Source organism: Neltuma alba, unplaced genomic scaffold, assembly GCF_004799145.2.
Source record: "Neltuma alba isolate B1F8T4 unplaced genomic scaffold, ASM479914v2 tig00012407_pilon, whole genome shotgun sequence".
In the NCBI taxonomy this organism is placed as follows: Eukaryota; Viridiplantae; Streptophyta; class Magnoliopsida; order Fabales; family Fabaceae; genus Neltuma; species Neltuma alba.
The window spans coordinates 389,491-533,669 of record NW_021636899.1 but is presented as its reverse complement, the minus strand read 5'-3'; the positions used below and the strand labels follow the sequence as shown (position 1 = coordinate 533,669).

The following is a 144,179-nucleotide window of genomic DNA, read 5'->3' as shown; positions in this document are numbered from 1 at the left end:
GTCATAAGTTGATTTTTATGGCTTATGCCTTATCTTGATTATGCAAAAGTAACTTTTCAAAATCAAAAGATATTTTTACTCCTATATTTATATTGTCCTATACTTCTCTCTACATCTTGTCCTTCCTAATAATTTTTACTTATTTATTTTTAATGCTTTTTTAAACTAAAAATAATTTTAACAAAATTTTTATAATATTTTTAATATTATTTTTCATTTTATATCCATATAAATTGTTTAGAGTATATTATCTAATTAATTATATGATATTATTTGTTAAAAAAAATTTATATTACTATGATTTCTAATGTAAATATATTTTATTCATCAAATATGACTTTTTTCTATTACAATAATTTAAAATTATTATATTTTGTAAATTCATATTTTTAATTATTTTTATTATTTAATAAAATTCATACATATTTTGGTCATTCTACAAATTAAATTTACTTATCCAATCATAATCCAAATAACTTTTCTACTTTACAAACTAACTTTTATAAAAATCAATCTAAATATCAATCATAGTATATAATCTACCTTTTATCCACATTGAAAATAAGTCATTTTTTGTACCGACCCCATATGAATGGCACAACGCATCATCATTTTCCCTTCAATTTTTGGCAAGAAGTGTTTTTTTTAAAAAAAAAGCTCATCAAACACTTGTTTATATACATAATCTTTAAATCTTTTAGAAAGGAACACGCACTACGCGGCTTCAGTTGTAATGTCAGAATCTTTGGACATTAAAAATGCAACTAACTCCTTTGGTTGAGAACTTTGATATTTCTTGGCAAAAATAAAAAAGAGAACTTTGACAATTTTTTTAAAAGAAATTCTGCTTTCAAATAACGAGGAAAGAAAATGGTCGCCCTGCTTCGGCAAGGTCAAAGTGGCAGCAGCCACCAGCCATTATCAAAGATGCGATATATTAACAGAATTTATTTTATTTACAAGGGAACAAAAAGACAACTTTTTTGGGGCAAAAAAACTTATTTGCAATTAATAAATGGATAAGTGGATTGTAGTTGGAAGTTGGTTTAATGATTGGGAATTTGGATTCTCACAACTGGTGGCCAGCAAGGCCTAGAAAGAAACGCTCGGAATGGTATCCGAATAAACTTAGTAAAATATTATCCGTTTGTCATTTTTAATTAAAAAAAATTTGACACGTGTCCCAACCAAAACCAATCTTTTCCTTTTCTTCTTCTCATTATATTTATTTATTTACTATTATATATATACACACTTCTGGTTTTCCCCAGCCCAAAAGAAGAATGAGCGATTGGTAAACGTTCTGATTGGTCGTTGGCATTTGTGAGGTAGAAAACGAAGAAATCGTGGGAAACTGTTGAGCTTTTTGAAGTTTTTTGTTCTTGTTTTTGGGGACTCAGAGCCTTCTGAAGTTTAAACCCGAAAGAACAAAGTATAATAGTAAGACGCTTCAAACGTTCACAAATTGCTTTCCTTCTATTTGTCTGATCATATAGGAGGAAGAAATTGTGTTCGTGTTTGTATAGGTCTTTTTATAGCTTGAAGCGCTTCTACGTTCGGTTTCTGCTCTGTTTGCCCTTCTGAAAAGCTGCGCGTAGGGAAGAGCCTTCTTTTTGGTATTTTGATCTCAAAGAAGGCTCTTGCCTTGGATTGGAGGTGGTTGTTGTTGTTCGGTTTTCATTGGAAGATGTTCCGATTATGGATAGCTTGTCTGCAATTGGTGGAGCTGTTTGTCAGCACCATGGTTCATTTGCTTTACGGGTTTTACATTTTCAGCACCGCCGTTGCCGGAGATCTCTCGCAGGCTCTCAATGAATATTTCTCTAAATCCAATACGAATATTGAGGTCTCCGTGAAAGAACCAGCTCCTGGAAATACCAATGCTGGTGATATTCCTCCCATTGTGTTAGTTCATGGAATTTTCGGATTTGGCAAAGGGGTAGGTAAACCTTCATTTGTTGCATTAAATTTTGACTTATTCTGTTTCATGTGAATTAATTCTTCTGCGTTGCATTTGGGTAATGGTGTTTTCAGAGATTGGGTGGTTTATCATACTTTGCGGGGGCGGAGAAGAAGGATGAAAGGGTTCTCGTCCCTGATCTGGGGTCTCTAACCAGTATCTATGATCGGTTAGTGTTTGAAAAAAGTTCTCTTTTTTAAGTTTTGGGGTTCATTTATTTGGCTTCCTTTTCCATTGGTTGTTATATTATTATATGCTTGTTCGGACAATTTCTGAAAGGTTTCTACCTCAGGGCTCGCGACTTGTTCTATTATTTGAAAGGTGGGCAAGTCGATTACGGTGAAGAGCACAGCAAGGCTTACGGACACTCGCAGTTTGGACGAATCTATGAACGAGGTTCGACCTCATGCTTATTCTAATATGTTGTTGTTTTATCTTTTACAATGGGCTTGTAAAGTTTTTAATTCTTGTGTAATTTATAATCGAATTTCGCTAGTAGGTGTCGTTTCGGAGGAGAATAAAATTCACTTGGATTGGTCGAAAGTCGAAACTTTAAGGCAGACGAAAAGTGAATATGACATTTTTTTTCTATCCAGGAAGAAAATTTTAGGATTTCGTACCCCGTCCATGAGAATGAGTTTTGCTTTTGCAAACCTTAATGAGCCAACTAGCTGAATGGTGTTAGCCAATAGACATTTAATGATAACTCGTAATAAGCTAGATATTCAAGGAATTAACGTATGTGGTTAAAAAAATGGGAGGACTAGAGCTCTGTAAATGTCCAAATCTGGATTTATCTGCTACTATCATCTGATTTTATCTTGTTTGGTTAAATAATAATGCCTTCAAATTTGAAGGTGTCTAAGATTCTGAATACATAAACTATGGATACAGGGCAATACCCAGAGTGGGACGAGGATCACCCTATTCACTTTGTGGGCCATTCAGCTGGAGCACAAGTTGTTCGTGTCTTACAACAAATGCTTGCTGACAAGGTAAGCGCCAAATGGTGTACTGCCTGCGTCTCCAGTCAAGGGTTTCTATGGGATACATTTTTGACGTTCATATTGTCTTCAGGCATTCAAGGGGTACGAAAACACTTCAGAGAACTGGGTGTTAAGTATAACATCCTTATCAGGAGCATTCAATGGGACTACAAGAACCTACTATGATGGCATGCAGTAAGTTGCTGTTAACTTGTGATTATAACGATAAAAAAGTCCTGTCTATTTTAGGATACAAGTCAAAGAATTGTCTAAGCTTCTGGAGAATAAATGCCTATCAGCTGAGTTCTATGAGCTTTTTTGTGTTGATAAATGTTGAACTAGGACGGTTTTTCTGTTTCAGCATTCACATGCTTCATATTTGGCTAATTTCCTAACTTAAATTCCTCATTCTGAAGAATCTAAACCTTATGCTGCTATGCTAAACTTGTCTCTACAATTTGAACTTGTCTTAGGCCAGAAGATGGAAGAACAATGAAGCCTGTCTCTCTGCTACAGCTTTGCCGCATTGGAGTGATAATCTATGATTGGCTGGACATTCCCTGGCTGAAGAACTATTACAACTTTGGGTTTGATCACTTTAACATGTCGAGGAGAAAGATGGGAATTTGGGGTCTTGTTGAGTGCCTGCTAGGGTATGCAGGTCCGTTTGCTTCAGAGGATTGGATTCTGCCGGATCTTACAATTCAAGGCTCTATAAAACTCAATTACCGCCTACATACATTTCCAAATACCTATTACTTCAGTTATGCCACCAAGCAAACCAGGAAGTTCTTGGGTTTCACAGTTCCTTCAAGCATACTTGGAATTCACCCTATGCTTTTCTTAAGAGTCTTCCAGATGAGCCAGTGGCGTCATCCTTCAGATGCCACTCCTCCTTACAAAGGATACAGGTGGGTTTCAAATTCATTGAATGCTTAGATATAAATTTCACCTTGCTTTGAGCATTCATTATTGAGTGAAAATTTCTCAACCAAACCTGGTCTAGAAAAAAAATAAATAGAAAAAGAATTATAAAGAAATATGTCAGTATATCTGGCATGTGTTTGACTGGAATCCATCATGGACATTTTTTACTATTTTTTGTGACCAACTTTGCTCCCTTGTCTGATTTTTATTTTAAATCTCTCTACTCTGCTGTAACTTATAATGTGGAAATGACCATTCAAGTCATATGTACTACGCTTATGCAGGGATGAGGATTGGCAGGACAATGACGGAGCACTTAACACAATATCCATGACTTATCCTCGCCTCCCAATCGAACACCGACATCGTTTCATCGAGAAGGATTCAGATTGCCAACCATTGGAACCTGGTATCTGGTATGTTATGCACAATAACCTTGTCCTTTTTCACAACTGATATTTAAGGATACAGAGTATAAAACCCGCTATATTGTGGTTGTCAAGATTGATGACTTCAATCAGTTAGCTTCCAAATGCCCTTTAACCTGGACTGATTCTCCAAGAAGCTTGCAAAACTGAATTTAGTAGAAGAGATCAGTGAAATGCAGTGCCTTCAGTTCATATTAGAGAAAGGGGGGAAAAATTCGGTTAAGAAGGACTTGAATTGCAATCTTCTCCACTCTCATCTAGTGAAGAACGATTTTTTTGTTAAACGTTTGAAAAATAACTAGGGACACATACTACACCAAAGCTAAATAGATCAAGTAAAAAACAAGACACGTAAACCTGTCAGTTATACTTTTTTATGGGGCGCACTTTTGACGTGTCTGGCATAATCTCATGAAAAATTAAATTATGTGCTACTTTCCTCTCATGCGTTTTCTTTTCTGAATTCGTCTATGAACTAAGAAAATTATGACATTTGATGAAACAGGTATTACAAGATGGTGGAAGGCGATCACATCCTATTTATAGTGAATAGGGAGAGAGCAGGAGTCAAATTTGATCTATTATATGATAGTATATTTGAAAGGTGCAGGAAGCACGTTTTCAAGAAGAAGCTTCCAACAATACCTAATGAAATCCAGCATAGACATAGCTCTTAGAATCTGATTCTCTCACTCTTGTCTACAATTCAGAGAGGAATATGAAATTAAATATGCCATTCATTGGATTGCCTTTCAATATCTCTTCACACTTGTAAATGTAGATGAGTGGTTCTTTGACCATTCCTTTTTTCAACTACAGATTTTCGTAATTTGTAGGTTTGTGGGAGATATAAGAGATTTAGTGGATAAGTTGTCACAAATGTATAAGTATCATTCTTTTATTAAATCGAACAAAAAATTTAACGATTTAGAATGCAAAGCAAAAGAGATCTGGTCTTGATATCATCTTATATTGTTTTAATTTTGTGAATAGCTTTTTGAAAAAAAAAGTTATTTAGAGAATAAATTTTATGAAAAAAATAATTTTAATAAAGTGAGAATGTTTAAATAGTTCTTATCAAAATTATTTTTTTTTCATGTGCAAATTACTAAAAAGGATATAAGTTAATATAATAATTATATAAAAGATAAATTTCAATTTATATTTTTGTTTGAAATAATAAATTAGTAAATAAGATACATATGTAAGACTAAGTTATTAGTTATATAATTAATTTATAATTAGTGTGTATAAAATGTAAGATTAAATAGATTTTTTTAAAAATGCTAATTAATAATTAATTAGTGTGCATATAAAATATAAGATCAAATGCCAAAAAATATATTCGGTGGAATGAGGAGGGAGAGGAGGCAAGATTGGGAAGGGTATTTCTGTCTAGATATGGTTGTCCTACGTCTAACAACCCCCAGGACTATATTTAACGTTCCAAAAGCAAAAAATTTTCACTTTTTTAAAATCTTGGTTTTTCTCTTAAAAAGTTTGCCGTTTGCCACTCACCCCCTCGGGTAACACTTTCCTAAAACCTTAGTTTTTTTTTTCTTTTTTTTTTATATGTTTGGCAAACTAGTCAAAAACACTTTTAAAGTTCAAATCATGATTTGATCCAAAAAATATTTAGACATCTTATATTTTTATAAAATCATGATTTGATTTCAAAATCATGGTTTTAAGCAGAAAAGTTTTGCTTTTGGAGGGGTTAAATATGATCATTGTGTAATTATTATGCCGTCAGAGGTTGGCCAATGACGTGTGTACAGAAATACCCTTCATGTTTAAAATCTTTAAGGTAAAATGGCCCTTTTTGTTGGGAAAAAACTCATTTTTTAAAAAACATTTATTTTTATATTTTGAAGCGTTTTGGGCCTTCCTGAATGAGAAGGATGCTTGAAACCTACAGTGATTTGACCCAATATTTTTTATTCTCTAATTAATTAACTCCAGAATTTAAACCTCCAAAACTTCACTTTCCTTTGATTCATTACACATTACTCATTTGGTACCACGCATGAAACAGAATGACACAGTAATCCTACCAATGTTTTTTAAATTTTTTTTAAACCACTCCATTAAGCGCTTTCTAATAATAGAAGGGCTTTCTGAAGTCATTCTTTCTGGGGCTGGGAATATATCAACACTAATGGCTTTTCTGTGAAGCCCATGGCATTGTATTGCTTTAGTTTGAGCCCATTGAATCTATTTTTTGTTTTTTGCGCTAAAGTATAGGTATTCTCTTATTGAAGACAAATCCTATTCGAGACACAATAAGGCACTAAATATGGACATTTCTCTTAAGGAGAATTTGAATATTGGTTCGTCATGTTTTGAGGGACTAGTCCCTTTTGTTAGACCCAACCCTTATTGGTTTAGCCCATTGAATTTTGAGAAAACCACTACATCATCCCAAAAAAAAAAGAAGCATAATTACTAACAAATTCTATAACAAGTAAGTGACAAGTTTTGTGTAAAAAATGACAACATGGTCTGCTCATTTGTCATTGACATTTTTTTTAATAATTAGATTATTTCTTTAGATCTCATAATGATTTCGTCTTGAGTTTTTTAACTATGATTTTCAAATTTCTCATAGTCAATTTGTTTTTCTTATTTTTTTCTAGATTTTTCTACATCTTTAAAATGTTTTGGATGGATGAGAAGTTGGGAATGAACCTAGGAATGCTAAATCGTTGCATAGCCACATTCATTTGTTAAATTTTCTTTTTATATTTTATAATGCATGTATGAGTTATGAGTAACCCATGGATCATACCAATCGAATTACTTTTTGTCGTTTACTTATATAAGAATATTATTTTAATTTTTTATCCCATTTTTAAAGAACACAAAAAATTTTGGAAATTTTTTTGCACAGATAGTTTAAAATTGTTTTGCTTAAAAGTTAAAAAAATGTTATTCTTTCTTGTTATTGTTATTAAAAGTTTGATATTATTCACATAGAAAATTATATCATCGGATCTTTATGTCTCTTGTTCTCACGATAATATAAATGTAATCATTATGCTGTGTATATAATTTATAAGGTTTAATAATATATATGTATATATATAAAATAGACACAATCAAATGAAAAAAAAAACCAGACTTGAACCGACCACAGCAGAGAAGCCAATAATATGCATTGTTTTTATAAAATGTCGGATTTTAATAGTACATATGCTTGTTCCTCCATCTGTTTCATAATAATCATTATTTTAGATGTTTATCTTTGTTTTAAATTAAATAAATGTTACTTTAGATTTTCAAGAAAGTATTGATTTTTTTAACATATTTTTATAATAATATGTCAGGAAATATATATACATAATTTTTTAATTGGAGAGGACTACATTATAAAGGAATTTTATGGTGCAGATTAATGCATTAATTAAGTTGATTAGATGGAAGGAGTATTATAGAATAGAAGAGTACATGGATCACATGCAAAGAGATGAGAAGCACATGCATGAACACACAAAAAGGAATATTCACGAAAATTTCCTGGGAGTGATTAATAATAGTTGAGACAAAAAGTCAAAACATGTTTAGATTGACGAACACAATGTCATGTGTTTGAAGCCCTCATTGTTGTTTTTCTCACTAACCAGCGAACCAGCACAATCCCAGCTCGTTCCTCTTTTGAAGTGATTTGTACTTACTCTTTTCGACCTTAAATGAAAAAAAAAATTTAGATCACTAATTTATAAAGGTTAAACAAATTATTTAAGTTCTTTCAAAGGTATCTCCTAGTCAAAGTTGGAGACTAGTTCCCTTGGACCGTGCAATAAGTAGAGCCCTCCTCAGTATCTTTTTACTAGGTGGGATTTGAGGTAGGAACAGGTGAAATCCACCCACTTGTCTAGTTAGTCACCAACTCACCATTATGCCAATGCTACTTGAGTTTTATATTGATAATTTCCCCAGAGTATTTTTTTCAGACAAAATCTAAATTACTACATCCGATCTTAATTTATAAGATCTTGTTTATAATTTATAAATAATGTCTTATAATTAGAATCGGAGGTGTTATTTTTTTATTAATTTGTATTGAAAACTATTGTCTTGATTGAATAGCCCTTAATATATAGACCGTAATAATCAATAATAAATATTCAGGAAAAATTATAATTTAATAAAAAGTAAATTCATGCCTTATATTTTACCATCAAAACAAACAATTCTACTAATTTTTATATTTAGCACGGAAGAAAGTAATTTGTTTCCTCTAATTTCTAGACACTTCCAATCAAATCCTTAAGATTAAGATAAACACCAAAAATCAGAAATTAAGACACACACAGACAGATGTCAGCTTACAAGAAAATGATAAAACCTATGAAAAAAATTATCGACGACAATTAACATATTGTCATTGAATGGAATAAAAATTAACAGAATTAATTAACAAAACATGCATGAGGAGTGAATCTTGACATTAATAGTTTCCATTTCAAATTCTAAGGTGCTTATTACATTGAATCAAACATAGGTCTCGTCATTCAATTCAAATTAACGTAATGTACAAAGGCTAAAATTAGCAACAAAAAGCATGGGAACATAAACTATGCATGGATTGATCATAAAAGATTATTTCAACTTTGGATCCTGAATTTTCCCTCTGTTTCTATGAGCAGAAAATTAAAATTAAAATGTTATCAAGAACTCAATTATAATTATCCTTATAACGAGATAAATTATGACCCAATTTGACTGATATAACTTAATTTTTTTTTGAATAATTAACATCATAATCAATGCATTATAATGTATCAAAATTTATGCCGCAGCTGTGTAATTTTAACTTATTGTTCATGCATTGCAAAATAAAGAAGCCAGTTTTCTAATAAAAGCGATCCTGTTACTAAGATTAGATAGCTAGCTACGATACGAAAAAGCTTATCTCTGGATACATATGACTGACGCAATTTAATAAGATAATATTCTTCGGTTCTCTGTATATATAGATATGATATTCTAATTAGAAATATTTGGATTCATGAACCCTTCCCTTGGAAATTAACTATATAGAGAGGCACCACACTATATATACACACAAACACACAGACACACTCACAAAAGATCATTAACCAGTTCGAGAAAACAAGACACAAAAGAGCATACATAATGAAGAGCTTAGTTGCAGACCAAACAAGCCTTTACCACAGCACTACTCCATCACCGCCAGTTCCAAATCTTCCTTCTCTTCCTCTCAACAACAGCAATAATGGCTTCCTCTCCTCCACTAATATCTCTCCTCTCCCCAGCTCCTTCATCAACCTAGACCAGTAAGAAATCAATTCAGATCTGTGTGTGTGTGTGATACGTTGATAGTATATATAGTTTCTGGTTTGATTGTTCAATGTGTTGGGTTGCTCTGCAGAGGAGATCCAGTTGTGTTTGAGGCGTACTGGAGGAAGATGAGCGAGAAGTGTAAGGTGGAGATAAAGGGTTGCGAGCTTCTGAGTTATCTGAGTGACCTGAGGAGTGTGTGTTGGTTTATGATGCCGGAGCTCAGAGACGCCATTAAAAGGCTTCATGCTTTGGTTGGTAACGCAGAGACGGACGATAGCCACATTGTGATCGGAAATGGCTCCACGCAGCTCTTTCAGGCAGCTCTCTTCGCTCTCTCTTCTTCTTTTTCTTCTTCTTCCGATGACCCCATCAACGTCGTCGCTGCTGCTCCTTACTATTCGGTGAGTTTCTCTCTCTTTCATCGAAAATCTTTTTAGTTAATCATGGCGGTTTCTTTTTCCTCTATGATTAATTTCTATGACTTGTTATTGGTTATCATCAATTCATTATTGTACTGTATGGCGAGTTGTTGATGACTGCATATTTTGTGTATTATATAATTTATAAGAATTTCTAAATAAACTTATTTAATGGGTATTTTTTGGGGCCAGCACTGCCTAACCTTTTTTCCCCGGAAATTAAATTCATTGTCACTTTGAGGATATTGTGGGTTATTTAATAATTAAAAAATTTCACCCAAAAAAAAAATTCTTCTTTCCTATTGCGGTCCTTTGTATGTGGTGTTCTTCTCCATTTCTTCCATCTTGTCCTCCCTTTGTTTTTTCTTTTTTTGAAAATTTGAGGGGCAAAACTAGTTCTAGTGTCCTTAAATTACGAGCAAGATCAAATCTATAACCTTCTACTTGTAGAAAAGCATTCATGCCACTAAGCTACAAGAATATTGGCCTATCTTGTCCTCACTTGGTTAGTTGTTACCTTATCACATCAACGAATATACTAGTTTCTGGTTGTAATTCACCTCCACACATATGTCCCACTTCTGCTTCCAATTATATGAAACTCAAACAGTTCTATTCTATGAAATGATCAGTCCTTATGGCCCCCACACCATGTGACCATAACCAGTCAATTATATTATATATTTTTATGTTTGGTCAACTTACAAAGCTTCCATTTGTCATAATTATTATTGCAGACAGAAATAATAAATAATTTATTTATCTGTTAATAAACAGTGTGCTGGTAAAAGTTGTTACAAATTGTGGGTGACAATTGCTGAGCCACTAATCTCCACTAGGTCTAGCCAAAGGCTTCGGTTTTATTAGCAGACAACAAAGTTGACAGGCACTTTTCTTTTTCTTTTTCTTTTTTTCTGGAGTTGGTCTTTGATTAATTTTTTTTGTGTGTGTGTGTGTATTATTCTTGCTGGTCAATCTCAAAACTCAAAGAATAATCTCTTAAGACTTCAAACATGAGGCTTTTGTGTTAAGAGAAAATAAAGAGCGCTGAAACATGTGTGCGCGCAGGAGTATGAAGATCAAACAGATATTCTGCGTTCACGGATGCACAAATGGAGTGGTGATGCAATGAAGTATGATAAGAATGAAGCATATATAGAGGTAGTGACGTCTCCCAATAATCCAGATGGTAGCATCAGAGGACCTGTGGTGAATAAGAAAAAGTGTGGAGCTGAAGGGAAGCTGATTCATGACCTTGCTTATTATTGGCCTCATTACACTCCCATTACCCACAGAGCCAATCATGATCTTATGCTCTTCACTTTCTCCAAATGCACTGGTCATGCTGGTTCTCGTATTGGGTAAGTCACTTCCCGAATCCTGTATTTGAATACCATATTCATAGTGTTTGAGTCAAGGGGTTTAATTAGTGTTCGGTTTTGGCTGGTATTATTGTGAAGGTGGGCTATTGTGAAGGATAAAGAGATCGCAAAAAAGATGACCAAGTTTATACAGATGAGCTCCATTGGAGTGTCGAAAGAATCTCAAACTCGAGTTGCTAAGATAATTGAAGTTCTTTGTGATAGCTATAAGAATTTCAAACTTGGGTCTAAAGAATCTGATTTGTTTTTTGAGCATAGTAGGCTCTTTATGAAGCAAAGGTGGGAAAAGCTGAGAGAAGCCACTAAGCAAAATGGTTATTTCAGTTTGCCAAACTTTTCAAGGGCTTATTGTAACTTCACTAATGAATCATCTGAGACATATCCTGGTATATTTTGTTACTTAAAAATATATACTTTTGCTCATTCCATTTAGTATTTGGTTCTAATAACGTTTATTGGGTTTTCTTTATTTTAGCTTTTGCATGGTTGAAGTGCAAGAAGGATGACGCAGATTGTGAGAGTTATTTGGAAAAAGAATTGAAAATACTTGTTCGAGGTGGGACTCGATTTGGATCTGACCCAAGATATGCTAGACTTAGCATGCTGGGTAGAGGTGATGACTTTGATGAATTCTTGAAGAGGCTATCAAAGAACATCTAAGAGATTAGGCGTTAAATAATGTAGTTGGAGGAATAGATATAATAATAAGAGAGGTTTATTCAATAGAAATATCTGTTTTGCGGTTTCATGAATATCTAAGTTGATTTTTATTTAGTGAAGGTTTGTGTTGTTGCAAAAGAACTACTTACAATACATGATTTGTGTCTTGATCACGCTATAACATCAATGTAGTAATTATATATTACTATATATACTATATTAAGATCGATAGAAGAAGGGAAGGGGGGACATGGATCGGTAGCTAAAAGTCAAAACTACTACTACTACTAATAATAATAATAATAATAATACCACCCTGTCGCATGAAGGGAAAAATAGTAGACTTGAACCGACCACAACAGAGAAAATAATAATATGCTTTTTTGTAATAAAATGTTGGATTCCAATAGTTCATATACTTGTTTCTCCATCTGGTCCAAAATAATCATTTTAGACGTGTATCACTGTTTTTTAAATCAGTGATTGTTACTTGGGATTTCCAAGAAAGTATTGATTTTTTTTCACAATTATAGGTTTAATGGAAGGAAAAATAGCAAATAAAGACCCCCAATATGTGAAATTGTGACTTGGGACCTTGGATTTGAAAAATAGCAAATAAAGACCCGAATCCATATTTTAAATATAAAATTTTGGTGAAATGTCTGAAATGCCCCTCAGCCAAGATGTGATTTGTTCTACTGAAGTTGTCATTTGTTAAAGTGAACTTGTTATTTTTCATAGTCAACTTGTCATTTGGCTGAGAGATATTTCAGACATTTCACCAAGATTTCATATTTGCAATATGAGACCGGGTCTTTATTTGTCTTTTTGCAAATTTAGGGTCCCAAATCACAATTTCACATATTGGGGGGTCTTTATTTGCCATTTTCCCTTAATGGAAAGTATAATTAATAAAAATATTTTTTTTAAAAAATCATAATATTTTTTTAAAACGATAGGTTATTTATTAAATTTTTTAATATCTATATGTGGGCAACTCTAAAGTGATAATAATGTGTTAGAAAATATATACACATCCTCCATTTGGTCCTACATAGCTAATTTAAGAATATTAAAAAATTAATTAATTAACTAATTGGAAAATGAAAAAAAAAGGTTTGTGAAAATTGCAAAATCCCAAATCAGATATTTTTACAAAAATGGGTTGTTATTTGCAGCTTGTTGTCAAAACTTATTAAACTAATCCTGATTTAGGATTTTGGAATTTTCATAGTCTTTATTTGTCATTCTCTTTTAGTTATTTATAATAAATGTGTGTTAGTTTCTCTAAAATATCTCTTTTGATCATTACCCCATTGATGAAAACCACTTTCATAATGTATGTAATCAATAAAGATGCACTAGGAAAAAAACTAGAAATTTTAGGGCAAAGTGGATTAACACCTCATATATCGAACATCATATAATTAACTTCTACATTTATGATTGGAGCAAGTAATTTTTTAATTGGAGAGGATTATATATTACGAAGGAAGTGTGTGTGGCGGATTAATGATGCATTAAGTTGATTAGAGTGTGGATCACATGGAGAGAAATGAGAAGCACATGCAAGAACACAAAAACATAATCATACATGAAAATTGCAGGGAGAGTGATCGATTAATAATATCCGAGACAATAAGTCAGAACATGTTTGGTTTCAGGAACACAGTGTCATGTGTTTCAAGTCTCCATTGTTGTTTTTCTCACTAACCAACGAAGCAGCATGATCCCAACATGTTCCTCCTTTCAAGTGATTTGTAATTAATTTATATTTACTCCTTCAAGTTTATAATATAAGGCATTTTAACTAATTCATTCTAACCTCTTAAATGAGGTTGTGAAAGAGAGAAAACTATATAGAGTTACATTTAAGTTTTGAATGTAGGGACAAAATTGACAAATAAGCATTAATTACTCCCCAATTAATTTATATTTTGAACCAAATTATTTTTCTAGAAGCAATTTATCTTGTGAACCAAAGGGAATATTTTTATGATAAGCCACATTCATTCAAATCTTTGAAATTAAGATAGGCACCAAAGATTAAAAATTAATCGCTCTATATGTCCATATGTGTTTGCGCATGCGTCGGCATACATCAAACGATAAAATTCATGAATAAAACAATTATCCAAGTGTGCAGTATACTCACCATTCTACCAATTAATTTTTTTTTTAAAATCCTGTGGTATTTTTAACTGAATAGAAATTTCCACTACTACAATGAAGGCTTTTTACTTCTATTTTGAATGACTTTTTACTTCTGTTTTGGGGAACATGAAAAGAAGGACATAAAAAGTACCCCACTTTTTACTCCTGTTTTGAATAGAGGAGAAAAATAGACTTTTTTTACGTCTATTTTGAATAGAAGTAAAAACACTTTTTTACTTCTATTTTTGTCAAAACAGATGTAAATAATGGATTATTTATGTCTGTTTTGATATAAAACAGACGTAAAAAATGTGATTTTTTTACTTCTATTTTTTCATAACAGAAATAAAAAGTTCTCATTTACTATTGTTTTCTTGAAATAGAAGTGAATGTGCTCATTTTTTTTTAAAAAAAAAATTCACTTCTCGAATACCACTTCCCATACAGCCACAACAACCACAATAGCCATTTTCCAACAAGTTGAAATAGTCTAACATTTAAACTAATCAATATTTTTAGCCAACATATATATCACTATTATGATTTCATCAATATATTAACACATTAACTAACTAATCAAAAAGAACAAATTGCAAAAGTCAAAATTGATAACTTATTGTCTCTAAACATAAACTTTATCAATCCCTAGACCATTATTCTTGAAGCAGTTGCTGTGCCAAAAGGTCTCTGAAAAAGTCAATATCATCAACGGTGTATGAGTAGTCATTACTAAAAATCTGTAAATTGATAAATGAACAAATTTAAACACATGAAGAAAATGAAATTAGTAACAATTCAATTTAAAAATTCAACAACTATTACAAAACTAAAAATATTTACTTGCCTCATCAAATTTTGAAGTACATCCACTCTCAATAATTTTAAACAAATAACAGATAATATAATATTCACACTCTGTTGACCCTTGTTGCTTAGGACACCGCAAATCACAAGGAAATGGTCATATATAAAATAACTGTCATTAATGAAAGAACTTCAATTCAAACTACTCACATTGGGATATACCCAAGTTGTTGTGCCATTTTTGCCTGCACGATTCCCACTCGTTATATAATTCTTCAACACAATTCTTCAATAAAAATTTAAACTACAACCTTACAAACCAACTCAAGATTCCTTAACTTACACAAACCCACAACACATTAAACTAACTTATACGTGTAAAAGAACTAAAAGAGGAACATTGCTCTTGAACTTACCTTCACTACAAAGACTCTTCTGGCTTGCCTTTGAGTTAGAGTGTCATGGCCTGGAGATAGGAGAAGGACGACGAGCTGCTGCTGTGTGAACTACATTGCTGTCTTCATGATGTGGAGCTAACTTACTGTGTTGAGCCTCTTTGTTCAAAGCATGCAGAACGATGGTGAGGAGTTGCAGAATGACGGCCTTGAGAGCTGTAACGGAAATGAGAGAGAGAGTTTCAAAGATTCGCGGTTGGTAGAAGACGGAAATGAGAGGGAGAGCTTCAGAGTTCCCTTGGGGCCTGGTGGTAAACGTATAAGAGTTTCACGGTAGCTGGTAGGGCAATTTTTTTTTAAAACAAAGCCGCCTTCATGTTGTTTCTACCAAAACAGATGAGAAGGTGGCTACCTTCTCGTCTGTTTAATATGAATAGACGAGAGTTCCCGTTTGTTTTGCTTAAACAGATGAGAAGTTCTTGTCTATTTTTCTTTGAAACAGACGAGAAGGTTGTTCATATTAAACAGACAAGAAGCCTATATCTTCTTGTTTGTTTCTTTGAAACAGATGAGAAGGTTGTTCATATTAAACAAATGAGAAGCCTATATAACAAAGGAGGATATGTAGGTTTTTCCCTTCTGTTTTTAGAAGCACACATGAACGAGAGAGGTAAATAACACATTTTGTTGTAGTGTTCTTTGAATTAAGGATTAACATTGTTCTTTCTTTGAATACAATGGAATAAAAATTAACAGATCATTAATGACAAAACATGCATGAAGAGTGAATTAATATTGACATTAATAGTTTTCATTTCAAATAATAAGGTGCTTATCACATTGAACCAGACATAGGTCGTATCATTCAATTCATGTAATGTGAAAGTTAAAAATAGCAACAAAAGACAATGGAATCGATCTTAAGAGATTAATTCAACTTTGGATCCTGAATTTTCCGTGTTTTTCTACGAGCGGAACAATTCAAATCTTATCAAGAACTCAATTATGATTGTCCTTATAACATGATACATTATGACCCTATATGACAGGTAACATACAATGTTTTTTCAATATTTAACATCTTAATCAATATATATTATACTTTTCTGATCCTAAATATAAGACATACCTTATAGTGTAATTTATACTACAAATAGGTCTTATATTTAAGACCAGGGAGTAATAAATTAAAATTTATGGCTACTATATAATTAATATTGCATATTGTTCATGCATTGCAATTTTTTCTCTTTACCATATTTCCATCTTGCGCTTAAAATTGTTACTAACTGCATATATCTGCCCTAAAAATCAAATGATAAACGTTAATAGTGAAATGAACTATCTAGAGGTATCAAATTTATCATTATAATTTCAGAATAGTTTATTTGTTAATAAATTTCTAACATTAATCGGTGGGTTCATTTCATTTTATATATATCACTAAAAAGTAAAAAAAAAAAAAAGAAACTAGTTTTCAAATAAAGCGACCCTGTTACCCCTAAGTATACGGATAAATTATCCATTAAATATATATTCATTATAAAAAAAATGATAAACATATTTTAAAAAACTACCTTTAAATCTAATCCTTTGTATTTTACCACATCCATGTAGAAAGTCGCGCTCCTAAGATTAGCCAGCTATATAAAGGAAAACTCAATCCCATGAAATATATGACTGACGCAGTTTATATAGGCGTCAGTTCTCTGTATAGATTTAAGATTCCAATATAATTAGAAATAATCAATAATACAATGATCCGCGCGTTTGGATTCACGAACGCTTCACTTGGATGTTAACTATATATAGACGCACAGCGCTATATATATATACACACACACACTCGCACACACTTACTCACTCACAAACACAAACATAGTATCACCCAAAAGATCATCAAGCAGATCGAGAAGACAAGAAACTAATCATTAAAGAGTATAATACATCATGAAGAGCTTAATTGCAGATCAAACAAGCCTTTATCATAGCGCTACTCCATCACTGCTTCGAAATCTTCCTTCTCTTCCTCTCAACAACAAAACAGACAATAATGGCTTCGCCTCCTCCACTAACATCTCTTCTGTCCCCAGCTCCTTCATCAACCTCGACCAGTAAGAAATCAATTCAGATCTATACCTCTGTGTGCGTGTGTCTGTGTGATACGTTGATAGTATATATAGTTTCTGGTTTGATTAATTCTTCATCGTGCTGAGTGATTCTGCAGAGGAGATCCAGTGATTTTTAAGCCCTACTGGACGAAGATGAGCGAGGAGTGCATGGTGGAGATAAAGGGGTGCGAGCTTCTGAGTTATCTGAGTGATCTGAGGAGCGTGTGTTGGTTTATGATGCCGGAGCTCAGAGACGCCATTAAAAGGCTTCATGCTTTGGTCGGTAACGCAGAGACGAGCGATAGGTACATTGTGGTTGGAAATGGCTCCACGCAACTCTTTCAGGCAGCTCTCTTCGCTCTCTCTTCCTCCTCCTCCTCCGATGACCAAATCAATGTCGTCGCTGCTGCTCCTTATTATTCGGTAAGCTTCTCTTTTCTCTCATCCAAAATCCTTCAGTTAATCATGGATGTTTCTTTTTCCTCTACTATTATTTTTGTGCATATTATAACACATAAATAAAGATGCCGGGTACATCTGAGAAATAAGATCAGAACTAAAATTGTACCTTTATCCGATAATAATGATTTATTTATGTGTTAATAATGGTGCTGCTGACAAAAATTGTTACAAATCGTGAGTAAACCGGAAAGCCACTAACTTTGCAGAGACAACAAAACTAACAAACACTTTTTCGGAGCACTATCCATATATAATAGGAAACATGCAACTAACACATTCACATCGAGACACATGCATGAATTTTCCAATTATACACGCAAAAAATGTCAACATGAGAGTCGGTCTTCGATTAATTATATATATATATATATATTATTCTTGTTGGTCGATCTCAAAACTTCAATAATAAGCTCTAATATTTTAAACACGAGGGTTGGGTTATGAATAACAAAAAACACTGAAACGTGTGTGTGCAGGAGTATCAAGATCAAACAGATATTTTGCGTTCAGGGATATACAAATGGAGTGGCGATGCAATGGAATATGATAAGAATGAAGCATATATTGAGGTAGTGACGTCTCCCAATAACCCAGATGGTTGTATGAGAGGGCCTGTGGTGAATAAGAAAAAGTGCGGAGTTGAAGGGAAGCTGATTCATGATCTTGCTTATTATTGGCCTCAATACACTCCCATTACTCACAGGGCCAATCATGATCTTATGCTCTTCACTTTCTCCAAATGCACTGGTCATGCTGGTTCTCGTATTGGGTAAGTCACTTTCTGAATCATGTATGGTTGAATGCTATACATACTATTGTGAAGGGGTTGAGTGTTTGGTTTTTGCTCATATTGTTTGAAGGTGGGCTATTGTGAAGGACAAAGAGATTGCGAAGAAGATGACCAAGTTTATACAGATGAGCTCCATTGGAGTGTCGAAAGAATCTCAAACTCGAGTTGCCAAGATAATTGAAGTTCTTTGTGATAGCTATAAGAATTTCAAACTTGGATCTAAAGAATCTGAGTTGTTCTTTGAGCATAGTAGACGCCTTATGAAGGAAAGGTGGGAAATGCTGAGGGAAGTCATCAAACAAAATAGTGGCTTCAGTTTGCCAAAGTTTCCAAGGGTTTATTGTAACTTCACTAATGAATCGACTGAGACATATCCTGGTACGTTTTGTTACTAAATTATATATACCTTTGCTCATTCCAGCCATTTATATTTTTTGGCTCTAATCTCTTTTGTTGGGCTTTTTTTTTTTTTTTTTCCGTAGCTTTTGCATGGTTGAAGTGCACGGAAGATGAAAATTGTGAGAGTTACCTAGAAAAGAAGATGAAAATACTTGTTAGAGGTGGAAGCCGATTTGGATCTGACCCAAGATATGCTAGACTTAGCATGGTAGGTAGAGGTGACGATTTTGATGAATTCTTGAAGAGGCTTTCAAAAGAACATCTAAAAGATTAGGCACTAATTGTAGTTGGAGGGGTAATTAATTAATGGAGTTATTTTTGTTTTGTAGTTTCATGATTATCAGAAAATGTTAAGTAGGATTTTATTAGGTGCGGTCTAAGTTGATTTTTGTTTAGTGAATGTTTGTGTTGTTGCAAAGGAACTACTTACAATAATATGTCTCTTGATCACGCTATAGTAAACATGAAGAATTTCAATGAGATCTCGAAAGGAATATAACTACTAAAAATTCCTAATGACGAGTTAGACATTATCATCTCCTACTTTAAAACTTGTTATTTTAGGTTGTTCAGTTGTTGTTAGGACTTTTTAATAATTATGTTTTTTTTCCGGCTTTTGTTGCAATTCTCTCCAATATAAATGTGGTAATTATATATATTATATATAATATATAGAGATAAATGATGACAGAAGAGAAGAGGACATGGATAACTAGCTAAAAGTTAAACAACAACAACGACAAAAGACCCAGCAATGTGAAAGGGAAAAAAAGTAGACTTAGCTTGAATCGACCACGGCAGTGAAGGTGATAATATGCATTTTAAAATGTCATTGGATTCTAACAGTTCATAGGAAAATACTTAGGATACTTTTCTCCATCTGGTCCAAAATAATCATTATTTTACACGAGCATCTTTGCTTTTAGAATAAGTAATTGTTAGTTAGGATTATCATGAAAGTGTCTTTTTTTTTTTTTGACAATTTTATGCTTAATAATGAAACGGGTCTAGAGAACTGTATAATTTAATTATTGTATTTAAAAAAATATTACATTTTTTTGTTAAATATTAGGTTATTTAATAATTTTTGAGTCTATATATGAGGCGACTCCAAAATGATAATAATGCGTCAGAAAATTTATATACATAAACAAATTTAGTTACTTATAACAATAAATGTGTATTGGTTTTTTTAAAATACCCCATTTGATCATTACTTTATTGATGAAGCCCCTTACATGTATGCAATCAATAATTCAATATGAATACATTAGAAAAAATAATAAATTGGAGGATAATTAAATGAATTGATATGTTATTTTTAATACCAAAATGACAAATATAATTAACTCTTATGTTTAGAATCGGGTTGGAGTAAATTTGTTAATTGGGGAGCATTATTTATTATGAAGGAGTTGTATGTGTCGGATTAGAGTGTGGATCACGTAGAGAGAAATGAGAAGCACATGCGAGAACACCCAAAAGACTCATTAAGATTGCAGGGAGAGTGATTAATAATAATTGAGACTAAAAAGTCAGAACATGTTTGGTTTCAGGAACGCAATATCGTGTGTTTCGAGCCTGTTCCTCCTTCCAGGTTATTTGTAACTAATTTATATTTACTCCCTTCGATTTTAGTATTTTTATTACCCCATTCTGTTGACAATATAAATCGCTTTTAGAAGAATGGTCTGATGCAAAATATTAGTCATTTGAAGAATAATTAATTTTTATTTATCAATTTGCTTATCAAAAAAATCTTTATTTATCAATTTTATCATTGCAATTTTTCTGTCCTTCACATTCTCATCTAATATGAGTAAAGTTGAAACAAAAACTTTTAATATTTAAGATAGATCAGATTTAATGTCTTAACTATTATTGTTTTGGTTTTGATAAATTTTTTATAGACTGGGGGAAGTATAAGCCACTTTCAATAAAACCTTTCAAATTAAGATAGACACCAAAAATGAAAAATTAATATGTTTGTGTACATACAACAAATGATAAACTCATGAATAAAAAATTATCCAAATGGCCACCATGCTATTATTTTTTTTTAATTCAGTACTAACGGAATGGAAATTTCTTTGAATGGAAATTTTCTTTGAATGGAATAAAAGTTAACATAACTAACGACAAAACATGCATGAGGAGTGAATTAATCTTGACATTATAATAATTTCCATTTCAAGTTCTAGGGTGCTTGTTATTACATTGAATCAAACATTGGTCTTATCATTTAATTCAAATTAATGCGAGGGCTAGCTAAAATTAGCAACCAAAAACAGGGGAACATATACTACGCATGGATTGATCATAAAAGATTAATTCAACTTTGGATCCCGAATTTTCCTTGTGTTTCTACAAGTAGAGCAATTCAAATCTTATGAAGAACTCAATTATAATTGTCCTTATAACGAGATAGATTATGACCCTTTTTGACAGCTAACTTACAATGTTTTTTCAATACTTAACATCATGATAATCGATATATTATAATGAATTAAAATTCATGGTGCTTCTGGGTAATTTTACTGTTCCCCCGTGTATAATAAATAACTTTTACTACCTACCTATATATATATTTGTCCTTAAAATTAAATGGTCAAACGTTAATAGTAGTGACAGCGAAAAACAAATGAGAAAAATACTTTTATAATAAAAGCCATCCTGTCATCCATAAGTACACGGATAAATTATCCATTAATTATATATATTCATTATTATAAAATATGATACAAATATTTTAAAAACCTACCTTTAAATCTAATCCTTTGCATTTACCACATATACATGTAGAAAGCTGCGCTCCTATAAGATTAGATTGCTATATTACTGAAGCAATTTAGATGAGCTTCAACTCTCTGTATAGGTATGAGATTCAATACAATTGGAAATAATCAATAATGGTGATCCGCGAGTTTGGATTAATTCATGAACGCTTTACTGGAAATTAACTATTTATAGAGGCTCAACGCCCTATATATGCGTAGACACACACATAATGTGTCACCCAAAAGATCATGAACAAATTAAAAAATATAATACATCATGAAGAGTTTAGTTGCAGACCAAACAAGCTTTTATTGTAGTTTTCCAAGTCTACCCGAGTTCATTGTCATTTTGAGGATATAGTGGGTTGTTTAATAATTAAAAATTCACCCCAAAAAAAGAAGAATTTCCTTCTTCCCTATAGGTATGTAATAGTGTAGGCGTTTCTTGGCCAATTATACTCATTTTTAACAGATAAGATCCTTTTCCATCTCCTCTGTTTTTTTTCCCCCTTGAATTATAGGAGGGACCTTCCACTTGTAAGAGAGTATTTATGCCATGCGGCTATAGGCCGTTGGCCCATCCTATCCTCTCTGACTATGATCGCTGTTAGACCAAGGGAACGGTTCAGATCTCATTTTTGGTTGTAACTTCCCTCATATGTGTGTGTGTGTGTCCCATTTCTTTTTCCAGTTATACGAAACTCAAACAGTTCTATGCTACCAAATGATCACTACTTAGTCCCCACCATGTGATCTTCTCTTTTTATAAACTCAAGCATTTATATTTGTTAAAAACGGAAGAGATAAGGGTAAGGACAAAGATGTGTGTGTGTGTGTGTGTGTGTGTCACCAACATGTTTGCTCTCTCCTATGATTCCATATATAGTTGCAAGTTACATAACACTCAACAATTGCCCATATGCAAAATCGGGACAATTAGGTTCATCGTAGGAGACGATATATAGGTGGCGAAACGTGGAGTAACTTAGTCAATTATATTTTTCTTGAAGAGACGATCAAAAAACGTTTGAGATTAGGCATTAAAAGTAGCTATAGAGCTAGATCTAATAAGAGGTGTTTAATAGAAGTATCTCTGTTTTGTAGTTCATGAATATTAGAAAATGTCTAGTAGCTGGGTTGTAGAATAAGACCCACCCATCTTTTATTAGATGCGGTCTGAGTTAATTTTTGTTTAGTAAAGGTTTGTGTTTTTGCAGAGCATCGGAACTATTTACATAAAAATGTAATAATTATAATATATATAATTTATAAAGATTGATAAAAGAACAGGACATGGATAATTAGCTGAAAGTTTAAAAAAACTAATAATAATTTAAAAAAACCCAATCATTGGAGGGGAAAAAATCTACTCTTGAACTGACCACAGCTGAGAAAGTAATAATATGCATTTCAATAAAATAATTTTGTTGGATTCTAATAGTACATAGACTTGTTTATCTCCATCTATCTGGTCCAAAATAATCATCATTTTAGATATGTGTCTTTGTTTTTTAAATAGTAAAGTGTATATATTCAAACACGCAAGATGTAAAAGCAAGAGTTCGTATTAATTTCCTTTATCAAGCTTCTGCTTTTTGTGAAAGAGGTAGAATTGATCAAGACTACAAAAAATTTCTTCTATCCTATGAGCACATTTAGCTAAATATATAGTTTGCTAAAGTGAGATGTTCTCTATGAGCATGTCTAAAAACGACCTGCCAATCCTTATTTATGAGTAATCTAATTTGATCTGCAACATCTCTAAAGACTAAAGGGATGACTACAATCGTTGCCTCTAACTATCAGATTAAAAAAAATGACAATTTTCCGAAAGCCTTTACACCAACAATATAATGAAGGCCATTAATATCTCCAATCAACCTTGCAGTGGCTGATAGGATCGCCATAAGTTTGCAACTTAAGCCATAAATCCACCTATCTTTATTATCCCAAATGACTCCACCACAATCACTTCTTCTGTCAAGGAGCACAGAACCATTCACTTCCATTTTAACAAAACCTTTCTGAAGAGCCTCCATATATAGAAGCGCAACTCTTAGTCTTGGGAAATTCTTGATCCATGGACGCTCTAAACAGAATATTAGTTGCATTAGGGATTTCACTTGTATTCACGCCTCCTAACAGTTTATTGCACCGCGTGATCCAAACGTCCCAGCCTATATGTAAACGAAAAGTATGGTTAAGATGTATCTAGTATCTTGAAATATTTTTTCAGTATACCTAATATCCTAAAGTATTTTGTGGTAAAATATTTTTTCAAGTGCATCTAGTATCTTTAATTTTTTTTTTGAGCGCATTTAGTATTATAAAATATTTTTTAAGTATATCCAGCACCCTAAAATATTTTTTTAATGCATCCAACATCAAAGCATAAAAAATACTTCAAGTGTTAGACGCACCTAAAAGTAATTAAAGGTGTTGGATGCATTTTAAAATATTTTAGGGTACTAGGTACATTCGAAAAGATACTTTGGGGTGTTAGATGTATGTTAAGCCCAAAAAGTATTGCCAAACGTTCCATGAATTTAACCAAAACGTCAAAAAACAAAAATCTCACGTTATCTTTTTAGTAAATTTATATTACTACCTCTAATCCTTAATATAAGAGCTAGTGACTAATTTGAGTAGATTAAGAAAGTTTATTAAATTAGTTATTTGTAATAATTAGATGTTATTTTTTCTAAAATACTTTTGTTAATCATGTATTACTATTAGCTAAAACTACCATTTGATTGAACTTTTAACATGTACAACTACTATAAAGGTTATTTTAGAAAAAATAAATAAATATAAGAGACAAAATGGATTGGGTCTTATATTTAGAATCAAATTAAAAGTCAAATTAGTTCTTATATTAAGAACCGGAGGTGGTATTTATTAACTATTTTCTAGTCTATGTGCCCGACTCTAAATTTATATAACATAATTTTTTTAATTGGAGAGGATTATATATTATGAAGAAATTATATGTTGCGGCTTAATGATGCATGCTTGCATTTGTTAGGGTGTGGATCACATGATAGAAGCATAACCATGGCCACAAAAACGAATCATGAAAATTCCAGGGAGAGTGATTAATAATAATTGAGACAAAAAGTCAAATCACGTTTGGTGTTAGGAACGCAATAATGTAATGTGTTCGGCTTTCGAGCCTCGTTTTTCTGGCTAATTAAGTAATTGACCAGTGAAGCAGCATAATCCCCCCTTTCAAGTGATTTGTAATTAATTTACTTTTCTAATCCTATTTATAAGTAACTTTTAATATATTTTATTTTAAATTTCAATAATTTTTCCTTGAAATTCAACAACTTTCTTATTTTATTTCTACTTAATATATAATATACCTCATAAAAACAAAATAAATATAATTATAAATGAAATGTGAAATTATACATTCATGTAAAAAATTACTTTCCTTACCTTATAAACAGAATTAAAAAAATGTATTCTCTTCTCATTCTATAAATAAGACCTGAGGAGTATACTTCTTTTACAAGCCACTTTAATTTCAATCAGATCTTTAAAATCAAGATATACACCAAAAATAAAAAATGAATAGCTGTGTGTGTGTGGAGGCATACATCAAATGATAAAACTCATGGATACAAAGCTATCCAAATATCCATCACTTTATTAAAATTTTTTAATCCTGTGAGGCTTTTCTAGCGGAATCCTGTGAGGCTTTTTTTGTTGTTCTTTCTTTGAATATGATGGAATAAAAATAAACAGAATTAACGACAAAACGTGCATGAAGAGTGAATTAATCTTGACATTAATAGTTTCCATTTCAAATTATATGGTGCTCATTATATTGAATCAGACATAGGTCGTATCATTCAATTCATGTAATGTGAAGGCCAAAAATAGCAACAAAAAACAAGGGCCATTGATCCTAGAAGGTTAATTCAGCCTTGGATCTGAATTTTCCGTGTTTTTCCACGACCAGAACAATTCAAATCTTATCAAGAACTCAATTATAATTGTCCTTATAACGGGACAAATTATTACCCTATTTGACTAGGGACATACAATGGTTTTTTTCCTCAGTATTTAACATCAGATCATAATCAATATATGATAATAAATTCAAATTTATGGGTACAGTCACTACAGTGTAATTGTATACTGTTTCAGGCATTGCAATTTTATCTTTTTACAAATTTCCATCTTTCGCTATATCTAAATATTTTTTGAAAAACGTGCATAAAAATTAAAATTTCCCCTACATACAGTAAACAATTTTTACCAACTGCATCAAACGTTAATAGTGACAATGAACTATCAAAAGATATTAAATTTATCATGATCATTTTAGAATATTTTATTGTTATTCGTTAATAAATTTCTAACATTAATTTGGTGGACTCATTTCGTGCGATCCTGTACGCAGATATATTATACATTAATTATATTTTCATTATAAGATATGAAAAACAACATTTTAAAAGAACTACCTTTAGATCTAGTCCTCTCTATTTACCAGATACGTGTAGAATTAAAGCCGCGCTCCTAAGAATAGATTGCTATTTATAGAGGCACCACGCCACACACACACACACTCACAAACACAAACATAGTATCATCCAAAAGATCACTAAGCAGATCGAGAAGACAAGACACAAAAGAATATACATCATGAAGAGCTTAGTTGCAGACAAAGCTAGCCTTTATCACAGTACTACTCCTTTGCTTCCAAATCTTCCTTCTCTTCCTCTCAACAACAACACAAACAATAATGGCTTCGCCTCCTCCACTAACATCGCTTCTGTTCCCAACTCCTTCATCAACCTAGACCAGTAAGAAACCAATTCAGATCTATATCTCTGTGTGTGTTACGTTGATTGACAGTATATATAGTTTATGATGTGGTTCTTTTATCTTGCGGAGTGATTCTACAGAGGAGATCAAGCGGTGTTTAAGGCATACGGGACGAAGATGAGCGAATAGTGCATGGTGAAGACAAAGGGGTCGAGCTTCTGAGTTATCTGAGTGATCTGAGGAGTGTGTGTTGGTTTATGATGCCGGAGCTCAGAGACGCCATTAAAAGGCTTCATGCTTTGGTCGGTAACGCAGAGACGAGCGATAGGCACATTGTGGTTGGAAATGGCTCCACGCAACTATTTCAGGCAGCCCTCTTCGCTCTCTCTTCGTCTTCTCCAATGATCTTGGTCAGCTTCTGTTTCTCTCTCTTTCTCTTATCCAAAATCTTTCAGTTAATCATGGAGGTTTCTTTTTCCTTTATTATTATCTTTATGAACTATTATTGCGCACATAAATAATAAATGGTTTATTTATTATTTAATCAATAGTGATGCTGACAAAAATTGTTACAATTCGTGAGTGACAACCGCTGAGCCACAAATTTCCGTTGAATCTTGATAAGTCTTGTTACTGACATCTTCTTTAATGGCAGACAGCAAAATTGACAAACACTTTTTTCGTAGACACTATCCATATATAATAGAAAACATGCATGAACTTTCAGATTCTACACGCAAAACATGGTAACTAGAGAGTCGGTCTTCAATTAATTATATATATAGTGTTCTTGTTGCTCAACGGCTCAACCTTAAAACTGCAATAATAACCCCTAATATTTTAAACACGTGGCTTTGCGTTAATAAAAAGTAAACCAAAAAAAAAAAAAAAACTTAAACGTGTGTGTGTTTGCAGGAGTATCAAGATCAAACAGATGTTTTGCGTTCAGGGATATACAAATGGAGTGGGGATGCAATAGAATATGATAAGAATGAAGCATAAATATAGGTAGTGACGTCTCCCAATAACACGGATGGTAGCATCACAGGACCAGTGGTGAATAAGAAAAAGTGTGGGGTTGAGGGGAAGCTGATTCATGACCTTGCTTATTATTGGCCTCAATACACTCCCATTACTCACAGGGCCAATCATGATCTTATGCTCTTCACTTTCTCCAAATGCACTGGTCATGCTGGTTCTCGTAATGGGTAAGTCACCTTCTGAATCCTAATATACTTGAATGCTGGTTCTCCAAATATACTCCCATTGTTTGAGTCAAGGGATTGAGTGTTTGGACTTTGCTCATATTATTGCGAAGGTGGGCTATTGTGAAGGACAAAGAGATTGCGAAGAAGATGACCAAGTTTATACAGATGAGCTCTATTGGAGGGTCGAAAGAATCTCAAATCCGAGTTGCCAAGATTATTGAAGTTCTTTGCGATAGCTATAAGAATTTCAAACTTGGGTCTGCAGCATCAAAGTTGTTCTTTGAGCATAGTAAACTCCTTATGAAGGAAAGGTGGGAAAAGCTGAGGGAAGTCATCGAACAACATGGTGATTTTAGTTTGCCGCAGTTTTCAAGGGCTTATTGTAACTTTTTGTTTCTTAATTATATACTTTTGCTTGTTTTCATTTACAGTATTTGGTTCTAATACTTTTTGTTGGGCCTTCTTTGGCGTAGCTTTTGCATGGCTGAAGTGCACGAAAGATGAAGATTGTGAGAATTATCTCGAAAAGAAGATGAAAATAATTGTTAGAGGTGGGACCCGATTTGGATCTGACTCAAGATATTCTTGACTTGGGATGGCGGGTAGAGGTGACGATTTTGATGAATTCTTGAAGAGGCTTTCAAAAAACATGTAATCGATAGATTAGGCATTAAATGTAGTTGGAGGGGTAGATCTAATAAGAGGGTTATTTAGTAGAAATAATAGAAATATCTTTGTTTTGTAGAGTCATGGATATCAAAAGATGCCAAGTTGGACTTAGAATAAGATCCACCCATCTTTTATTAGGTGGTGTCTAAGTTGATTTTTGTTTAGTGAAAGATTGTTCGGTTGCAAAGGAACTATTTACAATAATTTTTCTCCTTATCATGCGATAATATAAATGTAATAATTATACTATATATATGATTTCTAAAGATTAATAAGAGAATAGGACGTGGATCACTTGCTAAAGTCAGAAACTAATAATAATAACAGCCAGTCATCATATATGAACGGAAAAAAAGTAGACTTGAACCGACCACAACAGAGAAGATAATGTTATGCATTTTAGTGAAATGTTGGATTATACTTTGATATGATAGTGCATATACTTGTTTCCCCATCTGTTCCAAAATAAATATTACTTTAGACGCGTCACTTTGTTTTTACAAAAAGGTAATTTTTGCCCACAAACTTGGCTGAGGTAATAAACTATATTATTCCTATAAAGAAGAGAACACAAGTTCAAATTTAGTGAAGAGTACTTGTTGGAAGTGAAAACCTTTATGCTCTAAGCCTCTAAAGGGTAAACCTTTGATCACATAAAAAAAAAAAATTGTTCCTTTAGATTTTCAAAAAAGTATTGATTTTTTTGATAATTCTATGTTTAATAATGAGACCAGTTTATGGGAGTATAATTAATAACAGTATTCTTTTTTTAAAAAAAAATCATTGCATTTTTGTTAACTTAAAGGTTATTTATGAACTTTTTAACCTATATGTGGGCAACTCTAAAATGATAATGTTGGGTCAAAACATCCACATACGTACTCTCTCTAGTCCTATATATAAAAAAGTTAGATAATTAATTTATAGATGTTAAGAAAAATAATTTAGTTATTTACAAATAAATATGTGTTATTTCTCTAAAAATATTATTTTGATCATTATTCTATTAATAAAAACATTCTTTCATATATGTAATCAATGAAGACACATTAAAAATAATTTATAAATTTGGAGGGACAAAGTGAATAGAAAAGTATTAAGTTGATTAGAGGGCGAATCACATGCAGAGAGATGAGAAGCACAAGAAAATTGCAGGCAGAGTGATTAATCCATGAAGCAGCATAATCACGACCTCTTCCTTCTTTCAAGTGATTTGTAATATTAATTTATATTTACTCCCTCTTATTTTTATCATTAGCCACTTTCAATAAAACCTTGAAACTTAAGATAGACGTACACCAAAAATAAAAAAATTAATAGCCATATGTATGTGGGCATAAATCAAATGATGAATTAAAAATTATCCAAAAAATGTCCACCGTTTCTATTAGTTGTTTTAATCCAGTGGCTTTTTTAACGGAATAGAAATTTCTTTCAATTAAGCTGAGGATGAACATTGTTCATTCTCTGACCATGATGGAATAAAGATTAACAGAATTAACGACAAAACATGCATGAAAAGTGAATTAATCTTGAGATTAATAATTTCCATTTCGAATTCTAAGGTGCTTATTACATTGAATCAAACACAGGTCTCTTATCATTCAATTCATGTAATGCGAAGGTTAAAAATAGCAACAAAAAACAAGGGGGATTGACCATGGAAGATTAATTCATCTTTGGATCCTGAATGTTCCGTATGTTTTTACAAGTAGAACAATTCAAATCTTATCAAGAACTCAATTATTATAATTGTCCTTATAACATGATAGATTATAACCCCATTTGACTCGTAACTTACAATGTTTTTTTCCCCCTCAATATTTGACATTATATTCAATGTATTAAAATGAATTAAAATTTATGGCGCTGCTTGTAATTTTATTGTTCATGCATTGCTATTTTTTCTTTACTATATTTCCACCTTTCACTCATAATTCTCTACTTCCATTTCAAATTTTGAAATATTTATAAATGTATAAATAATATACTCCTCTGGTCCTTAATATAAGACTTATTTAACTAATTTGATTAGATTAAGAAAGTTGGAAAGTCAATTAATTATAAGAAATATGACATGTTTTTCCTAAAACACCATAATTATTTTCCTCAATATCCTCTTTCCCTCTTCCACTTGATTATGGTTCAAGAAAATCTATAGAGGTAATTTAGACAAAATTGATAAATAGAAGAAATAGGTCTTATATTTAAGACTAAAATTAACTCAACAATTAGGCCCTATATTAAGAACCGGAGGAGTAATATTTATTCTAATTATTGGCTGATTCATTTCACTGAAAACAATGGAAGAAACTAGTTTTCTAATTAAAGCAATCCTCTCACCTCTAAGTATACGGATGAATTATCCATTCATTACATATTCATTATAAAATATGATAAAAATTTTTTTAAAAACTACCTTAAAATTAATCTAATCCTTTGTATTTACCACATACATGTAGAAAGCCACGCTCCTAAGATTAGATAGCTATTATGACTGACGCAATCTACATGATTTCCTTAGTTCTCTATATAGTGATCCGCGCGCTGGGATTCATGAACGCTTCACTTGTAACTTTACTATTTATAGAGGCACAACGCTCTATATATACAGACACACACTCACAAACACATAGTATCACCCAATAGATCATCAAGCAGATCTAGAAGACAAAGACACAAATTAAAGAGTTTAATACATCATGAAGAGCTTAGTTGCAGACAAAACAAGCCTCTATCACACTACTGCTCCATCACTGCTTCCAAGTCTTCCATCTCTTCCTCTCAACAACAACACAAACACTAATGGCTTCACCTCCTCCACTAACATCTCTTCTGTCCCCAGCTCCTTCGTCAACCTCGACCAGTAAGAAATCAATTCAGATTTATATCTCTATGTGTGTATGTTACGTTGATAGTATAAATAGTTTATGATTTGGTTGTTTCATCTTGCTGAGTGATTCTGCAGAGGAGATCCAGTGGTGTTTAAGGCGTACTGGACGAAGATGAGTGAGGAGTGTAAGGTGGAGATAAAGGGGTGCGAGCTTCTGAGTTATCTGAGTGATCTAAGGAGCGTGTGTTGGTTTATGATGCCGGAGCTCAGAGACGCCATTAAAAGGCTTCATGCTTTGGTCGGTAACGCAGAGACGGACGATAGGCACATTGTGGTTGGAAATGGCTCCACGCAACTCTTTCAGGCAGCTCTCTTCGCTCTCTCTTCTTCCTCCTCCTCCGATGACCACATCAACGTCGTCGCTGCTGTTCCATATTATTCGGTAAGCTTCTCTTTGTTTCTCTTTCTCTCATCCAAAGTCCTTCCGTTAATCATGGAGGTTTTTGTTTATGAATTATTATTGCGCACAAATGATAAATGGTTTATTTTTGTGTTAATAGAAGTGCTGCTGATAAAAATTGTTACAAATCGTGGGTGACAATCGCCGAGCCACTAATTTCCATTTAATTTTTTAAGTCTTATCAAAGGCATCTGTTTTATTACCAGACAATAAAATTGACAAACGCTTTTTTCGGAGACAATAATAGGAAACGCACAACTAACCCATTCACATCGAGACATGCATGAACTTTCAGATTATACACGCAAAACATGATAACATGAGAGTCGGTCTTCGATAACTTGTGTATGCATATTGTTCTTGTTGGTCAATCTGAAAAATGGAATAATAATCTCTAATATTTTAAACACGAGCTTTTGGTTTAAGAAAAACAAAGAACACTGAAACATGTGCGTGGGCGCGCGCAGGAGTACCAAGATCAAACAGATATTTTGCGTTCAGGGATATACAAATGGAGTGGTGATGCAATGGAGTATGATAAGAATCAAGCATATATTGAGGTAGTGACATCTCCTAATAACCCAGATGGGAGTATAAGAGGACCTGTGGTGAATAAGAAAAAATGTGGAGTTGAAGGGAAGCTGATTCATGATCTTGCTTACTACTGGCCTCAATACACTCCCATTACTCACAAGGCCAATCATGATCTTATGCTCTTCACTTTCTCGAAATGCACTGGTCATGCTGGTTCTCGTATCGGGTAAGTCACTCTCAGAATCATGTATAATTGAATGTCTATACATAATAATGTTTGAGTCAAGGGGTTGAGTGTTTGGTTTTGGCTTATATTATTGTGAAGGTGGGCTATTGTGAAGGACAAAGAGATTGCGAAGAAGATGACCAAGTTTATCCAGATGAGCTCCATTGGGGTGTCGAAAGAATCTCAAATTCGAGTTGCCAAGATAATTGAAGTTCTTTGCGATAGCTATAAGAATTTCAAACTTGGGTCTAAAGAATCTAAGTTGTTCTTTGAGCATAGCAGACGCCTTATGAAGGAAAGATGGGAAAAGCTAAGGGAAGTTATCGAACAAAATAGTGATTTCAGTTTGCCAAACTTTCCAAGGGCTTATTGTAACTTCACTAATGAATCAACTGAGACATATCCTGGTATGTTTTATTACTTGATTATGTATTTACCTTTGCTCATTCCATTTATATATTAATTGGTTCTAAGATGTTTTGTCGGGTTTTTTTTTTGTAGCTTTTGCATGGTTGAAGTGCACGAAAGATGAAGATTGTGAGAGTTATCTAGAGAAGAAGATGAAAATACTTGTTAGAGGTGGGACCCGATTTGGATGTAATCCAAGGTATGCTAGACTTAGCATGGTTGGTAAAGGTGAAGACTTTGATGAATTTTTGAAGAGGCTATCAAGAAACACCTAAGAGATTAGGCATTAAACAGTTGGAGGGGTAGATCTAATTATATGAGGGTTATTTAGATTGATAGCTGTATTTTGATTTGTGGCTTCATGAGAGTATCAGAAAATGTCAAGCAGCTAGGTTTTAGAATAATAGAAGTATGATCTAGGTTGATTTTGTTTAGTGGAAGTTTTGTATTGCTGCAAAAGAAATTATTTACAAATAATATAAAGCATGCTTAATTTCCATTGGCTCTTGTTATTATATATTGCTCACAAGCGTTTTCTATGTTTTCAAAAGGGATTTACCTTCACACTGTAAAAGATACTAAAATAATTTCAAAACTATCTAAAGGAATGTCCACTGAGATCTTAGACATTAAGTTTTCAAAAATGACACAATGTTTTTTATATCACTAATTAACCATTAACCAATAGCAAGAAAAACAGAGATAAATGTATTGACACCTCATCATTGTTGTCTTGTTTCCCGGGCTAGAGATAAACTTTGATACATAAAACTGGAAAATAATTCAATCGGCGAATTCCTAAATTGCTTTGAATTGAGTTTTTCTTTTCTTAAAACATTCATCAATGTTTCTGCAATATTATCGGAAAAACCTTCTTTTCAATACATTGAAATTATGTAGTGACAATAATGTGGCTCATTAGTGTGTGGCAAAAAAGTAGTTTAATATGGAATGAAATCCATCATACATATCACATAGCTCTCAGCTTCTCCCCCCCCCCCCGGGGGGTTATATAATTCAAAGGGGAACATGGAATGATATATATATATATATATATATATATATATATATATAAAAATCATGGTTTCAAGGGGCGTCCAAATACCCCAAAATCACTCGAAAAATGAGGATCTGGAGTATTAAAATAAATGTTAGGTAGAAGCCCATTTTAAAAATTGCCCATATAATATTTGCCAATTGTTCACGCCCATAGTATAAAACGCTCGTGATTCGAGACCGTTGGATGCATTTCCCATGGTTTGAGTCTATTGTATTTCTCCAATTTAGATAATTTGCTTACATATAGTTATTTATTTATTCTTTAAAGCTAGGGGAAATATGGAAAATTAAAAAATAAAAGGATAAAAAAATGTTATTGGGTACGACATCATAATATCTTTATTTTAAAAAAAAATCCAACTTCACAAGACTTAAACCTGCCTAAACCTAATTATTAAATATATATGGACAATTAGAATCCAATATTTTACTAATATAAAAATTGCCTGTTGTGAACTGTACAAATCTTGAGACAATTCTAAGATACTGTCAAATACTAAATGTGAACACATCTTCTAATTAAAATTTCAATTTCAACTCACCATATTATAAGGACCACCCCCATCACATCACCTTTTTTATATGCTTGCATCTTTTATTATTTGTAACAAAAGATGAAAAAGAACAAAAAATAGTGCGCGAGAGAATGATCACTTGCGTTGCTTCAGCCCCCCACGCTCCTGCTGTGGCAAGAAGCACACCACATCTGCATATAAAATATAAAATTTAATATACATACACGGACATATATATATATATATATATAATAACATATATATTCAAGTGCATTGGCAAGTAAAATGGCATGAATTTTGCATTCAAAGGCGCTTCAAGTGAAAAAAGAGGGTCGCTCCCGCCACTTTTTAAATACTGCAGCTGATGGATTATGATGATCTCCAAAAGCATATATAATTATTTCAAATTTAAAATATATGATTTCAATGTATATTTAGTTATGTATACGTCCGACCAGAGTCCAAGAGCCTTTAACCAGCCTCCATAACCGCACCTTAATAACCAGTTGGGTTTTTTAAAAAAAAAAACTGATAACAACATCCCTAAAGAGAAACCTCATCATGATTCATGGATATATATTCATTCATAATATATATATATATATATATATAAAGAGGCGCAATGTTCAAATGTACATGTCCCTTCATGCAAACCAAGGACACACATACAGAAAGAAGATCTTAATCAGTTGCAGACAGAAAACAAGCATTATTCTCAGAGTCCCATTATAATGGGGGTAAATAATATTCTTTCTGATGCTTCTCCTCCAAACTCCTTCATCAATCTCGACCAGTAAGAGAGTTGCACAATAATATGTCGTTTGATTGAGATCGTTTGGATAATGTACACACCTATATATATGAATTGCAGGGGAGATACTGCACTGTTGGAGTCGTACTGGAGGAAGATGAAGGAGGAGTGTGCGGTGGTGATAAAGGGGTGTGAGCTTCTGAGTTATGTGAGTGATCGGAGCAACGTGTGTTGGTTCATGATGCCGGAGCTCACAGACGCCATTAAAAAGCTTCATGCTTTGGTTGGCAACGCAGAGACCGACGACAGGCACATTGTGGTCGGCAATGGCTCCACGCAGCTCTTTCAGGCTTCTCTCTTTGCTCTCTCTTCTTCTTCTTCTTCTCATTCTCCCAATCCTATCAACGTCGTCGCTGCTTCTCCTTATTACTCGGTCTCTCTCTCTCTCTATCTATCTGTCTCACATTCAAAGTTACAGTTAATGATCAAGTTCCTTTTTTTTTTTTGGATGAAAATTGAAGGGTTTTTTAATGCAGGGCTACCCCGACGAGACAGACCTAGTGCGATCAAGCCTATACAAGTGGAGTGGGGATGCGAAGGAGTATGATAAGAGCGAAGCATACATAGAGATAGTAACGTCTCCAAATAACCCAGACGGCAGCATCAGAACACCTGTTGTGAGCAACAGACGTGGAGTTGAAGGAAAGCTAATTCATGACCTTGCTTATTACTGGCCTCAATACACTCCCATTACTCACAAGGCCGATCAAGATCTTATGCTCTTCACTTTCTCCAAATGCACTGGGCATTCTGGTTCACGCATTGGGTACGCATAATACTAGTTATCTTTAAATACTGTGATGATACTAGAGGTATGCATGCTTTAATTTTGGTTCTGTTGTGAAGGTGGGCGATTGTGAAAGATATAGATATGGCGAAGAAAATGACCACATTTGTAGTGCTGAACTCCATTGGGGTGTCCAAAGAATCCCAAACTCGAGCTGCTAAGATAATGGAAGTTCTATGTAACAGCTATGAGAATTTCAAACTCGGGTCCAAGAATTCTGAGCTGTTCTTCGAGTACAGCAAATGTCTTATCAAAGAAAGGTGGGGGAAGCTGAGGGAAGTCATCAAACAAAGTGATTATTTCATCTTGCCCAACTTTCCAAAGGCCTACTGTAACTTCACTAATGAATCATCTGAAACATATCCTGGTACTTGTAATTCATAGTTCTTCATTCTTTCGTCTTTAGCTGTTCAATATTTATGGCAGTTGGTGATTCTAATATGTTGTTGCCATTATTTCTTGCTATATAGCTTTTGCTTGGTTGATGCATAAGAAGGATGAAGACGGTGTGGGTTATTTGGAGAAGAAATTGAAAGTACTTGCTAGAAGTGGGAATCGATTTGGATCAGGTCCACGTTGTGCTAGAATTAACATGCTGAGCAGAGATGAAGACTTCGATGAATTCTTGAGGAGGCTTTCAAACATCAAAGAGAATGGTTATTGAATGATTGGCAAAGTGTTACGCCTGATATTGATCTGAATTAAGGCTTGTATGTTCTAAGAAGTGATGTTCCTTTTTGTGTATTTTAGCTTATGGGCTAATGCCCAAGCCCAATTTGTCATGCTTAGTTATGTTCGTTGAGACTAGAAGCAAATGTATAAGGAGCCAATATGGTGAACTAAAATTTGAATCCCTATTAAAAGAGATGCCCACATTTAGTACCTGACAGTGTCTCGAATAAGATTACTTTCAATAGGAGGATACTTATGTTTAAGGGAAAAAAAAAAGTATAAGGAGCCACATTTCCCTCCTATTGAAATTGAGTTAATTGGACAAACTATTTTTTATTTGCACACACGATATATTAATTAGTGTCAGGTTTAAATCTAGAACGTCATCCAAGCATGGTAGATGACGCTGCTACTAGAATAATTTGCCATTGACAAGTTGAGAAGTAATTGATATTCATGACTAAGCGGTCATTTGATTAGCTTAAAAAAAATAACTACGCCTTTAATCCTATTTATTACTCCTCTGACTCTAAATATAAGACCCATTTTGTAATTGCACTACAAAATGGGTCTTATATTTAAGACCAGAGAAATAGTAATTTTCAATATGTTTCACACAAATTAAGAAAAAACTTAAATTGTATTAACTTTTAATTAAAATTCATCAACTTTCTGTTATAAAAAAAGAAAAAGAAAATTCAACAACTTTCAAATTTTATCTCTATCTAATATACATTATATCTTATGAAAACAAAATCAACACAATAAATAAAGAATAAAATTATATATTCATATGAAAAATTTCTCTCTCTACCTTATAAAGAGAACGCAAAAATTCATTCTCTCTCTACTCTATAAATAGGACCACAGGAGTGTGTGAAAAGAATTTGTCTTACAAAGTATAAGAGTGATTATTTTAAGAGCTCCATCTATCCCCTAAGTTTTGGATTTCTACTGTTTAGAATGAATCCTAATTTAGTTTTGTTGAGTGGGTTGAAAGATTTTTTTTTTTTTTTTGAACTGGGAATGAGACTAAAAAGCCGATTCGGGATGAATCCAGCACACGTTGTGGATGACATATTGGTTGGGCTTGGTCTTAATTTGATTTGTATTAAAAAAATCCAGTTCGCTCCAGTCCAAGAAAATGAGTGCTGATCAGTTTTTCAATTGTCAGCAATTTGGCGATGAACCGAACCATATACAGATGGTCCAAAGCTCGCTCCTTGTAATGCTCCTATCACATGACAAGATTGTGTTGGTCAATTGAGTTTAACGAAAAAGATTACTCTTTCATTTGAATTCCAGTAAAAAGAGGCACAGTATTGGATAATATCTCAAACAAGATGACTTTTATTGGAAGGTACCTATGCTTAAATAATATATATATATATATATATATATTCACTCTCCATTTTAAAAGAATATTCACTTAGGGAGTAAAATCTTAATTATTTTTATACAATTATATCCTTCATTACTAATATTCTATTTGATCTTAGATACAACTTATTTCTAATTATCTCACGAAACTGATGAATAAATCATTTAATATGTGCATATACTTAGAGTCTAACATTTAATTAATTATTGAGTATATGTACATCTAGCATCTTGATATTATTTCCTATGATATATCCAGCACACTGATTGTATTTTTAGTGCATTCAGCACTATAATAATTTGGGGTGTTAGATATCATTAAAAAAATAATATCAAGATGTTAGATGCACCTGTATTTTTAATTATTTGGCTAAAAACATTCATTTAATTAGCTAACTAATTAATTATTAAGTGTATAAGTGTGGCCGGTACGGTCCAACTCATGTTTTTTCTTATCATAATAATAAACATTGTGCACTCATTAATGCAATAAAATCCGAATCCTTCAGAATGTGAGTCAGGCGATCTATATTTAGAATTTTTAATATATAATTTTTTTAATAATAAATTTTTTTTTCAAAAAGTGTTAGTTATCAAATAATTTTTATTTAAAATTATTTATTTTCAAAATAAAAATTATTTAAAAAAAGTAAACATTAATTGAATATGGATAATTTAAAATTAATGTGTATTATTCATATTAAGATCAGGACTCCATGCTCAGTCAAAATGAGCATGGAATGTGCTGTCTCCTACTCCTCATGCTTCTGTCTTTTTCAACTTGTTTTATACTTTTCTTTTTGCCAGCGTTTTATACTTTTATTTAAGAAAAGACTCAGGTCAACCAAAAAAAATAAATAAAGGAACTGCTAAAAATATAAAAATAAAACATAAGAGACTAGACAAGATAAGAATAGGGATATAAGTAAACTAGGTTAGGCTAGATTTTAGCAAAGTAGGTATAGGCTTGTATTAGATATTTAAAGTCTGGGCCTGAGCCTAAACCTGAACTTGCATATAGACTTTTCTTTAAGCCTAAGTCTAAGCCATCAAAGAACCTGACAAGGCTTGAAACCTGTTTAAAGGTCTACTTAAAATATAGGAATAAGTTTAAAAATTTATACCTTCAAATTCATATATAACTTTTCAAAAATATTTAAAACCTATGTTATATCTTAAAAGTGTAGAATCTATTCTCACTTGTAATATAAGAGTCTAGTAAGAAAACAAAAAGAATGTATAGTGACAACAGTTGTCAGATCAAGTAGAAATAAGAAAAATCAATCCTCTGTTGACTAAATAAATATATTTTCTAAAATTAACCAAGCACAATAACTGGCAGGTAAAAATGGATTTTACTTTATTTGGTTTTCCTACATAAATTGAGCAAACTCTTCCCATTAAAATTATAATATTTTATTTTGACATCACTAAAATAAACTTACAACAATTATTATGATTTAGCAAACAACAAAAATCAGGAGAGAGGAAATGAGCCAATATTATCATATTGAGTGATTGAAAAAAAGAGAAATAGAAGTGAATGAGTGATGAATGAAAAGGGGCTGACTCTTTATAAGAATGTTATGATGTGAAACTTTGCGTCAAACTAAAATTTGTAATTTTATAGATAATTTATAAAATTGATTTATATTATATAATATATAATAATGCAAATTTAATAAAAAAAATTAAATAGGTCAAGCTTGTAAGCTTGTAGGCCAAGCTTTATCAACATAGGCCTAGCGTTATTTAAAGAGGCCGAAATATGAGTCTGACCTATTTACTAAATAAGTTAGACTAGACTTTATATAGGTTAGACAATAGACCCTGATAAAAGTCTAGTCTATTTTCACCCGCATATTAGAATACCACTTAAATTTGAATTGCGTTTTTATTTTCGGTGAGAGTTGTTGCGTACTTTCGACTTCCCACTTTAACCTTTTAATGCTATTCAAAATTTTTTAGCTTATATAATTAAATTTAATAATTACAAATCAGCCATCACTCCATTTTTGTTTATTAGAATATTTAATATCTACTAATTTAATTTAGAACAAATAAAAATGACTTAATTTTGCTGAAACAAAGGCTTAAGGATTTGATTTTTTTTGTGACAATTAAGGATTTGAATTTTATGAATGAAAAATCACGTTGAGAAAAATCACTAATTGAATCCGATGAGTAATAATTAAATATAACCTTACAAATCATTAAATGGTTGTGTTAAAAATATTTATATTTTTTGTAATTTTTTGTTATGTAATATATATTTTACATAAGAAGTACAATGCATTCACACTAATGTATAAAATATATATGTAACACAAATAATTATTTTAAGGGGTAGTTATTTTTTTGACCTTGAATTTTATTAGGAGATAAGAACATGTAGGATGCCGATACAGCCAAAATCTGATAAAAAAACAAAAGCAGAGAGACAGAGAAGGGGGGATTCAATCTTTTGTAGTATTCCTTGATAGGATCATTCTAACCTTCAAATAACTAATTTATAGATAATAAATTATTAGTTAAAAGTAACAAGTATAAAAATATACTTTTATTCTTAAATATGATATTGTAATAAATAAAAATAATAATAAAAGAGAATAAGATAGGAAATATGATAAGAAAGAGTATAACAAATGACAGAGAATAAATAATTAATGACAAAATGAAAAAAAAAATTAAATGGTAAGACAAAGTAAAATTAAAGTTTATAAAATGAATTACATACCTTTCTAAATTTGACGCTTATAATAGGACCTAAGGGAGTAATAAAAGCATATTTCTTCGAAGGGATGAGATGCTTAAATACTGAAAGTATACATAAAAGATCACCCAACACTAAAGAGTTTTTTTTTGCTTTTATATGTTCTAAAAGTGTATTTTCATAGCAAAAATACCCTGGTCATTATCTATCATTAAATTTAACCGTTAAATTATATAGTTTGACAGTATATTTAACAGTCAAACTTAGCAGCGCATGACGGTTTAGAATTGAAATGCAACGAAATAAAACTTTTAGGGTATATAAGAACAAAAAAAAATTCTAGAAATTAGATGTTCCTTCATGTATACTTCCGAAGTATTTAGGCATCTTATCTCTTCATCAAAAGATCCATGCTTAAATCCTAAGGGATAATATTCAATTTTGGTCCGGACGTATATGTTGAGATGCTGTGGCTATTTGAAAGGCTTTTTAAGAGCAATATTTTCTCAAAAGTGTTAAAAACGTGACAACGTCTCGGAATTGGATTCTCTCAACTATCCTTCCCATCCTCTTCCCCTCCACTACCCTCCTTTTCTCTTCACAACCATTGGATCAAAATTCTAATGGCCCAGATTTAACATCTTATAAAAATAATATTATTAAAAAAATAAATAAATAAATTTAAACTATTAAAATCTGGTTTGAACAGTTCACAATTATAATAAAAAAATTTGAAAAAAATTTGCTCTATAATAACAGTCTGTATTTATGAACTGTTCATATTAGATTTTAACAGTTTAAATTTATTTATCTATTTTTTATCATAATATTTATTTTTATAAAATGTTATAAAATATCAAATCTGGACCATTGGAGTTTTAATCCAATGGTTGTGAAGAGAAAATGAAAGTAGCGGAGGGGAAGAGGATGGGAAGGGTAGTGGAGAGAATCCAAGTCCAAGTCCCTCTTTTTCTGCTCTTACTCCTCCCTTTCTTTCTCTCATACTTTCTGATCATAAAATTTCACACTTCTTCCTTCATAAAAGCTCACCATTCTTACGACGTTGCTAAAATTCCAAGCGAGTTCAGCGTAATCATATTCCTCTAATATTTTGGGATGCCATTGCTGGCCCACTGCCATTCATCCTTCCTTCACCTTCTTTCTCAGTCATGTTCCCGACAACTTTGCACAATGACAAGATATAAGGTAGCTTTCAAACTCCGAAGCCCGCAAAGCAAAAATCTTACTCACTCTAGCTCCAAGTTAGCAGGATGGACTCACAACACAAAACAGAAGCCCTATCAGCTGTATCATTAAGTTGTAACGTAGAATGGATGCAATTTTATCAAGCAAGAAGAGAAGCGTCGCAAATGGACAGGTTCTAGATGGTTCCAATAAAATGGAGTTGGTTGGGAACCATTAAGTATTCAGCAATTTTGTGGACCATAATTTTCGGGAGTTGGATAGAGACGGCGACGGTAAGCTCTCAGTTAAGGAGCTCCAGCTTGCCGTCATCAATAAAGGTGCTGCTCTCGGCTTGTTAGTTTCAAACAAGGCTGAAACGATGGAATCGGTCTGTTTATGTTTTGGCCATTTCCAAAGGTTTGGGGATGAAGGAGGGGGTGGCTGGGTTCATTTAGAAAGATTTGGGAATGGGATTATTGAGAGAGAATGAAGGAGGATGACGGTGATGGTGGAACTGTTATGGGAAAAATGAGTTGGCGAAAAATTATTGACTTGGACAATGAGGCGGCGTGTATGAAAGTCATGTGTAGACACCAGTCAAATTTAATATTCAAAATCAACGTTTTAGACGGTGGAGTGATACTGTTATTTTCAACACTGTTAGAATTTGAATAACATTGCTCCTAAAAAAAAATTCCGAATATCCACAATTTTTTAACGAGTACTTCTAGGACAAAATTGAATATTATACCTTAAATCCTTATTACACACAAGTCATAAATAATAAGAATGACTTCTTTTTTTCATCCAAATAACAAGGATAATTTCTTAAACTCTATGCAACGAACATATTAATTATAACTTTTTTTTTGCCGATAGAAAATATTAATACAAGGTTTTATTTTCATCACTTAACTTTGAAAAATATATTTTTAATCATTTACTCCTAAAACTATTGACAAAACAATAATGATATTGAGATTTTGAATATTTATAAAATATTGTCAAGTATCTTTTATTTTGCATGTAATTAAAGATAAGTTACATACAACTAAAGAAAAAGTTGCACCCGTTGAAGATAGCTTCCGCTTGAATTTCTAAAACAAATTTTAGCCATATAATAATTAGAAGAAGAGAGAGTACTCAAATAGGGAGAAACTCAATAATCAGCTTGCTTAAAAGTCGTACAAAATAAATGTGTTGAGCTCCTATTTATTTATAGCATAAACATAACCTTAAAATTTAAAATCAAATATTCCCGAATGACGTTAAAAATATAAAATATCTGAAAAATCTTAATTAATTAATCATTAGTCATATCTAAATCTTTTCCAATAATTTTACCTATTTAATTTCCTTTTGAGTTACTTCTCAAAGAGAGTAAATAATATTAATGGTGAATATTTTAACAAGGATAACAATACACAAAGAGAGAGACGCGTGTAATCAGGAGGCAAGGAAAAGGACTCATCGTACCGCGTTCCACCTTTAAATTATATGAAGGTGCAATGTGCTCAAGGCTCATCCCAAACGACAATTCAAAGCAATATATAGAAATCAAATACACAGAGAAAGGTTATCAGGCATTTTATGAAACTGCAACAAATGGTGGCAAATCTTCCTGCACTTCCTCCCCTCAATAACAACAATGGCTTGCCCTCCTCAAACACCGACGCTTCTCTTCCTAACTCCTCCATCGTTAACCTCGACCGGTAAAAGATTTACAAACACACAGACAGAGAGTGAAATATTTATATACATATATATGTGTGTGTAGTTTCTTGTGGTTTGATTGATTATATAGAGTGATTGGATGAATTTTGCAGGGGAGATACAGTGTTGTTGGAGTCGTACTGGAGGAAGATGAGCGAGGAGTGTACGGTGGAGATAAAGGGGTGGGAGTTTCTGAGTTATGCCAGTGATTTGAAGAGTGTGTGTTGGTTTATGATGCCGGAGCTCAGAGACGCCCTTAAAAGGCTTCATGCTTTGGTTGGCAACGCTGAGACCAGCGATAGGCACATTGTGGTCGGCAATGGCTCCACGCAGCTATTTCAGGCAGCTCTCTTCGCTCTCTCGTCTTCGTCGTCTTCTTCCGATGACCCTATTAACGTGGTCGCCGCCGCTCCTTATTATTCGGTCAGCCTCTCTCTCTCTCTCTCTCATATAATAAAGTTTAACGGTAGAACCAGTTGAACCGGAAGTTCTTAATCCGGTCGGGTATACTGCCTAAGTCCGACGACAAAGAATCGGTCAAAGATCGGAGAAACGGGTCAAAAACACTGTTCAGTTTGAACTTTTTTCTTCTTCCATTCAGTTCTTTTTAAACGGTCAACCTTCCCTCAAACTCTTCACCTCTTGTCCCGTCAGTTTCGGATAAAAATAATTACTCCGATCCTTAATATAAAATCTATTTAACTAATTTGATTAGATTAAAAAAGTTAGATAAGTTAGTTAATTATATATAAGAAAAGTGACACATTTTTCCTAAAACACCATAATCATATTTCTTAATACTTTATTTTCTTCTTTTACTTGATTATGGTTGAGGGAGTATCCATAGAAGTAATTTAGAAAAAATTGATAAATATAATAAATATGTCTTATATTTAAAACGAAAATCAACTCAAGAATTGAGTCCTATATTAAAAGTCAGAGGAGTATTTCGACACCATTACGTTATAGTTAGATGATGGTCAATATTTTCTTCACCGAAGCGCAGTTGATGGAATCGAAACCCATCCCATGTATTTTTCTCTCCTAATGAAACATCAATTTTCAGAAAATCTTCAGTTTTGAGAAATATATATATATACACACTCCTCTGGTCTTTAATTTAAAACTAATTTGACTAATTTGATTAGAGTAAGGAAGTTAAGTAAGTTAGTTAATTATAAAAATTGTGACGTGTTTTTCCTAAAATACTATAATTATCTTTTTTAATACCCCTCTCCCTTTGTTACTTGATTATGGTTGAGAGAATATCTATAGAGATAATTTAAAAAAAATTGATAAATATGAGAAATAAATCTTATATTTAAAATAAAAATTAACTTTATAATTAAGTTTTATATTAAAGACAGGAAGAGTAAATTGTAACGAGTTTTCGTCATGGCATTAGCATATTAAAATACTTAGGGCCACCTACAGGGGCACGGAGTGTCAATTTTCAAACGGAGGTTGACGGGTGGCAGGCGGCGCCGAGTGTCGTCATTATATTGTCATCTGAATTTTGGATTTTTTAAATTCTGATAATCCTTTTTCTTGATAAGCATTCAACTTTCTAGGATATTACACGTGTTTAAAAATTTACTACCAAGAGGATATTTTATTGGATATATTATATGAATATATATACGACTTTGTATATATAACTTATTATTTTGCAAATTATAATTTTCTTGAAATATACTACTTTCGATCCTTACTATAAGAGTTAGTTGACTAATTTGAGTAAATTAAAGAAATTAGTTTAGTTAGTTATTTGTAATAAATATGTGTTATCTTTCCTAAAATATTCTTACTAATCAAGTGTACTGGCTAGATCTATCATTATTGTAAGAACTAATTAAGGTCTTATATTTAGAACCAAAATAAAAGTCAAATGAACTTTTATATTAAGGATCAGAGGTAACATATATTAAATAAAAATAAAATTAAAAAAAATTAAATTTTAAGTTAGATTGAATGAGATATAAGATTTTTTTAAGGTAATAACATATTGAAATAATGTCTTTATTTGTTTGAAAGAATATGGTTAAAAGAATATATTTATTTTTTGATTCTATACTCATTAAAATAATTATTTTAAAAATATAAATTAGAAAAAAACTAAACGTAAACCGTCTAGATTTGATTAGTTGATGAGCACGCAAACTCATTCCATTTCCAATTAACTAGTGGGTTTGTTGAAGAGTTAGCTAAGCGTTTTCTTTTTTCCTATAATTGGCACATTCATGCACTGCACAACTCGAAGATGATCATGACTATTAATAATGAAAGGTTTACTGATCAAGACTTTTCCACTTTCTTAAATCAAGCAGCCCAAAAAAACGCACAACATATTCTTCCTCTCTCTGTCTGTCTCAATTGGTTCGCCATGCATGCACGAAACGCGTCCTTCCTCTTTCTCAGCAATTTATATATATATATATATATATATGCCCAATATAAAATCACCAACCAAGGTTCTAGACTTGGTCAATTGCGTGTAATAGGACTCTAGCCGTCTCCTACACTTCTTCCCGTCATAAAGACGGCTTCTCAGCAAATTGACAGACATTTTTATGACGCCATTATGTGCAAATTGTGAGTACAGGGTTACCCAGACGAGACAGATCTAGTGCGGTCAAGCCTACACAAGTGGAGTGGGGACGCAAAGGAGTATGATAAGAATGAAGCATACATAGAGATAGTGACGTCTCCCAATAACCCAGATGGCAGTCTCAGAGGACCTGTGGTGAGCAGCAAATGTGGGGTTGAAGGAAAGCTAATTCACGACCTTGCTTATTACTGGCCTCTCTATACTCCCATTACTCACAAGGCCGATCATGATCTTATGCTCTTCACTCTCTCCAAATGCACTGGTCACTCTGGTTCTCGCATTGGGTACGTGCGTAATACTAATAATTAATTATCTTACTCAAGGTGATGATTATATTGTTTATTATGATTAAGTTTGGTTTTATATATTGTGAAGGTGGGCGATCGTGAAAGACATAGATATTGCGAAGAAGATGACCACATTTATAGTGCTGAACTCCATTGGCGTGTCCAAAGAATCCCAAACTCGAGCTGCTAAAATAATGGAAGTTGTATGTGATAGCTATCAGAGATACAGATTTGATGGGTCATCTAAGGAATCTGAGTTGTTCTTTGAGTATAGCAGAGGCATTTTGAAAGAGAGGTGGCAGAAACTGAGGGAAGTTGTCAAACAAAGTGATGGTTTCATCGTGCCCAAGTTTCAAACAGCCTACTGTAACTTCACCAACCAATCATTTGAAACATATCCTGGTACTTTCACCTTTACCTTAAATTGTTCTCTCTCTCTCTCTATATATATGTATGTATGTATATCGTAAGTACGTTCATAAACCCTAACATGTTGTTTGGCATTTCTGGCTATATATGTAGCTTTTGCGTGGTTGATGTGTAAGAGGGAGGAAGATTGTGGGAGCTATCTGGAAAAGAAATTGAAAGTAGTTGCCAGAAGTGGGAAGCGATTCGGAAGTGATCCAAGGTATGCCAGAATCAACATGTTGACCACAGGAGACGACTTCGATGAATTCTTAGAGAGACTCTCAAACATCGAAGACATTTAGATATACAATGAATACATGTATGCTCGAAAGAGTGGGAAAATGTTTGGCCAGCGGGTCCAGTAACTTGGGTTGCTATAATTTTACATTTCATACTAGAAGTTAATTCCAATTATTAGACAAGGAGAACATAAACAATATTAGAATTTAATTTTCCATTAATGAAAGTTAAACCATATACTACCTCTTGCTTTAAATATTAGAGCTAGTTTATAATATAAATTACACTACAAATTAACTCTTATATTCAGGATCGGAGGTAGTATTACATGTAATATGATATCAGTTGCATTATATTATTCATGACTTATTGTGAGTAATTTTACTTGTTTGAATGACATTTCGTTAAATTTCAATTTTTCCTTGTTTATATGATTTTATTTATTTTCTGTGATACAAAGAACAACTCTCAAGCCTCAAGTACGTGGTTAGCCATGTGAGGATTGAGTTTTGAATCTCTGATCGTTTGCTGAAAGTAGCTTCTATACGCTCACGCCAACCTTTTTTGGTTCTAACAAACAAATCAAACCACAAGTAAATCAAAATGGTTGTTCTTAAATAATTAGAGGCCAAAAATTATGGTATATGTTATAAAAATGTGGATATATTATACAAGAATAATAGTACCAATTTTCTAAATTAGAAGAGTTATTAATGGCTCGAGATTACAAGCAAATTAAACCACAACCTTCTATTTATAAGGAAGTTTTGATGTCATTATATCATACTATAAGATCATTAACAATAGTATCGTAGATGGAAGGAAGTTTTACCGTATGGTAACAAGGCTACGGGCATGATAAAATAGTTACCTCATTGGGTTTAGTATTGCTCTCATATAGTCATATGTCTAGTTAACACTTTTTATACATTTAAAAATGATACTTTTAGTAAATGCCTATATTTTTGGCCTGAATTAAATGACTACTTTATAAATATTAACTTTAAAAAATATTTTAAAAATATTTAAATTTGCGAGAACAACAATAGTAATCAATCTAATAAAACATGAACTACATTTGATACTTCATCCGGTTTTTATTATAAGTTTCAAAAAATTAATTCAATTATAACAAATAGTTAGTTAAAATAATAAATAAATTAGAAATAAACTTTTTTCTCTAAATATATCTTTATAATAAATGAGAAAAAGAATAAAAAAGAATATGTGGGGAAATGTGATAAGAGATGAATAATTAAAAGCAACATTAAAAAAATTATATTAAATGCTAAAACAAATGCAAATTAAAACTTATAAAATGAATTACAATTTTTTTTAAATTTGAAACTTATACGTAACAATGAAAGGAATACTATTTAATAATTAATTTTTTCATTATATTTCCCAAGAAAATAAATTAATTATTGTTCTTATTAATTAAATGATAAGTTTCTCGGCAAGGGTGAGAAGGGAGGCTGATTTTCTGGCTATATCAAAATTTCGTTTATGCTCGTTAAAAAGTGCCATGTGATCTTCTAGAAGTACAAATTTTCAAGCCGTCATTGAAAAATCACTTTCTTCGATGTGGCCGAAGACAGCTATGGATTCCATTTGCCGAATTGCTAGACGACGAGACGCAAACACTTCGTGAGGACGCAATTATTCCCTGTTCTATTATAATTCTAAATACAAAACTTTTTTCATAATTTTAACTATAAAATTTATTTTGTAATATAATTTATAGTATAAACTGAGTTTTACGTTAGGACAGAAGGAATATATAGTTCTGGTAAATTTAATTTAATTTTTTTTATCTAATTTATCAGATATGAGATGATAGTTTTAAATTTTGAAATCTCATAGTATTAATTAAGATATTGACCCAGGAGAAGCGGGCTAGTTTACATAGATGATGAGAGAATGAATATGATATGTTTTAAATATAGATGATGAGAGAATGAATATGATATTGCTGGCAAAAAGAGAATCAATATATTATATTTGAGTTTCAAATTAGTTTAGCCAAATATGAATTCTAAATTTGAGGGTTAACAGATTAGTTTAACCATATTTTATTATATTTATTTAAATTAAATATATATTTGAAAAAACAAAGTGGATTTGAAGAAATTAATTAAGAAAATAATGACGGAATATTTGAAAGTGAACTATTTTTTATTGTTTTAACTGAAATTGTTCATTTTATCATTTTATTACCAATAATGACATTTATTACATTTGAAACATTTTATTGTTTTTTTTTTACCAGCAAACATTTTATTGTTGATAGTAATTGAAAACAACTATATTATTATTATTTTTTAAATAAGCCATATTAGAGTAATGTCTTTGAATATGATACATACATTACTATGTCACCTAAAAGTCACAACTCTGAAATTCTGCATTAATTTATTACAATCCTTCATTAAAAACGAAATATTCCACGGAAGTCCAAGCTGATGCGCCATGAGCCTGGGAAAATTAGCATCCTCCGCAAGAACAGTGAGCCCAAACAAGAATGGTGATACGATCACATTCTGATTGACATCTCTAGCCTTTTGCTCCTCCCTAGCAATCACTAGTTGTTACCTGAAACAACACGGAAACATGAAAGGGAGTCCTATAATTACTGTGCTCTTTCTTTCTCACCTTAGAAATTCTGGTTAACCAATCCTGAATCCGATTGTGACGAGCCTCCTGAGTATAAGATCCAGGTGAATGCTGCCTCCTGGGAAACTCCTGAAAACTAAAGGTCTGAAATTGATTCATCATTCTAACATTAAATAAAATCTGTTGTATAACTGTTATAGGATCAGAAGAACTATTATTGTGTACTCTCTGATTTCAGGCCATCCACATGCAGTACAAAGACCAAGCAACATAATCAGCAACATCATTTGCATGAGAAGTAATTATTTGCCAAATGCAACAGTTAAGATCAGTGATGTTCCAGAAGTCAATTCTGAAGCCAATTGGTAATCCAAACCAGATAGACCTGGCCCATGGACAAGCAACGAATAGATGAGTAGGAGATTCAACAGCATCCGAGCAAAATGAACATTGCTGATCAACATTCAAATGATTTTACTGGTAACGCTTCATTCAACAATTTCCACAAAAATAATTATACTCTGGGAGGCCAATGATACTTTCTCATCATATCCCAGAAGGGCGAGCACTGAAGATGAACAATGGAATTTTCAGTTATTTGGAAATAACCGTCCGCAACAGAATATGCACCAGACAAATTACCCAACCATAAGAGTGTGTCCTTCTCATTGAAAACAGAAAACGGGGTCTGCAAAATGTTCTCCATAGTCTGACTATCATAAAGCAATTTCAACAAATGTAAATTCCAATTAGGATCCTTTGTTTTGCAGTAACAAGTCCCCCACGCAACTTACAGTAATTATTGGGCGAACAACCTCCCTTGGCCACCAATAATGGCCAAAGATATTTATGCTTCTTCCCGACCCCACATTCCACCTAAGGTCATTAATGATAACGGGCTGCATATCTCTTGACGCTTTCCGGAAAGGTGATTGTATTGGAGGATTCGTGGATACCTTGTCATTCTCCTGGCTATCAATGTACTTTGGTCTCAAGAAGTCGCTTTTATCCCATCACTATTTCATTTGGCCAAATAAAATCACCTGAAATCATTAACCTGAAAATTCCCAAAAAAAAAAACCTGAAATTATTATTTTTGAATTTAGGAACCTAAGAGTTGGAAATGATAGAGAAGGAAGAGATGTCTAGTCTGGTATTTGGCAAATGTAGTTAAATAACTAAAATGTCCTTACATCATATTCTTGAAAAAAAAAAAAGCTATCAAACTTGTTGTTACCAGTATATTTTTTGTTATTGACTGTTTAACTTTTATCATTGTCAGTTCATAATTTATTAATAAACTTTTTGATATGAGAACATTTTAGTCATTTAATTATATTTGTAAAATATCAAATCAGACACTTCCTTTCCTGGGTTTTGAAGTTTTAGGTGCTTAATTTGGAATATCACATTTTTCAACTTCTTTATTTGTCATTTTCCCATTAAATTATTCTTTCTTTTTGTTTTTTTTTTTAATCATGTACCAAAGGTCCCTTTTCATTTTCCTTCTTTTAATTTCTTCACTGCGGCCACTACAATGGAAAGGAAATGAGAGAAGTAATCAAAATTAATCAAAACCAACAAGCTATTGATTGAAATAATAAGCAGTTTGTAAGGAGGAAAATACAAGTTCTAATTCCAATAAGTACATTTGTTGGGAGTGTTTTAACCTCAACACTTCCAACTCACAGAGATTGGTTTCAAGTCCAAATCAAAATGACTTGGGGATACTTTGAGTTACGTTTATATCAAAAAAGTTCATCAAATGTTGATGCATAGTTTGAGAACAAGCTTAATCTTAACCGGAGAGCTTATGATGTCGTCCATGGAGTGGAATACAACTTCCACTGAATAATAATTCCAAAGTAAATTCTGTGCCTCTTTTAGGTCCAAGTTCCAATCCAGAAATGTCTCGGACTTCCTGACAAATCTGGCCAAAATTCCAGGCACATTCAATGGTGGCACTTCCTTCAAAAGGTTGGGACTTTGAAGCTCCTTTAAAGGGTGTGTTTAAGTATATATTTTGATTTATTAAAAAGAAGCAGATTCATTTCCCCCGCACAAAGATTAGGATGAAGAAATTTCATAAACTGTCAAGCATCATCATGTTTCTGGAAAGAAAATAGATGACGAAGACATTTAGTTCTTTAAATTAAAAAATAACCATTTCTTTTATCTTTAAAGTTCATCCGGCATCCTGATATTTTTTCAGGTATATTATTCAACATTCTAAAATATTTTATGATTCATATCTAACATCTTAAACTATTTTGTCAACTACTTTAGGGGGGAAAAAAATCTAAGGAACAGTGATAACAGAGCAAAAAGCAGAAGAAGTTCTTCTTCTTAAAAAAGTAAAGGTAAAACGGCTCACCTTCTTGGATAGATATGGTTGAATTGCTGAAAGAGGCTTGTGGTCTAACTCACCATCTTATTGGATAGGCATAATTGAACTGGTGGAAGAGTCTTCTCATTTAACTTTTTAATTCAACGGCTTTCAGACGGAATCTAAAATAAATATGCAAGAAAAATTTTGCTCCGGCTTGTTTGATAGTATTTCAGGCTGTCAAATTGCAAAACTAATTCTACTCTCAAACTTTACAATGGCTGTCATGATAAAAATTTCCAATTACGGAAGTAAAAGATATAAGAAAACGAATTAAACAATTGGAAATAACGAAAAGAATCAATCTGCTTTCCGTGGATGAAAACATATTGTAATCTGGTTCAAAGGCTAATCTCCATGCATGAACATGGGTCCTCATTCACTGTGATCAACATATTGTGATGAAATATCGATCATATCTAATCTGGTTCATATTTAAAATTTTTAACTTATATTTTTTCAATGATAAATTTATTTTCTAATTAATGAAGTGCCAGTTATAGAATTCTTTTTATTTTGTATTTTGTATTTATTAAAATAATAAATATTTAAAACATAAATAATTTTAAATTGAATCTGAATCATTTATAATAATAATAAACTTAAATGATTTAAATTGAGATGAGTGCTTTACACACAAAAAATCTCATTTTCAAATTCACATTGATTGCTTGATTAAAATGTAAAACATAGGGAAGAAATAAGGGAAGGATTCAATTATTATTACATTACATTATACTTTATATATATATATATATATTTATATTTATATATGTAAAACAGAGGCGCAATTCTCAAGTGAGGTGGCGCAGAAACAAATGAAATCAATTCAGGAGGATAAGAAACGAAAGGCAGAAAGATGGTCCCCGAGAGCTCAGTTGCAGACAGAACAAGCACATGCCACACTGCAACAATGGTAGCAAATCTTCCTGCACTTCCTTCCCACAACAACACTTATGCTTCTTCTCTCGCAAACTCCGCCATCATTAATCTCGAACGGTTAGAAATTCATTTGCATATAAGACAGTATCTGTTTTGAATGATGCATGATACTACTGAGGGGAATTATATTGCAGGGGAGATTCAATGGCGTTGGAGGCGTACTGGAGGAAGATGAAGGAGAAGTGTACGGTGGAGATAAAGGGGTGGGAGTTTGTGAGTTATAAGAGTGATCGGAGCAGTGTGTGTTGGCTCATGATGCCGGAGCTCGGAGACGCCATTAAAAGGCTTCATGCTTTGGTTGGCAACGCAGAGACCGACGACGATAGGCACATTATTGTTGTCGGCAATGGCGCCGCGCAGCTCTATCAGGCTTCTCTCTTCGCTCTCTCTTCGCTATCTCCCCATCATCATCATCCTATCAATGTCGTCGCCGCTGCTCCTCATTGTTCGGTCAGTTAAATTGAGTTTTTCCGATATGATTGCTCCAACCTCTCAAACACATACTCCTCCGGTCCTAATTATAAGACCCAATTGACTTATTTAAAGAGATTAAGGAAATAAGTTAAATTGGTTATTTATAATAAATAAGTGTTGTCATTCTTAAAATATCCTTACTAATTAAGTATATTGGCTAAAACTATCATTATTAGAAGGATTATCTTGGAAAAAAATGCATAAATATAAGAGACAAAATGGATTGGGGTCTTATAATTAGGACCAAATAAAAATCAAATGGGTCTTATAATAAGAATCGGAGGAGTACAATATAACATTTGCTTTGTTAGGTGAAAAACAAAAGTAATTGTCCGTAACTGCCAATTAACTAGGAGTACATTAAGAACGTAAGTTAAATGAATTAATATAATATATTTTTTATAAAACACCTTAATTTTTTTTTACTTTTTTTTCTCTTCCACTTGATTATTGTTAAAAAAATATTAATAGGATTAATTTAAAAAAAAATTGAGAAACATATAAAATAAATATTACATATAAAACCGACATCAATTAATTCCTACGTTAAGAATATTCTCAATCTTATTTAATATCAAACTCAGGGTCACGAGTTTCTGACTTTTTATGTACTTAATGTGAGTCTGGCAAAGTGTAATAAAATGAATACATAAATTGGAATATAATTGATGAAATATACATATATATATATATATATATATGTATATTAAGGGATTAGAATAAACTTGGGGTGGCAGCCAACAGGCGCACGTGGCAACCTTAACAGTTGCCACCGCTTCTAAATATAGCACCTTCCTTATCAAAATCGGCGCCACCGGGTGTGTCATTTCATTATCATCTGAATTTTGGATCCGCTGCATTTTGTCTTTTTGGATGCTCATCTCTTATTTCTGATGGATTTCTCTGTTACTTACCTTTTATTATTCTGGCCTCATTGTACAATGAAGAGGTGAATGGGCAGCTAATCTTAGTTCCACCGCTTCCTTAATATAAGATTCAATTCTTGAGTTGGTTTTGGTCCTAAATATAAGCCCATTTTTCATATTATCAATTTTCTCTAAATTACCCCTATGGATACCCCTCAGCCATAGTCAAGTAGAAGAGGAAGATGCTCTATATTTTATGGATTTTTGTTACTTACCTTTTTAATTAACTAACCTCATTTACAATGAAGAGGTTGAATGGGCTAATAGGAGTATATCTTAATACTTGGATTACATGTGTTTAAGAATTCACAAGTCAATTAATACGTGTTTCTTAAAAGACTTAACTTCTAGAAAAACACATTTTGGTCATACTTGGTGTCAACTTTAGTCGATATTTATGGTAAAGATGATGACATGTTTCTGTGTGTTATCATACTCCTCTGATCTTAAATATAAGACCTTTATACTAATATATATGAAAGTCTTATATTTAGAATCGGAGGAGTATTATGTAATTAAAGGTAACTAACAAATTGACAGACAATTTCATGAGAACATTATATGTACAACTTGTGTGAGTGCAGGGGTATCCAGACGAGACGGATATGGTGTGCTCAAGCCTATACAAGTGGAGTGGGGACGCAAAGGAATATGATAAGAACGAAGCATCCATCGAGATAGTGACGTATCCTAATAATCCAGATGGAACTATCAGAAGACCTGTGGTGAATAAGTATGGAGTTGAAGGCAAGCTCATTCTGTCATTCATGACCTTGTGTTTTACTGGCCTCACTACACTCCCATTACTCACAAAGCCCACCATGACCTTATGCTCTTCTCTCTCTCTAAACTCACTGGTCACTCTGGTTCTCATAATGGGTACATAATACTAGCTTTTGTTTTTAATATAAGAGTTAATTGACTAATTTCAGCAGATTAAGAAAATTAGTTAAATTAGTTATTTATAATAAATAAGTGTTATCTGCTCTAAAATACTTTTGTTAATCAAGTGTACTACCTCCGGTTTTAATTATAAGAGTAAATTGACTAATTTGAGGAGATTAATAAAGTAAGTTGAGTTAGTTATTTGTCCTAAATAGGTGTTGTCTTTCCTAAAATATTCTTACTAATTAAGTGTATTGACTAAAACTATTATTGTTAGAAGGGTTACTTTGGAAAAAAATGTGTAAATATGAGAGACAAAGTGGATTGGGGTATTATATTTAGGACCAAAATAAAAGTCAAACATGATCTTATATTAAGGACCGGAGGTAGTATTAGTTATAACTCATAACTACTATTACTACAATGACTACCTTGAAAAAAAAGAAGAATACATATAAGAGATAAAGTGGATTGAGATCTTATATTTAGCACCAAAATAAAAATCAAAATAACTCTTATATTAAGAACCAGAGGTAGTATCTATTACTACTTCTGATTCTTAAACATCTAGATGACTAATTTGCAGATATTAAGAAAATTAGTTAAATTAATTATATCATATAATAAATATGTATTAGCTTTTCAAAACTCATGTACATTAGAATTATTCCTTGATGAAAATCCTGTACAAAGTTTCTATATTTAAAATTAAACTCAACCTCTCAACTGTATGTTATGTTAGGAATTGGAAATAGTATCTTTAGATACTGAGAATGATATTAGAGTAAAGGTGATGAGTGTTTATGCTTTAATTTTGGTTCTATTTGTGAAGGTGGGCGATTGTGAAAGAGATAGATATTGCAAAGAAGATGACGAGATTTATAGTGATGAGCTCCATCGGAGTGTTCAAAGAATCGCAGACTCGGGCTACTAGGATAATGGAAGTTCTATGTGATAGCTATCAGAGTTTCAGATTTGATGTGTCTAAGGAATCTGAGTTGTTCTTTGAGTATAGCAGAGACATTTTGAAAGAGAGGTGGCAGAAACTAAGGGAAGTCATCAATGAAAATGGCGATTTCATCATTTTACCCAAGTTTTTTCAAAGAGCCTACTGTAACTTCAGCAATGAATCATCTGAAACATATCCTGGTACTTTTATTTTTACCCATTCGATGTTCATTCGATTGTTCATCTTTATATATAGCGTTATGTTCAACTTTAATCAACATAACATGTGTTCTTTGTTATAGCTTTTGCGTGGTTGATGTGTAAGAAGGACGAGGACTGTCGGAGTTATCTGGAAAAGAAATTGAAAGTAGTTGCTAGAAGTGGGAGTCGATTTGGATGTGATCCCAAATATGCTAGAATTGACATGTTGGCCGCAGGGGAAGACTTTAATGAATTCTTAGACTATCAAACATCAAAGAGATTATTAATTAGTTATTGAATGTAATCAAGGAGCGGGAAAATGTTTGGTAATTAAGATGGTCCACTGATATGAATGATGTGCATTGATGTTGTCTTGCCACTTTTGCTTTTCCTAGAATTAGAGCACCACATGTTAGCCTTATATTAATTTTAGGGAGTGTTTCAATTAGTTTTTTGCAAGTAATTTTATTGCGTACTAAATAAATATATAAAAATTGTTGTCTCAACTTGTATGAAAACATTTTTTTTAAAAATAGTTTTAGTGTTTTCCAGGAATCAAACCCAACAAAACACCAAACGCATAAAATGTTGTGAAATTGTAATAGATGTATAATTGCATCGTTTCATCACCACATACGATATCAAATACTTCTTCTAATTCTTAATCTAAGAGCTGTTTGACTAATTTAAGTAGATTAAGAAAACTAGTTAAGTTAATTATTTGTGATAAATAGGCATTATATTTTCTAAAATATCCTTACTAATCAAGTATATTGGCTAAAACTACTATTATTTATAATGATTACTTTGAGAAAAATAGATAAATATGAAAGACAAAGTGGATTAAAGTCTTATATTTAGAACCAAAATAAATATTAAACAAGTTTTTATATTAAGGACCAGAGATAGTAAGTCTCATCTTATATAGAAGCTATAGACAAAAAAAATCAAAGAAAAAACAAGTGCGAGATTCTAGCATTACAAAAGATATTAGAGAGTAGGACACTAGAGGCCTCAAATCCAGCCAAAACACAAAAGGTATAAAATATTGTGAATACTTTTCTGCTCCTATATTATCTTAAAACAACGTTTAAATAGGATAACTCAAAAGCTTTTCTTGAATCAAGATGATTATAATATCATCAAATTCAGCATCTTCACAAATCTGGGATCTTGATGAAATATACTCAAGATTAAGGACTAAGTAGGAGCATGACTAGCACAAAGTACATTTCACCAACAGAAAATTATTAAGAAAATCCACGTCTTTCTCCACATTAGAGACACATCTATTAGTCTGTTTTATGCATGGAGTTTGAGTTTCAGCTAGATGCCCCATAGTTGTTGAAGCATAAAATTCCAAGTTAGATTCTATAGTTTAAATATTATCCCTAATTGTTCAGACGTTTAAGTCCGTCACAAATTATTCAAGAACCCAGAAACTTGGATACATGCCAACCAGCTTCAAAGCACGTTTGGCTCCCTCATGGCATGAGTATTAATTCCTGTAACCAGCATCAGCACTTCAGCAATATGATCCACATTTTGGGAAAAAAAAGGGGTTATTGAAGCACTAACCTGATAAGAAATAAAGGTATATGTGCTCTGGATCACATAGAACATACAATAATTTCTAGATAAAAGATACTTCTTTCGCCTTCAGTCCTAAATGTAAGAGTTAGAAAATATCTATTGATTTTCCTAAAATATCTCTTTTAATTATTTGTATTAGAAACTACTTACATTAATAAAAACTCTTTTTACATATGCAATCGACAAGAATAGTTCGAAAAAAAAAATACTAAATTTGGAGAGTATTGGAGTCTTATATTTGGGATCAAAGTAAACTCTTCTTCTAACCCCTACATTTAGAACCAGAGGGAGTATTACTATTACCTAAGTGGCTAGTTAATGATTGTCACAGTAATTACACCACCCACTGATTAACTCAGCAATATAATCCATGTTAGAAAGACAGTAATTGAAAGTTGAAACATTAATCTGAGTATAATTAAAGGGAACATAACAAAGTTTACGCTCCACCCCTCTAGCTTCTGAGTCTTTTCCAATATCTCATTAGGAAAGCTACTCCTTCTCGCAAGGTTGCCCTCCTATCCTCTTTATAGTTCCACAATTCTCTGATTATATACCGTCCACTCGGATTATATTCATTTATCTCAGTCAAAGCTGCTACCACAGCCTCATATGCTCCCTCTCCCAGATCCTTCCTCAGAGCTTTGAGCTTTTCATCTTCATCCTTTATAACTTCCTGAAATGAAAAGTGAGCAAAGTAAGATAACAGAGTATAATAATAACCTCAAAGTAAAACATGTAAAGAAATTATACGGTATAATTGGCTAATTAGATGAATCAGATCATCCTCGCATATGTGCTCCCTTTCCATCTGGAATGCCGCTTTGATACCACCGATAGAGTAAAGAGAGTTGAAGAAAGAGAGGAAGCAAGACAGGAAGGAAGAAAGAGACAGCGAGGAAGGAGTAGAGAGGAGAGAATGAGAGAGAGAGAGCAATGCAATACAGACTTTCATTAGCAATTGAGATTCAAATCTACAATAGAAGGCCAACGCTTATTTACAGACAGCCATCCAATGGCCATAATGGTACGTCCCGTAACTACTAAGCTACCCTCCTTAATCCCTAAACAACTACAATTACCGTATCGCATTTCTCTTCCACATGCGAGTAATATTTTTTTAACACAGTGCAGTTTTGGGCTTCTGCACCACCTGATTTCCCTAAACCAGTCTAAGGAAGGCCCAATTGCTTCTCCAACCTTTGCTGCTGCTGTCGTTGTTTCTCTCTCTGTCCTTGACAGAATTCTGCATTGATGGTCACTGCTACTGTGTTTTGCCTGACTTCTTTCTTCCCGTTGAACTTCATTGTTGGATAATGAATTGCCAGCTTGAAAGATATTCGTGGGTGCCCAAAATGCACTGGCATGACTTTATTACGATAACAAATCTGGTAACACCACCTTCTTCAAGATTCTCTTATCTGTCTTCAACCATTAAACATTTCTATGGTCCTATCCTTAGTTCATTGGCACTTCTATAGCTTCCATCTAACAATGATTCTCCCTAATTTCACAATGAACATTACTGATTTTGTTCTCTTCTTCCCAGACAGTTACCACTCCAATACCAACTGATGAACCCAAGCTCAATTCACACTGAAAATGGAAATCTGCCCGACTGTATGGCCTAAGCAGACTCTACAAATCTAAAAAACAACCAGAAACACAGCTCGCACACAAATTCACTGATTGCTTGACCGCTTGAAACCATCACCTCGCATATAATCCCCTCTACTAGCCTACGCCCTCTCTCTCTCTCTTTCACACCCCCCCCCCCTTCCAGCTCACACCCTTCAAGTGACTTAACCTTGGCATTGCCCCGTTAGCTAAAAGCCCATCACCAGTAAATGTATGATGGAGCCCAAGCTTAGACCTACAATTTCAATTTGGAGCCTACCAATAAAAATCCTAGAGAGGTCAAACTAGATGGCTTCAAGTACAGGAATTGCCGGAGCAGACCCCCTCGTGTTTTTTTTTTTTCTTTTGTTTTTTTTTTTTTTTGGGAAAGGGGCACATTTTCAGGTTTTGAAGATCGAAAAGTCCAGCAACTATGAACACAGTGCCTCATATCATGTCCTGGTGCCTGCCCGTAGAATGCGGAAGACAGCCTACCAAAGGGAGTTGTGGCGCAGAGTGGCCTCCAAGTGTTCCAACATGGAAGTAAGAAACCAGCTGGTCATGTACTCATGTTTGCACCCACAGTGTCATGTCCCTCGGACTCTGCCACTTGTCCCTTCACCAGCATCAATAGCTCCACATCATTTGGCTGCTCCACCACCTTAGCCAACCGGTCCAAATTCTGGTTTCAGTAACAAATGAGCTGCTAATTCTTCTTCCACCAGCTGAGCTTAGCAGGAAGGAAACTTCCCCCTTGACTTCTTCAAGTTTATATCAAGGCAAATGACATAGCAATTCTCTAGGGTATTTAATATAGAAAACCCCTTTGCCATTTTTTGTGGAGTATCAAGAATGACTGACTCCTGGAGGATCTTAAAATTTACGCACAATTATAGGGACTCGAGATACATTTGCCTCTAAAAACCCATGAATGGCAATGGCTGGATGTAGTAACAAAAAGGAAATTAAGACGTGGAATTTCCCCCTGTCAGCAAAGTTCACCAAGGTGGACTCCTTAGCAGTAAACCACCATTTTCAGAGCTCCCATGGACACAGCACAAGGCGTAGCATAGCCATGACGATTTTAATGCAAAAATCCCATTTGCCCCATCAATTCTTCCATAGATGCTGCTGCTGACAACACTGATTATCTAAACTTCTCACCAGGTGTTAGCTGCTTCTTTAAAAAATAAGAAATAAACAGAACAGATGCAAATATTTACAGTCAAATGGCATCATCAGGTCATGATGAACAAACATTGCCCGGTGATATCCGATATTTTTAATGCTTCATTGAATTTTCAAATCATATGATTTTGCCACATTAGCTTGTATGACACCAAAATCTACAATTCATGGTTGATTTGTAACTGCTTCCAAATGAATAATATATTCATATAATTGGTTTAGTGACTAATGCCAATCATAAGATTCAAATTACAAATAACACAATTTATTTAACCAAGAGCTTCCATCCACATGAAACATGGCATAGCATAGCCGTGAAAAATTTAAGATGGAAAGACTTAGCTACCGCACCATTCTGTCAAGATGCTACCATTGAAATCACTAATATAAATCAGGAAATTTTAAATCTATGGATCTAAGAAATGCAAACCTGAGCTTTCCCGTCAACGTCAATAATTTTGAATGGTTGCCATTCTGGGTCCCTCAGATACTCTTCCCACAATGAACAAAGTTCTGAAGCTTTTTCTTCAGCCATCTCCTCGTTATATTTCTGCTTCGTAGCTTCAAGAAATGGTCTATTATCAAGTTCCCCCATTCTCTTTATGCCGATGTGGGCACGATTTATGTCTTTAAGGCCCTGTCAAGATGACAACCATTATTTACTAAATTCTCCTGGCTAATAGTGGACTGTAGGGTATCCTAGAAAGCTTCAAAATTAAAGTAATAATTTATCAGAAACCAAGGTAAAATAACAAGTCACAAAATAAGATAAGCACTAGATATGCTGATAAACATGGTTGAAAACAACCCCAAGGATGGATTGTCAGGGGGGAAAAGAAAAGAAGGAACAGATGGATGCACACATGAAAAAGAACTGAGTAATATATAACACTTGGATATTAAAGAAACAAAAAGACGTTAGCTGGGATACCTTGATATTTTGTCCCCCAGCCATGAAAAAACAATTAACAATATAAAATGTTTTAGAGAAAAGGCAAATAAATATAAGAAATGATTTTAATTGACCACTCTTTCTGGATTTAACAAAAAGGAGAGAGATTGCCTAGATCAGGTCAATTTACATTTAATTGCTAACCACTCTTTCTAGATTTAGTTAATTTTTCCTAAAGAGAAAACATGCGCAGCGGGATTTCCGACATCATAATTCTCCACATCTTTTGGCATAGAAGGTGAGGGACATCCAAGGCAGTTTCATCAGTAAACTACTCTCTTATACAATTAATCATTTCATACAAACAATTCATATAGCAAATGAAATCACAACTCTTACACAGGAAGCCAAAACTTAATTTTGGATCAGAAGGGAATATTTAAAGGGATCTGATCGACCAAATGCTCTCAAAATATAAACTAAATGCATCGCAAAGTTGAAGATAAAAGATAAACCCAAAACTTACTTCAATCAATTCTTTGCGAGCTTCCTGCAGCTCGTCATTGCTTTTACGCTCTCTGATAATAAGCATTTGGTTCAATGTATCCAAATCTTCAAGCGACTGCTCCTTCTCTCTTAAATCCTTAAGTATACCATCCACTTTGTCTAGAACTTCTGCATCTCCATCATCTTTCATATGCTCCATTACAGTTAGTGATCCTTTTAGCTGTTCAATCTCCAGCTCCAACTTCTGCTTCTTATCCAATTGATTTTCAAGTCGAATGATTTTAGCATGCAGTTGTTCTTTTTGCCTCTGGACGAAATTTATAGTCAAATGGCATAAATGAGCTTTTATTCTAATGCTGACAGGGAAAGTTCCTGTTCTAAACAATACTTAAGGACAGGTAACCGACCTTTTGATCTTCAGCCAATTTCAAAACATTTTCGTCAGCTTTCTGTTGCTCCAGAACAGCCAGCTGAAGGGAGCTATTCTTTATTGCATTCTGAAAAGACAATAAGGACCAGAATAGTTAAATAGGGGCTCCACAGGCTTCATAAACAGAATTGTTCTCAACAGATTTAAAAGAGGCAATAAAAATATAAAATGCCAAACTTCATCATTGATGGCTCCCTAAGAGAACATGTTAAGTCAATGCGGCACCAATAAAAAATGGCATACCTTCTCAAGCTCTTCGGCTAACTTCTTTCTTTCACTTTCATTGTGGGCCTCACGCTTTTCCAATTCTTTACTCCGCAAGTCAAGCTCGTGTTGCTGAGATTCTACTAGTAACTTCAGCCTTTGATGATCATTAAAGATCTTTTGGAAGTGATCCTTTCCACTTGCTTGGATTTTCTTTATCTCTGAAAGATAGCAGTCACTGGATCAAACAGTATCACTAGAAGAGCTCAACGTCATAGATAAATTATTAATGGTAAGGAATATTTCATGGTTATTCAAGCAGAATTTACTTATTCTATGAGTAAACAAATAATTGAGAAACATGAACTCATGAATCATGATAAACCAGAGACTGCAGCCACCATTAAAACCTACCATCTAACCCCAGTGTATAAATATTATTTCAAGTTCACTTTTGAAAAATACCTTCATTATAAGATTGCATGAGCTTATCTGTTTCTCCCATGGCAATGTCCATACGGAGAGCCGTTTCACTACATCTAACTTCCATCTCCATTAAATGCTTGTTCTTGATCTCAATAATGTTAGTTAAATTTGACACAAGTTTGTCCTGCTTTCGTGCTTCTTCTTCCATAAGTTCAGGTATGGTTTTGATATCCCCCATTTTTCGCAAAGTTTCCCCAATAATGTTGTTCAATTTGTAGTCATCTACACGAGCAACCCATGCATAAAGACCAGACTTCTGCTCAGTTTCAGCATACCAATCATTTTTCCCATGAAGATCTGATTCATAATATCTCTCAAATGCCAATGCATTATCTAAGCCAGGCCAGCTTTTATTGAATTCCACAAGGGCAGTTCCAGAGTGACCCCGAAAATTCCACAGAGGGTTGACTCTTACGGGGTTAAAGCCCTTGGCTCTGTATTCATCCCGTAGCTTGGACCCACTTTCCCCTACACAACGTCCATCTTCTGTTCGTCGAGTGGGAATATTAACTACAATTCCAATCCAAGGCCACACGAATTGCTCTTCTTGATTGACAAGAGGATTGCTTTCATCTGCAAGTTTTGATTGAACATCTACAGGTTTGGATGGACCGTCCACAGTCATAAGATCATTTTCCAAATATTTCGCCAAAGCCAAATGATTAGCTTTTTCCCTAGCACTTCTCTTTTGTGAACTGCTCCGACCCACCCCAGAAGCATGTTGAAGGAGGTCCTTGTATAAGTAATCTCGCTTTCTCTTCTTACAGTAGGGGCAATTAAAAGTATCATCTGAGTTTTTCACAAGCAATCTTCCATTCTTAAGTTTTTCATAAGATTTTTCTTCACACTCAATCATCTCAGATTCACTAATATCAGTATCTTCGTCTGAGCTGTGATCCATCGTAGTTCTTCTTAGGCTTTGATAGTATGGCACCTGACGACAAACATTAATGTTATACTGACTATTACTTCATATATACCTTCTAAAAAGTACGACATGAACTAGAAAATTCTTCCACATTAAGCCCAAGAAAAGCAATCAATGTGCTCCAGTATTTCATTATGAGTGATAATTGCTTCACTATAACGATATCAAAGGTCATCCAATACTTTTGGTCCATTAGGAATTAGAAAACGCCTTCACATATGGAGCTCCACGCTTCTGACCAAGACAGTAAAAGTTTGATAAATTATAAACTAGTTAAAAGGAACATGTGACCCTCCTGTGATTTGCATGGGTAGTCTCCACCAGAATGTAAACAAGGAACAGATGATTACCTCTTCTTTTAACAAGTTGTTGTGTTTGAAAATTTTTTTCACAATGTTAAAATCAACTACTGAATCATCAATGTTAAAGCCCATCTATGATAATATATAAATCAATATCAGATGTAATTTTCATTATCATCGACAATGTTGTCCTCTTCAGGTTTTTAATCCCTGGCTTTGGTTCTGGTGAGCAGTGAGCAAAGCATGATAACCTAAACCCACAAAATTATACAATGGGAGAAAAGCTGGAGATTAGCATGTTCTTAAGAAGGAAAAACACTACAGAGTTAGAGGCAAAGGTGTAACAAATAACCAAAAGAAAGAAAGAAAAATGGACATGCATTATAATATAAGCATAAAAAAGGAGGCGCTCAAGAGAATCAGAGAACTCCAGATGAAGGTAAAATGCAAGTAACAGAGAGAGCTCAGCTTCACCTTCAACAAATTGGAAGCATGCAAGGTCTAGCGGGTTTGGGTATGAGATGTAAAATGAGAATCCCGTGCAGAGATCGGCAATGACAAAGATTCTTTTTTGGGTTTCCGTTTGACTGACGATAGTTCAAAACTTTGCCAGTTATACGGTTTCCTGCTCTCCACAATGGCCACCGGCAAGCGTGACTGGGGAACTGAAACCGGACGAAAATAGGGTCCTGACAGGATACTTTTAAATATGACAGAAGTATTTTGTAATACAATTTATATTATAAAATAGATTTCATATTTAAAATTAAAAGAATATTAATTAATTTTAATTAATGCCGTGCGCTTGGGAAACAAGAACGGCCTAAAATTAAAAATAAAAATAAGAACAATAATTTAAATTAACGAATTTATGAAATAAAATAAATAATATGAATGAGATATGATAAATGTGAACCATTTTGAATTTGATTTGTATGGATAAAACTTAGCTTCATGATGGCGTGATTTAATTCTTTTTCGTTTTGGCCAAAGCATGATTCAGTTCTCAAACCAAAACTTCTCGTGTGAACTATGTATAAAGAAATTTTTTTATATGGACTTTTTTTAATAATAAAAATTCACATTGATAGCATTTCAAAATTCTATTGGACCATTATTAATAATCAAAGTCACACATGGTAAGATTTGATTAGAGAGTTGTATCTAAGTTTTGTCCATTTTGTAAAAAGAGGAAAACAAAGAAATGAATAAAAAAATTCCGAGGAAGAAAAGCAAGAAATGGAGGGTAAATATTTTCTATTTATTTATATTACTATATTTTGTTTTGATCAAGATTTATATTGTAATTTATGTGATATTAGTTTTGGTAATTTGTGCAGTATTTTAAATATTTTCATTATATGTCATCATACCAATACCATATGTATTATATTATGAAAAATTTCCCTGAATTAATATCATATGAATTAAAAATAAACTTAAACATAACATTTATATTAAGGAATTTATTTAATACAATAAATATAAAATATAAAATATGATAAACATGAAACATTTTGAATTTATATTGCGCAATAAAAAGGGGTTGTTTTTTTTTTTAAATGAAGATGCTACATTGGTAACAGAAATCACGCTAAAAAAAATTAACTGGTAACACATAATAGAATGAAGGAAGAAAAAAGCTAGGAGACAGAAAAGCAAGAAATGGAGGAACAACATATTATATTTATTTCATGGCAAAAATATTTACTATATTTATTTATATTATAATTTACATGATATTAGTTTTGATAATGAGTCCACCGTTCGTATCAAGATGTTATTTTTTTCATTGATAAGCTTGATAAAAAAAAATTTAAACAACTAAGTCCAAATCCTTGAAATAAACTATTGATCGAAGCACTTCTGTTATTAGTTAAGCACAATAAGAGGGTTCCACCCTGAAAAGTGATAAGCCATTGATCAAAAGCCAAGCCATGAAGACAGAAATGGCAGTTATTAGTTTAAACAAACTCTCCAGACGATGATCACTGCCTTTTGAAACATGGAAAAACCAAAATGGTTGCCAATTCCTAATCAAGCTAAAATAGTTCTTTTCTGCGTTGCAAGGGCCGTTTCTTGCAGACTAAGTCATTGTACACCAAAGCCTGTATTGCCTTGAAACATGCATTTGATCATTTAGACTTCTTTCCCTGCTTCTTCTTGATAACTTCATCAATGTATAATATACCTTTGCCTTTGTAGACTTCAGGTGGCTTACAACTGCGCACAGTAGCAGCAAATTGGTGCACCCTTTGCTTGTCTATTCCGGTGCAGCAAACCACATTGTTTTTGAAACAGAAAACCCGAACTGCAGGTGGTACCGTCAATTCAACCTCATGACTGTATCCCAATTTGAGATACAAGAGACGCCCTTGAGATTCAGCTCTGGCTTTGTATCCAACACCCACAATCTTGAGAAAACGAAAAAACTTGGCTTCCATTTAACTTTCACAAATTTATCACCTGATTGTCCACAGAACAAAGAATTATACAATGTCCAGTAAACAATGTAAATCAAAGACAGACAAAAAAGTAGCTGCATATTTTCAACAGAGTATGACTTTACAGATAAAAAATTAACAAACTATCATTGATCTTCCCTAAGGGTAAGTGGAGCTTTATGCGTGCAATCCCCCTGGTTTCAAATTATACAATGACCCCTTTCACGGTTTAATTTGTGCATACTTTTTGCCTACGCTCCCAGTGATAGCATTTTCTCTTGGTGAAATCACAATTATAAGAGCCATCTCAGTATAGTTTGAAAATAAGAGGTACTAGGAGAATGAGTAAAAGTATTCTGAAGGTCAGAAGCATGTCCATGCAGAAAATTGTTGATGATACTAAAATAGCACTTGGCATCATCAATTAGTCTTGATCATCGTCAAACACGATCAAGAAGTGTGGTCATTAAACAAATGAAGAGTAAATACTTCTATTCCGACCATTTGATACAATCAATAACACAGCAGTTGAGGGCGAATGTGATGAGGTGAATAAGAACCAAACAAGTTAAAGGGAGCCAATCTAAGAAAATAATATAATTAAGAGTCATTATTCCAAATTTAAAAATGTAAAATTATCATTCAACAACATTTAAAGACAGCATAAGTAGCCCCTACTTATAAGTAAACAATTCAAAAAAGTTATCAACAGCCAATAAGATGGTCAAACAAACTTTTCTCAAACAAATATAGCATGATTAACAATAACAACCTAAACAAAATAATTACAGGTTTGTAAAATAACTAAGTCTCCACAGCTGCTTGATCTCTTTCTAAGGTCCATCAGTCAATGAGTTTATTTCAGTATGTGCTACACGTTTGCTATGAGTATTGGACCCATTTGGTATACTAGAGAGGAATAGAATTTGATTTCAATGCTCAATAAGATATATTATTTCCTTGCTGTAATCGCTAAACTATTTCATGCTTTTTTTCATTACTTTTCTTTACATTAAGGTAATTTTTAATTCACAATATTATATTTTCATTTCATTCCATTATGCGTACTAAACAGTCCCTTCACACCAGTGCATCATATAGCAGGACAGCATTAAGTCATGAGAAACCCACTGCTTGATTACCACTATTAATGTCTGGTAAATTTTATTTCCTTATTTGTGAATTCAAACAACTCTATCTCTTAATGCTTGATTCCTCATTTTCCCCCTAAGATAGGATTAGCAGGAGGAGTAAGATTTAAATTTTAATTGCCTGATTGCGAGGGACTAAATGGGTTAATCCTCTGTAACCTCCATCAACCTATTATTGGGAGTAAACTACCAGAAATCTAGAAAACTACTACTGTACTACAGGATGCAGCATCGTCAATCAATATTAGTCATTATCACACAAGATCAAGGAGTTGAGGTATTTGAACATAACTGAAGTAGATATAAATATATTCACCATCTGATCTTTTCATGCAATGCACAAGACGGCAGTTGACTATGATGCAGACATTGAATTTCTAATGTTCATTTAGATCTGTAACTTCTAAAAACAAAAAATACAGGGATGCCTTAAACAGTCTCCTTTTACTGGTTTCACATAACAGAACAAATACATAGCCCCATAATTTAGCACAAACTACAGATTTCACTGACACTGATAGCTTGTTAATCTGCTGAAATTAATAACTGCACTGCTTAATTTCATCAAATAGGACCCCCAGAATCACTATATACTGATACCATAGGCGGACCTATATTAAACTTTTCTACGGAAATCTTTGAAATATACATAGTTGATATCATACCCCTTTAATTTTTGTTCCAGATACTTTAAAGAAGATGCCTTAGCTAGCATATTGATTCAGGCAACTCCTCCAAGCCACTGAAGAATGACAATGATAACACTCTTGCAATTTATGATCTTCCAATCATTCAAAATGAAAAAAATAAAAAAGAAAAGAGGATGCGACGGCGTCCAACGCAAGGTTGACAATGAACAGATGACGCGGGGAACAAATCCAAATCTAGATTCAAAGCCACATTGAACAAATCAATCTCACTGGATTTCCGGAGAAGACAAATCCCTAGGATTCTCACCTTCTTCACTATTCGCCGGAGAGCAACCACGCAAAGCTGACAACGGTGGGTGGACGGCATCCGAGGACCAGCTCGACCGAGTTGGCAACGCGATTTCGTCGACGGAGAAAAAATGGATCCGCAACATTGTCGTTTTTGGTATTTGGGTCCGCTACCCTTTTTTGGATACCCAAACAGTTTCATTCGTAGATAAAACGATCCATAGCTATTGGGCTTCATTTCATCAAGATTACATACCGTACGAAAGAAACCCAACTCGCATAGAAACCTAAGGGAAAATGACAATCAAATACCAAGAAAAAGAAATAATTACCAAGAGATTTTAATAACAAACTAAACAATATGCAATAATTGTTCTAAAATAAAGAATGGCAATATCTGAAACTTGTTTTATAATTTTCTTTATTCTTTCATACCTCATTGTAATTTTCTTAAAATCTGATATACCTAAAAGTATGAAACTAACAGAACCCAAGCCACTAGCATCCTTTGTCCGCAAAGAGCAACCTGGGTGCCCCAAGACTTGGCAATGGCGATGTCAACAATAGGACAAGTCTAGTTTCGTTCGTCAGTCTCCCCCTCCCCAGTCTACACCCCTTGCTCAAGAGGAGAGAATGATCAAGAATACAAAAACTATACAAGAAAAATATTCTAAAATTATGTAATTTTCTGATAAAGAAAAAAAAAAGTTGCATTTAGACAGTGTCTTTAAATAATACTCCTCCGGTCTTTAATATAAGACCTATTTAATTAATTTGATTAGATTAAGAAAGTTAGGTAAATTAGTTAATTATAAAAAAATATAACATGTTTTTCCTAAAATATCATAATCATCTTCTTTAATATCCTCCCTCTCTCTTTCACTTGATTATGGTTGATGGAATATTTATAGGGGTAATTTAGAAAAAATTAATAAATATGATAAATAGGTCTTATATTTAAGACCAAAATCAACTTAATAATTAGGTCTTATATTAAAAACCGGAGAAGTATTAATTGGAAGTTTTGTACGTCTCCAACTAGTGATGAACGCAGGTCGGAGACCAAGGGCACGGATACTCTCGGTGTATTTAAAAGCTACGCGCAAACAATCAGAATAATGCCATTAAAATCCTGTGTCGGAGGAATAAGACATTCCAATAGCTTCATATTATATCAAATTAATAACATATCTATCTGCCAAGTTTTGGTTTTACTTTGTCTGGTCAAAACCTCAAGGACCTGATGATTAAAAATTAAAGAAAACTATAAGGATCTTCATATTGGTTTCTTATGATTATATTGCCAAGTGATTTAAAGCATGCTTAAATAAACTATTATTTTTTATCCTAAATATAAGTCCACTTTATAATAAAAATTTTAAATAAAATAGTTTACTTATAAGATTAAGATGCAGATTTGTTTCAAAAATTTTCATTCATGAGTACTAGGCATCTATAAGTTTTTTTTTTAGAGCAAATTTGTCTTAAAAGTTCAAAATCGTAGCAAAGTAATCCTCTACCATTAAAAATATTAATGATCACCATTATTATTTTTATGGTCAATGTTAATTTTTAATAGTAAAGGATAATATTGTTATAATTTTAAACTTCTAGAACAAATTTGCACTCATAAAACTTTCGAGTACTGGTACTCTCAAATGAAAACTTCCGAAACAAATTTACCCCTTAACTCTTAATAATTTCACTGGTGGACTTCACAAAGTGACGTAACAAAGTTGTGACCTATAAACAGGGAATTGGATTCCATACATGTTTATACAAGAGGGCGGGACGGGTAAACATTGGCTGCAAGTGTAAAGGAAGCATATATCACTACATAGGAGAAAAGTGCTCGTCTTCCTCTACACATGACGCTGAAGATGAACTCTTTTCTTCTCCGTAAATATTCATCACCCACTGTTACAAACAAGTGTTGTACTTTCTTCTCCATTCCTCCATTACTATATTATAGAGAGAAGAAAAGTGTTCATGTTGCTTTACATATATACGACGTTCAAGACCTGACTTTCCTCTCTGAGCGAAGTTTCCCACTCCATGGACGACGTCACGAGCTTTGATAGTGCATCAACCACTCCCCTCATTTCTGGCCTCTCCAATGGATCTGCCCTTAAACATCTCTCAGCTAACTCCGCCATCTGCAACAAACTCGCCTCATCAATTTCCTATCAGAAGCAGACATGTCACATGAATAAATAAACTTAACAAAGATTGTGTCTAACGCAAGTGTTAGTTTTCTCACAACATGGCCAGCTAAGATTTGAAACTCCGTTAGAAGATATGCATACATTTAATGCTTAACAATATTTTTAAGATTGCTTTCAATAAGAGGATACTTGTGCAAGCATATATGTTGAAGCTGACCTTGAATACATCCTCAAGAAGATAGCCACCTTGGAGATTCCGATCTACGACATTTTCTAAAGCAGCCTCAGAGTCATTATCTTCGAATATTTTATTGACCTGCATGTACGTGATTAAAAGAAAACTTAGTAAAGAAGAAAACCAAGGAATCCCAAATTTAGGATAGTGAAAAAATGATTAGTAGTATGACTTACAACCGTAATGAGGGATTTCATTTTGTTGGCCTCTAGGCTGTCACGAAACAAAGCACGCTTCCCCGTTACCAGCTCTGACAGAACCACTCCAAATGCAAACACATCAGTTTTTGGAGTCGCCTTAAGCTCCTTCACAGATCTTCAAACACAATACTTAAGAATATCAGAAGTAAAATCAACCAAGAGAAGCGTTATTCTTTCAAACATTCTCGTCTATTAGTCTGTACTAAACATGATTCTGAGATTTTCACAATATTAAAGTTGTAATGTCTTTAATCGTTGATTCCGGTGAATGCAGAAAGAGTCTAGAAATGATATTATATTACAGTATAGAAGCAGATATAACATATAACCTACTCTGGTGGAAGGTAGCCAGGTGTTCCAACAAGCCTTGTTGCCATGTTAGTATCTTCATTATTTGTTCTTTCCACCAGCCTTGCAAGTCCGAAATCTGCCACCTATGAACAATGTCAAGATGATTATGCTATCAACAATGAAGTATGTACAAGTGATGCAATGTTATTTTCACATCACCACGTTTCCCATCAGAAGAAGAACCAAAGGGAGATTAAAACGGACAAGTATCATGCTTGAAGAGTATCTTGTTCTCTTAAACTTTGCATGTAAAGTTATGAGAGAACTAAACACAAAGGGTGCTTTAGATTACCATTAAGATGTTGATGAGTTATCCACAAAAATTTGAAAACACTTAGAAAGTAGATGAGTCAAACTTTAGTGATAAGCAGTACCTTTGCTCTGTTCTTGTCGTCAAGAAGGATATTGCTAGTCTTCACATCACAGTGAACATATCATGATTTCGTGTAATCATGTATGTATTCAAGACCTTTTCCAGCATCCAGAGCAATCTAAACTCTAGCATTCCAAGAAAGAGCTGGTAACCTGTCTCAAAACCACTCTTTTTATTTCTTTGTGTAGTTAAAAGAAAAACTGCAGTGCATATGTATTAGTAGAAGCCAGGATCTAATATTCTGTGACACTTCATTAGATGTTAAAGCGAAAGTTAGCAAATAAATTTATGTCATTCTCTGTATCAGACCTCTTAGTACTGGATCATGGAGATGATCACTGAGAGATCCAGTTGGAACATATTCATACACCAAGTAGAGGTGGTCTTCTCCACAGGCATATCCTGACAACTCTACCCGCAATAGTAAGATTATATCTGTAAATATTTATCACTAACCATATCTTTAAGAAGACTTTGTTGATGAAGATATATCGTTTCCTTGGAGATATCACTTACAATGTTGATATGATGGATTTTACATAGGATCTTGAGTTCTGCATAGAACTCTTTTGATTTGTTGGACCTCATCTTCTTTGTTGCAACGTCCTAAAAGCAAAATCAGCTGATTCTTATGAGCAAGAGGATTCTTTAATAAGTAAAATTAGGTGCATTGAAGTTAAGTGGGAGTTTTATATGGATATAGCTATGAGCCTTTTATGTGATCTAAGATTCTGTAAATAGAGTTATATAATGTGGTAAAAAGAGTTTCGCTAGAACTTGATTACAAATATTTAATTTAAATGACTTGATTCATCCCTGTCCTTTGCATACCTTCTCTCCTATGACTCCAAAATACACACTTCCATATCCACCAACTCCAAGTTTTCTGGTTTCGTCAAAGTAATCAGTAGCCTCTTCAATCTCCTCAAGACTAAATATTAATGGTTTCTCTGATTCAAACGGTGTTTCATCTGCACCAATATATATATTCCATGAATAAGCAATAATCTTTCTTGTCTCCTGTGTGTGTGGATTATAACTGAGAATTCACTCGTTTGCCATATAAATTACAAGTTATGTTTCTTTTCCGAGAAGTGGGTTAATTTCATGTTACCTTTTACTATCTTTTTATCAAGGGGATCTGAAAGAGTTCTACTGGCAACTGATCTTTTGGATGCTCCTTGACTTGTTTTGCTCCTAACAATGAGAATAATTGTTATGGACAACAAAAGCAATGCCAAACCTGCTAATATGCCAACGACTAATTTAAACTTGGTACTCCTTTTTTCTGCATGCAAAAGGGGAAAAATCAAGCCAAGAACATTAGTTGAACCTCTTCTAGACATTGCCTGCAAATACTACAAATGCGTTATGTATTTGACTTTTATAGTGTAAACTATGTATCTCTGCTAAACTTTTGCTCCGTGAACATCGATTGTGAAAAGGAAAGAGAAAAAAGAGGGGAAGAAGAAGGTAAGTTGGAGGGTTAGTTGAGAATTTTCTATTATATATACTCCCCAAATTGTCAAGGTTGATCAAAGTAAATCTTTTTGTAATACAGCTTTGGTTATAAATCCTCATGAATCACATAGACTTTAATACCATGTCAAAAGGCAAATTTAACTCAAACTCAGACTATGCTATTGAGTAAATATCCATGATAATTTCACTACAATCGCAATCTATATCTTCCAAATCAAACCAAGATCAACCCGAACTTTCAGAAGAACAAGTCGAATGCAATGATAATGTTTGAGGCAAAGAAAAAAGAAATACCTTTATCAGCACCATTACTATCATTGAAGAATGGAATGCCATTTAACTCGCTGGGAAAAAATAGAACCCACCCAACATCTATAAACGATGGGTTTGGATTCAAAATCCTATTAAAGTGCTTCATGCTATTCACTGTAGAATTGAGAAAACTGGCAATTGTGAAGGGCGTTTCATCCTGCTGCACCGTATAGGTCACAACAATCTGAGACTCACTCGTCGAACACCCACAGAGAAGATTTATCGTTATAGTCTCATTTATCTTCAAAAGGATATGATTTACCAGGATCCATGTTTGTCCACTAAAAACCACATCTTAAATATTCTGCCCTGTGTCATTAGGCTTCACTGTGTAGGTCGTCTGATAGAAGTAGCCACTAAGCTCACTGGTATTTAGGCAAGTACAAGGTACAGTAACGAGGTAATCATCGTGTTCAATATTGTTGGGACGCCTAATGGGTTTCAAATGGGACATATCGACGGAGTAGAGCGATGCGATTTCTTCTTTGGCGATGAGATCATTCTTGGTGACGTGATATAACGACGCATTGCACTGGAGGATAGTTGAAGAGTAGCTCATGGGTTCTTTGTCAAATGCTTCGGTCTTGATCATGAACGAGCTTGCTGCAAGAGGAAGAAGCAGAGAAAGAAGAAGATGGTTAAGGGAAGCCATGGAAGTTGAAACTTTGGTGTTGAGAAGAAGATAAAGGGTGTAAATGAGGAGAGGTTTCAGGTACAGGAGATTCGTGCTCGTCCATTTTTGTCATGACTTGGTTTGTGATTCTTTGGAACAATTGAATCTAGATTAATTAATGTAGAATAATTTGCATGAAATGTGTTAGTTAATAGAATTAGTTTCGCTGACACTATAAACTCATCATATCTATATAATTCATATCTCATTTGGATGGTCCTGATTTATTTATTTATTTATTTTTATTAAGCTAGAGGGGCTTATAGGGTGGAGGGGCTGTGCATGGCAAATTATTACTGCCCGAAGTTGACGTTCTGATGAGTTGCCTATGTCGTCTCTCGGCAATATTCACAAATTTCAATACTAGTGATAAATCGGGTGGCATCTCCGCCGATGATACATGCCAAGTTAGAACCTACTACTTCCGGTATTTAATATAAAATCTCGTTTGATTTTTATTTTAATCCTAAATATAAGATCTCAATCCATTTTGTCTCTCATATTTGTGTAATTTTTCTCAAGATAATCTTTCTAATAATTATAGTTTTAACCAACACATTTGATTAGTAAGGATATTTGAGGAAGGACAACACATATTTATTATAAATAAATAATTTAACTTATTTTTTTAATCTCCTCAAATTAATCTACTGGCTCTTATAATTGGAACCGGAGGTAATGTGTGTGTAGGTATATGTATATATTGCCAGCATAGTTGGAACTATATACATACACACAAGTAAACTTCATTTGAGACGACAGAGAGTGTGTCAACCTCGTGGCGAGCTTTTTCTTATTTTAAACTTCAATTTTAAAGTACTTCTTTGAATAAATTACAAGAAAAGTAATAGAAAACGTTGCGTAGCCTATTTCTTCTTGACTGCTATCACTATGACAAAGTTCCTATTAGTTTCCCAGTCAACTCAGAGAGGGTTATGTATAGGGCTGCACAAAGACCGGGTTGGACCGGGTTAACCCCTAACCCGAAACCCGGTCTGAATTTACTTCGGGTTCTATTTTTAACCCGAAACCCGGTCTAACCCGAACTGACCCGACTACTGGATAGGACCGGGTTGGTCACCCCGGGCTGGACCGGGTTCCCTAGACAGTGTCACAAAAATTTCCTAATAAAATTCCTCTTGCACATACCAAAGAAAGTAGAAGAGATAGAAACCGAGGAGATGAAGAAGACAACAAATTTGGTAATGAAGTTCTATAGCCTTGAACCTCATCAACAATCAACAATCTTCATAGTTCATAGCAATATATTAAGAAAATTATTTGACAAGCGAGTGAAATGTTATGAATTATTTTTTTTTCATGCACTAAGAATTATTGCAGATAAGCGACGGCTAAGTGAAGGGAAAAAGGAGAAATAATATTGATGAAGATTGAAGAAGCAATAAATCAAATCATGGTGTGAATTAAGATGGGAAAAGAAAAAACGAGAGCTTGAGAGGTAAGACCCAAATCCTACTATGAGTGTAGTCTTTCCTTTTTATACGGCAAAGAAAAAAAACATGTATTGAAGATTGAAACGTGCACTGGGGGGGGAAGCCGAGGCCTTCATTTTTTACTCTTTAATTGGAATAGATCTGATACGGGATCTTCATCCTCAGCTTCTGCATATCTGGAAGATGCCATTGATGAACGCTGAAACACCAACATATCAGATCTGGAATAATGGGGCAAATCTGGAATACTCAAGCCATGGAAAACATAAAAGGAAGATAGATGTTACGGGTGGGTTAGAGAAGGAGATAAGGAACAACATACATATGTGAAGGATGGAGGAGACATATGGAAGATGGAGGAGGTGACTAAGAGACTGAGATGGAGGAGGCGCCGCAGATAGAAGCGGGAAATGAGAAAATGAAGGAATTTAGGGCTTGGTAAAATAAAAATATAAAATATAAAATAAAAGCACCGGGTCAGACCAGACCACCTAGTCTGAAGGGTCAACCCGAAACCCGATCTGACCCGATGTTCAACCCGGCCTGGTCTGTCTGAATTTTTTGTTTGGGTTGAATTTTTTTGGGCTAAACTGGACCGGGTCTTATCGGGCTGGACCGGGTTAACTGGACTACCGGGTTTTTTGTTCAGCCCTAGTTATGTACGTGTACATTTGACTTCTATTCAAAGTTGAATAACCACAGTTGAAATTAGTATGTCTTTTGTGTTTTACATGCTTAATTATATAGGTAGGTGGGTGGGTGTATATGTATATATATCTTCTCTAGCTGTGTTTCTTCTGCTTCTCTCAATGCCAGGGGGAAAAATAAAATTATATGTTCATTTTAATTAAAGATTCCACTGATGAAAACCAAAAGACAACTTGCGGACAAATTATAGTTGTTCCTGGCCGTGTTTTTTAATTACTACCTCCTCCGATCCGCAATATAAGCACTCGTTTAACTTTTATTTTGATCCTAAATATAAGACCTCAATCTACTTTGTTTGTTATATTTATCTTCTTTTTTTTAAAGATAGTCATTGTAATAATGATAATTGTAGCCAATAAATTTAATTAATAAGGATATTTTAGGAAAGACTGTTGGAAATTGTGTCCTAAGGGACAATCACTGTGTTATGAACATTGTTGATTTATGAACTTCTCAATTATGTTATCATATTATTTGCAAGTTTACAGTGATGACTATCCTTGGATATCTCATGATTTTATCCTAAATGTCCCTAGTTAGTCATCTATGTGGGAGTAGAGATGAAATAAGACCAGTATGACTTTGAAGACGTATAGAGATATAAATCAAAGTCATAGGCACATGTAAGGGTACAAGGTGTTGGACCGACCCGCTATGAGAGAGCTGCATGGGTTAAGTCATAAGCTTCTCTCATATACAAACCATGTCACTATGCCCTTTGACCTGAGATCATCATGGATTCCTACATGAGAAACGCTCAGCTTTGACCTAATCAAAAGTCACTTTTGACCAAGTGATCATAAAGACTATGTTCAGGCTTAGTGGTTTTTCATATGGAGGAATGTGAATGGTCAAGATGGAATTTGTCCCTCACATTCGTAGAGAGATATTACTGGCCCCTTGATGAGTGAGTCTGAGAAATGTATGGTCATACTATAATGGAAAGGTAGTTCCATTTCTATACTCAGACTACTCAGGGATCGAGAAAGTAACGGTCAGGAATTAGAAGATGACACTCTCCATGCCTCATCCATGACCAAAATGTCGTGTGACAAAAGGGACGTGATATGGTTGTATGAAAGGTTACATCGTTCATCGATCCTCATATGATTTGGGTAGTCGCGATGTCTTGCTAGAAACCGCTTACGACTTGTGAGTCATTATAGTAAATGGCCCACTGCCAACTTCATATGGGCCTACAGGGTCGCACACAAAATAGCCTAACACGAGCTATGATATCCAGATTCATTGAATCTAAGATATGTCCAGATTCAATGAATAATATAGGGTGGACGTGTATATATATATAAATTCGCGTATATATATATTATATGATATAAGAGATATTTATAAGATTTGATTTATAAGGATAAATTAAATCTATATCATTTTAAATTGATAAGGTATAATATAATATCTCAAATTTGATTTATTAGAATAAATCAAATATAATTCCGTCATATCTTTATTTTGAATTAAATGAATAGGTGAATTAAATCTGTAGGACGGATTTAATATATAAACCGTATTTATTTAATTGATTTCTTATCAGATTACGCAATATATGATATTGTATTAATTTTGGAATTAATTTAGGATTAATTCCGAAATCCAATATCCTTCATAATACTGATAGCATCCTATATATTTGATATGAGGAGCTAGGGTTTTGTGTGTGTGTGAGAGTGCAAAAGGTTTGCAGATAAGAAACGGCCAAAATAGAAATAGTGAGGACGGATTCTCGAAAAGCCCTAGAAGGACAAGAGGCGCTAGCATGTCGTTCGTGATTGGAATGCTGTTTGTGTGGATACCAGTAGAGGAAGCCGATCTGAGTTGTCAACTTCTCACGAACGAAAGGAGAGCATAGGCATCCCGAATGTCGGAATCCCCGAGCCACCAACAATTCGAACACTGTAGGTAACACCTCTTACTACTTGACTTAAACACAATCGGTAGATCCGGGCAATAGATTGAAAATTTTAAAGTTATTTTCCGCTGCGTGTCTTTCAATTCCTTACAAAGACAACACATATTTATTACAAATAACTAATTTAACTAGTTTTCTTAGTCTACTTAAATTATTTAATTAGCCTTATATTAAGAATTGGAGGTAGTACATTTGCACGTATATATATGAATCACATAGTGGTTGGGACTAGGTTGTCAATGCATGTTTTTCCCGTCTGTTTTCTCAATGCTTCTTAAGGATCTATTAAGGGTGAGGATCGATGAAACTTCGGCTGTTGTTCTATTGTTTGGGGTTGCATCCCTTAAAAAATGAATACTTATTTTTATTGAAATAAATATTTTTGTAGAAAAATTAATCCAGTAATAGATGTTCTGTCACCGCAGTGATATTCATACAACTATTACAAAGAGGATGCTTTCAAGATGCCTTATAGAAGAAAGCGTGATGATCCCAAAATTTTAGCCCTAAGGTTTACGGTGTATTATTCTGTTGATCCCAAAAGATAGAAATAAGGGAGAATTGCAATCAAGTAAAAAATATAATTGCTAAAAAGTTATTATTTATTATTCTAAAACTTGTCATTACAAGCTCCTCTATTGTTACTAGAACTTTTCAGTAATTATGTTTCTTACTTAGAACCTCATTACAAAACTCCTAAAAATAATAATTATGATATTCTAAAATAAAACCTAGTAGAAAGGAGGAGGATTCAAGAAATCATGAGATATATATTTAAAGTCCACATCAGCATGTGATGCTGATCACGAAGCACATGTTACACCGCGAGGAGGGAAATTTTTTTTTATATATATTTAGGCCTAAATGCATATGGTAATGAATATGAGAGTTCAAAGATGGGAATAGTGCGCCTAGAAGCCACTCTTAAAAGACTTAAAGGTAATGAGATTGGAGTTATATCAGCTCTGGTAGTTAATATAAGAATTAGATAATTAATTTGTATATATAAAAAAATTATTTAAATTAGTTATTTATAATAAATATGTGTAGTATATATTTGTTAAAATAACCTTGTTAATCATGTGCATTGGAATTACCATTTGATGGAACCTTTAACAGATTACTTTGAAGGGGAAAAAAAATAAATATGGAGGATAAAGTGGATTGAGGTCTCATATTTAAAATCAAATCAAATATCTAACTAACTCTGATATTAAAAACTAGAGGTAGTATAATGAGATCTCACTTAAGGGCAAATAGAGTTAATATTAAAGAATCCACGTTAACTTTAATCTTTTTTTTTTTTTAGCCCAATCATGTAAATAAACATAGCATGGGCAATGCATGTAATTTCATTAATTAGGTGATATGTTTATAATATTAATTAATTATTCGAACTTCTTTAGGATACATTAGTCTTTTATTTTAATTTATTTAATATATATTTTCATTTTATTAATTAGGGGTCAATTAGCATGGGAGTTTTGGACTCAATAGCTTAGTTAGGGTTTTCAAATTAATGGTTTTGCTTAGATTGAGCTTTTATGTTTTTTTTTTCTCCCCCGGAAAGCAGTGATTAACTTTTATGGTGCCTTTAAGATTAGGACCCTTTTTTTTTTTTTTTTTGAGGTGGCAACCCGTCCGATATCCAAAGCCATATTAATTTTGACTAACATAAATTCATTTCGCGTTGGATTCCAAATAAATTAAAGGATAACTTTTTCAAAGTGTATTTTACATTCATATAAACTCGTGTTTAAAAACCATATAAAGGAGCAAATGGCTTTTGTGAAAAGAAGTTAGTAGGTTTTAAGTTTTAACCCTCGTCTCCCATTTGAATCACATGCCATAATCATTCTAACCCCACAAGCACTTTTTTACATAGGAGTACTTCCAATAAGAAGCTTATTCAGACAAAGACTAAGCAAACATAATGCAATAAAGTTGACAAGCAAACAACATATCAAGTTAAAAGAAAGAGATTGGAAAGTAAAAACAAAGGATTTCCTAATGCATGTTTGGATTGACATTACAAAAAACGGGCATTGGAATGAGGCAAACACACATTACTAGTAGATGAATGTTCAAACAAATGTTTGGGTTAGCATTTTTACAAATGACCTTTTAGGTGAAAAAAAAAAAAACCAGCCCAATGTAAAAGCTAATTTTTTGAGCTTTTGTCATCACAACGTGAGGGAAAAAAAAAAGATGGCAATGGAAAAAGACAAAATTACTCCTAACAAGCCCAATACTTTGATACTATATATTCTTAATATAAGAGTTAGATAATTAATTTAAGAATATTAATAAAATTAATTAAGTTAATTATTTGTAATAAATTAATGTTATTTTGTCTAAAATATCTTTATTAATCATGTACCTTAAAACTCGGTATCAATACAACTCCTTAGTATGTGTAATCACCCTAACTAGGAATTACTTGGGGATAAAATGGATTAAGATCTTATATTTAGTATTTTCAAATTTTGTCAATAATATATTAACTATTTTTATAATTATAATTATAATTATAATAGTTCTCTTAAATTATCACATTATATATATAATTAACAAAATTTATGTTATTTTCAGTCATTTCACATCTAAACTTATTTTTCTCCTCTTCATCCAACAAGTTTCAATTTATCAAACCGACTTTTCTACAAATGTCAATTCAAATATAAATCACATTACATTAATTGACTTTTACCTTAACTCACGTTTTTAAAAGTCTGATGAAAAATAAGTCACTTTTGCTTCCGCCAATCTAAACACATCCTTAGTTTCTCTTGAGGTGTTTGGTTTACCCAAAAAGCACTAAAAAAGTATTTTCATGCGAGTCGAGATAAAACTCCTCTCACATATTTTTTTCATGCTGTAAAATTATTTTTAAAACTATAATTTAGTTTTCAACCAAAAATTTTAGCCTCCCGCAGATGATGAGGGCCACCCTATAGTAAACCGCAATTCGCTCTCTCGGATGAGAGTATGACGACGAAACTCTTTCATTCTTCAAAAAGTGAGAATGCGATCCCACAAAAGGCTGTCAAAGTTTGCTGCCATTCGGCCTTCTCATTCTTAATTATTAAAATAATACTCTATTTTGTCCCTTTTTTGTCCAAATATAATACCACATCTAGCCCTTAATATAAAATCTAGTTGGCTAATTTAAAAAAAATAAGAAAGTAATATATGTTACATGATTATTCTAAATTAAATACCTACGTAGAATAAGTGAGAAAAATTAGTTAGAAGAATACTGATGAATATAAATGGTTTAATGTAATTTAATAACTTTTTTAATTTTTTCAAATTAATCAATTGAGCTTTATATTAAGAAATAGGAGTAGTAATTTATTGATTAATTGGCCTCTCCAATTTGAATCACTTTACATGGTCATCATAATGATGGGTATGAGCATGAATGCTCATTATCAATCTGAATCATTTAGATTGATTATTTTACATTTAATTATAGGCAATTTTCTTAATAAGACACTAGCTACTTAATTGACGATTTTTGTTATGATCGATAATCATACATCTAGATCATTAAACTATACGTTTGGAACCGCTAAATATGAGTAATTGGTATCATTCATAGGATTTCGATTCGGTAATTAACAAGCATATAAATACAAAAAAAAAAACGGTCGATTTGTTGAAAGAATGTATTTTGAAATCAAGAAATACAAGTCGCATATTGATTTTTCAAAGGGAACGTTTACTGCAAAATAACTAGGGTGCGACAAATTTCTGATGGATTTTGCAATGAAAATTTCTTGGTATTCAATGTCGGTCAAAGTCTGAATCTTTTTGAAGTACCAGCTTTGAATTACTATAAATATAATCACCAAGAAGAAATACCTTTATTAGCACCATGATCACTATCATTAAGCCAATGTGATGCCATTTAAGTCACTGCTGGGAATAAAAAGAACCCACCCAACATCTATAAACGATGGGTTTCGATTTAAAATCATGTTAAAATGCTTCATGTCATCTACCGTAGAATTCAGAAGACCGGCAATTGCGAAGATCGTATCAGTTGGCTGCACCGTATATGTCACAACATTCTGAGACTCACTCATCGAACACCCACACAGAAGATATATCCTTAAAGTCTCATTTATCCTCAAAAGGCTGTGATTTCCCAGAATCCATGCTTGCCCACTATAAGCCACATCTGAAATATTCTGCACTGTGTCATTAGGTTTCACTACGTAGGTGGTCTGATAGAAGAAGCCACTAAGGTCACTGGTATTAAGGCAAGTACAAGGTACAGTAACGAGGTAATCATCGTGTTCGTTGTTGGGACGCCTTATGGGTTTCAGATGGGAGACGTCGACGGAATAGAGCGATGCGATGTCTTCTATGTCGATGAGGTCATTATTCTTGGTGACGTGATACAACGAGGCATTGCACTGGCGGATAGTTGCAGAGCATTTCATGGGTATGTTGTAAAATGCTTCGGTTTTGATCATCAACGAACTTGCTAGAAGTGGGAAAAGCAGAGAAAGAAGAAGGTTAACGGAAGCCATGGAATGATATGAAACTTCGAGTCTTTAATATTACTGATCGAGATGATCAAGAGGGGATATACTATAAATAATGAGGAGGTTTCAGACGTGTACGTGACTTTGGTTTGGTGGTTGGTGCTTCTTTGGGGTAATTGATGATCTAGATCATCTAGATTGATATATAAAATAATGTTTGCATTTAACTATGTTAAGTTAATTAAGCTAAGGGCTTTGGCAAATTAGTTATTAATGCTCAAATTTACGATTTTCTGAGTTTCCTATGTTATGGCTCTGCAATTATCGCTAAGTTCAAGCTTAGTGATGATTAATTGGTGGGGTGTCCGCCGGCAGTGCATGACAAATTCAAACTTGTTCGTATTAGCTTTTGGTAAACTTTAAAGTTCAAACTACATATATAAAGACCTATATAGTTTATAAAACTTAGTTACAATAATAAAATATATTGATGTTACAAACCAAATGGATCATCTAGAATCAAAATTATGAAGGTCAAAAAATTTAATTTAGGAACTGAATTATAACTAAAATATAATTATAAAAACTAAAAGATTATTTTTTTTGCACTTAATTAATTAAAATTTGTTTTCAAAATATAACTGAAATTTTCTATAACTTTTAAAGGGACAAGAGTAAAATGGTTTGATTATGGAAAAAAATGTGATACAATTTTTTATATTTTAGCCCAAATTAAAAAAATATTTTAGACCAATTTTTTTTACTTTGCTTATGGCTATAGTGAAACGGCAAGACATTTTTGTGGCAGGCCTTATGCGCATATTTAAGATCTGAGCATAAGATACGTACTCAGTGTAGCATTAAGTGGTATAGCATCTCTCCTACTTCTTAATAGAAAGACAGCCCATTCACAGTTTGCAATTCCTCTCGCTATTACAGAAGACTCAGTGTGTAAGATAAAGCAAGGCACACCTCTAGCAGACTTGATTTCCCAAACAACTATCATAATCTGGGACGAAGCATTTATGGCAAATAAGTATTGTTTTGAAGCCTTAGATAGAACTTTGCAAGACATACTTATAGTCGTAATAGTCTTGATGCTGCAAACAAGCTGTTTGGAAGAAAAATTGTAATACTGGGCGGAGATTTTAGATACATTTTACCTGTTATTCCAAGAGGAAATCATGAGGATCTAGTGTTTGCTACTATTAATGTTTTTTACATGTGGCAGTACGGCAAGCTATTTACACTTACTAAGAACATGAGCCTAAATATAAATAACTCAGAAGATACAAATGATGGGCTGAAGGAATTCGCTTATTGGATTATCTCAGCAGGTGATGGTACTGTTAAAGCTAAAGATGAAACTGACGAAGTTATTTCCATCCTAGAAGACCTTCTGTTAATGCCTTTAGATATTCCACTAGAATGCATTGTAGAACATACCTTCCCAAATATGCAAGCAAATCCAAACCAAAAAATCATCCTTTAGGGACAGAGCAATTCTAACATCAACCCTTGCAGTAGTCAATGGAGTCAATGATTACATGCTTGAAAAATTCCCAGGAGAGGAAGTTAAGTGTCGATAGTGTTTCAAAACAAAATAATGTTGCTAGTTCTATCGCAAAGCTACATACAGTTGAATTTCTAAACACAATCGTTGTGTCTGGACTGCCGGATAATGTTTTTAAACTTGAAGTTGGAGCACCTATAATGTTGATACGTAGCATATCACTACAAAAAAAAACTAATTTCAGCGATGACTTTCAACGGTAAAAAAAAAGTCAGCGCTAAAAGTATGACTTTTAACGGCGACAAAGAAATTGACCATTAAAAGTTAGATTTTTAGTGGCAATAGAAATGTCGCCACCAAAAGTGTCTATAATGGCGGTGGCATTTTTGACATTAAAATGTCATTGTCAAAAGTTTCAACCTTTGGCGGAGACATGCCGAAGGGTCAACTTTTAGCAGAAACTTTTCTTTGTCGCCACCAAAGGTATGTTTCAACATCAACTTTTTATCATCACTGAAAATTTTTTTTGTTTATATATATTAAAATTATGATACATTTATATTATAATTTTGCTACTAATGTAACTAACTTTGATAACTAATGCTTTTTCATGTATTCTTGCATTAGAGAGAGAGAGACTTAGGGCAAGTTAATGTAGTGTTTGAGAGAGAAAGGGAGAGAGAAGGTGTGTAGTATGTATAGAATAGATATATTATAATTATATGTGTGAGAGATAGAATTTAAAAAAATATTGTATGTGGAGGAATGAAGCGGAAGCATGCATTTTGCGAGGTGAGGAAAGAGGGAAAAGTAGTAAAGGTGTAAGGTAGAGGTAATATAATTGAAAGAGAGATAGAGTATGTATGTGTGTACTGTGTGAAGGGTACTATAACTGAAAAGCATAATATAGTTAAGTTTATATAGGAGAGATGATTATAATTAAATTATTGTGGGTATATTTAAATGACATAATAATCACTTCGACAATGAACATCTATATGAGAGGGCTAAGAAATAATATAATTGAAGAAGATAATATAATTAATTAAAGTATGTGTGAGAGAGATGGTTAATAAAGTCACGTATATAGTTAATTAATTAAATATTATTACTATTGATTTTTAGTTAAAATGTGAATAATTATAATTTACTAAAACACATGCACCTGCATATTATATATAACTATATGATGTCAAACGTAATTAGCAAAATACATTAATTTGTCTGGTGACTTTGTGTTCACTTAGCTGGTCTTGCACTCAAATCCCATTAAGTATAAGGAGGGAGATTTTTTTTTTCAGTGTGTCAATTTTCAAAAAAATAAATGCAAAACACTGTTAGACGGGATTCAAACACGCATTGCTGGCAAGCTTAAGTGCCTCTCTTGATAGCAAAGCCACAAGCCTTTGGCTAGTTTGCAATTCATTTAACCCGCCCAACTTCATCAAATTTTTGCTTTTCCTCTCATAGTCTAAAACTAGTGGCCTCTGAAAAATAAAAGAAGAAAACCCTAAATCCTTAAATCCCACTCACTCCACTCCATTCTCAAGCTAGGTGCTTTCTCCTATCCCAAGTTTTTACTCGCTCCACTCCATTCAAAAATGCAATTTGTTGCTTTTTGCTATTTTCTTAAAGCCTCTGTCTTTCATCTTCAAATTCTCTTCTTCAAGGCTTGAAGCTAGCTACTATAGCTGTTAATATACCAAGTTAGTAGATTTATTATTACATAATCAAAGCAAGGATTTTGTACCTTCATTACCCCTCTTTGTTGTGTTGACGTTGTTCCCATTTTTCAACTCTCAGTTATGAAAAAGGCCCAATCTTGCTTTCTCTTGCATGATGTTAGCTAAAATCGAAAATAAAAAGGAACATAGACAGAGTATATGTTTTGGATGTGTGTGTTTATGCGCCTATGCTTTTCCATGTGTCAGCAAAATGGGAGAGCAGAACATAAGCAAAGGCATATATTATAGAAGTTGGTGGAAAAGAAGAAAATTTGCTCAAAAATAAGATATTATTTTTACACCATAGATGATTTTGTGGAAGAAAGCGCTTGTGACCCATGTAAGATAATTTGCTCCTTAATGAAAGGCAATGTGTGTCTTTATGGCAACATGGACATACAAGCTTGCTTTTTGTTGACCATCCTAAAAGGTTTACATATGCAAAAAAGTCATTTATTTTCTACAAAATTGTTGCATGCATGATGAAATTTGATTTAGAATGTGCATCATATGTTTGAACACCTATTTCCCATAGTTGTTTTAACTCCTGAATTAGTGCTTGCAAGTAAACATCTATTTCATTGCTTGGACCCTTTGGACCAGGAATAAGAAGTGTCATCATAAAGTATAGGCTCTTCTTACAAAACCAAAGTGGCAAGTTATATGGTACTAAGACAACCGGCCAAATGCTATGATTGGTACTCATATTCCTAAAAGGTTGATATCCATCACTAGCCAAACCCAATCGAACACTCGTTAGATTAGTAGAAAAGCTAGGATATTGTTGGTCAAAGTGTTTCGAGGCAAGAGAATCAGTGGATGTCTTAGTACATCATCACCTATATGTTTCTCCTTATGCCACCTTGTTTCTTTAGCTATGTCCCTTACCATATAAAGCTTCTGCAGTCTAGGTGTTACTGGAAGATGCCTCAAGATTTTTTATGGAACATTTTTCCCTTTCTTTTTTCCTTTAAACTTCCATATAGGGGCATCTTGCACTTAGGACATAATTTTGCATTTTCATGTTCCCCTGATATAATATACAATCATTTCCAAAAGCATCAATTTTGTTATAATCTAAGCCTAAATCATGAATTATCTTCTTAGCTTTGTAAAAAGAACCTTATGTCATCACCCAAGTGCAAAAGACCTTTTTCTAAGGCCGTTCACGGGTCAGGACAAGCTATACTTCTACCGATGCTACCATACTAGAATCCGGTGTAATATATTATTCGGCCCGAAAGGCTTTGATCACACACATCTCTGGGAAACGGAAAAGTACTTACCTTCTCCTTGGTGAGTCCAAGTGGGGTTCCGTCCTCCCTTGCCTTTGTTAGTTCTTATATTTTCTTTCATTGGCTAGCAAGGTAAGATTCTTTTCCCTTTTATGAGAATATCCTTTAGTAAGGCCAATAATACGTCCATAGATTTATTACTCCAATGGTTAAGGTGCTTTAACTGAAATAGCTTCACATTAAAAGATAATTTTGAGATCTTACAACAACCAGGGTAGAGTTCTGTTTCTACATCTTTTAATAAGTCAAAGAACTTTTTAGCATGGATATTAGGCTCCTTGTCCTCATTTAATTAAGCCACTATTCACATCCTCTATATAGGGAATTCTATATGCATCACATACCATCCTTACAAGGTTCTCCTCTTTCTCAATATCATTTTCTACCACATTATTAGAAGTCCCATAATCTATTGAAAATCTTCTAATTTTCCCATGCAAGTCCTACACTTTATAACTATCCTAAAAATCCTTAGTCAATAAGTTTGTCCTAACATCTCTTCTCATTTTGAATATAACATTTATACATTTTTTTGTAAAGACATCGTATTTTGTTTGTCACCCCATGTTGACTAAACACCTATTCTAGAAAGCTATATACTCCTCTAATATATGTTAAACAGCATCTATCTTTAATATCTAGCCAACTTTTATCCACACACACACACATATATATATATATCTTATAAAATTCAAGATCACCAATATTTATTTCAATTCTCATTAAAAATAAATAGGACATAATATATGAAAAATAAAGGGAAAATCAAAGGTCACTGGTTTTAGACTTTGAGAGGGAAAGCAAAAATTTGATGAAGCTAGGCGGGTTAAATGAATTGCAATTGCTTTTAACTTATAAAACATTAAAGCATCATATAATAAATATTTCATTAAAAACTAGCCAAAGGCGCGTGGCTTTTGTAAATAAATGCAAAATGCCGTTAGAGAGGTTTCAAACACGCATTGCTGTCAAGCTTAAGCACCTCTCTTGCCAGCAAAGCCACTGGGATTCAGGCACAAGACCAGCTAGGTGAACACAGACAAAGTCACCAGGCGAACTAATGTATTTTGCTAACTGCGTTTGACATCATATAGTTATATATAATATGCAGGTGCATGTGTTTTAGTAAATTTTGGTTAGTCACATTTTAACTAAAAAAATCAATAGTAATAATATGTAATTAATTAACTATATACATGACTTTATTAACCATCTCTCTCACACATAATTAATTATATTATCTTCTTCAATTATATTACTCCTCCGGTCCTAATTATAAGACCCAATTGACTTATTTGGGGAGATTAAGGAAGTAAGTTAAGTTGGTTATTTATAATAAATAAGTGTTGTTATTCCTAAAATATCCTTGCTAATTAAGTATATTGGCTAAAACTATCATTATTAGAAGGATTATCTTGGAAAAAAATGTATAAATATAAGAGAGAAAATGGATTGGGTCTTATAATTAGGACCAAATAAAAAGTCAAATTGGGTCTTATAATAAGGACCGGAGGAGTATTTCTTAGCCCACTCATATAGATGTTCATTGTCGAAGTGATTATTATGTTGTTTATATATACCCATACTAATTTAATTATAATCATCTCTTCCATATAAACTTAACTATATTATGCTTTTCAGTTATAGTACCCTTCACACAGTATACACATACACACTCCATCTCTCTTTCAATTATATTACCTCTACCTTACACCCTCACTACTTTTCCCTCTTTCCTCACCTCACAAACATGCATGCTTCTGCTTCATTCTCCATATAAACTATCTTTTTAATTCTATTTCTCACACATATAATTATAATATATCTATTTTATACGTACTGCACACTCCCTTTCCCTTTCTCTATCAAACACCACATTAACTTGTCCTAAGTCTCTCTGTCTACTGTAATAATACATGAAAAAGCATTAGTTATCAAAGTTAGTTACATTAGTAACAAAATTATAATATTTCTCCAGTCCTAAATATAAGACCTGCTTTGCAGGTCTTATATTTAGGACTGGAGAAATATAAATGTATCATAATTTTTTAAAAATATATATATATAAACCAAAAAAAATTCAATGGCAACAAAAAGTTGCTATTGAAACATACTTTTGGTGGCAACTAAAAAAAAATTGCCACTGAAAATATCAACTTTTAGTAGTGATGGAGTAAAGTGGCCACAAAAGGTGACAACTTTCAGCAGCAACACATTTAGTCGCCACTGAAAGTTGACCCTTCGGCTGGGACAAAGGTTGAAACTTTTGACAGCAAGCCCTTATAGACACTTTCTAAAAATCTAACTTTCGACAGCGCTGCTGAAAGTCATCATTGAAAATAAATTGTTTTTTGTAGTGCATAGACAAGTTGATTGGACTGTGTAATGGTACACATCTCATTGTGACTCACTTGGAAAAACATGTCATTGGAGTAGAGATCCTTACGGGCACCCATGTTGGATATATTCGATGTGCTGATCCCATGTTTGACCATAACACCATCGGATTCAACATTGCCTTTCACATTATACAGGAGACAGTATCCAGTCATGTTATGTTTTGCTATGACTCTAAATAAGAGCCGAAGTCAAAGCATGATGAACATTGAATTATATCTGCCCCGTCCAGTTTTTATATATGGGCAATTACATGTGTCCATAGCACGCGTGAGACATAGGAAAGGCTAGAAGATTTTGATCCTTGATGACAACGGACATTCTATAGGAAAGACTTCTAATGTTATCTACAAGAAGATATTTTATAACCTTTAAATTTTTGGGTCAAACTTTTAAATATAATAGTATATACGTGCCCTATTGCTACTATTTGTATTGTTTGGTTATACTTTTTTTTTAATCACTTATCAATGAAAATTTTTTAAGTTTTGAATAACCCCATGCATTACGGGTACTGAACTAGTTGAATTAAAAGATGGTCAACATCAAGCAAAAGTTGATATTATTATATTACAGTTTGGGTGTGTCTTGCGGAGGTAACTGGTTCTTTGTGAGTAACATGCTTTGCACATTATAACACCCAACAAGATTTCAATATCCCTTACAGTATATATAGCTTTAGCTTGTTCCACAGCCTTGTGATACCGTGTCTCGATGGTTCCAAATAATCTTTTACTTTCAGAAGGTCCTTGATTGATTGAATTTCCTATCAGGTTCTGCAGGGCAGCTCGTATGCTGGCATATGATGGAAGTTTGGTTTGGACTCTATTTTGCATGGCTAACTTTGGTTCGGACTGACTTTGATTTTGGCTTGCATGAGTAGACTTCTATTTGGTTCGTTGAGCTTCATTTGGACTACTTTTTTTCTTTTCTATTTTGTTATCGTTTACCTTATATTAGACTGGCCTCTGTTTGCTGATTGTTTGGATTTTACTTAAACAATCTTTTTTTTATTGGACCAGCCTTTTATCTGTATTTTTTATCTTTAATAAAATTTCCTTTTGAATAAAAAAAAAATTAAATTACAGCATTCATACAACATGGTCAAAAGACTCTTCCATATAACATTAAATTATAAAAATTACATCCTAACGAGTAAAAAGCATATGTACATGTCATATAATTATTAAAAATGAAATTAACAAAAAGATGCACAAAGTAATTATATTTAAATTGATATTATTTATAATTATAACCTTGATTGCAATATCCAACGGAATGACTTCATCCGACTTATGATTATGAAGCAAATCAAATCATGATTATAACTATGTTATTTAGTTTCATTAATAAAGTATAGTATACTATGACCAAGAGTTTATGCGATACAACCAATAAAATTGTCAAGCTAAAATTCTGACTATAATTAGGGCATCGGCTATCTATAATTTCTTTTTTTTTTTTTTTTTTGGAGCTTCACCGAGAAGAAAACCAAGAAAATAATATTGTTATTTCAAAGAGGGATCAACATTTACAGCTGGCAGCCAAGAAAGAAAATCAAAACAACATTGCCCTTCTATAGTTTTTGTGCTTTTTAACTAAACTTGCTATTAGCTGAATCACACTGTATTAGAGGCTAAGATGCCATGAAAACTCGGATCAGCAAGTCAAGCAAACTTGGTTTTGTGTTGGTTGCTGTTAAGAGGAATTAAAACAGAGGAGAGGTTAGAGTATAAGCTCATTCTTCTTCTTCTTCTTCTTCTTCTTCTTTTTTCCCCTGTGAACGGTTAGAAGCTCCCATTCCCATTGAATAGAAGGCGGAGGCCACCATGCTTCAGTTACCAGCTAGAGATGCTAGACTGCTTCGACTAGATTCATTCCGAAAGCCACGGATACCTACAGCGACATGTCACCTCCTATCTCGCTTATAACTTTCTCCACCTTGGACAAAATATCTAATGACAAAAAACCGTGCATCAGAAACTTTTTAAGAAAACAACAGAACACATAATGCTAACGAGAGATTTTGTTAACAAATATGGCATCAAGCACGCGGTAGTTGAGGCCTTAAATTTGCATAAAGAGCATAGTGGTTAAGGCTGGAGAATAAGATTAGTATGGGTAACATCAAAATATTCCTAAGAAAAAGGAACATGAAAGTACTTTTTCACTTCAGTAAACCCCCTGATGTGCTGGAAAAAGTGAGAGGATGAACCAAATGAAGTTGACAGACTGTACAATGTAAGCGAGATAAGAAATACGCAATACTTTTATACCTTGGAAGGAAGAGTCTTCCATGTACTTCTGCAAGAAAAGAAGAAAGAAGTAAATAAACTAATGGAGTACCACTCTGTGGCAGAACAAATATAAGTGGAGAATGCGTAGTTCCAAAGCATTCTCTTCTCAGAGAAAACCTATGCTAACTAGCGCTGAATCAACAAAACTATAATAATAAGTTTTGCGAGTATCAGAACTTTCAGGGTGAAAAATCAAGACGTCTACCACAATTTGGGACTTGAGATCAATCTCCTTGGAAACAGTTTGTTGAGCTGCAACACATAGTTTTAATCAAATAAAATTAATTGTGGTGGAAAATCAAAAACAGTATTGATTTTACCGAAGAAATAGCGTACCCGTGTTGATCTGAGAGCAATCCATTAGTAATGAGGTGAAACTGGGAGGGAAGGCTGGGTATATGCCTTCAAAACTGTTACCAGCAGTGGTTTCCTTTTCTTGGGTACCTGAATATCTCTTTTCTTCATCGTTGAAGCTTGGGGGCATTGTTGGAATGTAAGTGTCAAAAGGTGTTATTGTGCTAAGTTCCTCACCAGCTCTACATATAAAGGAGGCATCAGTGTATATTCTCAACAGATACTTTACAAAGCTCACGACTAACATAATTTCTGGAAAGAAGAGGGAAGGGGGGGGGGGAGAAGAGGAAAAAACTAGGGATTTTCATCAAAGCGGACAAAGGAGAGATCTGAAAATTAATGCATTAAAAATGTTGACAGTGTATGGAGACGTAATTACTCAAACTTCCATAGTATTCCCATTTTATACAGCAATCATTCAACTTCTTACCTGTGGGAGTGCTTGTTTGATGACATAAACTCTGATTGTGACGAAATTTCAGATCCAAAGTCAGTGTTTGGAGTTTCAGGTCCCTTCTTATCCTTCAAGATTCCCTAAAATAAATAAGTACACAAACAAACAAAGCTCAGGAAAGGAAATATGGCATTACAAGGCATGTCCCTCGTTTCATGCATTGGTCAAGCATATGTTATGATTGCCAATAGGTGTTCACCTTTAAAGTATTTATAAATGCCTGTGCTTCATAGAATGATGGAAACCGCATACCAAACTTCTGGATCTGCCAAAAAGTGAAAAATAAATATGTGTGAAGAGCCTTTTATATTGCTGCAAAGTAAGGCGTGTCATAACTAAGATTTCGGGCGAATTATTTACATAGCCAGATTTTTTGGTATTTCAGGGAAAGCAGTCCAGTTATAACCTTGCAACTCAGATAAATGCACAAATTATCAGCAACTTGCAGCATGTTCGTATTTAGTATTTGCATATGCCTCTGTGTAGGCAGTTAAAATTTGAATTTATTTATCATTTTATTCAATGTTACGCATTTCATTGAGAATGTAAACAATATTCGTGTAGCTAAAAAGCATGACAAGAAAGACAACTCCGTCGTTATCTCTCTCTCATTTATAGTGTTTGAATGGGAGGGACCCCGCATAGATTACTTAAAGCTGTGCTTTGTAAAGTGAACAAAGGGAGGAATATTATATAAGTAAAATGCTCAATCTTGCCTCGCCCACGGAGTCTCTATAGCTAACTAGCACAGTTTTGATGCCCCTAGCAGGAAATCCAGATGCGCATGATACCTGGGGCCAGGAAAAATGCAGCTTGGAAACGTAGTGTTCCTCCTGTCAAACATTAAATAATTCATTATTGAATGAGGTGATTAGAAGGGAAAAATCAACTGGCAGTGGCTCATTAAGACCAAGCCACATTATGTTGTAAATAGGAGCAGCTCTATTTTTATGCGTTGCTGCGGCGTGCATAATTAAAAGCATGCTGCATAAAAGCGCGCCCGTTAACACAGAACAAAGTGTATTTAATATAAATATATTCTTCTTCAGACAGGCTAAAAAGAAATATCTCTTATCAGGCACATTTTGAGCGATAATTGAAAACTAAAACCGGATTTAGGCATTAAGATTAACTACTTGAATTTTACACAAATCCTCCATTGGGGCTGACGTCCCTTCTTCCTCTGCCCAAAAAAAAAATTCCTCCACAAGATGAGATAAGTTGAGGAATAAAAATCGAAGAAAATTTCTATTGACAAGGAAATCATCTCAATCTCAGTCTTACGAAGTATCAATACTTGAACGCGGAAAACATATTAAACATTACACTATTCTTCAAATTGTATTAAAGCGCTACGTATTTTACAGGTCTATTTGATCAATGCATGTTTTATAGGGAGGTGTCGTGTCACTTACCGGCTAGGTATATATATTTCTAAAGCTCTAGTCATATCGTTTTTCATATGCAGTTAATTGTATTACAACACAATCGGATGAGCTCTTGCAAGCAATCTTACTCATTAATATCACAGTCCTTAAACCTACACAACCGCAGACTTGAAATATTTCAAAATTCTCTGCCATGAACGCACTACCAAAATCCGCTACCATTAAAATGACACTGATGTGTTTTGAAGTTTAATCCATGCAGTCCTTAACAATGAGAAAGAGAATCGTTCGAGAACCAGAAAGCAGACAGTTGTCAACACTCACAAATCAGAGTAAGCAACATGAGAAGCGTCTAACACTGCCTATGACTTAAGGACTCACGAGAACTTCGCCGTTGAAGCAGATGCAAATGATCACATCGGAGTTCGAATAATCGTTTACAAGCCGGAGAAAAGCAATTGAAGGGGACGCGATCCAGTTGCCCCTGGGACTACGATTCCTGCGGGAAGGAGGCAGAGGAAGAAGATCGGAGCAAGTGGTGGCAGCTAAGGGATAGGCGAAGAAGCGAGCAAAGTTGATCTGCCACTCATCTCTCACAGTGTTCAACGGGTTCTCACTGACATTGCTTGGGATCATAGCGAGCGAACCAGCCATTTCTTCTTGGCTCGCCTTTCAGAACTTTGAATTTAGGTGCGAAAAAATATGAACGGCTCTGCCCTTTACATACGAACTTCTCCGCCAGCCCGGCTCCGCTAACCCGAACCGTGCGAACCCTTTATTTGTCTTGGAATTAATTTTTCTTTACATCGCATCTTTATATAATGAATCATAGGTCAATAAATATCTTTTGACAGGAAACATGAATTTAGCACGAATAAATTATAATATTTGATAATTTTGTTTCATCATGAAAAAACATTAACCATAAAAAAATGAATTCTTTATAAGATCATATCAAGCCTCTATCTAACCAATTAATCCAACTCTTATAGGTGAGGATTTAACCTTCTTATGCATAAATACATATGAAGTGAATGACTTATAGACCCTCACCTTACATTAAGTAAATGAAAAATAACTAAGCATGATGGCACGCCAGTATCAAAACATGATGTAAGCCTCTTCCTTTCAACTCTTTATAAAACTTTTTCATATTTTATAATTAATGTTTTGCTATTATTATATCCATATTTTCAAAGCATAAAATAAATATTATAGTGTGATGTATTAATATATTTGGAAAAAATCCTGAAAAATCACTCATTGCAACTCAAGTTCTTAAGTGAGTGCAACTTATCTTTAGAAGATACAACTCCTTTTAAATATCTATTACATATTTTTAACCATGTACAAATGCACTTCATTTTATATACAGCTGAAGTTAGATTGCGCCAGCTGGGAAAAAAAAAAATTGACCCTCTACAAATAGGTTGCACTCATAGCTCCTCAATGCATGTTTAAGCAATAAAATTAACAATCAGAAAATTTTTAATATTTTTTCTTTAATTTTTTAATGTCTAAATGGTGTTGCATTTTATATTAAATACACATATATGCATTTCTTGTCTATTATATTAATCGCTATTAGTAAATTCTTATATATAAATATATATATATATATATATATAACTTTTATGACCAAAAGCATCTCCTGAAAGATGCCCTGTAAATGAGATAGGAGGAAATTTTGGCCAAAAAAAAAGCAAGAAAAAGAGATAGGAAGGAATAATTAACGGGAAAATGACAATAAAAAACCGGGAAAATATAAATTCCTCAAAAGATACCTGAATTAGAATAATTTCAGAAAAGTGCAAAATTCAAAAATATCATTTTAAAATTCAAGCAAAAAGACACAGATGCCCCATTTACAACTTTTATTCCGAAATTAGTAAAATGAATGGAAAACTTATTATGACTAAGTAAAGTTTATAAACTGAGCATTTTTTTGAAAGCATGATTCTTTTCTCATTTTCTCAAGTTTTTATATTAAAATCCCTTGTGAATTTCTATTTTAAAATGAGTAAAATGAATTCAAGAATTGCTATTATCATCTTAAGTTTAGGAATTGAGAATATTATTCTTTCAGGTCATTTACAACTTTTGTTTTGGTTTTTACTACACTTCACTGGGAATTAACCATTTTCATTTATCAATGTTGTTTACAACTTCTGAACTAATTTTGACTACACTTCGTCATCAGTTATTAACAATTTTTATTTAGAATAGTCATTCATAACTTTATTAACAATTCATTAGAAATTAACTACTTTCCAAGAAGCACTCATCTCAGCCGTGGATGGCCATTGCCATTTTCCTCCTATTGCTGATTGGAATATTCCTCCAACCGGTAGGGGCCATGGCGATGAAATTGGCTGGTCTCCGACGAGAGGGTTGTTGACCCTTTTTTTTGTTTTTTCAAGTGGAGATATATTTATCTTTTTGCTTAAATTTTAAAATTCCGTTTTAGAATTGGTTTTTTCTATAGAAATTATGTATATTGGTTTTTCATAGACGCTGTCTAAACAACCCTGAACAAGTAATTCAACATTTTTGAAGATATTTTTAATACCTGATAGACATATGCAAAGGGAAAGATCTTTCAAGCAATTGTAAAGCTCCTAGTCCTACCTCTTTTCTACCTGGCTGTGACATATGCAACATTCTCAAATTTGCATAGGATTGGACAATTTACATGTGAAAGGTTAAGATTCGAAGGCATACTCATGTATTGCCCAATGATCTTCTTGTAATTTTAGTGGCACCTTACAAAAGGATGTTCACTCACTGCTTCAAGCATTTTCTAACCACTGTTTTTTTTTATAAAAAAATTCATGTTGTGTTAACTCTCCTTTTCCTGGTTTTTGCGACTTCAACTGGATCTTCTTTATTTTATAAAATTGATCCTTTTATAAAAGGGGAAAAACCTATTAGACGCATTAATGACATTGTTCCCACCAATTAGATAACGCCATTCAAGAAGCTTCTCAATTGATAATGCCAGATAGTGTGTTGGAGATCACCGAATATAATGCCAAGGATATGGGATCAGCGAAATATAAGGGATAGCGATAGATATGATATTTCTGTTATTATTATAATAATTGTAGAGATACAATAGGATATTCACCATATCACGCGACACCACGACTGTATACTTGTATATATATAGATGCTCTATCAGTAAATGAATATATCTTCTCCTCTACCATCCTGATTTCTTCATGGTATCAGAGCGGAGATCCAAAAATTTGATCTAAGAGCTTAGGTGTCTGAGCCACGAAATTTCCAGTCGCAAGAACCATCAGTACTCACGTTAGTCGTCATGGATGCAATGTCGCCATACTATATTCACGCCTCTGATAGTCCGGGGCATATGCACGTTGGAGAACCTCTCAATGAGAGTAACTACAATGAGTAGGTGAATGATATGAGAGATGTGCTCTTCGCCAAGAACAAAATTGGGTTTGTTGACGGAACCATCGCGAAGCCACCGGCAGACTCTACAGATCTGAATCACTGGATGCGATGTGATGCTATGGTGAAAGGGTGGTTAAAGAGCGCCATGAATAAAGAACTCAGGAGTACTATTCGCTACTCAAAAACCGCCCAGGATATATGGGTCGAATTGAAAGAAAGATTTGGCAAGAGCAGTGCACCAAGGGCTTACGAACTTCGACGAGCTGTCTCTCACACGAGACAAGACAAACAATCTGTACCCGTGTACTTCACCAAGTTGAAGAAGTCTTGGGATGAGATCGACTCGATTACACCGTGGCCAAAATGCTCGTGTAGAGGGTGCAAGTGTGATTTACATAAGCAACTGCTAGAGATGAAAGAGAGAGAACGTCTTTATGAATTTCTCATGGGATTAGATGATGTGTATGCAACAATCAAAACTCACATCTTGAGCATGAATCCATTGCCAAAACTTGGAACCGCGTACCATCTCATTGCTGAAGATGAACAGCAAAAACAGATCTCGGCTACACAGTCACCGTCGTTGGAGGTCGCGGCATTCCAGGTTCATCATGATCGTAAGAAGGAAAAGCCAAGGTGTGCACATTGCAATAAACTTGGCCACACCCAAGAGAAGTGTTACGACTTGGTTGGGTATCCCAGTGATTGGAAGAAAACTGGCCAGGACAGGCGAGATAAACGAGGAACACCAAGGGCAGCCCAAGTCAGCGAAGGAGAAAGCCCAGTGCCTGGGCTCTCGCTTGATCAGTATACGGCGCTTGTGCAGCAGCTGAATTTGCAGATCAAAGCCACTAAGTCAAGTGACGACCAACCAATAACTAATATGGCAGGTATCTTTTCGGGTAATGAGCCATGGATTATTGATACAGGGGCTTCCGTGCACATCACCAATGACGTAAGTTCAGCATCAAAGATCTAGGAAAGTTGAAATACTTTCTTGGCATCGAGGTAGCTCAATCACATAAGGGTTTTATCTTGAGCCAGAGGAAATATACGATGGATATCCTGAAAGAAACAAATATGACCGATTGTAGACCAAGCTATTTTCCCATGGAGCAACATTGCAAGCTGCAGAATAATGAAGGAGACCCAGAAATTGATGCGGGACGATATAGGAGACTAGTTGGAAAACTCCAATATTTGACAGTGACACGACCGGACATAGTCTATCCAGTGAATATTCTAAGTCAATTTACATCATCACTGAAGCACTCACACATGGTGGCAGCTGAGAAAGTCTTGCGCTACCTAAAATGCACAGCTGGGCAAGGCATCTTACTAACGTCAGAAGGGTCGTTACGACTTGAGGCATACTGTGATGCTGATTGGGCTGGATGCCCATTAACTTGACGATCATGCGGTGGCTATCTTATGTCATTGGGAGGCTCGCCTGTTTCATAGAGAACAAAGAAGCAGCATGTAGTGGCAAAGTCATCAACAGAGGCAGAATATAGGGCAATGGCTTGTGCAGTGAGTGAAGTGATATGGCTTCGCTGGTTACTTAAAGAACTACGAGAGCCACAGTTAAAGGCGACTCCTCTCTATTGTGACAACCAAGCAACATTACATATTGCCATGAACCCAGTATTTCATGAACGCACCAAACATGTGGAAATGGATTGCTATTTTGTAAGAGAAAGATACCAATCAAGAGAAATAATACCGCAGAAGATTTGGACAAAGGATCAGCAAGCAGATATGTTCACAAAAGCTCTTGGAAAGGATAGACTCAAGGGACTGCTAGACAAGTTGGGCATCGCAAATCCACATGCACCAACTTGAGGGGGAGTGTTGGAGATCACCGAATATAATGCCAAGGATATGGGATCAACGAAATATAAGGGACAGCGATAGATATGATATTTCTGTTATTATTATAATAATTGTAGAGATACAATAGGATATTCACCATATCACGCGACACCACGACTGTATACTTGTATATATATAGATGCTCTATCAGTAAATGAATATATCTTCTCCTCTACAATCCCGATTTCTTCATAGTGGGCCAAATCTTCTGTTGAGAATGAGGTCAGAAGTATGATCTGCTCAAACTGAGATGTTGAAGATATGCACCACCTGACGTCTTGCATGTTGCAACGTGACTGTATACTACAAGACCCTTCGTGCTTGGTTGGACCCGTTGGACCAGAACAAAGGGGACAAGCCGTCCCCTTTATGACTGCTTTCATGTTTAATTCTCTTGAGTTATGAATGGTCTTAAATCTTGCCTCTCACAAAATAATAAATTAAAATTCGGATCTATATTAAAAGAATTATTCATATTTATGAGCCAATAGTGTTTCAAATATAATTACCTCCTCTTTAGCAAACTATCAATATAAGGGTAAATTTGCAGTGTTATCCTCTATATCTTTCTAATGTTATAGACATTAACCAAATCATATTAATAAAACATTGCTTAAATCAATGTTAAAAAATTTAATTTTTTTAAATTAAAAACACCCTTTAAGAAGAGAAAGTGTAAGAGAAAATAAGCAAATTACTCCTTTCGATACAAAATTTAAGATAAACTTTATCTATTTATGTTTATTAAGAAATTAGTAAAAATCAGTTTAAAATAATAAATATGGAAGACATATATTTTCTTTCCCAAATATATCCTTATGAATGAAGAAAATAAGTAAAAAGTGTAATAAATGACTTACAAAGGAAAAAGAATATATGTTATGAGTAAAATTAAAAAAAAAAACACCATTAAATGCTCAGACAAAAGTGGATATTATCTTATAAAAAAAATGAAACTCCTCTATTAAATTTAAATCGAAGGGAGTACTAGATATTAAATGAAATGATGTTAACATATGAGTAATTAAATTAGAGCAAAATAAAAAATTTTAAAAAAATGAATACCACATCTTAATGTTTTTTATAAATAAAAACAAGGTATTTTAAAAATTGTTTCTGGTAAAAAGAAAAAAAATAGAGGATATAAGACCTGAGAGATAATTATTTGTTAAAATCCGCATGTGGTTTTTAATTGCTTTATTAATGTAATTAATAGGAAAAATAGTAAAAAAAAGACCTCAAAGATAAAAAAAAATTGCAAACAAAAATTAATTTATAATATTAGTATTGGTTCTGAAAATAATTGATAAGCAAATAATAATAATTTTTGTGAATGGGCCTTTATATGTAATTTTTTTAACCTTGAAGCTTTTTTTTTTGTTGCGATTTTTCCTGATTAATATTATCAGTTGGCCAAAAAAACTACTGTTATTTGTGCGTCCCTTGGTTGACCTGGCCAAAAAGGGTTGTCACTGTGTTGACAACGAAGAAAAAAGAAAACTTTGTTGTCAGCGTAATTAATTGGTTGAGAATTAGAATCGTCCGATGGATTCGAAGTCAGCGTGCTAACCCAGCTTCGAATCAGTCTCGCCTCTTCTTCTTCGCTTCATATCCAGGGACGCAAAGCAGAGAAGTTAGAAGATCGAGTTCTCACCATGAAAGTGCTGCTTCATTCCGAACCTTCTTTCTCCCATTCTCATTTGATTTTCTCCAGCAAAACTCGAAACTTCACTCGTGCCTGGGTTCAGCCATTTCCAAAACTCCGTATCAAAGATCGTGATGGCTGGATTGGACGAAAGCTTCATTTTACTGCCAAAGCTACATTAGATTCGGCCATCATCGAACAATTAGGGATTACGGAGTTTGATATTCGGAATCCTTCTTTGTCTTCTTCTTATCGCAGCCCAGCATTGCCGAAACCGAATCAAACAGTGTTGGAAGCTCAAGCTAGGGTTTGTACTGGGCCTACACAGACTAGGCCGCTTGGAGAGGATCAGGCTTTTAAGGTTCTAGATACAATTTTAAGATCAGGTATTCCTTCCGTCCATCTATTTAGTATATATATCCTTCGTTCCCATTATTCAAGACTATCAAGTCATGGATTATTCTCTAATAATAAAACAGCTTGGTTTGTGTGCGTGCTTTAATCTCAGCCAGGGGAGAGCTCAAAGATGAAGATGAAGTTTCTAAAGCACAACTTGGGGCATTTTTTGCTGGAATGACGATCCGTGCAAATGCCTTTCCTGAAGAAACCCAGTGGAGTGAAGGCGAAACGCGGGCAATGAAGACGTTCTGGCCGCTTCTGGTTCGAGTGCTTCCATCTGATATAATATTCATAGCTGAACCTGAAGGATCAATAATGGGGGTTGGAAATTCAATTGGCCCACAATATGTTGGAAATAGCACAAGTGAAATGAGATTGGTTGGTGCTCTCAGGGAAGTATTAGCCGGAGGCCATCTTGGATATGAGGAAGTCCAAGGAGTATTGAGAGAAGTTCTCTTCAAGTATGGAGGAGAATCACCGGGAGTAAGTGATGCATTGCTATCAGCATTTTTAATTGGTCAACGTATGAACAGGGAGACTGACCGTGAACTAAAAGCATATTGCCTTGCATTTGATGATGAAAATGGTATAAGTTTTAGTCCCATTAGTCAATTTGATTTTGACTTTTGTTCAATCATCACATTCTGAATTTTTATCAGCGCATTTCCCGATTGTTAATGCTTTCACTTGTCGTTTTCTAGGTCCCACTCCTGTAGCTGATGTCACATCGTTGACGCATTACGGTGAACCTTATGATGGAAATACACGATTCTTCAGGAGCACATTATTTGTCTCTGCAGTTAGATCCTGCTATGGAGAATCTTGCTTGCTTCACGGAGTAGAATGGATGCCACCTAAAGTGTGTTTATTCTGCTCCTCTTAGGATCTCAAGTTTGTTGTTTCCATCACAAAACCTGGATGTTTTTACGGTCGTTCTGTTTTTTACACGTTCTCAGAACTGACTACTGAGTGTGCAGGAGTAGATTTTGTTATTAAATTTGATATTTCATATCTAGTAATACTTGCCATCTCTCATACTGAGGATCCCCTTATTTCACTAGTGCACTATCATTGTTTGTTTTTCAGGGCGGTGTTACTGAAGAGCAAATGCTGAAGTTTATGGGAGCAAATACCAACTTATCCCCATTGAAGGCCAAAAAACTTCTCGAGGTCTCTTTGGTCCCTGCAATATATGCAGCATAATTTTTTTCTCATTATCTTCTTTCAGCCTCCGTATACAATCTTTGTACTGACTTCTTTCCAGGATGAAGAGGTTGGTTTTGCTTACTTAAGTCAGCGTGAAGCTCGCCCATCTCTGTAAGTTTATTTAACCAACTTTATTAATCTAAACCTTGTCTGTGCTGTTCATTTGCATAGACACTGGTCTTTTCCTCCTGTGAGAAGAATGCATGACACTTTGAAAACTGAAAAAGCGCCTCAGTGGTTGATTTTTGAAAGTGTAGTTTCGGGATCACTTAATCATTATACAATTACTGACCATGTCTGTCTTTGTCATATAATAAAGAAAGGCTAGATGAGAGTAATGGATAATCAGTGGTATCTGGCATTAGCTTTCTAATGTTGAAGACCTTTATTGGACTATGTGTTGACAATTTCTTCTCTCGTAGTTTAAATTTTAAAGCTAATTTTGGATTTTGTAAGGAAGCTCGGTCTGGATTATTCAACAGGATATCTGGCATACTCTACTAACTATAATTGCTATTTTTGCGAAGAATGAGAGTATGCTATGCTTGTCTCCATGTGTGTGGCCTTAAGGATTAGTCCTTTGATCTTATTTATAAGTTATTTTAGGCATTTTTCATGGAAATCAAGAAAAACCTTAAACTTCATTAAGTCAACATTAAAATTTGACAATTTTTCAACTTTACCCCCATTTAATATATACACTTTCCAAGAAAATAACAATATACATGATGATAAATTAAGGGCAAAATAGTACATTCATGTTGCAAATTTCATGATGTGACTCATAAATAGGTCCCAAAAAAAATTTCCCTCTCTGCCTTACTAATAGGACTAAAAGAGTATGTTTAAGATGATGGTTGAACATTCAGCTCAGGGGGAAAGAAAAAAAGATGATGGTTGAACATGCAAGTCTTTTCTGCAGCTACTCATTAATCGGAATTAGGGAGCACATAAAAAAACGCCCTCCACTTGCAACAACTGAAAAGGTTCAGCAGCTTGTAAAGGTGGGATTAGTATTTCTTTCGACTGTGATGCTGGCAAGTTTCTGCTGTTGTTTTTTTGTTTGCTCTTTTTGATGCGACATTTTCATGCTAGGCTTTCTAGCAGTAGCGGACCATCTAATTTGTAGCTCTGCCTTGCATGTATAGTTTTGTGGCAAATGATGACATTTTAAAATTACTTTATTGCTGACATTCTGTGATCAATATAATTTTATTAAAGACCATGCATTTTGACATTCATATATTCCTAAATTCAAGATATACAATGCTTTTAGTCCTCCTTTCTTTGGTGTGGCCAGAATTCTCATGTATTTGTAAACAGTGCTAGGACATGAAAGCTTTGTTGGGCAAGAGAGTATATAAATCGTGATAACTTGGTTTTTAATAATTAAAATCAGAAAATAAAAATGATGGGCACCAGGTTGATCAAGATAAAATTTTGTATTTTGATTGTGAATTCTGAAAGAGGAAACTATAAGTAGGTGAATTGGTATCTATAATCCAGAGGCAGACGTAATGAATTGAACAAATCAAAGGGGTGTAAAACATTGCTTGTTTTTCCTTGTTTCTGAATAATATCACCATTTGTTTGTATATTTATTTATCTATTTATTTTGAATAGGCTCGTGGCAAGGAAGCGATTGTTGCTGGGTTTTATCATGAGGGTTATGAAGAGCCATTGTTAATGCTCATGAAAAGAAGGGGTGTTCATTCTGGTTTGGTGGTGAAGGTTGGGATTTCACCTTTAATTCATCATGAATTGTGAGCATTTCCATAAATCAACTTTTGGTTGAACTACATAAGCCATTTTAATCTCCTCTCACTCAGAATAGTCAAATCATTTTAGTATTTAAATCAAAAGACCTTATAAAAGAAGCCACTTCACATATATCTGAGGATACTCAAATTGCAGGGTGAGGAAGGTGCCCTCTCAATGACAACGAGGATGAGGTCAGCTAGCACAACTAGAGGACTTCCTGTGAACTACTGTTCAGGGTTCCGCTCACTGAACATTTCATCTGCATCCGAACTTGATGGTCTGTGTTTAGTTGTCATGTTCATTTTGAGGGTTGAAATACTAATAAAGTAGAATGACTCTTTGTATAATCTTTTTTCCCCCCATTTTTCAAAATGCTTAACTTGATGATAAATTTTACTGCTAAAAGAAACTAATTGGCTTAATGATACTTTTGGTCCACTCTATCGTGGATTGATGTAGAACATTGATGTTCTTATTGCAGGAGTGTCACGTCAAGGTTTTTCTCTTGAGGTCAATGCCCAAGACTATGGTTTTCAACCAACAGATACACCAAGAACCGATAGATCGGTAAAGTGCTTGAGATCCTTTGTGATTGTTGTCCCTCTTTCCTTCTATTTTATGCTTGCATCTGGCATTTACTAAATATTACCTGTATGTCATTTTCCCTAGCATCTAGATTGTTCCATTTTCCTGGAATATCCAAGACAGACTTCATTTTCTATTGCAGTGTGTTTAAAATTTGCATTGATTGCCAAGTTTTTCTTCTGTTCCCTCCTCATGTGATACAGCTGATAGTAATTGCCCTGGTCTCCAGATCAATCAACTGCGTTTGATTATTTATTTATTGGCTGAATGTGTTATTTTCTTCTGTCAGTTCTCAGTGCTCTAACTTGTCTCCTATCCCCTGTCTGCATAAATCACGTATGCATTTTGTTGGAGTGTTACTAGTTGTGAATGAAAAAGGTTTTGCATAAATAGATGGTTTCCATTTCTAAGCAATAATATAGTTCTACTTCTGCGAGGTATTCTCCATTGAGCTTTCTTTTCGCTACCAAAAAGGATACATTTTGAAAATTGCAACGAACTTCTTGTATTACATAACTGACGTACCTCTATGCCAGTAACAATATCGACTCCTTGCACATTCATGCATTACTAATTTATTTAGAATATATGGAGGGGCCTAAATAGTTGACCCTTTGACCAGCATACTTTCATTGAACTTGGCCTTTTGAGATACCTAGACTGAATTTTGACTTGTAATGATGTACTTAATGTCAATGCAGCATTGTCTGTTGTATCATTAATGGCAGGATGTCTCCCATATTTGTAGTCTGGATGCTAGCAGTAGTGTGTTTAAAGCCATGACTTCTAATCCTTTCTTGAAATTTAGGTCTCGAAGAATATTGGATTGGGTTTAGCAGCTCTTGGTGGAGAAAAGGGACCGGCATATGATCGAATTGTCTTAAACGCCGGTATGGTGGATCACTTGCTTGGAGTTGATGGTGCTGAAGACATATCTGTAGCCTTAGATAGAGCTAGAGAGGCCATTGACAGTGGTAATGCTCTTAAACGACTTTTAAACTACATTAAGATTTCCCATGAAGTGGATTAAACTAGTCCCGAGTGGTAGAAGTACTTGTCATTTACAATGCACTTGATATGGTGATCATGGTTGGAAGAGGAAGGAAAATTATCAGATGGATAAACCCTAATCCAAGGGAAAGGATGATAGAAAGAAACAGTTCTTTTACACGCCATTTTGGTACTTTAGGTTACCCTCAGTGTAAATGTACCTCGTGATAAGGAATCACGAGTGATTTTGAACCTTACCAAGTGACGTTGTCTTGTAAGTATTCGAAACGTCATATAGTAAATTTTTTTTTTTTGTGGGGATACCTTCGTACAGTCAATTTTGGATATTCTGGTGTTAGATGGTTCTTTCATGTAAAGACCGTAAAGATTTGTGATTTCTTCCTGGATTTGCTAATACGGAGTGAAACTTTGTTTTGATTATATTACAGGAGATTGAATTTTTGATCGCTACTCCCACTTTATGATCCTCTGGTTTTCATTTCTTATGATTTCTGGTTCAAAAAAATTTCTTATGATTGTAGACTTCATAGTAAATTTTGGGTACTTTTCATTTTCCATCTTACTTTTAAGGCGTCATGCTCAGAATGTCGTCCAATTTTGGTGCACTTAATTGGGAACTTTTTGTCGTCATGCCGATAAAGTTCATGAGTAGTAATGGGGATGTATGGTGAAAGTGCTAAAAGGGTCAACTATGTTAGTCAACACGTGTTTTCAACACGAGTTTGCTAAACAATTGAAGAAAAGGAAAAAAGAAAGAAATTCTTTGTTCTACTTCGTATGAATGTGACTGATACGGTGATGCTCTATATGGTCTATTCTGATTAACATAATTTAACTAATTAGAAGAATAAACAAAGTACTTGTATGCACGCTTCTTGAAGAACCATGAGGATTGCCCACATTTCTGCCGCGGTGTAAGGATAAAATCCGATTTACCTTGCAAAGCCAATGATCCGGGTATCTTTTGCATCTCTTAGCTATCCCCTCACATCTTACTCTCCCTTGATCCGTACAGGACCTGTGAAATTACGATATGCTTAAAAATACTTTGAAAACCTTCAAACTTAATATTAAAATAAAAATATGTTTATAAATTAATATATATCTTGAAATCAATTGTAGATTCTTAACATCACCGAAACCATCAAAATCTGAGGCAACATCATTTACAGATAGAGGAACATTGTTAGCTGCGTGGATATGTTTCTGAATGCAGAGAGCACCAATTCTTGAAGTGTGAGTTTGCTAGAGCTCCTTGATGGGTTTGCGGACTTGGTTGAGAATGATCGTGGCAAGTTTAAAAAGTAATGGATCAGCTTTATCTTATATATTATTTGGTTTTATAAAAGAATGTTGCACCTGGGGAAACTAAAGAGTAAATTTAGAGTCAATGACCTTATAATCTAATGTCATGAAAGCTCTTGTGTAAGTGCGAGGTTACACATTTGATCTTGTTTGTAATTTCAAATGCTTTTAATTTAAAAAGAAAAGAAAAAGCCAATTCAAAATGCAGTGAGTATGACATTGACTTGACTTTGAAATGGCAAGGATATGCTACTGCTCAATTTGGAAAAGAGCAGGTAAGGGAGCTTAGGGTCCTAGCACAGATTAGGGAAAGGAGGGTGGTTCGTTTCAATTTCATCTTACAAAAAGAAAATAATGGGAAACAGGAAGAGTTGCTTCTCATCGACCACAATTTTCTTCCATCGATTGGAGAATATGAAATGGACTTCGTACGCTAATCTTCCAGCACTCAGAAGAGCTCTTTGTTTCCTGAAGCATCAGAGAGATTTTTGGCCAAGTTCCCTGCGTTTAATTAAATTTCTGATGAGTATTAATGTATTATCCTATTTTCTCTTATAATTTCTGATGAGTTCATTGATATTACAAATAATGTTCCAGCGAGTGTTGAAAAGAGATTGTGTTCATTTATTCACCTCTTTTATTGACTCTAATCCTAAGAACTAGATAAGAGATTTATTTTGATCCTCAGTGTAATATCTTAATTTATTTTGTTTTACAAATTTATAATTTTTTTTAAATGTCCCTATTGATTGCATATAATAAATAAATTCTTATGAAGGGTTGATTACAATGCATATGATTAAAAAAAATATTGCAAGTAAATTAATGCATATTTCTTATAAAAACTAAACTAAATTTCTTAATATTTTCAAATTATTTATCTAATTTTTATTTTACAGAATAGTTTGTGTTTTGCTTGAAGATACTTCAATGGGTATGAATTTACTAACTCAATCGAAATGATGTTGAAGATGTTTCCTCCATATTGTGCATTTAGGACTATTATCTTTTCTTTATTTTATGTAATTCGGTATAATTACTGTCTCTGGGTATTCGTATGACTTGGTTATTTTGGATCACACACACACACATGAATGATTCTGGAGAATAAAAAAAAAAGGAAATGACAATTTGGACCAAAAATTTCAAAATTTCAATGAAGAATTTTAGCTTTCGCTGACATTTAAATGCCAATTGAGAAAAATACTCCTATACACATATAAATTAGAAATTCTAGAAACAAAGTTGAAAGTCCTAAAGTCTAAGTTGAAATAATTTTCAGTTAATTATTTTCATATTCATTTTCTAATTTTAAAAATTACATATGTTACGCTGAAAGCCTGAAAGAGAACAAGATATTCATATTGAAAATTCTATAAGAATGAAGATAATTCCCATTGAAACTTTCAATAAATTTTTTGTTGGTGGGAATGATTTTCTGAAAAGTACGAGAAGAAGAAATAAAGAAAAAAGTAGTGCACGATGTCTTCAAGGCGTAGATAACACTTTTAGACTTAATTCGCTCCCACCTATTCCTATATTATAAAGTGCAAGTTGGGATGCCCGATGAATTTCTTTCAGAATACAATGAAGACCCTTGAATATGGATTATACTTCCAAGATTCAAGCAGAGACAACAATGGCTTGTACAAAGTAATAATTTGACTCTATCTCTGCATGCACTCTAAGACAAAGACAATGAGTTTGATCTTAGTGTTTGTGTTGTGTTATCTTTTGTCCCAATGAAATTACAGTAAGAGGTTTATATAGACCATGAAATGATGTTTTGAAGAAATATATTTTGGAATAATACCTTATTAAATAAACAGTCACAACCATATGTTAGTTCATAAACCAACATAATTTAAATAAATACAATGTATTTAATGTGTATGGTCTTTTAGAGTTTTAACTTCCTACATAACCCTTGACATAAATATATTAATTTATATAAGAACACAACCCTTCAAATAAATTTATTAGTTTATATGAAGATATCACATTATCATCCCTCATATATTTAATAAATTTATATAAGAACATAATTTTTAAAAAGCACATCTTTTCGTTTTAAAAATATTCCAACAATTTTCAACTTATATGTGAATATAAACATTTTTGTTTATTGACCTTCTTGAATTATTTATTGACTTTTTTTAAAACAGTCGTAATCGTAATAATGAACGAATATGAAAGTTCTTAAATGACATTTTAGTTTCAAGAACTTATTTTTCAAAACAAAACAAAGAAAGAAAGTCATTACTGCCACTGATATGTGATGGCGTCCTTACCATACATCGTTTGATAATATGCAAAACAATTCCTTATGAATATTATTTTCTTAATAAGGTTAAGCTCGATCTAACACCCTAAAACTAGCACTTTAAATGTTGGCAAAAAAAAAATAACATTTTAAAATATTTCGTGATTTATTCCACATTCAAAAACATTTTTCAGTTGTGAATAATATCTTAAAATATTTTATGATTCATTTGCTATGTTAAAATATTTTTTTGAGATGTGTGCAGCATCTTACTACTTTAAAGACAAAATTGCATTCCAAAATATTTTAGGATGTTAAACTGATTAAAAAAAACTACTTTAAGATGTGAGATATACTGCAAAATGCTTTACATGCTAAACACATATTAAAAAAATATTTTAATGCGATAGATTAACTTTTTTAAAAAATTATAAATTTTAAAAACAAAATGAATTGGGTGTGCTATAGCACAATTCACAACAAGCAAACTCGTGCATTTGACGGCCGAAGAGTTATAAATTTCACTCAGTTTCTATTTTGTCCGTCATCAGCTCCATCCCTCATCTCTCTATGAGAACGTGAATAATTTCATTCCACGACCACGACCCTGAGCGAGGGAGGTTAAAAGTTAAAATGGAGAAGAAAAGCTAAGCCACAGTTGGTTTGTGCGCAAAGAGGAGAATCTGATAAATAAATAGGAGCCACTCCTCTCAGAGAGAAAGTGACATCAATATTTGTCGAGCAGCGACTTCTCTTAAGGCCAGGGCTCTGTTATCTCTCAGGAGGCTTTGGGCCACATTTCTTGCTCCAGCATTATCCCTTCGATTTTGATTTAGAGACTCCAATAATCCATTCAAATCATTCAGTGGTTCTGCTTCTGCCATTTTGTTCGCTTACTGCCACTCCCATTTTAAAAAAAACGTTCCTTTTTCCCATTATACAAATAGGAAAAGTCTATATTCCGTCAGACACGCATAACGCTCTATACTACTGTGTTGGGTTTCTTGCTGGACATTACAAGCGGCTCGAAGCCAACCTCACAGGTAACATTTTCTATTGCTTTAGTTATGTGAAATACATTTGTTGTGAGAAAGCTAAAAAGCAAACCTTTTTGCCTTTTCTTTGAACTGGGTTTGTGTTTTGTTCTCTTAAACTTGAAGGGTTCGTTCATAATTCTGGTTTGAAGTGGCTGTACTCTGCTCTGAGTTGACTTCGATTTTCTTCGACGTGTATCGTTGTGTACTGAATATTCTCGTTTTTATGATTATGTAATCATGTCATCGAAGCCATGTACAGTCGTTGTGTTATAGGGTCAATCTGAAAAGTGAGAATTTGATGAGTTCATCTGTTCTAGATTATCAACTTGTAAAAAGCTACCTTCTCCGTGTTTATCTTGGGAATATAGGTTTGTAATTATACGGGCTTCTGATCTAATTGGATTTGCTTCTGCAATCTTTGGGGTTCTAACGATTCTTATATGGAAGTGACGGGGACTATATGGGACTTGACTTATGGGATTCTAACAAGTCTTAAATGAAATTTGGGTTCTCTATGGTAGCTTTTGTGGTGCAACTCTCCAGAAGTTCATATCAATGGCAGGGAAACGTCGATACCAATATAGGTAGCGGATACAACACTAACATGGTTGCAACAACATGATGAAGTGTGTTTGGGATCTAAAATGTCGAATATGTGTGTGTGGTGTCCAACTTGAAAGCCCTACATGTTTTGAATATAGACACACTTTTTTCACGTGTCTGTTCATCTAGGTAACAAAGCTTTGCACTACCTTTCATCCTCGTTCTTTTTTCCCTCTCTTGATTCTTGAGCGAATGAGACGTACAAGTTAGAGGGCATGAAGAAATGTCATGACCCAGTTCCAAATATGGGGCTTGAGTCCCATGTTTACAGTGTAGAACTTTAATGCAAACTTGTATAAACCTAGTTCTTTCCAACTTCATGAGCCAGCTTTTTTCTCTCTCAGATAGTCATATAATTTCTATGTTATTGTTAATTTGTCGCAGTTACATTTCTTCCATTATACTCCTCCGGTCCTAATTATAAGACCCAATTGACTTATTTGAGGAGATTAAGGAAGTAAGTTAAGTTGGTTATTTATAATAAATAAGTGTTGTTATTCCTAAAATATCCTTGCTAATTAAGTATATTGGCTAAAACTATCATTATTAGAAGGATTATATTGGAAAAAATGCATAAATATAAGAGAGAAAATGGATTGGGTCTTATAATTAGGACCAAATAAAAAGTCAAATTGGGTCTTATAATAAGGACCGGAGGAGTAGTGAATATACTATTCGATTTCAGATATAACAAAATTTGATCTTTGATGATGTTATGATTTGAAAGGAGAACAAAATTCAGTGAAAGTCTAGTCATGAAACTGTGTCTTGCATTCCTATGTTTACTTCACCAATTAGTTTGAGTTCTGCAGCTAACATGTTCCTGAATTAAAATATTTTACACGTTAAAAAAATATTTTATCTGAGGGCTCTTTTCTGCTTTACCTTTTTCACCCATTCTCTTTAAATCAATCAGGTTGGCAAGGGACTTTATTTGTGGCCAAGTTTTTGGCTTCTTATCTAGTGACATCTGCAAGAAGTCTTCTGCTTCACCATGCCTCCAAGACCCTTAGACTATGAGTCTATAAATGAAAATGTGAAGAGGGCTCAATATGCTGTTAGAGGTGAATTATACCTTCGAGCATCTGAGCTTCAGAAAGAAGGGAAGAAGGTTAGAGTGTTAAATTCTTGAGAAAACTTGTGCTTTTGAATGAAATGATCTTAATGGATATAAACTGATGTTTTATTTTAATTGTTTTGGCAGATTATATTCACTAATGTCGGCAACCCGCATGCTCTCGGACAGAGACCTCTGACCTTTCCTCGTCAGGTCTGTCTGTTCATAACACGTTTTCTGCCTTCAACTGCTATCTTGTAGTTTTCTTACTATCAAGAACTAAACATACTCCTTACATAATTATAGAATGTTGAACTTTGGTATTTGTTGACTATGGTGAACCGAAGTAATTTTTCTGTTGCAGGTTGTTGCTCTGTGCCAGGCTCCATTTTTACTAGATGATCCAAATGTTGGATTGCTGTTCCCTGCAGATGCAATTGCAAGAGCTAAACATTATCTCTCAATGACTGCGGGAGGTCTAGGTATTGTTTTTTAAGTGCTGTTCAATATTTTCTGGCTAACTTTGTATTCAAAATAACATGATAGAGTCGTATACAATCTGTTTCTCTTTGAAAGTTTTACATAGAAATCTACATTTCTTTTATGAAGTTATCAATGTTTCAGTTGTACACAATCCCATGTGAAAAAAATTCTGGAGTACAGTTGTGACACACAGAAAACTGGCTTTTTTTCAACTTCTTAAAAATGGAAAATCCTCATAGGTTAAAAGCAATTTTCCAAATAAGATCCTGGAGAATTTTATTCACAAAGATAGTGCAGCATGAACATTATGTGCTGAGCATAGATTCAAGTTATTTTTTTATTCTAGTAAAAGTGTGACCCTATTTTTAAAGATCCAATATGGCATTTATATTTATCTGTCCAATTTTTCCTGTCAAGTTTCCTTCATTTTCCTTGGCCAAGGACCATAGATCAATTTTTAGTTAAGCTGTAAAAGAAATTGATTCAGAAATTGTGTTCCACTAGCAGAATAAGGGGAATTTCATAGTCGAACAAGTTCTTGCCTTAAATTGAAAGACTTAATTACCAATACCATTGAGTTTCTCTCAATCCCTCTTAATAGGTTCATATGTTGGGAATTTTGTTTTTAACATGAAACCTTCCACTAACAAACTGGAGAACCTATTGTATATTTTAGGTGCTTACAGTGACTCCCGAGGCATTCCAGGAGTAAGGAAGGAAGTTGCAGAGTTCATTCAAAGGCGTGATGGTTATCCTAGGTAATTATACTCCATGCTAGCTCCATTTCTTTTTCCACTTTATACTTTTTAGGTGTTCTCAAGTCTAGTTTGCTATTTGTTAGGTAAATGGATTAATTACTTCTTGCTCAATTGACAGCGATCCAGAGCTTATATATCTCACTGATGGTGCCAGCAAAGGTGTAATGCAGATCCTAAATACCATCATCCGAGGTCAAGGGGATGGGGTAATGCAGATAGTCTATTTCTTAGCACGTCTGTTTTGATGTTTTCTGTATACACATTGCCATTTAAAAGTATTTTCCTACACTTTCTTTGCCAGGTTTTGGTTCCTGTCCCTCAGTACCCACTCTACTCTGCAACAATTGCTCTCCTTGGCGGTTCTCTTGTTCCATACTTTCTTGAAGAGACAGCTAACTGGGGTCTTGATGTTAATGAACTTCGTCAGGCAGTTTCACAGGCTCGCTATAAAGGAATAACTGTATGTGTTCACGCTTTTCAATATGAAACCTATGAAACTTCTCATAGTGAGAGTCATTTGTTTCCTAATCTGATTTCCTTGTTACTTCTTAAAATGACAATCAGAATTGACTTGGCTGGTTGTTTCATCACCAGAGAAGGCAGCGAATAAGACACTAAACTTGCATTGAATTATCTGTTCAAATGCAATCCTAAAATGTCTTAATTGTTTCTTGTGACTTTTTTCAGTCTATTGATGATCTAGTCTATTGCATTGCATGATTTAAAGATTCAACACTTAAGTTCAAGCGCTTCTGATTTATCAAATCTCTTCCTGTCCTTTTATGTAATGCCTTATCGTACTATTAAACTTGGTAAGAACTGAAATTTGATCAGGTAAGGGCAATGGTGATCATAAATCCTGGAAATCCAACTGGTCAATGCCTTAGTGAAGCTAATCTAAGGGAGATTGTACAATTTTGTTACCAAGAAAATTTAGTCCTGCTTGGAGATGAGGTTTACCAGCAGAATATATATCAGGATGAACGACCTTTCGTTAGTTCTAAAAAGGTATACTGTGTTATGCTAGCTAACCTGATGTTTTGCCACTGACGTTAAATTGAGCAAATACTAAACATTCATTTAACACAAGCAGGTTTTGATGGATATGGGGCCACCTATGAGCAGGGAACTCCAGCTAATCTCTTTTCACACAGTGTCTAAGGGATACTGGGGGGAATGTGGACAGCGGGGTGGATATTTTGAAATGACCAATATTCCTCCTGAGGTTTGTCTTTTAACACCTCTTATTTATTGCTGAATTTCAACTTTATTATCCATCTTAAAACTTGAAATGAATTATGAATTAGCCCACAAGACTAGGCCTTATGGCCAAACTCATATGGTCTACCCACGGCCCTAAAAGGACTAGGCTGGCATTTAGAACATTTCAGAGCCAGGATACCCCTAATTGACTCTTTAGTGACCTTCCATCTTTTATGTAAGGCTTTACCTTCAGTTTATGATGTATCTACCCTGCTGATACTTTTACCCTTGATTCTCCATTTTTCTACAGACAGTAGATCAGATTTATAAAGTTGCATCTGTGTCACTCAGTCCAAATGTTCCAGCACAGATATTTGTGAGTTGGAGCTGAATCCTTAATGTTATGATTTTTTATTATGGACTCAGTATTTGTTCACATTTTCCCTCCCATTTCTTTCCTTCAATCTCCACTTTGTTCTGCAGATGGGGTTAATGGTCAACCCGCCCAGACCTGGTGACATTTCTTATGACCAATTTGTTAGGGAAAGGTAAATATATGGTTAGACTAAGTTGGTAAACTCAATGTTTTCATATATATATATATATGAACATGGGAAGCAGAGTCATATGGCATAAAGACCTCTTGAGGCTGTGAACTGACAATTTTTACCCAAATATGCAGCAAGGGAATACTTGATTCACTGAGGAGAAGAGCAAGGTTGATGACTGATGGATTCAACAGCTGCAGAAATGTTGTTTGTAATTTCACAGAAGGTATGGACTGTATGCAAATGAGTGTATACTTTTTTTGGGAGAATTGTTATAAGATCTCAAGGAATGAAGATAAGTACTATCAAGTCCTATAACAACTAAATAGCTTGTAATAATAAGTTGCAGTGTAAGAAATGACATGATGTTTCAAATGTTTACTTGTTATTGGGACTTTTTAATAATTATCATCCTTCTCTGAGACCTTACAATAATTCTGCCCTTTTTTTGGGCCTGGTAAGCTAATACATAGATGAATACTTTTTTTTTTTTTTTGGTTCAGGTGCCATGTATTCATTCCCTCAAATAAGATTGCCACCTAGAGCAATAGAGGCTGCAAAACAAGTTGGAAAGGTTCCCGACGTATTCTACTGTCTCAAGCTTCTGGAAGCCACCGGCATATCTACTGTTCCCGGTTCAGGATTCGGACAGAAAGAAGGGTATATATATTTTCCTCTAGTAAACTTGAGTTGAACTAAAATGTTTCCTTATATTACGAAGTGATCTAGATAGTAATCCCTACCACTCACCATGTATGCTTTAGATTGTGTTTTTTTTTTTTCCATCCATGCCTCAAAACTAAAGGGCTTCTGCATAGACTACATTAAACACTTGATCAACATTCATATCTCTTGTTTGCCTACTTTTTTTATACAATGAAAATGTAATTTAGCTGTCAGCTAAGAAATTGGCTCATGATTAGTCCTCCACCGTCATACATGGTGAAATCTCCTGCAATAAGTCTCTGTAGATTCAGCAATAAGTTTTATACTTCTAAAACAAGCCTTTATGGACGAGAAAAAAGATTCCACTGTTGTTCTGTTTCTAATGAAGCTACTTAACTTGCAGGGTCTTCCATCTGAGGACTACAATTTTACCAGCGGAGGAAGAGATGCCTGCCATTATGTCTAGTTTCAAGAAGTTCAATGATGAGTTCATGGAGCAGTATGAAGACCACAGAGGTTATTCGAGGATGTAATAAAGCATATCATTCTCAAAGTTTGTATAATATCCCTAAGCTTTTTATTTCATACACTTTTTAAACGTAACCTCCTCTGCATAAGGCAATCTTTTATCTGATGACAATGATTCTCTTACTATACTTTGTCTTCTACATCACCCAGCCGAATCTGGCCTCTCTAGCAGTAAGTTCTTACATTAATGGTGTGGCTAAACTAAACAGTTGTTTGAAAATGAAAATTCCCATTCTTAAATTCTGTTGATAAAAAGGGATAGGACCGTCACCTAAGATGACAGTTTTAGAGAAATAAATTCGTACGAACTTGCTAGCTATTTAAGCCTACGGCTGCGAGATGATAGATGAGTTTATAGTGGTTCATGAACCACCATCGGACTACGGCATCATATTATATTTAGACTTGCATGCTAAGCCTAGGTTTAAGGTTTTTTCGTTCCTCTTTTATATGACTCAATGTCAGAGAGCTTTTCATTAAAAACAACAAACAACAAGCCTTGTCAAAATTATAATGCGTTTATTATATTTTACTCTTCAACTTCAAGATTTTTCTTTATAACTTAAGTTTAGAGTTAATTTCTTCTCTTAACTTGATCAAAAGTACTATACCATCAACCAAAAAAAAAAAAAGAACTTGTATTTTAGGATTTATTTTTATATTTGTATCTAGAATTTGAAGCTAGGTGTCAAAAGCTATGTAGTCTAGTGACATTGATGCTTCTCTCTTAATGAAAAGTTGTGGGTTCAATCCCACTTATGATCTCTCAGGCTAATAGTACCTGTCTTTTTAGTTCCAAAAACAAAAAAAACAAAAGATTTGAAACTAAGTTAAACAAATAAAAGCTCAAAATATTGATACAAGTCTATCCTTAAAAAAAAACAAAAGATTTGAAACTGAGTTAAACAAATAAAAACTCAAAATATTGATACAAGTTTATCCTTAAAGAAAAGTTTTGTGTCAACTATAGGTGTTCTTATCCTCTCATCCATTTCTTGTATGACTCTGATACATGCAACAGATAAAAAGAAGAGTAATAAATATCTGTAAATAAACATTAAGAATAAACTATAAAGGACTGAAATCAATTATAAAGTGTAAACAAACATTAGGCATGTTTGATGCATATCTTTAAAAAGTCACAATATTCAAATCCAGTTAAAACAGTGTACACAGGTTATGGCTTTTAGGAATTAGGACTGATGATATTTTAGATAATGTAATTATTAATTCTTTGCTCGTGTCATGGAATACGTCATTTGGTGTAAAGGACAAGACCTTGAAGAATTACTAAAAGATCAAATAGATAGCCTAAGGGGTTAAGGAGATTGAAGAAAGATTCCAACCATGTGAACGTCTTATAAAAACAAACAATGTAAGATAGGTCCCCGGATTGTTCTTCTCTTCAAAGTTGTGAATGTGTTATTAAAAAAAAAAAAAATTGTGACTACTTGTGGTTGGTAGGCTTAATTACACTTTAAATTAAAGTTGAACGATTGGATTGGAATAAATTGAAAAGTGCTCCAAAGTCTGAAACCAGTAAAAGGTTTTCTTGAATATGTTTTGCGTTTAAAACATTGGGGGTGCTGTTAAGTTCACGAGAATATTCCAGCTTAAAATGCATAAAAAAATAATAATAATAAAAATATGTCTCCAATTATATCCTCCAAACAAGAATCTCATCATAGATTAAAGTAAAATATACAATAGCGTCAATAATGCGCTTAGAAATGTGAGACCCTAATTACAAAGAAAACGACAATAACAATGTGATATTCACTAACTATTAGCCAATCTTCAATAAGACAAGATCAGTTTAAAGATTAATACTTCTTCTTATTCTAAATATAACACACTGTAAAATATAATAATGTTTGGTACAAAATGTAAACTATCTTATACTCTTCTTAATATAAAAGCTAATTAGACATTCAATTTGGTCATAAATATAAGACCACAGTCTATTTTGTCTCTTATATTTATTCATTCTCTCAAAAAGAGTTATTGTAGTAATTGCACATATTAAATGTTTCATCAAACGATAGTTCCAATGAATACACATGATTAACAAAATATTTTAGAGAAAAAACGCATATTTATTACACATAACTAACTTAACTAATTTTTTAAACTTAATCCTTACTTTGTTTAACGTGGACTACTTAATTTATTTGGAAAACTTAAATCTATGAGGAGGTCTACATTCTAATTGATTAATTTTCAAGAAATTTCCCTTGTAGCGGACCAATGTTCAAAGCCTCGCTAAGAGAGATAACCTTATTTAATACCTAACAATACTAAGCAATAAGATTGTTTTTGATAGAAAAATACCTATGTCCAGTAAAAAAAAATTGAAGAAATTTTAATTTTAATTTCCAAAATATGATTGGTTATTTTTTAAAATTGGTGTCACTTCAATGTCGATAACAATAACGATTCGAAAATTAATGTAATAAAGAGAGATGTTTTTTTTTTTTGACCGAATAATAAAGAGAGATGTTTGAAAGAAATTAATACAATTTTAGACATTTAATGTACTCTACTAATCTTATTTATAAGTCATTTTTAAAATATTTATTATAATCAAGGAAGACCTCAAACGTTATTAACTCCATCTTAAAATTTGATAACTTTTTAACTTTATTGAATATATACACTTTTTGAAAAAAATAATAATTTATACAATAATAAATGAAAGATAAAATTATATGTTTATATAAAAATTTAATAATATATAACTTATGAATATGATTAAAAAAACTTCTCTCTTTGACTTATATATAAAACAATAAGAGAAGCCAGTAATGGTTAATTTAGAAACAAACTAGGTTTTCAAAAAGAATTAAGGACAAATAACTTTTTAATTATTATACATTACACCCACAAAAATGTGGAGGAGCTTTGTTATCAGCTTTAGGCAGGTGTGCTTGGTTTATGTCATTATTGTTACTGAAGCTTTTCACATGCAAAGCAAAGCTTTGTTTCCCAAATAGCATCTTAATTAGAAAAAAAAAAAAAGAGATATATGTAATTAATTAAAAAAAGAATACATTTAAAATTGTCAATCAGTACATAATTTAATGGGAACTAACTAGTTTAAATTTTGTATGCGAGGTCATTAACTCATTACTGTTGATGTAAATTAATAAGACTTCAACATATTAATATATAAAAACATGATTGTACATGTTTCTAATTAAACACGCAATACTTAAATTTTATCTTTTTTTAGAAGCATATTTAAATTTAAATTTAATCTAGTAGTATTGAATATTAAATATTTGTACTATAAAAGAAATGATATGAAATCCAGTTTAGGAATCAAATCCTATCCACTTCCGTAATAATTAAGTATTAAGGACTACTTTTTATCAAGTATATAGAATTAAACAAATGCCCAATGATAACACCAAATCAGTACTATAGATTATGTTTGATATATAATTAAATAGTTCCATGCTTTCTTCAGTTGTTTATTCCTCAATCCTACCCTGGGCACTCAATGAGATCATCGGAAACATCTGGAAAGAAATATATATTTAAAAAAAGTATAATTAGAAAGGAAAAGAGAGGTGCATTGTATCATGTGTGGCAAAAAGGTCTTTTCATTAAAAAAGTTGATTTAAAAATGGCTTTAATTCAAAAATTAAGAATAAAATAAAGAGGGGAGGTTGGCGATCCCGATGCCCTGAAATTTTGGCGCCAAAAGCAAACTCGATATTAATTCTCTTCCCTCCCTCATCCATCTGATGAGCTGGCCGACGGGCGGTGGCACCCTTCTTCTCGGCTCCAACCATTGTGACCCTTTCTCATTTATTTCTCTTGAATTCTGCAACTGTACTGAGTTTTATTGGCCAACAGAATTTTTAAATTAAAGATCAGTATTTTAGTTTAATCATATTTTTCTTTTTTTGACCAGCATAAATCATATTTTTCTTGAAAAGTACCATTTTCATCTTTAATATGAATTATTTGTAACACCTTCTCATATGTTAAAAAATATATTTGATTGACAAAATTTTGTAACTTTATCTTTATTAAAATTTTCTCTATATTTACAAATCATTTTTATATTTCTTTATTTTTACTCTCTCTTCATTAAAAATTAAATAAAATTAAAATTAAAAAATAAGTATTAAATATATTACTAATGACTTGCCGTTAGGATTTGGGACCAAAACTCTCCCATACAAGTGATATATATTTAGGATTACTACTGTGATCCTATTTATAAAACAGAAAGAGAATATATTTTTTCTATTTATAGGATAACGAAAGAAATTTTTTATATGAATATACAACCCTTTATTTATTATTGTGTTTATATTGTATATTAAATAGGAATAAAGTTAGAAAGTTATTGAATTTTAAATGAGAGTTAATAAAGTTTAGGATTTTTTTTAATCTATGTAAAACACGTTAAAAGTGACTTATAAATAGAACCAAAAGGGTAAGTTATTTGTAGAGAAAGGTTTTGACCTTAAATGTAAGTCATTTATAATTGCCCGAAAAAGAAAGTTACTTATAGTATATCTAATGCTTTTTTTTTTTGTATTGGGAAGAGAAAAGTAAAGAGAAAATATGAGAATGATTTAGAAACAAAGATAAAATTGAAAAAATTTTGTTAATTTAATGTATTCATTAATATATGAGAATATGTTACAAATGATTTATATTAATTTTTTGGTAATTATATTCATTCATTTATTGAGACTTTATAACAATTCTCTCTAATTTTTAAGCAATTTGAATATGCGTTTGAAGTTTCAAACTACTAAAAAATGATGAAAAACTGAGAGAAAGTATATTTCCATGAATTACTTTTTGCGAATTTAATTAATTTTTCATAAGACACAAAAGTAATTTTCTTGGCAAATAATCTAACTTATTCCCTCAATTTTTCATGCATGTTGCGTTATGGAAAAAATCATGCTTTAACATATATAAAGTATTTTGTGGATTTCTAAAAGGAATTAATACCTATAAAAGTATGTTAAAAAAATTTTTGATACAAAAAAAATGTTAAAATTACTTACGTCTCTTAGTATAGTTTATTTTTCATGCATTCAAAGAACGAGAAAGTTGGAAAAAAAAAAAACTTAAAATCTTGAATGCCTTACTCAAGCAAAAATGTCTTATACTACTTTTAATCCTAATTATAAGACTTTGTTTATAGTTTATAAATAGAATCTTATAAATAAAACTGGAGGTAGTAGCTACTAATAATAAGATCGCGCATATTTGATAGATAATTAAGTCTCTCGACCATCTTATTAGGAAATTTGATCATTGACCATGTATATGAAAAAATTATCATTTAAAAAGAAGTAAACTGCTTTTGTGATTTCTATATCTTGAAAGATTAATTCTTAGCCAGTGGTTAAAGAGGAAGGGTTTTAGCCTTCGTCTCAGATTCAAAGTAATTTGAAGGACCTAAATCACACCAAAAAATTAAAAAAATTATATTTAAAATGGAGGGATTAGAAAAATTGAAATGAAAAATGATTATAAGGTTTTAAAAAATTATAATTACTAAAAAAATCTCGCAACAAGTTAGTAACTTGTAATTATAAATTTAACTACAAAAAATAATAATATATTTATATTGCTTATTTGTTATGAAAATTTTTTAGCAACCCATAATTATTTTCTGCTTGATAAATTCTTTTTTTGGTACGGATTAATAAATTCTTTTTATTGAAAAAGGACTTGTAATGATGTTCCCTGACGTCACGAGTTTCCTCGGGTTCTCTCTCGCTCTCATCTCTCATTGGTTGAAAACATACACCAATTTCAACGTCACTCTTTTCCACTTGTTCATTTATAAGCATCACCGTCTTCCCCATCTTCCTCTTCCCTCCTTATTCTCTCTCTCTCTTTCCTTCTGTGTCCCCTTTCCTTCAACAATCTTCCTTCAAACTCTTCTATTGAGCCAACCCCGATCTTCCCTTCCCTCTCTTATTCTCTCTTCGCTTTTCACTTTCTCTCTTCCTTTCTCCTTTTCCCCACCCTCCTCACACCAGTCAACTCTTTCTTCTCACTTTCATCAACGCTTTTCCTTTTATTTATTCCCCACCCCGCCATCCTTGTTGTTCACCGCTCTCTGCAACATTATTCTTCGCCATGGGATTCTCCGAGAAGCCGCAGCTCGACGGAGGAGCTTTTGATTCTGATAATAGAAAATGGGTCATCGCCGGAATCGCCCTGCGAGCGCCGTTGAAGCCGATATATACCATACCCGCCGCAGTCGTAGACAAACCGCCGCCTCAAGATGACAACACCGGCGACGGCGTTGAAACAGACGAGTGTTGCACGACTCCGACGAGCGAAGAAACCAGAATCCCCACCACCTTCACCTGCCCACCAGCTCCGAGGAAGCGAAAAACTTCTTCCAAGTTCAATTTCAGCCGCGGGGCCCGGCAGTTCTTCAACCCGCCGGATTTAGAAACTGTGTTCATACGCCGTGTTGAGAAGGCTAATTGATTCATTTATCGTCTGTACTTTGTCATATGTACGTTATTGTTAGTTTTAAGTTTAAACCGCAATCTTCTCCGTTTGGTAGGACTACTTTGTACAGAAGCAATCTAATCTAGATAAATAAGAAAGGAAAAAACGACATCGTGTTAATGGATTACTATATATCTTTCGTTGCGTTGCGTAATGGCAGATTCATTTCTTATTTCTTGTTCTGAATCAGCTCATGTTTGTGCTTAGCTTGAAATGGTAACGAAGACATATATGTATCGTTGTCGTGGCAGAGACTTTATTTGATTCCGGTTGGGTTATGGGGAGGTGGTTTTTTGTAGTGTACTGAGAAGTTTCTTTGTTGTGATGTGGGAAAGTGGCACTGTTCATGACCACGCGAAGAAGGGGAAGATGAGAGAGGAAATTCTTGTTGTTCCATAGTCAAAAATTTCTGAGGTAAGCTGAATACTTACAAAGACAAGTAGGGAGGGTCGTTTTCAATATACTCCGGTACTAGAAAAAAAAGAAAAAGACATTTTATTAGTAGTAGAATAGAAATTTTGTGTATTTGATATATAATTTTATTTTTTATTTATTATTGTATTGATTTTGTTTATGTGAGATATACTGATATGGTATATATTAAATAAAAATAAAATTATTAAATTTTAAATTTAAATAAAAATTAATAAAAATTAATTTTTTTTTTAATTTTAACATAATAGCAACGTGGGAGTATAAATGGAAGACGAGGGTTGGCAGATGGTGCACGGCTTCCTTCACATTGTAATTTGAATTGACTCCCACTTTAAGTGCCTCTTATTGGCTTTGCATTGCTCCAGATCCTTCTTACTTCAATGCATCATTGGCTAGCTGTCATATCTTTCATTTCAGGCCTTTGAAGCGATTAATTTGGGGTCGTAATATATGTCACAGTGATTTATGTGAAAGTACTGAAAACTAGACCCATTTTTGGCAATAGATTAAGGATGTGGCTGGATCATTAATTGAATTGAAATTGATCTTGTAATATGATTCAATTAAAATAAATACAAATATTTATATACTCCCTCCGTTCCTTATTATAAGAGACAAATAACCGAAGTACGTTGATAAAAAAAACAGTTAAAATTAGTTGAGAACAATTAATGTGTAAAAAATATATTTTTTTTTCCAAAGATACACTCATTAATAAGGAGAGAGAGCATGAGAGAGAACAATTAAATTATTAAAAGAAAGAGAAGTGGGAGGGAGAGAGAGTGTGAGTTGGAGATAATAAATATGGGTAAAATAGTAAATCAACACAAAAAAGTAAAGACAACTTGTAAGTGTCTCTTATATATAGGAACATGTCATAAGCATCAAATGTCTCTTATAATAAGGAACGGAGGGAGTATAACTTTAAAAAAAGTGATATTTAAATCAAAAGACAAATTCATATGTAAATGAAACTTTCATGTATAAAACACACATATAATAATTTAATAAAAACATAGACAATGTCATTCCAAGTTCAATAAAAAAGAAGAAAAATATAAAATCTAACCTAATTGATCTATTCGAAAATTCTGACAGGATTGATTAGGGGACTAGTTCATCGTTAGCTTTACAGGCTAATTCAAGTTTAATACCATACTAATTAAGAAGTGATGCGTATTAAAGATCAAGTGAATAAGAACTAGTCTTAGGCCAAACAAATCTGGATTGTCTAAACCGAGGCCAGACGCAATGGTTCAAGATATTGGATTTTGTTTCAAGGCTTTAGGTTAATTATGAGTTCATTGGCTTATTCAAGTCCGTGCATATATATATACACACACATATACATGTATATATCCTACTTCCGGTCCTAATTACAAGAGCTATTTAACTAATTTGAGAAAATTAAAAAAATAAATTAAGTTAGTTATTTGTCATAAATAGACGTTGTCTTTCTTAAAATATCCTTACTAATCAAGTATATTGGTTAGAATTATCATTACTAGAATGATTACTTTGAAAAAAATACATAAATGTGAAAGACAAAGTATATTGAGGTTTTATATTTAGGACCAAAATAAAAATTAAACGAGGTCTTATATTAAGCAGCGGAAGTAGTATAAAGTGAAGCAAAATTTGGAGACATTATCTGAAACCAACCTTCCTAATGTTCACCCAAATTAAAATGAAAAAAAATCTTAATAATAGAGTTTAGAAGCAAATTAAGAGAGGGAAAGTTCAGCGTAATGGAGATGTGGAAAAGCGACAGAGCACATGTGGAGGGGTAGGATTAGAATCCTATGCCAAGTTGGGTGGCCCTGGTTTTGCACTTCTAAAGTTTAGCTTTGAAGGCCAATTATTGGCACATTCAAAACTTTATCTTATTCATAAATTCTTTCCTCCAGTACATCCTTCTCCTTTTTTCCTCCAATTATTAACTATTTTTATAAATCACCTTTTTTTAAAAAAAAAAAATCTCCAACAACCCTTTCCTACTTACATAGTTTAGAGCAAAGTCCGCTAATTCTTTCAAGTCCTCGTTTGGTATATTTAACGCAACATTCCTCTCAGTTTGTTTATTTTTTAATGAATTTATCTTTGTGCCCACCAGCGCAAAGAATGATGGGTATTCAGGTAACTAATTTGATGCCAGTAGTTGAATAATTTGATTTTAAAAAATCCATCATCAAGATTAGTTTATTTCATTAATATATATATATATATATTTTTATATATGTAGTACAATGCGCGAGAATCTTTTATAGTATATTGAATGTTAAAGGAGTTAGACATTTTTGAAACATAAAAAGATGAAATTATTAAACAAACTTAAGGGTACGAAAATTAATATAGCTTTTAAGAATGTTCTTTTATGATCATATCTTATCTTGGTATAATCTTGTTTTGAAAAATTATAAACTAATTAATCATAAAAATGACAAGAAAAACTGTGTACTTAAGCTATATGCTTAATACACCTTTTTTCCAAATCGTATTGAAATAGGTCACTTTCTTCACCTTTTACTTATATATCTTTTATATATATTAGTTTGGTTGTTAATGCTTTTGATTTTGTTTAATTTAAAATTCAATAATTTTGATTTGATTGAAAATAAATAAATATAAATCAATAAATTTTCTTGCGTAATAAAAATGATATGAGAATAAAAATCTTAATAACTTTAATTTTTCTAGTATTTTGCATATCACCATCTCAATATTTGGATGCATTATCTATAGCCAATTTAAAAATGTAAAAGTCATAGATCGACAGCAATATCTTCCTCTCTCGCATGAATAAAATACAGGGAATGTCAGCAAAACCCTGATTAGTTTACAAGTGGGGGAATGAATGAAAGAAAGAAAGAGTGGCACGCAAAATATTCACCTTATCTATTGAGATACTTCGCCCCGTTTAGAATACTCCCGTCATCTTAAATATGAGACTATTATACTAGTGTGTATAAGGGTCTCATATTTAGAACTGGAGGAGTAGTTTATAAGTAGTTTTTTCAGTATAATTTATAAAATATGAGATAAGTGTGTAATATGAGTTTTCTCTCAACTTATATAAAATATGCTTATAAATACTAACCTAAACAGGCCTTTCATATCAAATATATGTTTATGAATTTTGATTTGATTTGATTTTTTTTAAAAAAATTATATTTAGGATTAGAAGGAGAAATAAGAATGAATATGGTTTATGGGGATTCGAGTTTGCGGTGGCAGCAATATTTGCATCAAAACACAAATCTTTTAAATTAAGAGTAGAGAAGGGGCAGATTGTAGTTGGCTTGTAGTGGGGTCGTAGTAGTGGATTAATTAGATCCCTTCATTTAATATATTTTTGGCCAACCAATTACTTTAATCACCCTCATTATTGCACACCACATGATTCCGATCATTTATATCCACAAAATATATGTAAGGGATACGTACTTGAATAGGTGTGTAATTAATTAATTATAAGATAACAAGTTTCATGTACACTACTCATATACGCGTACACTATATGAATAAATACATCAATATAGGCAGGATATGATAGAGATGAGCTGATTGGTACTCCTAGCCCATATTTAGTATTAACCCACATATGATAACATAATAGAAAACAAACTATTTGTAATCTTAATTTATGAGGTTTGATTTTTTTTTTTTCTTTCTTCTTTTTCCAACGATTCATTCAAGTCGTGAAGGTATATATGGAACTTATTCAATAGATCTACAATTCAAATATCATATCTTTCTAATTGATAACTTATAAGAAATTTTTTTTTCGGTTTCAAAATCTACGTACATTGAAATTTCTAAAATCCAACTCGCATGCAATTCTTACAACAACAAAAAATATTGATTATTCATGAGCTAGTATGAATGCTATTAATTAACTTGGATCTTATATTATCCTACCTCACTTTTATCAACTGACTTAGTCTAAAATAATAACAATGTACTTCTTCGATTCTTAATATAAGGCTTATTTAACTAATTTAATTAAATTAAAAAAAGTTAGTAAGTTAGTTAATTATAAAAAATATGGCATGTTTTTCCTAAAATATCATAATAATCTTTTTTAATGTCCTCTTTCCCTCACTTACTTGATCATGGTTGAGGGAGTATCTATAGGGGTAATTTAGAAAAAAATTGATAAATATGAGAAATGGGTCTTATATTTAGTACTAAAATTAATTTAACAATTAGATCTTGTATTAAGGATAAGAGGAGTATAATTAGATTATATGACTTACAACCCATACTGTTTTATTTAATCAAGTGATGTATTTTAATTTAAGTAATGTGATTAGCCTCAATCTAGGTCAATTAACAAAAGTGAGGTAGAAGAATAATATGGGCCGAAATCAAACATTCAAACTATTATGTGAACTGCAACACAAAAGTCAAGATTGAATCATATATATACAAAAGAAGAGACTAGTTAACATATATGTAGCTCGTTGTAGAAATCAACTAAAAGTATCCAAATTATGTTATCTTTGATGAGCAAGTTCATCACTAATTCACTGCAACTTATTTTTTAAAAAAAAAAAATTAGAGGCACAAACATTAACAGTTTGAAATTATAACCGGGATTGAATTTAGGACTCACTACTACAAAATGAAAAATACTCGACGGTTATTTTAGATCATATTTGACGGTTAAAAACCGTCAACTATACTGGCGTCATATATTTCAACAGCAAATATTTGACGGTTATTAACCGTCAAATATTTAAATCATACTTGACGGTTACTAGAAAAAAACCGCCAATTATTTTGAGATTATATTTGACGGTTCCAAAAACCATCAAGTATTCTGTAATACTTGATGGTCACTTTTGGAACCGTCAAGTATTACGAAACATACTTGATAGTTATTTTTGAAAAACTGTCAAGTATTATTTAATACTTGACGGTTTTAAAAGTAACCGTCAAGTATGTTAGAATACTTGACGGTTTTAACTAATAACCGTCAAGTATTATTGGTTTTTTTTAAAAAAAAATTCGTTCTCCTTTGCCAGCAACCCCCTGCAATTTTGAAACCGATAACAAAGGCTCATTCAACAGAATCATGCAAGCCAGCATTCAAACCAATTCAGCCATATACATATATCTTAATGAACCGAAAATAATTTACATTATCATATGTATACATGAACCAATGAAAACCAACTGTGATATATTAAAATTCTGGCAAGTACAAAAGGTGAACCAATTCCAAAATTAGCCAATTGTCAAAGTTGTGCAATGCCTAAAACTAACCAACAGCAAAAAATGAACCAAAACCAAAATTATATTGCAACCAAAGCTAGCTGTACGTACATACACTGTCTTAATGTACACTTTCCTATCTATGTTGTGCCCACTGACAGAATAAGGCCATCGCCAACTCCTCAACGATTTCTTCCATCTGAGCAGATGAATACACTGTGCAATATGTGTCGGCAAAGTACTGTATGCAACCACAAATTATGACTTAAGTTAGATAGAAATGTAAAGCTACAGTAAGTACAATAATTCTTAAATATATAAATTGAACCTTAACAAATGCATATTACCTGCGTGGGAATTGTGTTAGCATTGTGCAGAATTATCTCCTTCATAAATTTCATCACGCAATATCCATAATGGGAGCTCTTGTTGGGCTGACGTGGGCACTGTAAAGAATGGAAAAGGAAATAATATTAGTCAATCATATAAATAAACCATATTTAGTAGAATAGTAAATAATGGTAGTGAATACCTTCACTTTCTTCCACGGGAAGGTATCGTCAAATTGGCCGTTTTTTACCGGGGGGCAGGGTAAGGCCTGATTTGTGCGGTATAACCACAAAACCCTGAGAAGACAATAAAATTGAATATATTCTTACTTGTAAGAAAGTCATCATAACTGTAGTGAATTGCGATTATATTCTTCCTCTTGCAAATCAATTGTGCTGTCAATTTAGAGAGAGAGAAGAAATTGGACCGACCAGCTATAGGGAGAATCCAAATTGCATGTATATAATATGATAATATGCATTCGTTTAAGCATTACTTTACTTATGCCAAAAAAAAGGCATTACCTTACAAGGTAGGACGATGAATCAATCATATTAATGTTTTTTTTAAAACGATTCTTATTGTTTTCATCAATATTTTTATTATTTTCATTGTAAGGATATATATAATACTGAATCTATCTGCTCATACATATATACTCTTCTGGTGCTAAATATAAGACTCATTTTATAATAAGTCTTATATTTAGGACTGAATGAGTACATAATCCTGTGTATATTGATTAGTTCATGCTAATCAAGAATTAGCGGTATCATTCAGTATATATTATCCTAATGGACACAACCCTTTCAAATAAAAATGGTCGATTCTAAAACTAAGCCATAATAATAAATTAATATATATACTCGCGTCCTTCATGGAGAGAACAGAGTTAAAGTTAATATATCAATTAATATGCTTATTCTGCCTGTGGAGATTGTTTGGATATTGTTTTTAATTTCCCCCACTTTTACATAAACAAAACTGTTCATAGTTAAACAATTTGTTTGTATATATTCAGAGAATTTCACATCAAATTAAAGCGGATTTAACTCAAAATTAAATTGACCCATAAACTTTGATTGCGCCCACCTGTAACGTTATTGCACCAAACAAAAGCAAAAGTTGAAAGAGACCATTGTGCCAAAATATTGACTATTTGTCTCCTCATGTAAAATATATATATATATATATATATATAAATGTATATAAAGGCAGTAATAATGGAACAAGAGAAGGAAAAAGCCAGATGAATATTACTAGGCTAGCTACGACTAGCTTGTTTGAGCATATTGCTATCACGGATGGATTCAAAAGACACTATTAGTGGAAAGTTGAGAATCAAATCATAACATGGATGAACATCACGTAAATGCGTTATACATAGCCATATTTATAATAAGTGCTCCACTAAATGCATCAGGTTTCTTTTTTCCCTCTTTTCTATGGGTTAATCAAACTGCTCCGTCATTAATTAGACGCATGTGGAGATGCCCGATTCATCTTAGGGTAGATATAATTTTTTAATCCAATTATACTCACCAGTATTAAGTTAGACTCAAATATTGTCATAATTTAGTTTTAGTTATACTAATATATGTAGTTTTTTCAATGCCCTAGCTAGGTGTCATTTATAATAGCACCACATGATCTTACCAAACGTAACATTTTATGTGTTTGTGTGTGATTCTTTTTCCTGGGGGGTGTTTGTTGTGTGCCTGATTTAGGAGGTGTTTAGATGAAAACCAAACTATGGTTTCAAAAATGTTTTTACAGTTTACGAAGTAAATATATAGAGGAGTTTGCCTCGTTTTACGGAAAAATATTTTTAAAAAGTGTTTTCGACAATAGCCAAACACCCCTTTAGTCACAATTCACAACTTGAATCTTTTATTCCTTTACTTATTTAAAAGAATTCAAATTCTTCTCACTCATCCTTGGGAGTACTCAACAGCAACAGCAACATCAACAAGCATTATTATTATACTAAGTGAAGTAGGCTATATAAATTACATAATGTCATTATGCTGTATCTATAATAAATTGCTAACTAAAACGTCTCTTTAATAATTTTATTAAGCGTTATCTTCAATTTTTTTTCCCTATCTCTATCACTTTCTAGAAGACTCCATATCATCTTATTTTTCCTATTCACTAGTGCCTTCAACAACTTTTTTTAATACATATTTAAATCATCTCAAATGATTTTCTATTATTTTCTCTTTAATAAATGCTAAGCAGACTCTTCCTTATACATACTCATTCTGATTATTATATTTCCTCATGAACACACATCTACTATTATCCCCATTTTCTTTTTTCCCCTTTGAACCCTAACATTCAGCATCGTTTGTAGCAATGCTAAGACGACAAAATTTGTCATAGTCATAAATTTTGCTTCCATAGCTCTAATATGTATAATGTTTGTGAAATTCATCTTGTAACTGTTAGAACAACCCAAAGAGGATTCTATGATGGGATAAAGTGGTTATTTAGAAGACGGCTTGCAAGCAATGTTCGATGATGTGATCAAAGTAAAATAATGTCCTTGAATTCAGGTGGCGTATAATAATTTTCAAACATAGTCTCAGATTTGCTTTATAATGTCAAAGCTAAAAATCATAGACTACAAAGGGGGGAGAAAAAAGGAAGAGGGTGCCAAACTTTTTGTAGGCATATTAAGTCAATTGTGATAACAACTTTTTTTTTTTTTCTTTTGAGGGGTCAAATTATGATAAGAGGATTACTAATAAAGCCATTGTGGGGCCATCAGACTAAAGGGGCCTAATGGGCCAGCCCAAAGTGTGGCCAGGTTGGGCTGAAAAGGACACCGACTTGAAATTGTTGGAGTGAATGGGCCCACCAAAAGAGATCGGCCTACATCATTAATAGGTCCACTAGGAATTGACATCTTTTGCTTGGAAAAAAATTGTCTTCTTTTTTTTTTACCAGCAAATTTTTCTGTTGAGGATAAGATTGTCCTTTTGATATGCTTTCTGTCTTTTCAAATCTTTTCAAAGCATAAATAGATCACAATACATTTAATTTTTTAGAATATAAATATAAACTAAATTTGGTTCAGAAATAAAAATATTTTCGTATAATATTTATAAACTGAAAAATATTACAAAAATAATTTTCATATGCAATTTTTTCTTTGCATATTTTATACATGTATGCATGTGTTTTCATGCATTTTATGAAGTTTCAAGCTAAAATGGGCGATCAAGGCCAAAGAAAATAAATAAATGGGGATTATCAATTTATTATGATATCCCAAAAAAAATTACTAAAAAAAGCTAATAACAATTAAATAGTATAAATTTTGTTGTTATTTATATTGTAATTTATCATCAGACTTTTTTAGTAGTTAATAATACATCCTTAGAATTATACAGTGATTCTCCCTAAACTCTTCTTTTTTTTATAATGTGAATTTTCGTGACAAAATATAATATAATAATGCATCTTTTTACAAATTTTGTTAGGAAAAACCCCAAAAAAAAAACTTTTTGAATTTTAAAATTTTAAATCAATCTTATTTATTTCACTTTGATAGCAATTGAATACACTTAAAAGCAAATAAGCAAATGACAACAAATTGTTGTGGTAATTCCTAATTTAGGATTTTAAAATTTAAGAGGTAATTTTTGTGAATTTTTCCATTTTGCTACTCACATATATCTATGTTATATTATTTACTATTTACACACAGTTTTTATTATAAAAATGGAGAGAAAATAGTAGTATTCATCACAAGTTGCATTTTTTTCATAGAATCTGTTTTCCATTTTGCAATTAGATTCGTAATGTAAACTTGCAAAATTTTATATTTAATAGTAAATAATATGATATATGTATAATTATATAAATAAAATATACAAAAAATTTATGAAATTGTATTGATTCATATATTATCAAAAATTTATAACTGAATACTATTCTACCAATCATTGAAGAAGTTACATATGTGTCTGAGTTATTGATAGAAAAGGAATTAGTTTCATGCAACAATAATTAAGAAACTACTACAAACGAATTATTTACTCGAAATTTTATAATGGATATAATTTTTAGATATAAGCCAAGTGACAAGTATTTTTTTTAACCTTTTGGATCAACGTTAGGTATTTTTTTGGCATTTTAAATTTATTAGGGGATGATAAGTACTCACAAATGAAAAAAAGCAGTAAACTAATAAAAAATTATACAATTTTCAGAAATTTCAATTATGCTGCCTCCTGTTTTAAATATAAAATGTAATTTGTAATGCAAAACTAATTCTTATATTTAGGATTGGAGGTGGTATTTAAACTTACAATTTCAATACCAAACTATTCTTCCCATCCTGAATATAGATGTTAATTAGGTAGTTAATTTTAGTTCTAAATATAATATCTTAATATATTTTATCTCTTATATTTATTTTTAAACTAGTTTATTTAATTTATAAATTAATATATAATCTAATGTTAGATAGTGATATTTTAGGGAGATCATATAATATTTATTAGAATTAAATAGTTTATTTAGCGTTTTTTCAATATATCTTATTCAATTACCTCTTTCGTTAAAAACTAAAGAAGCATAATTCTAATTCTGGTTAAAGTGTGTTTACGAAGCTTCAGGGTTATTAAATTTTTAACAGAAATTATTACTTCGGCTCTTGATTAGTTCTTCAATGCAACTCACTTTAAAATGATTGCAAGCATACACGGAAGATTTTTAATATTTTAAAATCTGTTTTTAACCCATAACTAAATTTACTAAATAAATATGTGAGTATTTAATTTAGTTAATAAAGCGAACAAGTTTTTATATGAAAAATTATGTGGGTATCCAAAAGTTTTGTGATTAACGTCTTTATTCCCCTCTAATCGAATCCTAACAAAATATATCTCAATAAATTAGAAATAAAAATATATATAATGATGTATCATCATAAATGTAATCATTTAATTTTGCATTTAAAACATGATATAGAGCAGTAGACACCCATCCATGCATATAGCATGGGAGAAAAGATTCTAGTTTAGATCATATTGCTACAAAATGTACATAATACTCTTCCGATTCTTAATATAGGACCTATTTAACTAATTTGATTATATTAAGAAAGTTAGGTAAGTTAGTTAATTATAAGAAATATGACATATTTTTTTAAAAACCCCATAATCATATTTCTTAATATCTTCCCTCCCTCTTTCACTTGATTATGGTTGAAGGATTATCCATATGGGTAATTTAAGAAAAATTGATAAATATGATAAATATGTTTTATATTTAAGACTAAAATCAATTCAACAATTAGGTTCTATATGAAGGACCGGAAGAGTATTACCTTGTCTACAATATAAGAATTAGTAAAAAAAAATTAAATAATTGACCTGAGAATATTAATAAAATTAATTATTTATTTTTTTGTTAAAAAAATTAATTAGTTATCTGTAATAAATGTGTTTTATTTTTAATTTCTAAACTACTCTCTTTAATAATGTGTATTCGGGTTACACCTTGATTGAGAGCTCTTTTAATATGTACAATTAATAAATATACTTCGAGCAAAAAATTATAAAATTAAAAGGCAAAATAAATTAAAATCTTATAAAATGAATTCTTTTTCTGGTTTCCATATTTAGAAGCAGAGATAGTATTTGGTAAATGACTGTTGGCTCCAATTTTTATGCAAATGAACTAGACTATCTAGATAGAAAAGTTAGTTAATTATTTAATATTATTAAAAGTAACAAATATATATATATATATATATATATAAATGCAACCAATTGCTTAAAAAACATCCATATTCAAGAAAAAAGAGTAGTTGGCAGATAAAATGAATAAAAAAGAGATGATAAAGATGGGTAATTAACTTGGGGGAAAAAATATCAACAAACTCTTAGTTGATATGGCAAGTAGTTTCACCATCTTAAGAAAATAATACAAATTTAAGTATCAAAAATTATATTTATTGAGAGAATTTTAACTTTAAATACTTCTGACTTGATAAGAATTAGTTTCAAATTTAAAATAATTTGATATACCTTAAATTATTAAAAAATTGAGGAAAAAATAAACTAAATATTTCGTTATTGAACACACTCATCAAAAAAATCGTAGCTTATAAGCCATGTATTGAAACCCGGACCAAACCGGTAGGTTCAGACTGGAAATCAATGAACCGGCCTAGTAACCGGTTCAGTTGAGCATTTAAACCGTAAGAGAACTGACTTAGTGTGATCTAGATCAACCAGCGCAAACCTGTAATAACCTAGGTAACTAGCCCGGTTTGGTGGGTTAACCTGTTTGCCTTGTTTTTTTAAAAAATTATTTTGATTATTTTTCTTAAAAGCTGTTGATAATTAAAACTTAGTGATTGAATAACTATAAAAAGAAATATTTTGTTATCATAGATCTATTTTGATATTTTATTAGGATGAATATTTAGTGATTTTAGTAGTATGATATTATAAGAAATTATAAGTATATGATTATTTTATTGAATGATTCAAGATATTAAATTGATATCTAGTTCTTAGTAAAAATTTTAATTATTTTTTATTGTTTTTATATTTCTCATCAGTTTGACCTCGATTTGACTCCAATCTATCCTATTAACTCTTAATTTATTGTCTTGACTAGTTTAATTGCTGGCCTGACCTGATTTTCAATACCTTGTTTATAAGAGGATAGCATAGGGTGACACTTTTTTTTTAATCCAGTCAATTGCGGTTAACTTTTTCTAAAACTTCAAACTATTTATTGATTTTTTTTCTTCTTTTTTGAAAAAAGACTCCAAATTCTTAAATTCCAACTCCGAATCAGATTCTTGCAAATATGCAGATATTAATTGAACACAAATGACAAATTTCCAGCCACCATCCCCACGTCACCGTGAGGCAATCTATATGTGAAACGTAGAGCAAGTAGAACCGCTGAGTGTGAGACTCGAGAGGATCCAAATTACCACCTTCATCTCTGGTTTACTCCGCTGCTACCTACCGCTTCCATTCCATCAACGAAGATGAAGCAGAGAACGCGTCCTTCCATTAAAGACAGTTCCGTCAGAACTCCTCTCAAAGCATCAGCTTCTTCTGCTCGCTCCATTCCCTTCTGCTCGCCGGCGATGGCATCGGAACCCGCGACTTCGTCATCATATGTAGCTGATTTCTCTGCTCTTCCCTACGACATTTTAGCCAAAATTGCAGCCTCCTTTAACCTCCCGAACCTTCAAGCGGCGTCGTTGGTATGTAGGTCTTGGTCGGAGGCGCTTAGGCCGCTGAGGGAGGCGATTTTGCTGTTGAAGCGGGGAAAGCGATTCAAGCATGGCCGGGGAGGTGTTAGTCCTAATACAGGGAAGGCATTGGATTCTTTTATGAGAGCTGTTGCTCGCGGCTCCACATTAGCGATGGTTGATGCGGGGCTGATTTATTGGGAGATGGGCGAGAGATCGAAGGCGATTGCTCTGTATCAGAAAGCTGCGGAACTTGGAGAACCGGCTGGGCAGTGCAATTTGGGAATTTCCTATTTGCAAGGTATTTTCAGAATTTCAGTTTGAGCCATCTAGTTTTGCCAGAAAGAACGAAAATTTTGCGCTATGTAGTTATTGTTTTCGTTAGTGGACTGGTGGCTGTGGCTTTGATTTTTTTTCTTTTCCTTTCCAACATCTGTTCTTTTAACCATCTTTTTCTCTTTTCGAAGACTAGTGCGTAGCAGTCCCTGTCTAATTTCCACTCGCATTCACTTAGTGCGTAACTATATCATTGGCACATTTAAATTTACTATTAGCTGTGTCAAAAAGTGCATTATAAACTAACTTCTAAAACTATCTGTGCTCTTCCATCCGCATATACAATTGCCCCTTTCAATTATAATCAGTGGTTGATTGAGGATTAACAGGAAAGTAATCAACAAAGTCAAGCATATCACAGTATATCTTAAGTTCTCGACCACAGTTTATAAAGGTATATTATATCTGCATTCTGCATATGTAAATCTTTAATGAACGCTTCGCTCATACAAGCCTAAATGACTGAAGTTTTTATGACGATAGAAACTGGGTCATAAGGATATACTGTTTTTCTGCAGCTGATCCTCCTAATAGCAAGGAGGCTTTAAAATGGTTATATAAAGCTTCGTTTCGGGGTAACGCTCGTGCTCAATACCAACTCGCACTTTGCCTGCATCGAGGTCAAGGGATTGATAGCAATATGAAAGAGGCAGTAGGTTTCTATTCTATCCTCTCATTGTTAATTATGATTGAGCCCTTCTATTTTTGTTTTTCATTATTTTTAACTAGATGGGACCAAAGCGGATAATCCATTCGACCTTATTATAATGCCTGAAATTTGCGTATGCTATTTCCTCTTATATTGACTCTTAAGTTGATGGTTAACCTATGTGATGGTATTAGTGATCTTTGGGTGAGAATTAGATCTTTAATGTCCAAAAATCTAATGATACTGGGCATTTTTAGTTCCTATGCGATTATGATTTGTTCTGAACTTCGCTCATTAACAAGTTGCCCTTGAATAGGCTAAATGGTATCTGAAAGCTGCTGAAGGTGGTTTTGTACGTGCTATGTACAACGTCGGCTTATGCTACTCCTTTGGGGAAGGTCTGAATCATAGTCATAAACTAGCAAGAAAATGGATGAAGCTGGCCGCGGACCATGGTCATAGTAAAGCTCAATTTGAGCATGGACTTGCTCTCTTTTCTGTAAGTGTTATCTATGCTTTCTTATTTGAAACATTCTCTGAAGAATAAATGCAATAAGCAAATTGTCTGTGATCTTCTTTCACATATGGGAAAACATGGCTTAAAAACCATGGGCTACTGACTTAAAATACAAACTCACCGTCCTTTTTAGATTGTAAATGAACAGAGTTTTATTTGAACAATTCTGGTTTGGCTAGCACAAAACTTACTTCCATATCAGTTCATTTATTAAATGAGTGAGCTTGAGTGTAACATTAAGCTTGTTGAATTTAAATTTAGCTTTGGGATATGATTCTCAGCTCATTTACCTTAGGAATGGCTTGTTTAAAATTTTAATTATGCGTACTTGTAGGCATAACTATATGCATACATAATAGTATACATTTTCTTAAGTACCAAATAAAAAAAAAAATCGAAAACAATCCCTTGCAATCAATCTTTTGACTGCATGCTGCAAATAAAATGTTGACAGCTGCGGATCCATTCCGTGAAAATTCTTTTGACTTGTTAAATTCATATGGTGCATGTTCATGAGTGAGATTAAGAGTTAAGCCCGTGCTTGATCTCAAATTGAGTTCGTTAATGATGCATGATTATTTTTACACTTCTAAACCTTCTTAAAAATTGATAAAACTTGCACGACAATCTTACTACTTCTAACATTTGTGCTTGTAGTTGTAATTAACAATGAGCATTTCAGTATCACTTGCCTTAATTTTGGGATTGTTGATTGCCTTTCATATGCGATCTATTTATGTACTATATGGCACTAAATGATGGTCTGCAAGCTATTCATAGGCGTATCGTAACGATGGTTGGTGGCTAAAGGATTCAAATTTTGCATCTAATTATATGGCTGAGAATGTTTCAAGCAGGTTACTTCTTTTCAAATTGGAATATGATTGTTTCTAATGGAGGTAATGCTTCTGTACAGGAGGGAGAGATGATGAAAGCTGTAGTGTACTTGGAACTGGCCACTCGTAGGGGCGAACGAGCTGCTGTCCATGTCAAGAATGTAATTCTTCAGCGGCTTTCTGCAACCTCTCGTGATCATGTCATGCATCTTGCTGATAGATGGCGTGCTTTGCCGTCATTTTGACTGTTGATTCACGCCTTGAACCGTTAGTGAATAGAAAATTGCATATCTTAAATGGTTATGCTACATCTAATGAATGGCCCAGTCAATGAAGATAGCATAAACATGGCCAAGGAAAGCAGGAGCTCACTGGGAAGTTTCCTATGCCATTTCCCCCACAAATATAATTGGTTATCTTGTCAATAGGAAAAGGCAAGCTTACTAGTCAGTATCCTCTTAGACAAGTACAAAAGGCGCCACCTCTTTTTTGCTCTAGGTACTAACATTAATCAAATAGACAAGATCACAGACCTTGACATGGGTAACAGGGCTTTCTTGTCCCCCCTCTTTGATTTTTTCTAAATTGTATTGTTTGGGAGCAGAGTAAAAAAAAAAAAAAACAGACACACACACACACACACACATCAACAGCAAGGCTACAGCACTTTCTTTGAATGAGTACCTCATTCCCTAGTTCAATATTGGAAATCTGATATGTTTGGAAGAAGTGGAGCTAATATTTTTAGGAAGAATGAAAACTACAGGTGAAAGTCAAATTATTTTGGGGACATCATATGGGAGAGTATTTAAACTACATCTCTTAATTAACTCAGTGAAAGTGCAGGTTGAAACCAGCATATATGCCGACAGAATTCGAATTCACATAACGCTCCTAAAAATGCCAGCAGCTAATATTAATACAGCATAAGCAAGATTTTCAAAATTCCTTTTGTTTATTGGCAATAGTGTCATGAGGCATCCATGGCGAATGGTTGACTTATAGTTCATAGCCTGGTGATTTTGCATGGGACATCAAGAGGCCGTTTGGTTGGATTCCATGAGAGAGAATTACATGTAATCCTTATGTCACGCCCTGATTTATATGTTTGGTTGGGCTTATATAATATAAAAAGAATTACATTTTGTAATACTAATTATATCAAGTGAAGTCGTCATTTCTGCTTGGTCATCTCTGTTGCTGCTGTTATCATCTCCATCAGCAACTTTTTTGTTGCTGCTGCTATTATTTCCATTGCTAGACTAATATTTCAGTCATTAACACTGCTATATTTCTTTTACATTGAAGGTCACTTTTTTTTATTTATGAAAATTCCAGTTTTTGGAGGCTTTGTGTTTTTTAGCTTTCATGAAAGTTCTGGTGTATTATTGGCAATCGCAGACACTGCTACATATTACTACTAAACTATAGTTGAATGGTTGATGCATACTTGGTGATATATATATATATATATATATATATATATATATATATATAAGTTGCAAGGGAGAATCTGATAATGGCAAAGCATACATAGATATTATTATATTTGTTTGTGTATTATATACTCTAGGTTTTTTGGCTTGAACTTGTTAATATATATGTGGATAGCGTTATTATATATATTTGGAGAAAAAGTAGACAACTTTAAATCATTATATATATTCATATATGTAAATAAGAGTAATTTTATGAGAAAATTGTAAAAAAAGACCTTGGAATTGCAAAAACGAAGATAGGGATCCTTGACAACTTCATTTTAGGTTTTGATAAGAATAATAGGCCCTGAAGTTGTCAAAACCCAAAGTGAAGTTGTTAAGGGTTCCTATCTACGTTTTTGTAATTCCAAGGTCTTTTTTTGTAATTTCTCCTAATTTTATCTTTTGATACATTATTCTTATCTATTTTAATGTCCTGTATAATCCAACCAAATGTTTTTGGGCCCGTTTTGTTCCATTGCACATGCATTAGGGCTGCACATGAAACCCGGTAAACCCGGTCTCACCCGATCCAATTTTTAAAGCAGTCCAAAAAACCCGGTGAAATTCGGGCCAGATCGGGTCTGACCCGAAGACCGGGTAGGACCGGGTTACGGGTAGGCATGTTGGACTAATAACCCGGTCCTGCCCGATAATTTTTGTGAGATATTAAAAAAAAAAAGCTACATGGGCCCATATTGAAGTCCTTTCTTTTTTTCCTAACAAGTCCATTTCTGTTTTAGTGATTTAGGCCCATGTTGGTTTTTTTTTTCCAGATCCAATCTGATGCCCACTTGCGAGTTGCAACACCACCTAATGCCCAATGCCCCAATCCATCAAAGATTAGAATCAGACCATCACTGATTCACTTTCACTTCATCAGGCATCGAGTTCATCCCCAAATCCCCTCTCCCTCCAAACCTAGCGCTAGCGGCAGCGTCAGCATCTCACATTCTCATTTCTCACTGATTAGCGAAGACAGCGAAGAGGCGACCTCAGACCTGCTTCTCCCCCATCCCCTTTTATGATTTGTGCAGTGCCGGCGACCCCATTCCCTAGTAGTTGCAACCAAGCTTGCCTCCTAGTCCTTCGATTTGTGCTTGCTGCTGTAGCTCACTATTTGCTCGCCAGTTGCCGGATCGCCGCTGCTCTCCAGCTCCGTCACCATTAGTACAGATCCAGGTAAGGTCGAGCCTCTTTTGAGTGTTGTTAACTTGTTACTTATTCTATTGTCAGATTTGGCTTGGGCGCTTGGCTATTCTCACGCGTTAAAAATATTATTGCTACCCATTTTGTGGATATTGTGTGTTTATTTTGTTTTATTTACCAACAAAGCAAACATGTGATCCTCAGTCAAATACTAGGTCCAGATTTAAATTGCTTTTGTTTGGGTGGGGTTGGATGGGGGAGAAGGTTAAGATAAATGAGAGAATATTTTTTATCCAATACCTCTTCGGAAAATGGGTTGACAGTAGTGAAAGGATCTTAATATACATAATTGAGGCAAGGAGAACCAACGCAATTTGTGTTCTTGGGGTGCCTACATTTCAGTTGATTGCAGTAGTAAATACGTACGTTATGAATGTCAAAATTTGTCTACTTAATTGCTGAACTAACTTGTCCGATTTATGTCTTTTTTTATCTGGTTATTGTGAACAATTATATAGGCTTGACATAGTTAATTATTGTTCCTAAAGTTGAAATAATTTGTCTACTTCATTATTGTCATTGTATTCTTATTTCTTGTTCAATTTATTACAGATATATTATCCATTTATCGCTTTGAAATGGAGGAGCAAGATTCTATGTCAAGCAAGGATTGAGTTCATAGTTCGCTGCCATATGTTGTGTCACTGATTATCATTCCATGTTTTGATATTTGCTGTTGTGTGATGGACCTGTAATATTTGATATTGGCATGTATTTTGGTTTTATTATTAGCTATGACATTTGATTAGCCTGTGGCCTTTGAATCAGCAAACTTTGAGACTGATTATATTCTCATTTGATATTTGCTTTGGTGTAATGGAGTAATGAACTTTTCTTCTACGCTGCGGTTTTGCCTGTTTAAACTTGCATTTTGCTGAAAAGTGTAGCACGCACAAACCAGCAAGCTACAAGCTTTCAAGGCTGTGTAATGGAGTTGTTTGTTATTATATTATGGACTTCGATGGTTGCTTACTTGCTTTACATTTTTATTTTTTTATTGTATTGTTTGCAGTTTATACTTGATTTTAATTTGTAGATTGTTTTAAAGTTATTTTTATTTGGAATTTGGTATTCTCATGATGTTATTCTGTTTAGGACAAATAGATAGGAATTTTTTATGTAACATATTGGAAATTATTGATTAGGAATTTAAAAAAAAAAGGACAAGGGATATGGACTTGGATTGGACCTACTGGACCAGTAACCCGGTCCAGTCTGGTCCAGTCCGCCCAACCCGAGGAACAACGGGTTCCTTATCGGGCAGGACCGGTCTTCGGGTTGGGGTGACCAGCCCGAAGACCAAAATGGACCAGACTACGGGCTAATGTCCTGTCCGGCCCGGTCTGGTCCATGTTCAGCCCTAACATGCATAAGGAATGCATTGCATTGTAATGCAATATATAATGCATGTTGATCACCGTGTTTTTGTTTGGTATCGTATCAAAGGGATGGGAAATAAAATTAATTTTTCAGTTAACTTAAATGTAAATATATGTGAAATGACCAAAATGCCACTAAAGGAAACTTTTCCCTTCTCCATTTAGTACGCCTTGATCTCCACCAATCACCATAATTGCAGATTTCAAGAGACCAACCATTTAACTATTCCTGTAAACCTTCAGGAGTTCCTCTGCCTATGCCATTAGCATCATCTATAACCAGTTTGTCATTTGACCCACGACAGTTGCGTTTTTCACTTGGGATTAAATCCATTGAGCGCTTGATCCAATCAAATAATAATCCAAAGAAAATATGCTGAGTCAAATTTAAAACCA

The 144,179-nt window shown here is 33.2% G+C and overlaps 12 protein-coding genes, 2 long non-coding RNA genes and 3 pseudogenes across 17 annotated transcripts; 13 read left to right on the top strand and 4 right to left on the bottom strand.

The window, feature by feature from the left end:
- Positions 1-1,408: 1,408 nt before the first annotated feature.
- On the top strand, positions 1,409-5,231 carry LOC114726816 (lipase). Its single transcript, XM_028913531.1, has 8 exons — positions 1,409-1,939; positions 2,035-2,129; positions 2,253-2,356; positions 2,855-2,955; positions 3,038-3,141; positions 3,420-3,857; positions 4,158-4,289; positions 4,807-5,231. The coding sequence occupies exons 1-8, from the start codon at positions 1,688-1,690 to the stop codon at positions 4,976-4,978; spliced, it is 1,398 nt and encodes a 465-aa protein (XP_028769364.1). The 5' UTR covers positions 1,409-1,687; the 3' UTR covers positions 4,979-5,231.
- Positions 5,232-9,440: 4,209 nt separating this feature from the next.
- LOC114726843 (L-tryptophan--pyruvate aminotransferase 1-like) lies at positions 9,441-12,073 on the top strand. Its single transcript, XM_028913558.1, has 5 exons — positions 9,441-9,601; positions 9,697-10,009; positions 11,096-11,388; positions 11,488-11,795; positions 11,885-12,073. The coding sequence occupies exons 1-5, from the start codon at positions 9,441-9,443 to the stop codon at positions 12,067-12,069; spliced, it is 1,260 nt and encodes a 419-aa protein (XP_028769391.1). The 3' UTR covers positions 12,070-12,073.
- Positions 12,074-15,594: 3,521 nt separating this feature from the next.
- LOC114726842 (L-tryptophan--pyruvate aminotransferase 1-like) lies at positions 15,595-19,458 on the top strand. The gene is made up of 5 exons (XM_028913557.1): positions 15,595-15,755; positions 17,650-17,956; positions 18,472-18,764; positions 18,856-19,163; positions 19,268-19,458. Exons 1-5 carry the CDS (start codon positions 15,595-15,597, stop codon positions 19,456-19,458), a joined length of 1,260 nt encoding a protein of 419 aa, XP_028769390.1.
- Positions 19,459-26,617: 7,159 nt separating this feature from the next.
- Positions 26,618-28,603, top strand: LOC114726841 (L-tryptophan--pyruvate aminotransferase 1-like; annotated as a pseudogene).
- A 2,716-nt stretch (positions 28,604-31,319) lies between these two features.
- On the top strand, positions 31,320-33,353 carry LOC114726840 (L-tryptophan--pyruvate aminotransferase 1-like). The gene is made up of 5 exons (XM_028913555.1): positions 31,320-31,483; positions 31,586-31,892; positions 32,378-32,670; positions 32,770-33,077; positions 33,172-33,353. The coding sequence occupies exons 1-5, from the start codon at positions 31,320-31,322 to the stop codon at positions 33,351-33,353; spliced, it is 1,254 nt and encodes a 417-aa protein (XP_028769388.1).
- A 2,030-nt stretch (positions 33,354-35,383) lies between these two features.
- On the top strand, positions 35,384-36,914 carry LOC114726839 (L-tryptophan--pyruvate aminotransferase 1-like). The gene is made up of 5 exons (XM_028913554.1): positions 35,384-35,445; positions 35,524-35,836; positions 35,940-36,229; positions 36,310-36,617; positions 36,721-36,914. The coding sequence occupies exons 1-5, from the start codon at positions 35,384-35,386 to the stop codon at positions 36,912-36,914; spliced, it is 1,167 nt and encodes a 388-aa protein (XP_028769387.1).
- Positions 36,915-43,737: 6,823 nt separating this feature from the next.
- LOC114726823 (L-tryptophan--pyruvate aminotransferase 1-like) lies at positions 43,738-47,871 on the top strand. Its single transcript, XM_028913540.1, has 5 exons — positions 43,738-43,912; positions 44,027-44,336; positions 46,516-46,805; positions 46,897-47,210; positions 47,331-47,871. Exons 1-5 carry the CDS (start codon positions 43,791-43,793, stop codon positions 47,516-47,518), a joined length of 1,224 nt encoding a protein of 407 aa, XP_028769373.1. The 5' UTR covers positions 43,738-43,790; the 3' UTR covers positions 47,519-47,871.
- Positions 47,872-53,314: 5,443 nt separating this feature from the next.
- LOC114726838 (L-tryptophan--pyruvate aminotransferase 1-like) lies at positions 53,315-57,278 on the top strand (annotated as a pseudogene).
- A 773-nt stretch (positions 57,279-58,051) lies between these two features.
- LOC114726822 (protein INVOLVED IN DE NOVO 2-like) lies at positions 58,052-65,592 on the bottom strand. Of its 4 annotated transcripts, XM_028913537.1 has the most exons (8): positions 65,027-65,063; positions 63,728-64,910; positions 63,302-63,483; positions 63,036-63,125; positions 62,648-62,935; positions 61,660-61,866; positions 58,875-59,100; positions 58,052-58,354 (listed from the first exon to the last, which is right to left on the bottom strand). In XM_028913537.1, the coding sequence occupies exons 2-7, from the start codon at positions 64,647-64,649 to the stop codon at positions 58,879-58,881; spliced, it is 1,911 nt and encodes a 636-aa protein (XP_028769370.1). In that variant the 5' UTR covers positions 64,650-64,910; positions 65,027-65,063; the 3' UTR covers positions 58,052-58,354; positions 58,875-58,878. The 4 variants fall into 4 exon arrangements, with proteins under 4 accessions (XP_028769370.1, XP_028769371.1, XP_028769369.1 ...); XM_028913538.1 differs by lacking the exons at positions 58,052-58,354; positions 65,027-65,063 and adding an exon at positions 65,453-65,592 and having other exon boundaries at positions 58,623-59,100; positions 63,728-64,682; XM_028913536.1 differs by lacking the exon at positions 58,052-58,354 and having other exon boundaries at positions 58,623-59,100.
- Positions 65,593-71,508: 5,916 nt separating this feature from the next.
- On the bottom strand, positions 71,509-83,932 carry LOC114726836 (lysM domain receptor-like kinase 3; annotated as a pseudogene).
- An 8,365-nt stretch (positions 83,933-92,297) lies between these two features.
- On the bottom strand, positions 92,298-95,963 carry LOC114726835 (protein POOR HOMOLOGOUS SYNAPSIS 1-like). Its single transcript, XM_028913553.1, has 8 exons — positions 95,691-95,963; positions 94,638-94,754; positions 94,121-94,186; positions 93,898-94,001; positions 93,450-93,649; positions 93,319-93,365; positions 93,093-93,120; positions 92,298-92,771 (listed from the first exon to the last, which is right to left on the bottom strand). Exons 1-8 carry the CDS (start codon positions 95,961-95,963, stop codon positions 92,713-92,715), a joined length of 894 nt encoding a protein of 297 aa, XP_028769386.1. The 3' UTR covers positions 92,298-92,712.
- A 6,136-nt stretch (positions 95,964-102,099) lies between these two features.
- LOC114726819 (anthranilate phosphoribosyltransferase-like) lies at positions 102,100-107,655 on the top strand. The gene is made up of 10 exons (XM_028913532.1): positions 102,100-102,629; positions 102,752-103,228; positions 103,344-103,501; positions 103,729-103,812; positions 103,907-103,959; positions 104,771-104,852; positions 105,472-105,579; positions 105,763-105,886; positions 106,091-106,176; positions 107,003-107,655. Exons 1-10 carry the CDS (start codon positions 102,254-102,256, stop codon positions 107,222-107,224), a joined length of 1,770 nt encoding a protein of 589 aa, XP_028769365.1. The 5' UTR covers positions 102,100-102,253; the 3' UTR covers positions 107,225-107,655.
- Positions 107,656-111,684: 4,029 nt separating this feature from the next.
- Positions 111,685-117,731, top strand: LOC114726820 (glutamate--glyoxylate aminotransferase 2-like). The gene is made up of 14 exons (XM_028913533.1): positions 111,685-111,816; positions 113,330-113,524; positions 113,618-113,683; positions 113,835-113,952; positions 114,630-114,711; positions 114,830-114,917; positions 115,013-115,171; positions 115,546-115,719; positions 115,805-115,940; positions 116,229-116,290; positions 116,398-116,462; positions 116,597-116,688; positions 116,966-117,122; positions 117,532-117,731. Exons 2-14 carry the CDS (start codon positions 113,408-113,410, stop codon positions 117,659-117,661), a joined length of 1,446 nt encoding a protein of 481 aa, XP_028769366.1. The 5' UTR covers positions 111,685-111,816; positions 113,330-113,407; the 3' UTR covers positions 117,662-117,731.
- A 5,814-nt stretch (positions 117,732-123,545) lies between these two features.
- On the top strand, positions 123,546-124,139 carry LOC114726865 (cyclin-dependent protein kinase inhibitor SMR6-like). The gene has a single exon (XM_028913588.1). The coding sequence runs from the start codon at positions 123,780-123,782 to the stop codon at positions 124,137-124,139; it is 360 nt and encodes a 119-aa protein (XP_028769421.1). The 5' UTR covers positions 123,546-123,779.
- Positions 124,140-129,955: 5,816 nt separating this feature from the next.
- Positions 129,956-130,431, bottom strand: LOC114726817 (uncharacterized). Its single transcript, XR_003738529.1, has 3 exons — positions 130,348-130,431; positions 130,163-130,261; positions 129,956-130,056 (listed from the first exon to the last, which is right to left on the bottom strand). It is a non-coding gene; the product is annotated as an uncharacterized LOC114726817 (long non-coding RNA).
- Positions 130,432-137,113: 6,682 nt separating this feature from the next.
- Positions 137,114-140,324, top strand: LOC114726814 (F-box protein At1g70590-like). The gene is made up of 4 exons (XM_028913530.1): positions 137,114-137,680; positions 138,234-138,367; positions 138,681-138,863; positions 139,798-140,324. The coding sequence occupies exons 1-4, from the start codon at positions 137,170-137,172 to the stop codon at positions 139,960-139,962; spliced, it is 993 nt and encodes a 330-aa protein (XP_028769363.1). The 5' UTR covers positions 137,114-137,169; the 3' UTR covers positions 139,963-140,324.
- Positions 140,325-140,428: 104 nt separating this feature from the next.
- On the top strand, positions 140,429-140,908 carry LOC114726815 (uncharacterized). The gene is made up of 2 exons (XR_003738528.1): positions 140,429-140,483; positions 140,564-140,908. It is a non-coding gene; the product is annotated as an uncharacterized LOC114726815 (long non-coding RNA).
- Positions 140,909-144,179: the final 3,271 nt, after the last annotated feature.

Bases quoted from the DNA above. Each gene is read 5' to 3' on its own strand.
- LOC114726816 (XM_028913531.1), top strand. From the start codon at position 1,688: ATGTTCCGATTATGGATAGCTTGTCTGCAATTGGTGGAGCTGTTTGTC. The intron at 1,940-2,034 runs GTAGGTAAACCT...TGGTGTTTTCAG, and splicing joins TTTTCGGATTTGGCAAAGGG to AGATTGGGTGGTTTATCATA. The intron at 2,130-2,252 runs GTTAGTGTTTGA...TTTCTACCTCAG, and splicing joins CTAACCAGTATCTATGATCG to GGCTCGCGACTTGTTCTATT.
- LOC114726843 (XM_028913558.1), top strand. From the start codon at position 9,441: ATGAAGAGCTTAGTTGCAGACCAAACAAGCCTTTACCACAGCACTACT. The intron at 10,010-11,095 runs GTGAGTTTCTCT...GTGTGCGCGCAG, and splicing joins CTGCTGCTCCTTACTATTCG to GAGTATGAAGATCAAACAGA. The intron at 11,796-11,884 runs GTATATTTTGTT...TCTTTATTTTAG, and splicing joins ATCATCTGAGACATATCCTG to CTTTTGCATGGTTGAAGTGC.
- LOC114726842 (XM_028913557.1), top strand. From the start codon at position 15,595: ATGCAGAACGATGGTGAGGAGTTGCAGAATGACGGCCTTGAGAGCTGT. The intron at 15,756-17,649 runs GTAGCTGGTAGG...GTGATTCTGCAG, and splicing joins AAACGTATAAGAGTTTCACG to AGGAGATCCAGTGATTTTTA. The intron at 17,957-18,471 runs GTAAGCTTCTCT...GTGTGTGTGCAG, and splicing joins CTGCTGCTCCTTATTATTCG to GAGTATCAAGATCAAACAGA.
- LOC114726840 (XM_028913555.1), top strand. From the start codon at position 31,320: ATGAAGAGCTTAGTTGCAGACAAAACAAGCCTCTATCACACTACTGCT. The intron at 31,893-32,377 runs GTAAGCTTCTCT...GGGCGCGCGCAG, and splicing joins CTGCTGTTCCATATTATTCG to GAGTACCAAGATCAAACAGA. The intron at 32,671-32,769 runs GTAAGTCACTCT...ATTATTGTGAAG, and splicing joins CATGCTGGTTCTCGTATCGG to GTGGGCTATTGTGAAGGACA.
- LOC114726839 (XM_028913554.1), top strand. From the start codon at position 35,384: ATGGGGGTAAATAATATTCTTTCTGATGCTTCTCCTCCAAACTCCTTC. The intron at 35,837-35,939 runs GTCTCTCTCTCT...TTTTTAATGCAG, and splicing joins CTGCTTCTCCTTATTACTCG to GGCTACCCCGACGAGACAGA. The intron at 36,230-36,309 runs GTACGCATAATA...TCTGTTGTGAAG, and splicing joins CATTCTGGTTCACGCATTGG to GTGGGCGATTGTGAAAGATA.
- LOC114726823 (XM_028913540.1), top strand. From the start codon at position 43,791: ATGAAACTGCAACAAATGGTGGCAAATCTTCCTGCACTTCCTCCCCTC. The intron at 43,913-44,026 runs GTAAAAGATTTA...TGAATTTTGCAG, and splicing joins TCCATCGTTAACCTCGACCG to GGGAGATACAGTGTTGTTGG. The intron at 46,806-46,896 runs GTACGTGCGTAA...TATATTGTGAAG, and splicing joins CACTCTGGTTCTCGCATTGG to GTGGGCGATCGTGAAAGACA.
- LOC114726822 (XM_028913538.1), bottom strand. From the start codon at position 64,649: ATGGATCACAGCTCAGACGAAGATACTGATATTAGTGAATCTGAGATG. The intron at 61,867-62,647 runs GTAAGTTTTGGG...TCATCTTGACAG, and splicing joins CTCGCAAAGAATTGATTGAA to GGCCTTAAAGACATAAATCG. The intron at 59,101-61,659 runs GTTTGCATTTCT...TTTTCATTTCAG, and splicing joins ACGTTGACGGGAAAGCTCAG to GAAGTTATAAAGGATGAAGA.
- LOC114726835 (XM_028913553.1), bottom strand. From the start codon at position 95,963: ATGGCTGGTTCGCTCGCTATGATCCCAAGCAATGTCAGTGAGAACCCG. The intron at 94,187-94,637 runs GCAAGATTGAGC...ACTTTTTGGCAG, and splicing joins ATAGAGACTCCGTGGGCGAG to ATCCAGAAGTTTGGTATGCG. The intron at 92,772-93,092 runs GTATAAAAGTAT...TTTTGTCATTAG, and splicing joins GGAAGACTCTTCCTTCCAAG to ATATTTTGTCCAAGGTGGAG.
- LOC114726819 (XM_028913532.1), top strand. From the start codon at position 102,254: ATGAAAGTGCTGCTTCATTCCGAACCTTCTTTCTCCCATTCTCATTTG. The intron at 102,630-102,751 runs GTATTCCTTCCG...CTTTAATCTCAG, and splicing joins AGATACAATTTTAAGATCAG to CCAGGGGAGAGCTCAAAGAT. The intron at 105,580-105,762 runs GTTGGGATTTCA...CTCAAATTGCAG, and splicing joins ATTCTGGTTTGGTGGTGAAG to GGTGAGGAAGGTGCCCTCTC.
- LOC114726820 (XM_028913533.1), top strand. From the start codon at position 113,408: ATGCCTCCAAGACCCTTAGACTATGAGTCTATAAATGAAAATGTGAAG. The intron at 115,172-115,545 runs GTATGTGTTCAC...AAATTTGATCAG, and splicing joins CTCGCTATAAAGGAATAACT to GTAAGGGCAATGGTGATCAT. The intron at 117,123-117,531 runs GTATATATATTT...CTTAACTTGCAG, and splicing joins GGATTCGGACAGAAAGAAGG to GGTCTTCCATCTGAGGACTA.
- LOC114726865 (XM_028913588.1), top strand. From the start codon at position 123,780: ATGGGATTCTCCGAGAAGCCGCAGCTCGACGGAGGAGCTTTTGATTCT.
- LOC114726814 (XM_028913530.1), top strand. From the start codon at position 137,170: ATGAAGCAGAGAACGCGTCCTTCCATTAAAGACAGTTCCGTCAGAACT. The intron at 137,681-138,233 runs GTATTTTCAGAA...GTTTTTCTGCAG, and splicing joins GGGAATTTCCTATTTGCAAG to CTGATCCTCCTAATAGCAAG. The intron at 138,864-139,797 runs GTAAGTGTTATC...GCTTCTGTACAG, and splicing joins ATGGACTTGCTCTCTTTTCT to GAGGGAGAGATGATGAAAGC.